Source organism: Sorex fumeus, unplaced genomic scaffold (genome assembly GCF_029834395.1).
Source record: "Sorex fumeus unplaced genomic scaffold, SorFum_2.1 ptg000072l, whole genome shotgun sequence".
In the NCBI taxonomy this organism is placed as follows: Eukaryota; Metazoa; Chordata; class Mammalia; order Eulipotyphla; family Soricidae; genus Sorex; species Sorex fumeus.
The window spans coordinates 696,146-813,445 of NW_026606129.1; the positions used below are offsets into that span (position 1 = coordinate 696,146).

Sequence of the window (117,300 nt, forward strand, 5' to 3'; positions counted from 1 at the left end):
GAAGGCTCTCGGGGAGCTGCTCTTGGGCCTTTCCGAGCAACCAGAGTCTCGGCGCCTGGGGAATTAGCTCCGAGCAACCCGCCCACACGCTCTGGCCCCTCCCGGGAGCCTTTGCAGCACAGCCCTGCTCACACCGCCCAGCACAGCCCAGCCTCTGCGATCTGAGAAGGCCACGGTGCAGGGATAATCATTCAGGGAGGGGTCTGGACGTCTGAGGCAGGAAAGCCTGCCCGCAGGTGCCCACAGGTGGGTGCAGGCAGGTGCCCATGGGTGAGTGCAGATGCCCGCAGGTCAGTGAAGGTGCCCGTGGGTGCAGATGTCCGTGGGTGCGGGCAGGTGCCCCTAGGTGTCTGCAGGTGCCCATAGGTGCCTGCAGGTGCCCATAGGTGTGTGCAGGTACCCGAAGGTGAGTGCAGGTGCCTGCAGGTGCATGCAAGTCTCTACAGGTGCGTGCATGTACCCGCAGGTGAGTGCAGGTGCCCACAGGTGCATGTAGGTGTGTCAGGTGCCTGCAGGTGTGTCCAGGTGCGTGCAGGTGCACACAATTGTGCAGGTCTCAGTGTCACCCTGGCCCCTCCCGCCCCCTCCTGCCCCCTCCTGCACTTCCTGGACCCCAGGTCACCCTGATGGCGACAGAGCAGAGCAGGAGTGGCCCCCAGGAGCTGTGAGGCAGAGAGCAAGACCCCCTCAGCCCCGCTGTCCCCTCCCAGCGCCCAAATGCCATGGCAAATGCTGCCTCTCGTGGTCACCAGATGCACATTTGCTGGCGACCTACAGGTTTGGGCTGAATTAAATATTGAAGCGAGCTCCAGAAATATCTCAAAGGAAGCACATGCAGGGTGGGATCGATGGCGGGCTTGTGAATAATTCAGGCACCCTCTGTGGCTGCCTGTCGCTTCCCCGTCAGCCCTGCGGCTCCCTGTGGCTAGGACCAGCCAGACTCTGCATCCAGGGCACTCTCAGCACAAGTCCCCCGACCATGGACTGGCTCCCACCAGTCCCCTCGGGCCCACACGGGGACTGTCAGCATCGGGCGCTCTGCGCGGGTCTCAGGGTGAGGGCTGGGATGGGGAAGGCTCTCCACGCCTCTCTCCTTTTGTAGGGACCCGCTGGCACCTCTGGCCACGGGAGGGGCTGAGACCTGAGGGGTCACAGGACCCCAGTCCTGGCTGTGGGCACGCTGGGGAGCAGGGACTGGGACTGTGTTCCGTGCGGGAGGCCACGTCTCTGCCAGCTTGGCGGGACAGGGAGGGCAGGCAGGCGCCTGGGTCCCAGTCTTGCTTTCAGCTTTGATGAAGACAGCAAAGGCCAGCAGGTGCGGCAGGGCTGTCCGGGGGGTCAGAAAGGGCTGTGTGAGATCCCACGGGGATTCCTCCTTCCAAGCCCCAGCCCCGGGTCCCGCCCTCAGCAGCTCTCCGGTGACAGCTTAATCCCGCCGCGTGGGAAAGGGCGGCCGGGAGGCCGTGGGGCAGGATGGCAGGGTCAGGGGCCAAGCCGCTGTCACTCGCCCCTGCCCCCTGGACTTGGGGGTCACAGGGGCCAGCTCTGGCCCCCCGCGCGTCTGCAGTCTGAGAGTCTGATGCTGACCCCCACGGGCACCCCCACAGCTATCTGGAACATTCTGGAAGGTGGCGTGGTCTGACTTCCTGGCCCCACCTGCTGCTACCTGAGGTCACTGCCATGGTGAGGAGAAGGTGTCTGGCCCCTCCAGATACCCTGTGGGGGTCCCTCCCATTTATAGCAGATCCGACTGTTCCCCCTGAAACAGATTTCCATCTTATGTCACTTTATTGTTCGGGGGCCACGGCCCCCAGTGCTCAGCGGCCACTCCTGACTGTGCTAATGTTAAGCCCGGGATTCTGGGTTTCCAAGTGGCAAGACGGACAGACACTCGATAATGCAAAAGCAGCAAGAGTTTTATTCCGTATACTGGGGTCAACTATCTCACCCACTGAGGGGTCTCTTGGTAGCGACCCCGACTTCAGGCAGCAAGCAGTTTATACAGGGTTTGATTACATGAGCAGTACATACCTTATTGTTTCAGAAAAAAAAAGCCTTACCTAGTTACTAAAGCTTTTTTTGGCAAGTGTCTAGGGTCACAGTGGTCAGGCAATAGTTAAACAATAGTTTCCACTAGCAGTTTATGGTTACATAGGCTACTTATTCTTTTAGGGTTAACAAAAGGCAATTTCTGGGGCATAGTGATTGATTGAGCCCTCTTGCGGCCCAGAAACTGTCCCAGGTGCGTTCAGATTGGCTAATTATGCTAGTTACAATGTTTCAGGTTGGCTAGTTACGCTAGTTACAATGTTTCATTGCTGGGAAACTGAATCTGTTTCAGTTCCAGGAACTGAGCCTGAGGCCTAGCTGGGTTTTCTCTTTTTCGGCTTGGTCCAGTCTTGCACTTGGAGACATGAGGGGCTGGGTCACGTCCCCTGAGCGCAGAGCACCCATCCGCCTGAGCCCTCAGTGAGCTCACCTTCCTCCCACCCTTCCCTGCGCTGCCTGACCACTGAGGGTAAGCGGTCTGGGCCGTGCCCACCCCCCTCTTCTGCGCCTGTTTCCGACTCCGCAGGAGGGGGAGGCTAGGACAGGGTTCTTTCAGCCCTGCTCAGGTCTCCAGAGACCCCCACATGCCCCCTGCTCAGCCTGGCCACAGACTTGAGGTGGTGAGGGGCCAGGCAGTGTCAGGGAGGGGAGCTCTGCTGGCCCACCAGCTTGTCTGAGCAAGCCCCTCCTCCAGGACACAGCCACTTCGTGCCCCCCCACTTCCGGTCTGGTGAGCGAGGGGCTCGCAGGCGCCCCTAGTGACGAGCTTGGGCTGCAGCTGCTGTCGCCCGAAGCCCCATCCACTGCACCCCTGGAACGTTCTGGACTAGCCGTGAGCCTGCCTGGCAGCCTGCCTCTAAGGAGACCCTGCCTGCTGCCCTCGTGTTTCCCCGTCTTGGTTTGACGCCCATCTGGGCTGTGGTTAGTGGATGGGGTGGGAGGGGGTCTTTGCGCCCAGCCTGGCAGTGCTGAATCTCCTGTACCCCACAGAAGGGGCTCCGCTGCTGACCCACCAGCCAGGCTCCCTGAGGGACAGACACCCACAGCCCTGCCCACCAGCCCTGCCCCACAACCCACTGAGAAGCACAGAGCCGGCCAGGCCAGCGTCTGGCCACTAGAGGTGCTGTGGGGGCCAGCTTTGCTGTTCTGGGGAGGAGGATCTGGAACCTTCCAAGTGTGTCCCCAGTCAGCTTGTCCCTCGTCAGCTTTCTGGGCAGGAATGCTGGTGCTACGGGCTGGGCAACAAGACCAGATGTGGCTGCATACCTCTGACCTATGACTTTCCCACCCACCCCCCCGCCAGCCCCCATCCCGCTGGCTCAATCCACGTTACAAGAGCCATGAGGCCCCTGGCAGCATCCTTGGGGCTGGGCCAGACTCGTGGCCTGTCAGTGAGCTGAGGGTGGCTCCTCCTTAGAGCAGCAGCGCCCAGTGCCCAGCACACGGGCCCTCCCTGGCACATGCACCCAGCACACACATGCTCAGCACACGCGCCTTGTGAGCCCTCGAGCCCTCCGCAGCACACACGCACCCTGTGAGCACATGGGGCAGCGCCCAGCACACATGCCCCACAGTGCAGCGGCTCTGGGTCGGGGCCTGGCCCAGCTTGGTGTGCAGGAGGCTGCAGGGAGGGCAGCTCCACACGGCGGCTGTGGAGCCCATGAAGACACCCTGGACAGTCTCGGGACAAGCAGATGGACACCGAGGGCAGGGCCCTGCATCGCCCATACCTCCACGGCTAGCGGCTCTGGGGGCACAGGTGAAGTGTTTACCAAGGAGCCTCCGGCGGCTGGCCAGGGCCAGCAGCTCAGAAAGGAGGTGGCCACCTAGACGCCCTGAGTCTTAGACGCTAGATAAAATCCCACACACCCCACACTATAGGCGGGCCCGGTGAGAGACCCCCTGTGCTCCACTGGCTCTGGTTCGGGGGAGGATGGCTTCCAGACCACAGTGCTCCCAGAGTCAGCTCGGCTCCTGCTGAGACTGGGCCCTCTACCCTGTCCATCTGGGACTACAGAGGGTGCCACGGCTGGCCGGAAGGTGACTTGACTACAGCACCATCCCCAGCTTTCCAGGCCCATGGTGGGGCCAGAGGCTGTCCCTGGGCCACTGACCTCCCTGGAGTGGAGTACGGATCTGAGCAGTGTGGGCCCGTCCCAAGAGCCCCCGCTGGGCAGCCCAGCCCCAGCCCGGCCTAGGCCTGCTCCACCTTCACGGCGTGGACAGTGCCCTTGGGCGGCTCTCACAGGCGCCGTGGCCTTGCGCGCGCCCTCTCTCCTTGCTCTCTAATGATCTTTGCAATCTCAGGGAAATGGACACTATTTTTATGAGAGGAAGGAAAAAAGAAGCCAGGAAAGGCCTAAAAATAAGCTCCGTCAAGAAATAATAATCAGCTTCGTCACTGCCGCAGAGGGAGGCCAAGTGCCCTGTGGGAATGCACCGCAGTGGCGTGGCTGCTGGGGCGTGGCCAGGACCTGCTGCAGTGGCCTGGTCACCAGGGGCGTGGCTGGGGGGCAGCCGCGGTGGCCCAGCAGCACCCGGCAGCCCTCACTGGTGCCCAAAGACGGACACCACACCAGGCAGGGTGTGCCACGAGTGGTGTGGTGGATTCCAGGGGCGCAGGTGGAAGGCCCACCTGGAAACAGGACCCTGGCAGGGCCAGGAGACGCTGTGGCACAGGAAGCACCTGTTTGTGGGACGCATCCCTGGCACAACTGTCGGTAGCCTTTGTCCCTCTGCGCCCAAGATAAGCTCCGTCCTCACGCCACCACCCAGCCCAGGTCTGCCCATGTGTGCTGGCCAGTCCTCTCGGTGCCTCTCTCGGCCATCCCAGGTCCACCCTACCCTCCTACTCGCACGGGATCAAGCTTCGGCACAGAGTTTGCTGAGGTGCGAAAGTGTCCTCGGCAAACTCAGCTGACAGGAGCCCGGCCAGGCCCGAGGCTGCGGCCCCTCCTGGCTAAGAAGATGGCCCAGGGCTGGGCGGTGGCCCGGCAGGGTGGGGCCAGGGAGGAGGACTCGTGAAGCCAGGTGGCAGCTCCGAGCGCTAGCCAGGGGCTCTTGCGGGGCGGCTCCGGGTTTGGCTAGGCTGTGCTTTGAAGAATGAAGTTAAAGAGGATAAGCCTTCTGGATCCTTCTCTCCTCGGCTAATGGCATTTCTTTGGCAGGTTGAAAGAAATTAGTTGGAGGTGCAGGAAGTAAGTGGAAACCTGATCCTTGAGGCCTCGTTGGGAAGAAAGAGGGAGGGAAGGAGGCCGGAGAGACCCAGTCGCCCTTCTTACGGGCCTCAGCCTGTCCCACACCACCCGGCACATGCCACAAACACACATTCGGGGACCCCAAGTGGGGCTCCCCACGCGTCCCAGCCACGGTAAGGCTTAGCGGGCTTGTGGGTGGTGGGTTCCCTCCCACTCCCAGGCCCTTCCTGGTGGAAAGTGATTAAAGGCCCAGGAGGGCGGATGGAATTTCAGGAGAGCACCAGCTCTGTAGACAAAGCCTCCTGTCCCCGTCCCTGGGGGCCTCCAGCCTCACCTGGGCCCCGTGTGGCCCCTCCCACTCTCCCTCTCATCCCAGACCCATGGGGGGAGGCTGCCCAGTGCTGGGTTCAGAACTGCTGGGCCCCACTGTGGGGGGGGTGGCCCCTGAACTAGGATGTAGCCCCACCTGGCTACTCTTCAGGCCCTGCACCCTGGGGGGCGGGGGAAGCAGGAGGGGGCCCAGCCACAGTTCTGATTCCTAGTAAGGATGCCCTGGGCCAGGACCCCTTCTCCACTAGTGCAGCAGCCCAGGGGCTCATCTTATCAGCTGCTTATCGCCTGCTGCCTGTGGGTTTGGGGCAAAATTGCCTCACTTCCTTCCGAAAAGAAGCACTGCAAGAGCTGAGGGGGGGGCCTGCCCGCCTCACCTGTCCCCTCCCAAGGGCCTCGGCCTCCTCACCCACCCCCTGCCTGAGGGTCCCTGCCACCACACCCACCCCCTTGAAGGGCCTCGTCCTCCCCCCACCTGCCCCCTCCGAGGCCAATGGCTGCATTGGGTGAGCAGGAAGGTAGTTTGTGGGTTTTGAATTTTCTTGGGTTTTGTTCCCACCGGGAGCCGGGCTGGGCCTGGAGGCTGCTCCTCCCCTGGAGCCCGTGCCCTGGCCAACATCTGCAAAGGAAGAAAAGATGAGTAACTAGAAATCAAGCCTACAGAGCCAGGAGCACCGAGCGAGCGGGGCTGGGCTGCGGTCAGCGGCCCCTCACAAAGCTCGAGGACGAGAGAGGTCAGACGTTCCGGATGGGGGTAAAAATGCTAAAGTCTGACAAATCACACATTATTTTTAGGAATAAGCAAATCGATTAAATATGTATTACGTAAGCGTGCGGTTCTTTTGCTCCAGTAAGTTATGTTTCTATTGATTCCCCGATGAGAAAAGATGAATTGTCCTAATAGTTTTAGGAACCGAGCGTTGCATTTTAATCTTCATCATGGAGGTATTGACCAGCCCGATCTCGCTGTGCCCTCGCCCGGCGCTGCAAGGGCCGTGCCCGCGGGGTGGCCGTCCGAAGGTGCCCACGATGGAGCCCTGGAGCCAGTAGCCAAATGCTGAGCAGGCTGGCCACGTGCAGGCGGCCGGAGGGAGGACGGGCCCCGCCCTGCAGGGGAGGCTGCTTCGTAGCCCACGGACCCGGCAGACACGCCTGCACTTGCCACGGAGGCAAGGCTGGAGGGAGGGGGACACACACGCTGCTGTGGCCCCTGGGGAGGGTCCCGAAGTCGAGCAGACCCTGAGTCCCCTGCAGCAGCGCTGAGAAAAGTCTGGGCAGGGCAGGGATGGCGCAGGAGCCGCCAACTTGAACCCAGAGGCACTTCCAGGCACCGCACGACCCACTGGCTGCCCGAGAGGCCAGGCCTGCCGGGCTGGACAGGACTCGTGGCTGAGTCTGGGCCCCCGTCCTTGGTCGGCGACTGGGAGGGGGTTTCTGTGACTCGGGGGCTGTGGGCAGACTCTGGGGCAGAGGTGATGCACCCCCAGCTCACCCTGCTCAGACCCGAGACAGCCTCCTGGTGCCAGGCGCCCAGACAGGCGGGGAGGCACCCCAGACTCACTGCAGGGGCTCATCCAGAGCTTCACCCTGGCCGAGAGCAGGGCCAGCTCCCCTCTGGTAACCCCCGCAGGCCTGCTCCAGGACTGCGGGGTGGAGGGGGGGCAGGGCAGGGCAGGGGACCAGATGGACAGCCCTGAGGCCGACCCGCAGCAAGGAAACACTAGCTTCAGAGAAAACGGAAGTGCTGGGCCCACACAGGCGCCTGAGGAGAAAGACACCTCCCCGGGGCAGGAAAAGGCCTCTGCACCCACTCAGCCCACACACTGCCCACAGGGAGGGGACGGCCACGGAGCCCCACGCCCCCAGCCCCCACAGTCCACGACCTCCTCAGAGTGCACTCTCCCCAGCCCATGCCCCCAGCCCATGGTGCGCCTCCCCCCCCCCCCCGCCCTGTCCACAGAGCGCCTCATCCCCGGCCCGGCCAGCATCCCTGGCCCGGCCAGCTGAGCTCCCGAGAGTACGGGGGGTGGGGGGCAAGTGGGGGAGCCCTGGGCAGCACTGGCAGCCGGGTCGCAAGGGTGAGGCCCCTGAAGACACGAGCTGTCGGGAGCCAGAGTCCTGGGTGCTGTGTGCCCCACTGGGCCAGTGGGACTGGGGCCCCCTGAACCCACCCAGCGCCCTCTCCCGAGGGGCACCTGGCTGCCTGGGGTGGCACTGGGGCGTGGCTCCCTCCGGGGCTCCCGCAGCTTCTGTTCCCCTCCGCCCAGCAGGGACGCCGTGTGCACAGCTGGACCGCGGAAAGGGGTCACCCGCATGCCCGCTGCGTCTCGGGGGTCCTGAGGAGAAGGAGTCGGGGCTGGGAGGCGAGGGTCACTCGGGCAGGCAATCAGCACTAATCAATAGCCCAGAGTTAATGCAGCACCATCAAGCGAGTAACAGGATCATCCTCGTTAGAATAACAACCCAGAGAGTAAAATTGTTCGTAATTGTATGGTAACAAACACCGGTGTTCAAAAATAGGCCTGAGCAGTGCTAAGTGCCCAGGTACAGCAGTGGCCGAGGCCATTAGCCTCCCAGGGTCATCGGTGAGTCGGCCCAATCGATCTCACATGCACAGCAGGACAAGCAGGAAAAGCCGCGATGCCCTCTGCCTGCCCACGGAGCCCACCACGGCCCACACCACCCACAGACCCCCGCCACCAGTCATACCCACCACAGACCCTGCCACGCACCCCGCCACGGGCCACGCCACCCAGGGACTCCACCACAGACCCCGCCACAGATCACACTCACCACAGACCCTGCCATGAACCCTGCAGCGGGCCACGTCACCTACGGACCCCACCACAGGCCACGCCACCCACGGACCCCGCCATGGATCGCACCACGATCCACTCACTACTCCACCACGGACCTCACCCCAGATCACACTCACCACAGACCCCACCGCGGGCCACTCTCTCCTACCAACCCTGCCACGGGCCACACTGCAGACCCCACCCTGGACCGTACTCGCCACTGACCCACCTTAGGCCGCACTCCCTCACAAACCCTGCCACAGGCCACATCCATCCACGGACACCCTCTCCCCTGCCACCACCTCACAGGGCCACCTCCAGGGTCAGGGCCGCTGAGATGGGCCACCTGTCCACCCTCCCAACTCATGGGGCCTTGGGGCCCAAACCCAACAAGTGGGTTGGGGGAAAGAGGTGGAGGGGAGAGGAGGACACAGCAGAGGCCGGATCCCTGTCCCGGGTCCCAGAAGGGCAGAGCCCCAGAGCCCTGGGGGGCCAAGGCAGCCTCCCTGGCGCCATTCGTCCCGCGGTCCCGCCTCAGGGATGCCCTGCTCAGCAATTTTCCCTCCTGGCTCAGTTTACAGGAAACCTGGGAGAGAACAAGCGCCCAGGCAGCCGCTGCAGCACGTCAGACCCCACTCTCTGCCCAGGCTGGGGGTGCCCTCAACACCGTGCAGCCTTTCCTGCCCGCAGAGCAGGGCCGGGACTCGGGGCTCCTCGGAGAGTTCGAGGGCGGGAGGCCCCGGAGCTGCGTCACCCAGGGGTGGCGGCGTTTCGAATTGCACACGTGGAACACAGGCTGTGCTTGATGACATTTTAATTGAAGTTCTAATTACCAGTCGGGGTAAAAGAATTAATTTTCCCCTCCAGCCCCAGGGGCCTGGGGGCCGCACGCGGCGGGGGCTCGTGGGCACTGGGGGCCCAGTGGGGGGTTGGGACGGAGCCCCCGCTGAAGGCTCCACCCAGAGCTCGGGCCTTGGCCTTGCTGAGACAGCTGAGAGGAGGTGCGGTGCCCAACTGTCCTGCTGGCCCCGCCGGAACCCTGGGGACCCATGAGGTTGGTAGCACAGACTCGTCTCGGGACAATGCAGAGTAAGACCCTGCCTGGGGGTCGTGCCCCTCCCCTCATGAGTCTTTTCATCCAAGTGTGGTCCTGTAAAGAAATCCACACACGCAGTTGGTGTGGCCTTTCCCTTAAAAGGTAATTGGCAGGGGCTGGAGTGAGAGCTCAGCGGGCAGGGCGTTTGCCTTGCATGTGGCCGACGCGGGTTCAATTCCCAGCATCCCATAGGGTCCCCCGAGCACCGCCAGGAATAATTCCTGAGTGCATGAGCCAGGTGTGACCCCCCAAAAAAGCAAAAGAAAAGGCAAAAAGAAAACTAATTGGCAAACTTAGCGGCCGGCTTAGGAGGGCCGCATGCGTTCCCCCTCCTGTGCATGCATCAGGGCCCGCGTGCAGTTAGATGATGTCACCAGGCTGCTCTGCCTCTCTGCTGGGACAGCTGCCCCCCACAGCCACAAGTCAGGGGAACACCCCGAGCCCAGCTGGCAGCAGTGAGAGCCACTCCCGAGGCGCTGAGCTGCAGGGGCGGGCACAGCTGGGGGTGATGGGGCGGGAGGGGAGGGCACCGGGGGCTCTCTATGCCCCACAACCCCTCACAAGCCCACTTCGCTCTCTGAGAGGCCAGGAAGGAGGGGCCTCTCTGGCCCCATGCCCTGGACGAGGCAGGTGGTGGTGAGCAGGGGGCGAGAATCCCATCAGGCGACTCTCTGGGCAGAGGTGAGGTGGGGGAGGCAGGAGAGATGCCGGGGGACCCCAAGGCCCCGGCAGGCCCCAAGGAGCGTCCAGACACTGCAGAGGCCGAGACGTAGTGGGAATCCGGGGAAACGGCCACACTGTTCCTGCCCAGGGCCCGGCGACCAACCACGCCCCAGGCATCCATCCCCACCATGTGTCCTCCGTGGACCAGCCCTCGCTGAGGCCACTGTCCACCTCAGCAGTGCCTCCAGGTCCCGGTAAGGATGACGCCTCCCCTTCCCATGTCCCTGCAGCCTCTGCCCGAGGACAGGTGCAGCACCCCATTTCTCAAGGGCAGAGGGTGCAGGTGTGGGCCCCAGGTGAGAGGCCATGGGTGGCCACCACCCCGCCCGGCACAGAGGCCCCAGCTGGGACGCAGGCAGCTGTTCCCACTGACCCTCCCATGCATCCTACTCGGGGGCGGGCACTGGCCCACCACCCCCGCTCTGAGCGGGCGCCTGACCCAGCGGTCCAATCACCGGGCTGCGCGTGGGGACGACGCCCTAAGTTTCGGGGCAGTTACCCGCATCCACTCAGACTCTGCGGGCACCCCGATGACCCTCGCCAGGCTCCCTCCTAGGAGTATGCCCCAACCACTCCCATGAGTCCCGTCAGGGGCTGAGGGGCCGTCCAGCGGAGAGGGGCTGGCCTTGCATGCGGCCGACCAGGGTTCTATCCCTGACATCCCGTGGGGTCTCTGAGGCCAGCCGGGAGCATCCCTGAGTGCTGAGCCAGGGGTAAGCCATGAACACTGCCCGGTACAACCCCCGCCCCCCCCCCCCCACACACACTCAAAAAAAGACCAAAACCAACCAAAGAAACAGGAGTCAGGTCTGGCCCCTGCTCCCCAAGTCCAGGACGGTTCTTCCAAAGGGCGTGGTGGCAGGAAGCCTCCAGAACTCCCGAATGCAGGTCTTCAGGGGCTCCGGCATTCCCGTTGAGCCTCCTGGGAGTTGTCCTTGGAGGCAGGTGAGGCTGCTAAGTGCTGAGCAAGACGTTCTTCCTACAGGTTCCTGGGTGCCCCGCGATGCAGACGCACACTGTGTAGACCCAGCCAGCAGACGGGCCTCCTGTGTGAGCTCCCCCGTTGGCAGTGGCTCATAACTCAGAGAGACGGGGCCCCTCACAAGCTAGCTGAATTGGGGGCTTTGGCAGAGAGAGCCAAGATATCTGGCCCCTGGCTTCACCTTCGATGTTGTTAGTGCCAGCGATGCAAACTCCAGCCCAGTCAGGGGACTGAGCACAGGCCCTGGCACCCGTGGCCAGACAGCAGCAGGGCCTATGGACGCCCAAGGCACAGCTGGTGGCACCCCCGGACCACGTTCCTCAGGCCACCTGCTGTTGCAGGCGCAAAAGGGCTGCCCAAAACTGCCATCACACCCAGACCCCCCGCAGGAAGGGGGAACTTTTCCTTCCATGCACCTTCTGAAGGATCGACAGGCTTGAACTGAGGGGACGGGGCATGGATGGGGGCCCCTGAGGCCACAGGGCACGTAACGCCGTGGGCAACCCCTCTTTCCCAGGCATGCTGCCCAGTGAGGCTGGCACTGCTGGCTGAGGTCCAAGGGATGTCTGCAGGGCCGGGCCGGCTCTCCTGGGGGCTGTGCCTGTGCTGCCCTGGGGCCCAGCTGAGGGCTGACCTCTGACCGGGCAGACCCGGGCGGAGGCCCAGGAAGAGGAAGGCACCGAGGGTCCCCCTGGGACTCTGTGTGGGACTCAGGAGCGGGTGACAGTGGGGAGCCTCGGACCCTCCGCCGGCTCCTCGGGGTCTGGAGAGGCAGAGGGGGCCAATCGTGTGCCCGCTGCAACGCCCGCGATGCCCTGGCCCCGTGACCGGGGGGACTGACCCTCTGAGCAGAGCAGTGGCCACTGTTCAGGCCCAGGTGGGTGGGGATTGGGGAGCACGGGTGCTCCGGGAACGAGGCTGTGCTGGCGGCCTGCGCACGGGCAGGGCAGGGCTCTGCTTCCAGGGGCGGCCCTGGAGCGCAGGGGTCGGCGGCGGACTGAGCCCCTCGCCGCACCCAGGCCGCCCCGCCGCGCGCACCTGCCGGCCCCTCCCTGGCCGGGGCGGGCGGGCCGGCGGCGGGCGGGGCCGGGCATGCTCACTCGCGCCGTGACGCGCGCGGGCGGGCGGCGCGGGAGGCGGCAGCCGCGGGCACAGGCCGCCAGCGACCCGGCCGCGGTGCGCGCGGGGCATGAGCGCCGGCCGGCCGCCCCCCAGCCCCCGCGCGCGCCCCGGCCCATGGGCGCAGAGGAGCCATGGACTGCGGCCTCGTGCGGACGCTGGTGCACAGATACGTGAGTGCGGGCACCTGCGGCGCCTGCCCGGGGCGGGATGGGAGTGTCCCCGGGGGAAGTTGGGCTCCCTGTGCGGGCACCTGCAGGAGACCCCTCCTGCGGGGCTGCCGGCCGCCCCCCGGGAAGGCCGGAGCGAGACCGCGGCCGGCGGGCCGGGGGACACCAGGGCCCTTTGTCGCCGGCAGCCCGGGACACAGGTCCTGCGAGGGCCCCGGTTGGCGGGCGGGAGAGCTTGGGCAACTGGCCGCGGAGAGGAACCCCAAAAGTGTGCCCTGGAGCTGCGTCCCTGGAGGAGGCGTGCAGTCGGGGTAGAGCTTCCCGCAAGGGAGCCTGCCTTCCCCCTTCCTGGTCTCCGTGCCCATGTCCGTGATAGACCGGGCAGTGTGGGAACGGCTCTCTGGTGCCTGGCAGGTGCCCGCAAGGGCAGGCAGGACCCACACACGCACCTGTGTAGGCAGCGCAGACCCGGAGCCAGGGAGGTGGGGTGGGCGGGCCTGGGGCCAGGCTGCCTCCATATGGGGCTGTGCGGGGCCACCAGGGGAGTCGCCTGTCTGTGCCTCATTCCTTCCCGGGTCATTGCCCCTGTGCTGGACTCTTTCCGGGGGCATTGCACCTCACCCCATGCCAGACTCCTTCCTGAGAGTGACTCACCTGTCCCTGTGTAGCCTCCGTCCCAGAGACTCACCTGTCCCCATGCAGACTCTATTCCCCAGGGACTCACCTGTACCCGTGTCAGACTCCGTCCCGGGGACTCACCTGTCCCCATGTCACACTCCATCCCGAGGACTCACCTGTCCCCATGCAGACTCTGTCCCGGAGACTCACCTGTCCCCAGGTAGCCTCTGTCCCGGGGACTCACTTGTCCCCATGCAGACTCCCGTGGAGACACTGGCTCTGACACATTGTCTCACTTCACCTGACTGCCCCTCACGGGGGCTCACCTGTCCGTGTGCCTGTCCACTTGTCCCCTCTCCCAGGGCTCCCTGGCTGCTTTGTGTGTCCCATCACTGCGTGTGGCCAGATAACCCCCAAGACCCTTCACGAGGACTTCCTGCACTCTGTCCTTTGCGGCTCCCTGGGCCTTGTTGCTGGGCCTTAGAAGTTGGGGCCCTCCCACAGCTGCCCAGCGTTGTCTGATCACCTGGACCGTCTCAGGTACCAGCGGTACCTGAGCTCCACAGTGCTCCGTTCACTCATTCTTTCTGTGCTGTTGGCTGGCCTGTACAGTCAGACTGCCCTGCATCACCTCCAGCCACGACTGTTCTTATCTGCTACCCTCAGTAGGCAGAAACACATTTTATTTTCCTTGCCTGGAAGGAAAAATAATGTCTGGGATGACCCTTGTGCTATGGTTTCCTGATGAGATTCACCTAAAGTAATAAAAACTGTAGGTCCAGCCCATAGGTTCATATAGGTCACACTGTAGGCCCCGGGCTCAGTCACACTTTAGGCCCTGGGATCAGTCACGCTGTAGGCTCTGGGCTCAGTCAGACTCTAGGGCCTCGGTCTCAGTCACGCTGTAGGGCCCCGGGCTCAGTCATGCTGTAGGCCCTGGGTTCAGTCACGCTGTAGGCTCTGGGCTCAGTCACTCTGTAAGCCCAGGTTCAGTCACTCTGTAGGGCCCTGGGCTCGGTCATGCTGTAGGTCCCGGGCTCAGTCACGCTGGAGGCCCCCGACTCAGTCACGCTGTAGGCTCCGGGATCAGTCACGCTGTAGGGCTCCGGGCTCAGTCACTATGTAAAGCCGCGGGCTCAGTCACGCTGTAGGTCCCGGGCTCAGTCACTCTGTAGACCCTGGGCACAGTCATGCTGTAGGCCCTGGACTCAGTCACTCTGTAAGCCCCAGGCTCAGTCATGCTGTAGGTCCTGGGCTCAGCTACGCTGTAGGCCCTGGGCTCATTCACTGTACAACCCAGTTCTCTGTCTGCGATCAGGGTTCTAGCTGGTTCTACCCTTCCCATTCCCGTTAACTGCGTCTCAGCGAGTCCTGAGGGTTCCGGTTGCCGTCACCCTCCCTGTGATTCCCATTTGTGCAGGGAATCATGGGGGAGGGAGTCCCCTTTGGGCAGGTGTTGCCTCCCACGAAGTCTGGGTTCGGGTGTTGGAGCGTGCTGCCTTGAAGGGCCTGCGGACTGCTCGTGAGTTGCCCCTGGGCTTCACGGAGCATCTCTGTCGCCTCCGTTGCAGGCTCGTCCCCGGGGTCTCCCCATGGGGGTCTCGGAGGTGGTCTCGTGGGAGTGGGGCTGCCTCCTGGCGCTCTGGCCTGAGCCGTGTAGGCTGCAGGGTCCTTTCTCCGACAGGCACCCCACGGTGAGCTGGGCTGGGCAGCGTTGGTGTTGGGACTTGACACGTGTCCTTTGGTCTGGACCCTGCTGCCCGCTCCTACTGGTCTGCATGTTGGACTTTGGCTTCCTGGGATGCATCTCACCCTGTCAGGGCAGAGCAGCCTGTGCCACCGCTGGTGGCCCTCTCTGAAGGGAACTGTCCCGTGAAGGGGTACGGCCAGGCCAGGCGTGTGGGGGAAGATGCCTCCGCCCCTGCCGGCACTGTTCATGTGCATGCTGCCCGTGGTGGCCTGGCTGTGGCTCTGCTCAGCCACAGCTGGCCTGGCCTGCCGCCCCAGAGGCGCAAGACTGCGGGTCAGACCCTGCATGTGTGCCTGCTTTGGCAGGGAGAGGCCTGGGGCTCTGGTGTGCCGCCTTCCCTCCAGCAGTGGGGAGGTCACTGCTGCCCATGGGGCCCAGCAGGGTGCCGTGGGAGTCCCAGGCCAGGGCCCCTAGGGCAGGCTGCAGGCTGGCTCCCTGATTCAGAAGCAGGCACTCAGCCAGGGAGATGTAGGAAGCCCACAGGGACCAGCCGGGCCCAGGAGGGCAGCCCCGAGGCCTGGTCTGGCGGCCTCTCCGCCTGGGGCTGGCAGCTGAGCTCCACATGCAGCAGCACGGAGCCGGGCTGGGGGACCTTCCCTCTGGACCCAACTCGTCTCCAGCCACCTGCCCAGTGCGTCACATTCAGTGGCTCAACGGCATGTGCGGGTGAAGGTCATGTCCAGGCCGCCCGAGTCTGTGGCCCCTCGGAGCTGCAGCTCATCTGCCCCGGCATAGTCGTGGGGTCCCTGCCCTCCCGCGGGCCCCGATCCCCAAGATGACAGCACTGTGGCGAGACACGCGGCTCCTCCCGTGGCGGGTCCCCGTGGCCAGGGTCCCTGGAGCATTTCTCGTTTGCTCCGTCCGCGGGGTTCAGCTGAGTGAGGAGAGAGCCTGGGGTTCCCCAGTGCTGTGAGATCTCAGTCCTTCCTCCTGGTCGGAGTGGGCAGACCCAGGCGTACAGACTCACAGACACGTAGAGACACACACACAAAGAGACTCACAAACACGTAGAGACGCGCGCACACACACATGTGCACACACACGCACACACACGCACACACACAGGTGTCACAGTCCCCACTTGGGTCACCTCCAGGTTCTGGCACTGCTCAGACCCTGCCTGGGAGTGCAGGGGGCGGGGGCGGGGTCTGGTCTCCCAGGGGCTCCTGGGGGCTGCCCAGTGCCTGGGCTTGTCCCGGTCATAGCCGCCCGTGTCCTCCAGCTCCGGCCCTGCAGTGCCACTCATACCTCCCGGGCTCTGCCTGGCCTCTCCGACTGTCTTGCTCCAGAGGCAGAAGTCACCTCCCCCGCCCCCAAGGCCGCAGCTCCCGGGACAGTGCTTCTCCCTGGGACGACTAAGCGCGTCGTCAGGGGGTGGCAAGTGCTGGTGACAGGGTTGGGCCCACTCTGCCTGCTGCCCTCTGCTCACACCATGGTGCCCGGTGTGACAGCCTTCAGGTCGGGCAGCATGAGGAGTGTGTCCTGTGGGCTGTGGCTGTCAGCCGTGACACCCCGAACATGTCATCGGCTCTGCTCACCCTCTGGGGCCATAGCCCAGGGAGGGAGCATCACTCGGTAGGGAGCACCACTCCTGAGGGAGCATCACTCCAAAGGGAGCATCGCCCACAGAGGGAGTAATGCCCAAGGGAGGGAGCACTGTGGGGGAAGGAGCACCGCCGGGGGCAGGGAGCACAGCCTGGGGAGGGAGCATCACGTGGGAGGGAACTCTGACCACAGAGGGAATGCCGCCCACGGGAGGGAGCACCGCCGGGGGCAGGGAGCACGACCCAGGAGAGGGAGCACCACTCGGGAGGGAGCACAGTCAGTGGTGTGGGTCTGTCTGACTGGCGCTGAGCAGCCTCTGTGGCTGGGTGGCCCACCCTGCGTGACGGGGGTTCCCCCAGCCTCTAGGTGTGGGGGCTTCCACCCTGACCAGGCCTGGTCTGGAAGAATCTGGCCCAGGTGCGGCCACCAGCCCAGGTTCCCTGCCCCTCCCCCTGACCTCAGGCTGAGGGTCCCCCCCTGCAGACAGACTGCCCTCTTCCTCTGCTCCCACAGGGGGGCGCTCGTGACCCCGCTTCCTTCACAGACCCGCTGCCCAGTGGCAGTGGACAGTTGGAGGCGGTGCTGAGGGCCGGAGATGGGCTGATGAGCAGCACTGGGGTCCCCTGCCCCCGTGTCGCCTGAGGGTGCCCCTGTGGGCCCTGCCTGCTGGCCCCTCCTCCTGTGTCCCCCGATGGTGCTCTTGCCCACCCGGGGTCACTTACAGCCGCACTTGGTGCCCATCTCGGTGCTCCGGGGCTTGGGGGAGGAACAGGTGGGTGCGGGTGCTGGACAGACCTGGTGTGCCATCCCGCGTTTGCGCTGGGCACGCGTGGCCCTAGGAGCCGGGGCACGGGTCCAGCTCGCGTGTCAGCTGTGGCCTGCTCTGAGCAGGCCAGGGCCGAGACCCTGCAGCCAGGCCGCCCGTGAGGCCCACACCGCTGGCAGGCTTGTCCCCTGGAGGTGTCCGTGCGTGGCCGTGGCTCCGGCAGGCGGGGCTGCCACACTGCCGGGCAGGTGGGCACACACGTGGCAGTGCTAGGGCCAAGTCCTGTGCAGCAGACGTGAAGGGGCCTGGCCTGGCCTGTGCTCTGGCCACGCGCCTCGTGCAGGGTTTGTGCTCACGCCCCAGGGCTGCTGCGGCCTTGTGCTGGGCAGAGACACAGCCCGGCCAGGCTCTGCAGGAGGACGCGGGGTCCCTGTTTGAGGCTGGCCTGGCTGCACCTCCCCGCTGTGGTGGCCGGACGCTGAACTGGAAATACCGGTTGAAGCAGAGGGAGTGCCCGAGCCCAGCACTGCCCACAGCCGGCCGAGCGGCCCTGCCACCCGTCCGCTCGGGAAGGGCCCAGGGTCCTGTCTGGTGCTGATCCCGCGGCACGGAGGGCTGCCCGCTGTAGGGAGCGGGCCCACAGCGGCGAGCCAACCCCTGGCCTGCCCTGCGCCTTGGGATGCAACGGGGAAGTGAGACCCCGAAGGGCAGGAGCCTCAGCACCCAGCACCCAGGCCATGGCCGGACACCATGTGCTGGGACCGCAGCCACCTGTGGGCTCAGGGACGAGTGGAGGACAGATGTGGAGAAGCGGCTGGGCCGGCGACAGACACCCCAGCCAGCCCCAGAGCAGAGGGCAGAGGGCAGGCACGTGACTTGCAGGCGTGGGGCCACTCCGAGCGCAGAGCGGTGGCCCAGCCCAGAGGACCCTATGGCTGAGCGAGGACGTGCCACCCAGCCGCCCCCGGCAGCCTGTGGGTGACCCGGTGCGCTCCTGAGCCATGCTTTCAACGCTGTTGAGAACCGGCTGGCCACCGGGATGGGCGCGGCCACCCGCCCTTCTGCGTCCCCACTGTGCCTGGCTAGGTTGCCGTGGGGTGATTTTCAGTCGTTTGTCCTGTGTTTGGGATCATAGAGCTTGCACTCTGGGAAACCCGTTTTCTTCTCATCGATAAAGCCGTTGCCGGACAGGATCCCTGGAGGCTGCTGTGTGTCTGAGCTGGGCCGGCGGCTCCCGGGGGGGGGTGGGGGGGGGGAGATTTGCGGGGCGGAGGGGCAGCCGTAACTCTGGGCGGGCGCTGCCAGCCTGGCTCTCAGCCTTGGGCGGGTCGTCCGGGTCTGCTCGGCCCTGCAGGCAGCCGCCCTCGAAGGCAGGGAGTGGCTTCCCTTGGGAGCACTTGTTACCCACAGGAACGGAATCCGTTTCTTTCTTTTCTCATTTATTTGGGCCGCACCCTGCGGTGCTCAGGGATCACCGCTCTTGGGTTTAGGGTTTAGGGAACCATATCGCGTCAGGCACACGCAAGACAAAAGCCCCGGCCCCTGGGAATGAAGTTCTGAAGAAACGCGCTCCTAGGAGTGGTCGGTCTGGATTCTTCCGGCAGCTTCTCTACTGCCTAAACGCAGGGTCACCACACTTCTCTGGCCCTTTCTAGGAAAAAAATCATTCCCTGCGCCCCGGCCCCCGGAAACCTCCCTTCTTCAGAGACAGAAAGGCCCAGCCGCACCCTGGGGAGCCACATAGGGAGCCGCCTAAACACCCCAGCCCTGAGGGAGGCTGCAGGGAGCTGGACCTGAGGCGGGCTCTGAGGCGGGTGCTGAGGCAGGCTCCCTTGCTGGAGAGGATCGTGAGGGACCAATTCTCCCAAGGTCTGTGGACAGACAGCAGCTGCGTGACCTGTGGGCTGAGGGGCTGTGCACCCTCCACAGGGCTCCTGCGTCCCTTCCTCAGCCCCCCTCCCCGAGGAGGGAGCTGACAGATGGCGCAGCTGCGGGCCTGTGGGTGGGGAGGGAGAGAGGGGAATGGAGGGGCAGGGAGGGACAGGGAGGTTGGGTGTCAGGGAGGACGGGCAGGAGCGTGCTGTCCAGAGATGTCCTGCAGCTCCCTGCCCGGACTCTCTGTCCCCATAGGTGGGGTCCCAGGGTGGGGCTGCCAGAGGTGGGACACGCTGTGGAATTCAGGTGAGGGACACGCTTTGGATTTCGGGGTGAGGGACACGCTGTGGATTTTGGGATGACGGACATGCTGTGGATTTCAGGGTGAGGGACACGCTGTGGATTTCGGGGTGAGGGGCACACTGGATTTCAGGGCGAGCAGACATGGAACTCAGGGGGGCGGTCACTGGGTCTGGGTGGTGGGATGTGCGTAGAATTCCTGGTGAGTCGCGGTGGGATCAGAGTGAGGCCTTGTGTGGTGGTGTGAGGCCAGAGCTGCCTCGTGGCCCTGCAAACCATCCCCGCATGGGCCGGCGGGGGCAGGGACCGGCCTGTTCTCTGTTCCACCCAGGCCCCCGCCCTGGGCTCGGAGGGGCTCCCTCTGCCGTGGCCCCTCCCTGGCCCTCCTGCATGCGCTACTCAGGCTGTCGAGGGTCCCGGGAGCGTCGCACCCACTGTCTGGCCCGTGGCAGCAGAGCCGGCCTGGGCTGCCCAGCGCGGGGCACCCACAGTGGTCCGAGCCAGCGCCCTGAGCCCGGCGGGAGTGAGCGCCATCTGGCTGGAGCCTGAGCCTGGCGCTGCGGCCGTCAGGGCTTGAGTGAGCCCCCCGGGTGGCCCTTGGGAGCTGCTGGCACATTCTGAACATCATCAGCCCGGTCCCTGTGTCGCCCTTGGCGCCCTCACGTGGCCTCTCGGCAGGGTGCCCGCCACGGGTCTGGGGCTGCTCCCTCTCGCGCCTCCGAGGCCAGGACGCCTGTGGTCTGGGCGGGGCTTGGGCAGGCCCAGGATACCGGGTCCAGCACGGCCTGGGCTCCTGCTCCTGGGGGGACGCGCTCTGTCTGTGGCAGTGGGGTTGCAGCTGCTTCCTGCTGCTCACGCTGGGGTGGGCTGCAGCTCAGGGACGCCACATCCTGGCCGGAAGGACTCGACTGTTGGCCGCCAGACACGGCCCTGTGGCTCGTTCTGCTGCTCTGTGGCTTCTGTGCCAGCCCTGCTCCGGGGCCTGACCGCCTCCCTCCCCCCTCCTCCCTCCTCCCTCCTCCCTCTTCCCTTCCTCACTCTCTTCCTCTCCTTCTCCTGCCCACCCTCCCTCTCTTTCTCTTTCACTTTTTTCTCTCTTTCCCTCCTTTTCTTTCTCCTTCCTTCCTTCCTTCCTTCCTTCCTTCCTTCCTTCCTTCCTTCCTCGTCACCCAGCAATGCTCAGGGCTAACTCCTGGCTGTGGAGTTACTCCCAGCAGGTTGCAGGGACCATTCAGGCTTCTCGGGACTGGCCCCGGCTCTGCCATCTTTGTACAAGCCAGATACCCTCCCCGTGGGACTGTCGCTCAGGCCCCTTCCTGTTTTTTCTGATGACGAATCCAGCCTGGGGATCAGGCCGCTGCGGTCTCTCCAGCGCGGCCCCGTCCCAGGGTCCCACTACCAAGGCCCGGTGAAGGTGAGATGCAGTGTCCCCCCCCCCCCCCCCCGATCCAGTGCGGAGCGGCTGTGGGACCTGTGTGTGCGGCTGAGGGCAGTTCCAGGCCATGTGGGCGCCAAGGTGCCGACCCGGAACCGGCCCCACTCCCCGCCCAGGACTGCCCTCTGGTTGGACAGTGCATCCACCTCAGGGGAGTGGCGGGTCTGGCGTCAACAACGCTCATGCCCGTCTGGCTTCCCCGTGCCCCCATCCTGATGCCCGGGCCCTGTCCACACAGACTCTCGGCCCCTCCCCCGCCAATCACATCCAGTCCCGTGACCGGCCCTGCTGTGGGTCCCTGTCACCCGTCCTGCGTCTGTGAATGGCCTCCACCCACCCCGTGTCCCCGGACCCTGTCCACTCACCCTGTCCGAGGTCCTGCTGCGCCTGCAGGACCCGCCGACGGTGACCTCCCTGACCACCGTCCTCGTCCTCATGCCGAGTTTGCACACAGAACCTTTTGTTCCTCTTCTTGGCCCTGGAGCACACGGAGCAACAGGGGGACATTCTTGGAGCCGGGCGGTAGCGGGGCCGTGACACGGGGGCTCGGGTGGGGGCTGCAGGCCTCGGGACAGCAGGGACCCACAGCGAGGCTCACACTGGGACCAGGCGGCTGGCGCGGAGGCTGGCTGGAGCCCCTCAGCTTCTGCAGTGAGGGGCGTCCAGCCGCTCTCCCCCGGCACTGACCGAGCGAGCGCTTCTGAAGCCACGCCTGTCCCCAGGCCCGCGGTGACCGCTCCGGGCAGCCCGGGAAGCCGCGAGGGGAGCAGAGCCGGTCTGAAGGTGGCAGCTTTGCTCTGTAACCCGAGGCCCTTCCTGCGGCCACCCTGCTGCCCCACCCTGACCCCGCCCAGCACGGCCAGCGCTGACCCGCCTCACCCGCCAGCCGCTGTTTCCGGCTGGAGCCCCTTGTCTGGTGGCGGCAGAGTGGGGCCCACTGTGGGCTGGTTGTGCTCCCGCCCGCCTCTCCCTGCCCTGCTCACACCCCGGGGGTCCCCTCCGCATCCCCCTCTGGGCAAGGCGCCCTCCCCTCTCCCCCTTGTCCAGTGGCAGGACGCAGCTGTTCCCCTTCGCAGACGCACTGCGCTGTGAGGTGCTCATGGGGAAGAACACCCCAAGGCCCCAAACTGGTGTCCCTAAATGAGGACCTGCCTCTGGTGGCCAGCGGGTGTCTGCCCAGAGCCACCCGAGTGGCACAAGCTTCTGTTCTGCTCTAGGGGGTCAGCCGTGTCCGGTCCCTGGGGGTCAGGGTTGTCCAGGCCATGGGGGTCAGGGCCGCCGTCAGGGCTGTCTGGGCCGTAGAGATCAGGGCCGTTGTCCAGGCCGTGGGGGTCAGGGCCACTGTCCGGGCCGTGGGGGTCAGGGCCGCTGTCTGGGCCGTGGGGGTCAGGGTCACTATCAGGGCTGTCTGGGCCGTAGGGGCAGGGCCGTTGTCTGGGCCGTGGGGGTTAGGACCACTGTCCGGGCTCTGGGGGTCAGGGCTGTCTGGGCCCTGGGGGTCAAGGCTGCTACCCAAGCCGTTGGGGTCAGGGCCGCTGTCCAGGCAGTGGGGGACAGGGCTGTATCTCAGTTCTGGGGCACGGGACCGGGTCTCTGTCCAGGCCCACGCCGCTGCCTGGTGCCCGTGCTGGAAGGGTCAGCCACGCGGCGGTGCAGCGGGTTTCTCTCGGCGCCGGCGTGGTCTCCGGGGCACAGGCTGGCACGGCGGGGATGAGTCAGCTGCGGCTCTTTCCAGGAAGCCTCTGCGGCGTCACTCCCTGGCAGCCTTCCCACCCGCCCGCTGCTCCGGGGCCGGGGCTCCCCGTCCGTCCCTGGCAGCCCTGAGCCCCTCTGCGGGCCAGCTCAGGGCTGGCGGGGGCCGTCCACGCGCTGCCCCCCATGTGCGTGCTGTGCGGCCGGGATGACGGTGAGGCCGGTGCCCCTTGCCCCCGCAGTGTGCCGGCGAGGAGAGCTGGGTGGACAGCCGGACCATCTACGTGGGACACAAGGAGCCCCCGCCCGGCGCCGAGGCCTACATCCCGCAGAGGTATCCGGACAACAGGATCGTCTCCTCCAAGGTGAGGCGGCCGCCGCCCCCTCCTTCCCACCCTCCCCGCCCCCTCCTCTCCCTCCTCCCTCGCCCTCCTCCTGGAGTCCTCCACGGCGAGGCTTCCCAGGGCCCACAGGGTCCCGGCGGTGGGTCCCGCCCACGTGCGAGTGACCCAGAGGAGGGCAGAGGCTGGCGTCAGGCAGGCAGGACGGTCTCCTCCGATGCAGCCACACCTGGGTGCTGAGGGACGGGCCACTGACCCTCCCTGGGCTTGGGGGTCCTGGGCTACCCCCCGTGGCCCCCAGTAAGGTTCTCCTGCAGGAGAAGGTGGATCCGGGTCCCACACTGCTGGTGCCTGGAGGGGCGCCGTGGGCAGGGGGGCTTGCGTGTGTTTGCGGCTGCTCTGGCTGTGCTGGACCCGGCAGAGTCCCAGGCAGGTGCCATCACGTCCTCTGCGTGCTGGGCCTGTGCTGAGCACCCAGGGGCTCTGGGACTGGGAACTTTGTCTGCAGGGGGCAGCGGGGCCTGGGGAGAGGAAGGAGGGAGCCAACAATGACCACAGCTCTCGTGGGGGTGCACATGTGTGTTCATGTGTGTCTGTGTGTGCAGTGTGTGCATGTGTCTGCATGTCTGCGAGTGTGCATTGGATGTGAATTGTGTGCATGGACACATCTGCGCGTGTGTTATATGTCCATGTGCATGTGTCTTCATATGTGTCTGCATGCTTGTTTCTTGAGTTCATGTCACGTGTTATGTGTGCCTGTGCACATGTGTCCACATGTGTGCACTGTGTGCATGTACCTCTATTGGCGTGTGTGTGCATGTGCACGTGTCCGCGGTGTGCACGCACATTTGCATGTGTACATACATTTGCCTTTGCGTTTGCGTGTGCATTGCGCGTTGATGTGTATGTGTGTACATTGTATATGCATCCTTGTGTGCATATGTCTGTGTGTGCATGTGCACGTGTGTCAGCATGTGTGTGTTATGCATGTGCATGTGTGCATGAAGCTTGTGTGCCTGTACAGCATGTGCTCATGCGTGCATCGCATCTATGTACGTGTGTGTGCATGCGTGTGCAGGTGCACATGTGTCCAATATGTGTGTGCGTGCACACCCCCCACAGCCAGCTGGGGCCAGCTTCCTCCTGCCCACCCGGAGGCTCTGGGCCACGCCCGTGGCAGGAACGCCCGCTCATGGCCCATGGCTCTCCGTAGTACACCTTCTGGAACTTCATACCCAAGAACTTATTCGAGCAGTTCCGGAGAATAGCCAACTTCTACTTCCTCATCATCTTTCTGGTCCAGGTATGGCGCCTGCCTGTCGCTCCGGGGGGATCCGCTGGGCTCTGATGCCCAGGGGAGCCGGGCCTGGGGCCTGGGCCAGCGCTGGGCCTCTGCACTCAGCAGCGCCCGGAGTGGCTGGGGCTGCCTCAGCCTGTTCCCCTGGCGAGCAGGAAGGCGACCAGCCCTGTCCCTGCCCGCTGGGTCCCTCGTCACCGACATGCGCGGGGCAGCCGCAGCAGGGCAGGGGTACGGGCAGGAGCGGGCGCCCCTGCCCCCACCGAGCGCCCGCCTCTGTCCCCGCAGCTGATCATCGACACGCCCACCAGCCCCGTGACCAGCGGCCTCCCGCTCTTCTTCGTCATCACCGTCACCGCCATCAAGCAGGTACGCAGGAGGCCCGGGCAGGGAGGCTGCGCCAGGGCTGGGTGCGGGCTGGGGCCTTGGCCCCGGTCCCGTCCCCGTCTCCATCCCCACCCCCGCCCGGCCCCGACCTGTCCCGTCCCATGCAGGGCTATGAGGACTGGCTGCGGCACAAGGCAGACCGGGCCATGAACCAGTGCCCCGTCCACTTCATCCAGCATGGCAAGCTGGTGCGTAAGCAGAGCCGGAAGCTGAGGGTGAGTCGGGCCCGGGCACTCCTGGCAGGGGCTTGGGGTGCGACACGGGGGCTCTGGGTGCTGGGACCCCCAGAGGAGACCAGGCTGGTCGCGGCCACGGCCCCCTGCATCCCCCGTCTGCCTGTGCTGCCGCCTCCCTGCCACGGGCGGACATGTGGCCCAGCGCAGCTGTGACACCCGACTCCGAGGCGCCCGGTGCTAACCAGGCCTGGCCTGGCCCTGTCCTCGGGCGAGGGACGCTCCGCTGGCCCCGCTGTGCCTGCCTGCGCCTGCACTCCTCGTCCTTCCCGGGTGGGCACCGTGCCCCCCACTCAGTGCTGACCAGAGGGCGGTGCCTCCTGTCCCGGCCAGCTCCTCCAGGCCCACAGGTGCCCGTCCTGACGTGGGCCCAGAGTGGCCCGTGTGTGGGAGACAGCGGTCTACGTCTCGCGGGAGTGGTGTGGAGTCACGGGACAGCCTGGCCGGGGCTGCGGTGACGGGCCCCTCACGCACCTCCCACGCTCTGCCTGGCTCGCTCTGTCCACCTGCCCACGGCCTTCCTGCTGTCCTCGGGCCGCACTCACAGGCCCCCCCTCTAGGAGCACCACGCGTGTGTACAGGCACACGCATGGACACGCTCACACGGACACACGCCAGGCTCCTCCGGGTCCATCAGTTCTCCCTCCTGGGTCTCCACTGTGGAGGAGTCCACCCTCCTGCGGCCCCGTCTATGCCCGCCCTGATCTGTCTTCTTGGCCCCCTCTCCACCCCGCTTGCCAACCTGAGGCTTTTGGCCTCCTGCCCCTGCAAGCCTCCCCAAATCTCAGCTTGTCCCCCTTGTCCTCCTCCGTACCCATGCACCCGTGCTCTGGGCAGGAGGCAGGATGTCCCCTCCTGGAGACTGCGGTCACCACGTGACAGTTCCAGGAATCCCTGGGCTCCACTCGGGGACTCAGTGACACGTTGTCCGTCTGTCTGTCCCGCAGGTCGGGGACGTCGTCATGATCAAGGAGGACGAGACTTTTCCCTGCGACCTCATCTTCCTCTCCAGCAGCCGTGGGGACGGGACCTGCCATGTGACCACCGCCAGCCTGGACGGAGAGTCCAGCCACAAGGTGCGTCTCCCTGCAGGCCCCACCTCACCCCCAGCCTGTGCCAGTGTGACGGTGCCAAGTCAGGCACGGGCAGACGATCGGAAGGTGCCAGGCATAGCTATGGGAAGGGCGTGGACGGCAGTGGTTTCAGAAGGGTCAGTGGGTGACGGGCCTGGACAGACCGTGAGTGGGTGACCGGGAGATGAGGTCAGGGGAAAGGTGACAGGAAGTCATTCAGGCGATGGGATGGCAGACAGCCGGGGGACGTGTAGGGGCACAGAGGGGGAGGAGTGGGCGGATAGGGGACAGTCACAGGTACGGATGGTGGACGGAGGTGACAGGGCTGTAGGCAGTGGGGAGGGGACAGGGCAGTAGAAAGTGGGTTGGTGACGGGCTGTAGGCAGTCGGGAGGTAACGGCTGTAGACGGGGGAGGTGACAGGTGATGTGGTGTGAGTGACGGCTGAGTGCGTGAGACAGACAATAGCAAGGTGGAGAGGAAAGGGGCCTGACTGTCTGCAGTGACCGCTGGTGCGCGCTGGTGCTGTCACTGAGGCAGAGGGGAGGTCTGGCCGTTGCAGTGCTTGTGCTTCTGTGGCCACCCGACATGAGAGCCCACCCTTGGTTCTGGTTCTTCTGACGCCTCTCCAGGGGGACAGGCCCGGACCCTGCCCATCAGCCTCGCGGGACGGGCCTGTCTCTCCCTGACGGGACTGACGCCTTCTGCCTGCAGACGCACTACGCAGTCCCGGACACGAAGGGCTTCCACGCTGAGGAGGACATCGATGGGCTGCATGCCACCATCGAGTGTGAGCAGCCACAGCCCGACCTCTACACGTGAGTGGGGGACACACCATCAGCAGTGCCCACAGCTCATGCTGCCTGCCTGAATTGGGGGCTCAGCTTCTGTGGGTCCTGACTCGGGGCACCTGGCTCCCGTGGGCCCTCCGTGGTTCCTGTGTGGCTAGGGGGACTCCAGCCTCCTGTGGACCCGCCTTCATAAGCTGGGCCAGGAGCCGAGGGTTGAGGCCTTCCCTGTTCCCGCGTGCAGAGCTGGCGTGGCATGTCTCAGGGACAGGGTGGTCCAGACCCGCACTGACCGCCTGAAGGTCACGCTTGCCCTTCCAGGTTTGTCGGCCGCATCAACGTGTACAACGACGTCAGCGACCCTGTGGTGAGGTGAGCTGGTGCGTGTGCAGGTGTGCACACGGCGTGTGCCCTGCAGCTGCCCGGGGCCTGGCACAAGGCCTCTGCCCCTCCTGCCGGCTGGCTGTGCTGCTTGGGGAGGGTCGGGTTCTGTTGTGCCGCTGTGTGGGAAGTGCATGGCCTTCCTAGGGACCCATCCTGCCATGGGCGGGCTGAGGGAGTGTCCAAGGATCTGCCCCGTTCCCTGCGCAGAGGCCAGTGGATGGCGCTGCCCAGTTGCAGGGAGCAGCTGGGGTCGTATCATCCCGACTTACCCCGTGGCACATCTGTGAGCAGTAGAAATGGGGTCTTCCCCATGGGACTCCCTGGGGCCTCCCCCGTGGGACTCCCTGGGGCCTCCCCCGTGGGACTCCCTGGGGTCTCCCCGGTGGGACTCCCTGGGGTCTCCCTGTGTGGTGGCTCCCTTGAGACCCTGTCAGTGACCCTCCACCCTGAGCCCCATCCATGCCATGACATCCTGACTTTTCCCAGGTCTCCCGAGGCCATGGGGGACCCTCGGGTGCTCCGTGGTGTATGCCAGGCCTCAGTCACTCCAGCGCTGGGAGTGGGTGCAGTGGGGACTCGTGGCCACGGGGGCTGGGCATCCTCCCCAGCCGGGCCCCTGGGAGGGGCTCAGGCAGCTCAGCCTCCGCTGCCCCCGCAGGCCTCTGGGGTCGGAGAACCTGCTTCTTCGCGGGGCCACGCTCAAGAACACCGAGAGGATCTTTGGTGAGTGCCTGTGGCCGCACATGTCCGCCTTTGCCTCTGTGGGTCCATAGGAGTGGACACGGGTCTGCTCCCGGTGTCCTGCTCCAGGAGGGCCACTGCCTGGCCCCCAGCCCCAGGTCCTGCTGCTGCCGTGGGGATGCCTCCTTAGAGCGCAGGCGTCCGCTGACCCTGTGGGCCCCACCCCGAGCCTGTCCGCGCGCTGCGTCCCTGAGTCTCCTGTCCACGCGCTGTGTCCGCGAGTCTCCTGTCCACGTACCATGTCCCCTTGTGTTCGTGCACTCTGTCCCCACCCAACCCCAGCTGCTCAGGTCCGTCTGCTTACAGGCGTCGCCATCTACACGGGCATGGAGACCAAGATGGCCCTGAACTACCAGTCCAAGTCACAGAAGCGCTCGGCCGTGGAAAAGTAAGGCTTGGGCCCCTCGGAACCCCTCGCCCCTCCCCCGGAGTCAGAACCCCCTTGCCCCTCCCTGGGTAGTCAGAGTTCCCCCGCGCCTCCCCAGGGAGCTGGAGCCCCCTCCCCTCTCCCTAGACGGAAGCAGGAGGCATGTCCTGGGCCTCTCCCCCGGCCGGGCAGCGGGTCTGGCTTGCAGGAGGCTGCCCCAGGCTCAGGCTGCTGGAGACAGCTGGCGGCCCAGAGCACACCCCCCAGCTCTGGGACTCCCCTCGAGCCCACTCCTCCCGCGGGGCCCCTGGTCTCGGGCGCTCCCGGAGCCCTGCCCTTTCCTCGGGTGCAGCTGTGGCCCCCGGGCCACAGGCGCCCCCTGCTCCTTCCGGTCGTGCACCGTGGAGCTCGGGGAGGGGCAGCCTCTGAGGTGCTCTGCGTTGCAGGTCCATGAACGTCTTCCTCATCGTGTACCTCTGCATCCTCATCAGCAAGGCGCTCACCAACACCGTGCTCAAGTACGTGTGGCAGAGCAAGCCTGCCCACGACGAGCCGTGGTACAACCAGAAGACGGAGGCCGAGAGGCAGCGGAACCAGGTAGGGGCGCCCTCGGGCCCACGGGGCGCGCAGGAGGGGCCGCTCCCGCCTGAGTGTCGGGTCCGTGGAGGGCCCTCACGCAGGCAGCTAGGCGAGAGGGAGTTTCACCCCATGTGTCTGTCTGCCGGAAGCATTCTGACCAAAGCCGTCCAAACGATAGCGTTGAACTTGGTTGTTGGACACGGCGCTGTCTTCAGGTTGGCTCCCAGTTCAGAGTGACTTGGTTGCACGTGCAGTGGGCAGTGGGCATGGAAAGGAGGTGTGCGTGCACAGAGGGAGATGTGCATGCCCCAGGTGTGTGCACGTAGGGAGGTGTCCACGTTCAGAGGGAGGTGTGCGCCGAGAGAGGAAGGTGTGTGTGCACGGGGAGGCACACACAGGGGAGGGTGTGTATGCACAGAGGGACGGGTGCACGCACAGAGGAAGGCACGCATACACAGGAAGGTGTGCACACACAGAGAGGCATATGCACACGTGGGGAGGTGTGCATGCCCCGAGGGACGTGTGCTCCCACAGCGGGAGGTGTGCACACGGGGGTGGTGCAGAGGGTCCTGGGAAATGCACAGCGCCCCTGGCTGTGGCACTGGGATGCCTCTGTGGGGCTTCTCTGTGCGTTGGTTGTCACCCACGAGTCGCGTCCTCTGTCAGAGTCCCCTGCACATGGTTTGTGCTGTCACCTTGCCCGCCTCGCGGCCACCGGGAAGGCTGGCAGGCGTGTGGCCTGAGCCCCAAGGCCGCCTCCCTCAGTTCCTGCAGGCCTTCACCGACTTCCTGGCCTTCATGGTCCTCTTCAACTACATCATCCCCGTGTCCATGTATGTCACCGTGGAGATGCAGAAGTTCCTGGGCTCGTACTTCATCACCTGGGACCAGGACATGCTGGACGAGGAGACGGGCGAGGGGCCACTGGTCAACACCTCGGACCTGAACGAGGAGCTGGGCCAGGTGGGGGACGCGGCCCGTGGGGGGGGGGGGGCAGGCGGTATGCGGCGGGAACGTGCTGTGAGCCCCACCCGCAGGTGCAGTACGTGTTCACCGACAAGACCGGCACGCTCACGGAGAACAACATGGAGTTCCGGGAGTGCTGTGTGGAGGGCCATGTCTACGTGCCCCACGCCATCTGCAACGGGCAGGTGCTGCCCGACTCCTTGGGCATCGACATGATCGACTCGTCCCCGAGCGCCAACGCAAAGGTGGGCCCCGGGCGCACTCGGGTCATCCAGACACATGCGCACACAGCGTCCACCTTAACCCCCACACACGCGTGACCACTGGCCCCCGCATGATGCCCACGCATGTACAGCACTCCCACACATGCAGGTGTGTACACTCAGACGTACACCTTCCACATGTGGACACGTGTAGGGTATATGCACACACCCATATGTGTAGGCATACCTCCCACATCTGTAGACACACACACCCGTATGTGTAAACACAGGAACAAATTTCTCATGTGTGTAGATACGGGTGCACAGACACCCATACCTGTAGACACGTGCACACAGACACCCATGTGTGTATACGCTTGTGCATACAGACACGTGTAGCATATGTGCATAAGACACCCATAAACGTGTATGCAGAACCTGTACCCGTAGACTGATATGCACAGATGCCCATACATGTAGACACGTGTGCACAGACAGCCATACTTGTAGACATGCACACACACAGACACCCAGACACATAGAAATGTGCGCATAGACACCCGTACACGCAGACGTGAGCAGAGACACCCATCCAGCAGACACGCATGCACACAGACACCAGTACATGGAGACACGCGCAGAATCACCCCAGTGAGGACGCGAGCACACATGCACCTGCCCCTGGCTGTAGGCGCGGGGCCCCCGTGAGCCTGGGTGCACGATGCCGGGCGGGGGCGCACCGCTGACTCTGCTGTGCCCCAGGAGCGGGAGGAGCTGTTCTTCCGGGCCCTGTGCCTGTGCCACACCATCCAGGTGAAGGACGAGGAGGACGTGGACGGGCCCCGCAAGTCGCCCGACTCGGCCAAGTCCTGCGTCTACATCTCCTCCTCTCCCGACGAGGTCGCCCTGGTGGAGGGGATCCAGCGGTGAGTGGCCCCGGGTGCCGGGGGACGCTGGGTGGACGCCGACCCTGGGTGCCGGACTCCGCCAGTGCCCAGCTCGGAGACCGGCGCTCGCCCTCCCCTCGGTGCCTCAGACAGGACCCGCCTCTGTGCCTCGGGTGTTGGTGCTTTTACGGAGCCCCCCAGGCCTGCTGGGCAGCGTCTCCCCCACTGCTCTGGGGAAGACCCTCAGGAGAAGCCTCACTCCGGAACCTTTGCTCGGTGCCACGTGGGGTTGTCCCCTGCCTCCCGCGGCTCCTCCCAGCCGCCCTCTGAGACCAGGCTCCAGCACAGTTGAGCCGGCCTTCGCCGGTGCTTAGACGAACCTGTCCAGGCCCCAGGGGTGACGGCAGGCACATGGGCCACGCAGGCGGGAAGCACTCGCCGCCTCCCTCCCCGAGAGCAGAGCTGGGAAACTGGGGCTGCCCGGGAGCACGGGGCTCACTTGGGCCCTGCCCCGCTCGGGGCTGCCAGACCCCTGTGTCTCTCCCCCGCTGGGCACTGTGCCCAGTGCCTCCTGCCTGGGCCCCGGGGCTCCTTGGGACAGTGAGTCTGGGGCCACACCCTGCTGTGGTGGTGGGGACGCACCCCCAGGGAGAGACCCACGGGGAAACCTTGGGGAAACTGAGCCAGTGCTGCTGCCACGATCCCAGCGCCTGCACTTTGGACTTGCATTTTTTTCTTCTATTGTTCTTATTTTTTTATTAAACTACAAGACCAAGATGACTGCCCTCCAATGTCCTGATGGATCTATTACATCTTCCAGAAGGGCAATGGAGATTATCCATGACTTCTACTCGGATCTCTTTGATAGTCACGTCCACCTGCCCACATACCAAATTCCACAGGATGGATATGTCGCTCCCAACGTTCTCCCTTCCGAAATCCGACACGCCATTTCGTCAGTAAAGAAACGAACAGCACCTGGCCCAGACAAGGTCAGACCCGAACACCTGAAGAACCTGCCGTCAGTACTCATCAATACACTGGCTCACCTCTTCACACGCTACTTGTCTGAAAACGCAAGGTTCTGTCCCAGTGGGAAACCAGCAGGACTGTACTACTGTACAGTACTTCTTTTACTGTACTGTACAAGAAGGGAAACATCCAAGATATTGGCAACTATTGCCCAATCTGCCTGTTGTCTGTCATCTACAAGCTGTTCACTCAAGTCAGTCTGAATAGGATTGGCAGAACACTAGATGAAGGACAACCATGCGAGCAAGCCGGGTTCCGCAAAGGATTCAGCACCATCGACCATATCCACATGATAACCAAGCTCATTGAGGTTTCTCGGGAGTTCAAGATGCCGCTCTGTTTAACGTTCATTGATTTAAAGAAGGCCTTTGATTCTGTTGAGATGGAAGCGGTCATTGAAGCCCTAGCCAATCAGGGCATTCAAGCCCAATACATCAGGATCCTCCGTGAGCTGTATTGCGGATTCACTACCAGGATCTCACCATTCTACAAAGAAGTGATCATCCATGTCAGGAGAGGGGTTCGGCAGGGTGATACTATTTCACCGAAACTCTTCAGTGCCACCCTCGAGAACATCATGCGACGACTGGAATGGGAGTGAAGATAGATGGTTGGCAACTACACCACCTCCGCTTTGCTGATGACATCATTCTAATAACACTAAACATTAGCCAAGCGGCACAAATGCTAGCCGACTTCGACCATGAGTGTGGAAAGGTCAGACTACAGCTGAATCTCACAAAGACAATGTTTATGAGAAACAGTCTTGTTCCTGACGTTCCATTCACTCTCAATGGGACAAACATCTCCGAATGCAACAGCTATGTGTACCTAGGTCGAGAGGTCAACATGACAAATGACCTGGCACCTGAGTTGCGCAGGAGGAAGAGAGAGGCTTGTAACGCCTTCAAGAGCGTCAAACAAATAGCTAAGACGACGAAGAACCTCCGGCTCCGGGCACATCTCTTTGAATCCACTGTTCTTCCTGCATTAACATACGCCTCAGAGACCTGGGCCCTACGCAAACAGGATGAGAACACTATTCGGGTCTCCCAAAGAGGAATTGAAAGAGCTATGCTTGGAGTATCACAGTTCACTCAAATGAGAGAAAGAACCCGGAGTTCTGACCTCTGTCGATGATTAAGAATCAGGGACACTGCGTCGTTTGCCAAGGCATTGAAAATCAGATGGGCTGGACACGTAATGAGATTTGGGGATGACTGCTGGACTAGAGCCGTTACCAACTGGATTCCACGGGATGTCAAAAGACCGCGTGGCCACCCACCTACCAAACGGTCAGACTCCTTTGTCAAGACCCTGAATGATCGGTTTGAGGCTCTTCATGTTCCTAGAATGAACAGACACCATTGGGCCACATTAGCATGCGACGGGGACAAATGGAGACGTTACTGGCGCCCGCTCGAGCAAATCGATGATTAACGGGAAGTCAAGTATCAAGTGGTCAAGTTCTTGTTTGTTTTTTTTTTTTCATAAAGTCGTTCACAATAATTGATTACATTCATATTCCAACACCGATCCCACCCATGACACCTTCCCACCACCACTCAGGCCTGCCCCACAGGCGGACACAGGATAATTTATTTTCGCATTGCCTGTGATGAAGAGCGTGCAATGTCCTGGAATTCTAAAATTCTAAATAATTGGGTTCCAGAGCCATCTCTGCAGCAAGCGGCTCCCCCCGAGATTCCTTTGTGAGTGTCCGGATCCTGGCAGCTAATGGCTTAAGTGGCACCCAGAGGCAGTTGGTGGGCGTGACAGCCGGACCCGGAGTGGGGGGAGATGGGGAGAGCAGCCCGCCCAGTCCCTCGGGGCCTGGAGTGTTCGGTCACTGGTCCCGCCACCTGGGTTTTCGCTGGGTTCTGAGGTTGGCGGCCCCCGGGGTTCCGAGGGGGCGGGTGGAGGACGACGCCTGCGCCTGTCTGAGGCGCCCCTTCAGCCTGGTGCAAGGTCCAGAACATCAATGGGTGAGCTGCCCGGGCCCGAGATTCTCCGGGGAGTCTGGGACGTGCTTTTTCGATGGGGCTTTGCCACGCAGCCTCACCGCCGCCCTTGCCCGCAGGCTTGGCTTCACGTACCTGAGGCTGAAGGACGGGCACATGGAAATCCTCAACCGTGACAATGACCTGGAGCGGTGAGTCGCCAGTGCCTGCCGGGGCACCCCGCGGGCGGCTGCAGGGTCCGGGTGGGCCAGGCCAGGGCGCCCCCCAGCGAGGCCCTGGGACCCCGTGAGACTGTGACAGGCCATCTGTGCCTGGGCACCCGTCACCGCGAGACCCGCAGGCAGAGCCGAGTGCTGGTGACCAGCTCTCTGCCCTGTGGGCTCCCGGGACCCTCCACTTTTGACTGGACGGAGAGGTCAGCCGGCACGGGGCCCACACACCCTGGGTCCGGGCCCCCGGCCTGGCCGAGCAGTCCTCGGGGAGCACCTGGGCGCCCCCGCCAGCCCCCGTGGTCCCTTCCAGGTTCCAGCTGCTGGAGACGCTCAGCTTCGACTCGGTGCGGCGGAGAATGAGCGTGATCGTCAAGGCCGCCGCGGGTGAGCCGCTCCTGCCGCCTCCGCAGCCACTGCGCTCAGGCCACGGCACCCGCCACCCTCGTGGGCTGTGGCTCCCGTCTCGCTTCCGATGCGGCGAGGAGCGTTTCTAGAGCACAGTGAACGCGTGCTGGCGGGCACAGACGCGCTCTGTCGTGTGGGGACTGCGAGCTCGCTCCCTGCCACCAGGGCCCGAGGAAGCCACGGAGCCCTGTGCACGCACCCCTGCCCACTCTCCCTGCCCCCCCCCGCCCACAGCCCCGCCCCCTCCCTGCCCTCGCCCTGTCCCAGGCCCCCCCCCCCCGGCTCGCAGTGCGGGGAGTGCTGGGCAGCCCCTGGCCTTCGGCCGCCATGGCCCCTGGCACACAGTCGGTCCGCGGGGGCTCTATGCTGGGGACTCCCCCAGGCTTCACCTGCGGCGTTTGCCGACTCCGCCCCGACTGTAGCAACCCAGTGCGGCCTAGCCCAGTGGCCACCCCCGGGGCCCCGCTGACCCTTCCTCCCATTCCACAGGAGAAATCTATCTCTTCTGCAAGGGGGCGGACTCTGCCATCTTCCCCCGAGTGGTCGAAGGGAAAGTGGATCAGATCCGGGCGCGGGTGGAGCGCAACGCAGTGGTGAGTCGGGCTCGGCCCGGGCCTGGCCCTAGGGACGTCCTGGCCACTCCTCCAGCCTCCCACAGGCCTGGGCAGCCGCTTCTCAGAGGGGCTGCCCATACGGCGGGGCGGGCACTGCTGTGGGCGGTGCGGCCCTCTAGGGACTCGGGGCTGGCCACTCCCTGGCCCACACTGTGCCTGGACGCTGCCACTGGGGACGGGTGGAAGCAGAGTGAGCCCTGAGTTCCGTGGCCTTCGTCTGCGCCCGTCCTGAGATGGCGTCTCTCTCAGGGGCATCAGCAGCGTTTCCTCCTGCAGGGCTGCTCCCTGCCTCCATGCTCTGCCCCGCCTGCTGGGGCGGGGACTGGTGTCCAGTTGTGCAGAATGTGTCCGTGTGGGAATTCTGACTCTGTGGAAAGTGTGTGTGGGAATTCTGCAGTGTGGGAAGTCTGATGCAGAGGGAGTGTCTGCGGGAATTCCGACCGTGTGGGAAGTCGGACTGTTGGGGAGTGTCTGTGTGGGAATTCCGGCTGGGCGGGAAGTGTCTGGGTGGCAGTTGTGGCTCTGCGGGAAGGGTCTGAGTGGGAATTCTGGGCTGTGTGGAAAGTGTCTGGGTAGAATTCTGTCCCTGAGAAGTGTCTTCTTGGGAATTCTGTCTCGGGAGAAGTGTCAGTGGGAATGTGGGGTGGTGAGGACAGTGTCTGGGTGTAGTTCTGTCTGTGGGGGAGTGTCTGGGTGGGAATTTGGCTGTGTGGCAAGTGTCTGTGGGATCCTGCCTATGTAGAAAGTGTCCCCGTGGAGAGTGTTCGGATGGGAATTCGGCTGTGTGGGAAGTATGTGACCGGCAAACAAAAACACAAGCAAGGTAGAGCTCTGAAGGTCCTGCGGGCCCTTCCCGTGGACAGCCCCTTGCCCCCCCCCACTAGGGAGACCGCGGGTCCGTCAGGTGCTGCAGAGTCCGGCAGAGGTCTGTGCTGCTGGCGGGAAGGACGGGGCGGGCAGCCCCTGCCCAGTCCAGGCACGCCGGCAGGGCCTGTGGAGGGCCCCGGTGATGCCCGGGTGCGGAGTCACACTCAGCGGGTGACTCAGCCCCCGTGGACGTGGTTTGCCTGTGGCCCACAGGCATTGAGTCCCGAGCGAGCCCCAACAGGCTCGCTGTCGGGACTGCTCCCGCCGGACAGAGGCAAGAGCAGTGGGTGTGAGCTTCCCTCCTGCCATGGGCTCCCCTCGCCGTACCCGGGCCCCCAGCACCCTGCTCGGTGTTGTTGAGGGCTCCCAGCTGGGCCTGGGGTTCAGCCTGGGCCGGCCCTGATCCATCATCTGCTTTGCTAGTGAGACTATGTCCCAATTGCCACCCCGGGGGCGGTGCTGGACGTGAGGCCTGGCGGGATGGTCGCACTCAGGCCGCCCTTTGTGCCCACAGGAGGGGCTCCGGACGCTGTGTGTCGCCTACAAGAAGCTGTCCCCTGAGGAGTACGAGGGCGTATGCGGGCTGCTGCAGGCGGCCAAGGTGGCCCTGCAGGGGCGGGAGAAGCAGCTCGCCGAGGCCTACGAGCAGATCGAGAAGGACCTGGTGCTGCTGGGGGCCACAGCTGTCGAGGACCGGTGAGCACAGAGCCAGGGGCACGTGCAGCCGGGGGACAGGCATGAGGGCTGCGCCCTGAGGGTGTCCCCCACCTGGGGCCTGAGGCCTGAGAGCGAGGTCAGCCAGTGGTTCAGAGCAGGGCCGGGACAGCACGTCCTGCCCCCAGGGACTCTGGCCAGGGAGCAGCATGTGTCAAGCCCAAGGGCCCTGTGGCCAGCAGCACTGGTCCTCCGGCTCTGTGTGCAGAGCCGCGGCAGCCTGCCGGCCCCTCACAAGGACGGGGCATCTCTCCATGCCGAGTGGGACAGTGAGGTCTTGTCGCGGCCCCTGGAAGTCCCTGAGCTCCGCAGGTCAGGCCTCTGCCGCACCACCAGCTCCGGTGCCAGGCAGGCGCCGGCAGCCCCGCCCCGGGCCTCCCCACCCTGGGTCCCGGTCGTGTGCCAGCCTGCGTGTGGGCTCGGGGCGTGCTGCAGGCCACGGTGGGAGCAGTCCCGCGCTGAGCTGAGGCCGCGTCTGCTCAGGCTGCAGGACCAGGCTGCTGACACCATCGAGGCACTGCAGAAGGCCGGCATCAAGGTGTGGGTGCTCACGGGCGACAAGATGGAGACGGCGGCGGCCACCTGCTACGCCTGCAAGCTCTTCCGCAGCGGCACGCAGCTGCTGGAGCTGACCACCAAGCGCGTGGAGGAGCAGGGCCTGCACGACGTGCTGCTGGAGCTCAGCAAGACGGTGCTGCGCGGGGGCGGGACGCTGCCCCGGGAGGGCTGCTCGGGGTAGGCGCACGCAGGGGAGCGCCACGGGGGACGGCTGTGCACGCGTGTGTGCGGCGCTGGGGCGTGAGTGGCTGCGTGGACACGGGTGTGGGTGGGTGTGTGGCTGCGAACGGCCCTCCGACTCCACGTGCTCCCTTCTGAAGGCCACGTCGGGGGCCCTGGGCAGTCAGAAGTGGTCGCAGCGGAGGTCAGGCCCGTGTGCTCCGCTGAGCCGTGGCCGCTGGCACAGCTAGCACGCCAGCCCAGATGTCCTCCTGTGGCCAGTCACACCGAGGCCTGTTTTGGGGCGTCCAGGGCCGTGGTCCTCGGGGCGCATCCAGGCCTGCGCCCAGGGTGCTATCCAGATCTGTCTCCTCTTTGGTGCCGCCAGCGACTCTCGGGTCTCGCACAAGCACAGTGAGTGCTGTGCTACGGGCTCTGCCGGTGTGACATCGGAGCTGACCACACCCAGCTACCCCACTCCAAGGGCGAGGGTCCGCTTACCCCCCCTCCCCCGTCCCTACTCCAGGCGGGGTCATCGGAGCCCAGGCTGCTGGGGGGAAGCAGCGGGCAGGAGGGGCAACTCTGGGCCGCGCCCGTGCGGGAGAGCGAGCGGCGGCTCCCCACAGGCTCTCCGCGGACCTGCAGGACTTCGGGCTCATCATCGACGGGGCGGCGCTCACCCTGGTGATGAAGCCGCGGGAGGACAGCGGCTCCGCCGGGAACTACCGCGAGCTCTTCCTGGACATCTGCCGCAACTGCAGCGCCGTGCTCTGCTGCCGGATGGCGCCACTGCAGAAGGCTCAGGTTGGCGGCCGCCGGGGCGGGGCGGCAGGCAAGAGGCGCCCCCTGACGCGCTGCAGACGTATCTGCGGGCAAGGCCCGGCCGGGCCTCCTGCAGCCGCACCCTGGGCACCTCACTCCCGCCTGGAGCCATGCTCCCCCGAGAGGCCCAACCCGGCCAACCCCGTGCTGCCCAGGGCAGTGCCACGTCCACAGCCTCTGGACCCCCACAGGGCACTTTGCCTCTGGGAAGCTGACTGTGTCCCTCCTGGGACTCAAGTGACCTGGCCCCACTCCTGCCCTGGGCACTCGCCCGGGCCGGCAGGGACCCCGAGGGTGCCACCGACCGACAGCTGTCCGGGCCCCCGGCACCCTGTGTGGGCAGCAAGCGGAAGTGGTGCCGTGTCAGGCCCTGGGCACAGGGGGCGCCCCGAGCTCAGGCCTCTCTCTAGCCACTGCTCCCCCGAGAGAGGCCCCTTCCGGTCAGCCGGGCCAGACGCAGTGGGCCTCTCTCCGCAGATCGTCAAGCTGATCAAGCTGTCCAAGGAGCACCCCATCACCCTGGCCATCGGCGACGGGGCCAACGACGTCAGCATGATCCTGGAGGCCCACGTGGGCATTGGTGAGTGTCGGCAGCCGTGCCCAGGGCTGGGGGGGTGGGGCCGGGGGCCGGCACGATGGCTCTGCTCCCCCAGGCGTCATCGGGAGGGAGGGCCGCCAGGCCGCCCGCAACAGCGACTACGCCGTGCCCAAGTTCAGACACCTGAGGCGGATGCTGCTGGTGCACGGACACCTGTACTACGTGCGCATCGCGGAGCTGGTGCAGTACTTCTTCTACAAGGTGGGCAGTGCTGCGCCCTGAGTCCTGGGCTCTCAGCTGGTGCGGTTCCCCTCCAGGGCCCCGTCAGCTGTTGGGCCTGTGGGAAATCAGTGCTTCTGCAGGGACTCGGGGCTACCGGAGGGGGCCAGGTGCTTGTCCAGGGGTCTTGGTACTTCTACAGGGGACCCGATGCTTGTCCAGGGGACTCAGTACTTCTCCAGGGGACCCAGTGCTTGTCCAGGGGACTCAGTACCTCTACCGGGAACCCGGTGCTTGTCCAGGGGACTCAGTACTTCTCCAGGGGACCCAGTGCTTGTCCTGGGGACTCAGTACCTCTGCAGGGGACCCGGTGCTTGTCCAAGGGTCTTGGTACCTCTACAGGGAACCAGGTGCTTGTCCAGGAGGCCTGGTGCTTGTCCAGGGAACTCAGTACTTCTCCAGGGGACCCAGTACTTGTCTAGGGGACTCAGTACCTCTACAGGGGACCCGGTGCTTGTCCAGGGGACTCAGTACTTCTCCAGGGGACCCGGTGCTTGTCCAGGGGACTCAGTACCACTGCAGGGGACCCAGTGCTTGTCCAGGGGACTCAGTACTTCTCCGGGGGACCCGGTGCTTGTCCAGGGGACTCAGTACCTCTGCAGGGGAGCCGGTGCTTGTCCAGGGGACTCAGTACCTCTACAGGGGACCCGGTGCTTGTCCAGGGAACTCAGTACCTCTGCAGGGGAGCCGGTGCTTGTCCAGGGGACTCAGTGCCTCTGCAGGGGACTTGGCGCTTGACCGGGGGACACGTGAGTCCTCCCCCAGGACTCTGGCTGCCTCCCAGGCCCGGAAGCACAGACCCCCCCGTAAATGCAATCTCGGCATCCATCCACCCTGCTCTCTGTTGCCTGCCCCCGCCCTCCTGCCGCCTCCTGCCCGTGCTCCCGAGTGCCAGGCATGGCTGCCGCGGAGGGGTCGTGCAGGGCGCCCGGTGCCAGCGTGCTGCCCCCCGAGCTGCTGTGCTCTTGTCTTCCAGAACGTCTGCTTCATCTTCCCCCAGTTCCTCTACCAGTTCTTCTGCGGCTTCTCCCAGCAGGTGTGTCTCCCCGTCGCCTCGTGGCCACCTGGGGGCTGCGGGGAAACCCTGCACCCTCCGGCCAGAGGGGTTCGGGGTGGGTGGGTGGGCTTGCAGGTGTGGGTGGGAGTGGGGCAGGGCTCCAGCCTGGGTGACGGGGAACGCCATCCTGCTCCGCGGTTGCCTGTGCTGGAGGTGGCTCCGAGTGTCCACGGCGACCCCCGCCCTGCACGCACAAGGGGCGTCGGGCCCTTGGTCTGCCAGGAGGCAGGGGGCCGGCGGGGGGCCGGCGGGGGCCGGACGCAGGTGCAGGCAGCTCAGGGCGCGGCCCGTGCCGGGTGAGGCCGTCCCTGCGAGCAGAGACCCCCGCCGGGCCGCAGCCCCCGTCGTGTCTGGGCCGTGGGCCGGCCCTGCAGGCCGCAGTAGCTGAGCAGCGGCTGCCCTTGCAGACCCTGTACGACACGGCCTACCTGACCCTCTACAACATCAGCTTCACGTCACTCCCCATCCTGCTGTACAGCCTGATGGAGCAGCACGTGAGCACCGACACGCTGCAGAGGGACCCGACCCTGTACAGGTAGCGCGGCCCTCACCGGCGGGGGAGCGTGGCCCAGCTGCGTGCCGCCCTCAGGGCCGCGCCTGGGCTGCTGCTCCTGTGGCCCGTGGCATCCGTCCATGCTGGAGAGGTGCCCACGTGCCTGGGAGTCGCCGTCCTGAGCGCTTGTCCCCAGCACGCCTGCTCCATGGCACACGTCCCCACAAGCTCACGCATGTGCACGCGTCCCCGCGTGCTCCTGTGTGCATCAGTCCCGATGTGTGCCTGGCGTCCTCATGTGTACTGTGTCTTAGGGGCATGTGCACATGTGTTCTTGCGTGTGCACGTGGGCACACATGTGCGCCTGTGTTCCTGCGTGCATGTGTGTTCCCTGTGCCACACACAGCCCACTGCCCACTGGGGCAGAAGCCGCTTGTGGGCCTACGTCCCCTGAGAAGCTTGTCCTGGCCCTGCAGAGTGGCTGCTGGACACTGGTGGGGGCTGCGCCCGGGGCCTCGGGCTGTGGCCATCAGACTGCCCTGCCCTCCGTGACCCCAGGGTCAGAGAGGGCGTGTCTGAGTGGGTCACCCCAGAGCCTGCCTGCAGGGCGGCGAGACCCCTGTCCGACCGGGGAGCCTTCCCGGGCAGGGTGACTGCCGAGAGTCCGGCCCCAGCGCTGAGAGGCCCCTGTCCCGGCCGCCCCAGCCCTTGGGGAGTCCCGTGGTGGCGTGGGGCTGAGGGAGCGGGGCCCCGGGCTGTGCGGGGCCCCAGAGGTGTGTGGAGGCCTGCCCGTGCGTCCCCACCCAGCCCCTCCGTGTCCGGCAGGGACATCGCCAAGAACTCGCTGCTGCGCTGGCGGACCTTCATCTACTGGACCTTCCTGGGCGTGTTTGACGCCCTGGTGTTCTTCTTTGGTGCTTACTTCATCTTCGAACACACGACTGTGGGCAGCAACGGGCAGGTGAGTGGGCGCCCGCGGCCGGGCTCGGGCCCTGGAGGGAGGTGCTGCTGCCCGGCCGTGCGTGGGCACAGATGTGCCGGGGTCAGGGTGGCCGCAACGTCCGCCAGCGCTGCCCTAGGCCCAGGGTGCGTGCGTGTGGGCGCAGCTCCAGCCCCGGAGCGCACGAGGCTTTTCCCGGGGGACGAGCCTGGAGCCGCTTTATTTGCAGCTGTTTTCTTCCCTCCCCGCTCCCCCCTCAGACCCTGGCCGCCAACACACAGACGGTAAGACAGCCGCCATGGTGTCCCGTTTGCTGTGCTCGACCGGAAATATTTCTCAGAAATATTTTCGCCCTGCCCCTGTGTGCTGTGCCGGGAGCTGCAGCCCCCGCCGTGGCGGGTTCCCTTCCCGCGGACACGTGTGGCGGGGGCGGGGCTGAGCATCGGGCTGCTCGGGACACTCGTTCTCCTGTTCTGCCCAAGAGTCGGCGCTGTCTTCCCCCAACTCGAAAGTCGTTTCTGGTAGAAGGATCGAGAACTTTCTCAGACCTTGCTTCAGCCTTGAAGCTCTCCATCTTTCTAGAATCTTCCTCATTGCCACTCAGTGATTTCCCCGCACCTCCAGCCTGTCGTCACCCTTTGTGCCGTTGGCAGGCGTATGGGGATCTCGGGAGGAGGGGCGCGGGACCCTGGATTGAGGTTCCAGACTGCACGTGGTTACCCCAGACTCAGCACCCAGAAATCCAGGCCCTGGGGGCAGGGCTGCTGCCCACGCTGCCTGGCCCATAGCTGCCTGATGCCGCCAGACCCAGGCATACCCCACCATACCCAAGCATGCCCAGGTATAACGCACCTGACTTAGGCATACCCAGGCATACCGGGGTATACCCCCCACACCCAGACATACCCCGCCAGGCCCGAGTATGCCCAGGCATACCCTACCAGACCCAGACATACCCTACCAGACCCAGACATACCCAGGCATACCCCTCCATACCCAGACATACCCCGCCAGACCCAGACAAACCCAGGCATACCCTGATGAACCCAGGCACATCCAGTGTACCTTCATGTCCAGTCTTACTCAGTCGTGCACGGACGTACCCTGGCATTCAAAGCAACGCCCCCTCCCGATGCCTCTCCCTGGCCCCCACCAACCTGAGTCCCGTGTTTCTGGACGTTGTCACTGCACCGCGCACTGAGCTCATGGGGCAGAGCAGAGAGCTGCCCACGTGCTGGCCTGGCCACCGGGCCCTCCTACCTGTCCCATCTCTGCACAGCTGTCCAGGGGCTGAGAACCGGCAGCCAGCCACACCATCGGAGGTGGCATTGCAGGGGCCCATCTGTGTGCCCTGTGCCCTGGGCACAGACCACCCAGGTGGAGTGTGGGCAGCAAAGGCCGCAGAGTAGCCCCACCCGCGCGGTCAGCAGAGCCCCACGGCCTCCTGCCCTCATCCAGCTGTGCGCCTCTTGTACAGAGGCTCCCGCGCTTGCCTAGAGGGTGGCGCCAGTGCGGGCGGGCGGCCCCTCAGGTCTGCGGGTGCCCAGCGGCCTGGACTCAGTGGCCTCCAGACTGTCCCACAGCTCAGGCATGCCTCGCCGAGATGGGGGATGGGGCAGCCCTGGGCAGAGCCCCCACGTCCCAGCCCACAGAGGGTGGGACAGAGCAGACCCGGGCGAATCTGGGCTGCAACCCGGGACATTGTGAGTCCTGGACCCATCTTGGAGGAGGCCCGAGGGGGCTGCTATGTGTGGGGGACAGGGACATGCCACACGGGCACCGCCTGGCGACTGTCCATCCATCTGTCTGGCCCACCTGCAGACCTGCCGGGGGTGGGCCACGTCCTGAGCTGTGAGCTGTGCCCGCCCCCGCTGCTGGGCTCGGACGCCCTGGCGCGAGGGTCCCAGTATAGCGCCTGGGCTCGCTGCTGGGGGTGAGGCGCTGCCCCGGAGAAGGACGTGGCTTCTGGAACCCTCTGGTCGGAGAAGCCAGGTTGCGTCCCCCTGTGGCCATGGGCTGCCTCATCAGGACTCACCCATGTCCACGTGTGACTCCCCGCACGGTGCCACGGGCCTGGCTCCCGGAGACCCTCCCTCATGGTGGCTGTCTTCCCACAGGTGTTCGGCCACTGGACGTTCGGGACACTGGTGTTCACCGTGATGGTGTTCACAGTCACGCTGAAGGTAACGCTCCCACAGCCATGTCCTGGGCCCCGCGTGGAGGCCAGGGATCAGGTGTCCCGCACACTGGTCAGGCCTGAGGGTCTCCCGCGGGAGCAGAGTGGGGGAGAGGCCCGGGCAGCGGCCACAGGGAGCCCAGGAGACGAGATCGCGCATGGCGGCGACTCCAGCCCTCCCAAGTCAGGCTCTGTGCACAGCTGCCGCCCCAGACAGCGATTCCAAGAACCTCCCACACGGTCCCCGCCCAGAGACATGCCTCGGGCCTCCCACTGGTGGCTGCTCTCTCCGTGGGGCCCCCGCAGTCTCAGGGCCACTCCGGCTGGGCTGGGTGCCGGGCACACGCTCCTGGCTGGGCCTTTCAGAGTTTCCTTCTCTTCCCGCCACCTGCTGACCGCCCTCCTCAGCTGGCACTGGACACACACTACTGGACATGGATAAACCACTTTGTGATCTGGGGGTCTCTGCTGTTCTACGTCGTCTTCTCCCTGCTCTGGGGAGGGATCATCTGGTAGGTGTCCGCCCACCACCAGCTGCTTCATCAGTGGGCTGTGCTCAGGCCCCTGGAACCATGTTCTGGGGGCATGGCTGGGCGTGACCAGGTGAGCAGCTGGGTCTGGAAGCACTAGCATGGAGGCAGCAAGCACCCTCAGACGGAAGGTTCCAGATGCCACTTGCTCAGAAAGAACTCCCCGGAGAGAGGTTCCCTGAGAGAGACTCTCCTGTGAGGGACTCCCCGAGAGAAACTCCCCCTTGGGGCTCTTCTGTAAGGAGCTCCTCTGAGAGAGACTCCCCCGTGAAGGGTCCCTGAGGGAGACTCCCCTCTGAGGGGCTGCTCCCTGAGAGAGGCCCCCCGTGAGGGCGTCCTTTGAGACAGTCTCCTGGGTCCCCCTGAGAGACTCCCCCGTGAGCGCTTTGTAGTGTCCTGTGGTCTGCCGTGGTCTCTCTCCTGTGTTCGCCATCACGTGCCGCTGTCTGACCCTGAGCCTCCCAGGGAGCGCTCGTGTCCTCAGTGACCTCCCAGGGTCCCCAGGGTGTGCTTGCCACCCGCGCCTCCTGGGGAGCCCGGAGCCCCCATGGCCCAGACCCCCAGGAAGCATGTCTGTCCTTGCCCGTTCTGCCCTTCTGTCCCCCTCAGGGTCCCGCTCCCTTCAGAGGTGTCTCCCCTGTACCTGGGGGTGGGCAGGCCCGCTTGGGACCACCGGGGGCCGAGAGAACCCGGCCCCAGCCACTGCCCTGCCCGCCAGGCCCTTCCTGAGCTACCAGAGGATGTACCACGTGTTTGTCCAGATGCTGGCCAGCGGCCCCGCCTGGCTGGCCATCGTCCTGCTCATCACCGTCAGCCTCCTTCCCGACGTGCTCAAGAAAGTGCTGTGCCGGCAGCTGTGGCCCAGTGCCACGGAGCGGGTGCAGGTGAGCGGGCTGGGCAGGGAGGGGACAGTGGCCGGGACCGCCAGCCGCCAGGGGACACGGAGCTCTCTGAGGACAGGCTGCTACTGGGGCCCAGGGCCGCTTCCTGGGTGACCAGCATTTGAGGTGACATGGCCCCTGCATCAGGACACCCAGAGGCTGGACAGAGCCCTGTGTCCCCACTCCCAGTCGTGACCCCAAAGTTAGACCCCAGGTCAGAAAAGAAGGTCCCCCGTGCCGTCAGGACACCTGCCCCTGTGACCTCAGGACACCCCCCCGCCGTGACCTCAGGATACCCCTCCCCCATGACCTCAGCACACCCCTCCCCCGTGACCTCAGGACACCCCTCCCCCATGACCTCAGGACACCCCCATGACCTCAAGACACCCCTCCCTCGTGACCTCAGGACACCTCCCCCGTGACCTCAGGACGCCCCTCCCCATGACCTCAAGACACCCCTCCCCCGTGACCTCAGGACACCCCTGCCCCGTGACCTCAGGACGCCCCTCCCCGTGACCTCAGGACACCCCTCCCCCATGACCTCAGGACACCCCTCCCCCGTGACCTCAGGACACCTCCCCCTGTGACCTCAGGACGCCCCTCCCCGTGACCTCAGGACACCCCTCCCCCGTGACCTCAGGACACCCCTCCCCCGTGACCTCAGGACACCTCCCCCGTGACCTCAGGACGCCCCTCCCCGTGACCTCAGGACACCCCTCCCCTGTGACCTCAGGACACCCCTCCCCCATGACCTCAGGACACCCCTCCCCGTGACCTCAGGACACCTCCCCCCATGACCTCAGGACGCCCCTCCCCCGTGGCCTCAGGACACCCCTCCCCCGTGACCTCAGGACACCTCCCCCGTGACCTCAGGATGCCCCTCCCCGTGACCTCAGGACACCCCTCCCCTGTGACCTCAGGACACCCCTCCCCCATGACCTCAGCACACCCCTCCCCCGTGACCTCAGGACACCTCCCCCGTGACCTCAGGATGCCCCTCCCCATGACCTCAGGACACCCCTCCCCTGTGACCTCAGGACACCCCTCCCCCATGACCTCAGGACACCCCTCCCCCATGACCTCAGGACACCCCTCCCCCATGACCTCAGGACACCCCTCCCCCATGACCTCAGGACACCCCTCCCCCGTGACCTCAGGACACCTCCCCCGTGACCTCAGGACACCCCTCCCCCGTGACCTCAGGACACCCCTCCCCCATGACCTCAGGACACCCCTCCCCCGTGACCTCAGGACACCTCCCCCGTGACCTCAGGATGCCCCTCCCCATGACCTCAGGACACCCCTCCCCTGTGACCTCAGGACACCCCTCCCCCATGACCTCAGCACACCCCTCCCCCGTGACCTCAGGACACCTCCCCCGTGACCTCAGGATGCCCCTCCCCCATGACCTCAAGACACCCCTCCCCCGTGACCTCAGGACACCCCTCCCCCATGACCTCAGGACACCCCTCCCCCATGACCTAGGACGCCCCTCCCCCATGACCTAGGACGCCCCTCCCCCGTGACCTCAGCACAGCCCTCCCCCATGACCTCAGCACAGCCCTCCCCCGTGACCTCAGCACACCTCCCCTGTGACCTCAGGACGCCCCTCCCCCATGACCTCAGCACACCTCCCCCGTGACCTAGGACGCCCCTCCCCGTGACCTCAGGAGTGTCTGTGCGAGGCGCCCGCCCCAGTCGGGTTCCACGTGCCCTCAGCTCAGCCCTGCGAGGTCGGGTCAGGACTGGCCAGCAGGTCGGGTGCGGCCCAGCAGCGGGCGGGGCGGGCGCAGGCCAGGAGCCGCCTGCCGGGCGGGCTGTGTGCGACTCACCTGTTCTCCTTCCTTCCTTCTTCCTGCCTCCTTCGGGCGCAGACCCGGAAGCAGTGCCTTTCTGGCGAGCAGCCCGCCGTCTTTATGCTCTCCCAGACCTCCAGCAGTCTCGCTTTCTGAGCACAGGTGATGGCCCCCCCCCGCGCCCGGCCACCGGGAGACCGGCTGTGGGTGGGCCGCCGGGCCTGCGCCGGCCGCGTCCCCCCCGTGGCGCCTGCCCAGCCCCTGAGCCGGTCCCGGGGCGCTGCCTGGGCCTCAGAACTCCGAGAACTGGTTCTTTCGGGAGCCAGCTCGCCCTGCTCTCATCGGTGACGCCCAAAGCCTTTTCCAGCCCCGCTCCCTCCGGGTGCGCCCCCCGCTGCTGGTTGTCCCGACTTCCACACGGGTCCCTCCTGCAACTGTCCCCCGTGGCCCCCGGAAGGCCCCCTGAGAGAGGCCGCAGGAGGTCCGCGGGGGCGCGCGTCCCGGTGTGCGGGGCTGCGCCCGAGCCGTCCCGGCCGTGTGCCCGTCCCCATACATGTCCGCCCCGCCCGGGGCACGTGCAGACGCCCTCCCGGTGCCACGGCACCCTGGGGCTGGCCTGGCCGCCCTGGAGCGTCCGCCTTCCAGTGAGCGGCCACAGGCCTGTGGGTGGCCATGGTGGGGTGCAGGGCCGTGGGTGGGGGGCAGGGGGACCCCGGCCCGCGGGGCTCGGGTGCAGGGCAGTGTGTCTCACCTCTTGCCGGCACTTCTCTCTGCTCCTTCCTGCGCTCCTCTTCCTCTGTGTGAGAGCCTGGGTGTCTCACGCCACCTGCAGTCTTAGGGGCAGGCGGGGGGGGGGGGGGGGGACAGGCAGAGCAGGGACGGCCTGGCCAGGATGGCCGCTGGTGCGCTGTCCGGGGCGGGCCCCCACGCCAGGCCGCCCAGCGCCTCACGCTGTCCCCGTCCTGCAGATGAGTGGGAGACACCGAGTGCGGGCAGAGGCCGGGCCCCACAGCGACAGGCCACTGCTGAAGGACCTCCTGCGGCGGGACTAGCCGGGGGCTGAGCCGCGGCCCCTCCTGCTCGCCCGAACACCCGCCCGCGTCCTGCGGCCAAGCCGCGGCCCCAGCTGGAACTCGGCGTCTCGCACCCGTCCCCAAGGAAGAGCCTCCGGACAGCGTGGGAGACTCGCTCGCGTCCAGGACATTCGGACGCTGGCCCGGACGGGGGCGGGGGCAGGCCACCCTGCGGCGCGCACTGTCCGTCCCGCAGCCCTGGGGCCGGTCCCCTGCACACTGCTTGGCTCTGCGGGCTGGCCCGCTGGCAGGGCGTCCAGGGCAGTTGGAGCCGGACTCCTTGGCCCTGCGGGGCCTGTGCTTTGGGCGGCTCCGTGCCCAGGCCGAGCCTCCTTCCCTGCTCCCGGCAGAGCGAGCACCCTTGGTCCGGGCCCCCCTCCAAGAGTCCCCCTCCGCCCACTGCCCTCGGCCGGCCCTGAGCAGGGGACGGTGCTGCAGGGTGCCACGGGGCGGTCAGGGCATGCCGCGCGAGTCACACAGAGCCGTCCTGGCAGCCCCCCATGACTCGGGGCTGGGGGAGGTGGCCCCTGCTGTCCTCTCACCACGGGGACGGGCCCCGCCCCCGCCCACTGCAGCCCTGTGCTTTGCTGTCAGGACCCGCCCCCCGGGAGCAGAGTGGGGGCGTCTGAGTGTCCCGGGTCGCGCCGGAGGACCGGGATGGCCCAAGACACCTGTCCCTTGGCCTCACAGCACACCCGGCCCTGCTGGGATGTCCTGGCTGGTACCGGTCCCCCCCGAGGTCCAGGGCACCGCCCAGTCTGCCCCCGCCCACCCGCCCCCTGCTCCTCTTCTGTCCCCGAATTTCTGTGTTAGAAGCAGCCTATTGACATACTAGCCTTAACGGTCCTTATGGAAGACATTTCAGTTTAGGCTTCAGACGCGGTGGGGTGGGGGGCGTCGCTGTGCTGGGCGCGGTGGGGGGTCTGTCTTGGCCTGGCGGGCGCCGCTGCAGGCGTGTTTGAGCGGAGGGTGTGGTGAGGGCGGCAGGGGTCGGTCACCGCATACCAAAGATCAGGACTTGGGCCTTGCAGGGCGGGCGGTGGCCGCAGCCCAGGCCTCCCCACCCGCCCGCCCACCAGCCCGCGGACACAGCGGGCGCGGCCGCTCCGGGGGTAGTGTCAGGGCAGACTGTGCGCACATTTTTTTGACAAACTGTGTGTAATGTATTTTTTTAGAACTCCTCCAGTTGCCTTTACACTGAAGTATTTTCATAGCAGTTTCTATCTGATTTCTCTGTTGACACGCCACATCTGATTTCTGAACCGTCTTTAAAGCTCCTTGTTTTTTAAGTTGATGAGAAGTGGGCACTAAGTAAGCTGTGGGCAGCGTCAGGTGACCCTCCGTGGGGCGTGTGCCCGCCACCGTCTCCTGGTTTGCTTTGGTTCCCTCCTTCAGCCTTAAAAGCCCACGCCAGGGGCCACACCCTCCCCAGAAGGAGCCGGCACGTTTGTCCCGAGCGAGCGCAGCCTGGACCTCAGAGGGCTGAAGTCGGCCGCGGGGGAGTCACAGCCGGGGCTGTCCCCCAGGCCACCGGCAGGAGGGGCGTCCGTCCCCGGGAGAGCTCGTGGGTTTTGCCTTAACTCGCCTTAAGTGCGTCCTGGCGCTCGGAGCCCCTGCACTGTGTGCAGCTGACCAAGCCTGCGGTCCCCGCTTCCCCTGGGTGCCCGCGTGCCCTCTGCCCTGGCCGCTCGCTGCTGGGGCCCCTTCCCGGCCCACTGCCACCCTCTCCCCGCGACCCCGGGCGGGAAGGCCGGCATCCCTCCGGGCGCCTGCTGGGGCTGGTCTCTGACGTTTCCCGGGATTCCTTTCAACGACAGCTCCCAGCTGGCACTGACACGGCGCCCCGGGTCCTGGGCTTCCTGGGAACGGCCTGTCTGGCTGCAGTCACCCCCGCTGGCCGCTGCGGGCAAGAGGCGTGAGCGTGGGCGGGCGGGTGGACAGAGGAGTCGACCCGAGGGAAGCGAAGCTTTAATGAGATGTGCGGCGAATGCTAGGAAAGTCTGATTCTCCTTTTGCAGAAATCTAAAGATCAGTTTCTATAGCTTTATTTTTTACCTTACCGAAATATACAGATTTTAATATGTTTGTCGTCTCCGACGTCACACTGCTGTGTGTCCACGCTGCTGTCCGGAGCGCCCGTCCACGGGCCGGGGCCTCCCGCCGTACCTGTCACGGGGCGCCTGTAGCCGCCATCCACGTGGGGTTTATTTTTCAATCGTTGAAGCTAGTAGGCACAATTAAGGTTAGAATCAGCCTCCAAGCGATAATGTTTAATTGATGATGATTCATTAACCTGCTCTGAAGAATTAAATGATGAATTAAATCCAGCCTCAGCTTGTGTCTGTGGACGGCGGGGCCAGGCCTCCGCCCGTGCCCGGCTCGGTCAGCGTGAAGCACAGACTCTTGGGCCAGAGAGAGGGCGCGAGGTCAAGGCCTCCCTCTCGCACGCGGTGGGTCAGGGTTCGGTCCCCGGCACTCCATATGGTCCCCGAGTCCCACCAGGAGTGATCCCTGAGCACTGCCAGGTGTGGCCCAAAATCCAAAATTTCGTTCAGACCCGAGTCCGTTAGTGCACTCAAGCGTGGGAGCGTGCGTGGAAGCAGACCGGGCTGCAGCTGTCCGGGCGCAGGGGGCGGAGCTGCCCCGGCCCCCACAGCCAGGACCTCCCTTGCAGGGGGCTGCCCCAGGCCACACGGTATTTCAGCCTCACCCTGGGCACCCCTGGTTCCTCTCAGACTCCCCCAGGGGCTGCCCGGCTCGCCCAGACCCTTCTCTGCTGAGGCCACCAGCCCTGCCAGTCAGACAGGCTGCTTGGTGCCCCGGCACTGCACCCACCCCAGAACACTGCACCTAGCCCGGGATGCTGTGCCCACCCCAGGACACTGCACCCCCCCAGACACTGCACCTGACCCCAGGATGCTGCGCCCACCCCCAGGAACTGCAACCGTCCCAGGACGCTGCACCCAACCCCAGACACTGCACCTGTCTCCAGGACACTGCACCCACCCCCAGGACACTGCACCCACCCCAGGAACTGCACCTGGCCTGGGATGCTGCGCCCACCCCAGGACACTGCACCTGTCTCCAGACACTGCACCTGTCTCCAGACACTGCACCTGCCCCTGGGACGCTGCACTCGCCAAGTATGGCCTGCCCCTTTGTCCCCCAGCCGTGCCTGTATCTCTCTCTGGAGACTGTTTGCCCCCTCTCTGCTGGCCACTCCACCTTCATTTTTTCCGTCGTGGAACAAACATCAAAATCTTCAAATCACAATGTGCGGGAGGAGCTCATCACAGTCCCCACCCCCACCCCCCACTTTGGCTTTCTGTGACACAGCTGCCCCACTCTGACCCTCGAGCACGGGGAGCAGCCCGGGAGGGTCCAGGTGTGAGCCAGCCCCCTCCCCCACCAGGCCCTTCCTGCTGCTGCATCAAGGGGGCAGGGGCGGGGCTCAACAGCGGGCGGGGCTGGACGGTAGGGAGCGGGTGGAGTTGCTGGGGGCGGGGACCCCAGGGTTGCAGGGGCGGCCCAGACACGCGGGCAGGGCGCGGTGGGGCGAGCTGGAAGCCTGAGCCGCTCCTGGCCAGGGGGCAGGGGGTCCCCCCCTCTGGGTCTGGGGGCGCGGGAGCCGGAAGGGGACTCGGCACGGCGAGTGGCCGGCAGTGGCCAGGCAGCTGCTCCCAGGCAGGAGCCTCTGGACTCTCGAGCCCCCAAGCAGGTGGCCGCTCCAAGGCGAGGCCCTGGGTCCAAGCTCAATCCCAGACATGGCCCCGCTCCCTGCCTGAGCAGCCTGGGCAGAGCTGGGCAGCCGGAAAGAGCCAGGCGTGCCCGGCTGATACGCCGTTCCAGAACTGTCCACGAGAGGGCAGAGCGAGGGAGTGATGCTCGGCTGGAGGAAAAGGCCTGTGGGACAGTCCTGGGCCTTGGAAGCTGTCCTGGGGTCTGCACACGGGTCCCTGCGCACGGGGTCTGCACACGGGTCTGCTCACGGGCCCCTCCACTTGGCCTCCTTAGCTGGTTGACCCTGAATCTTTTGAGCTTGTATTCATTTGGCCCCAGGGAGTGTCCAGTGATGGGCAGGGGTGGGAGAGCCTCTGGTCAGCAGGGAAGAACCTGGCCCCCAGAGCAGACCGTCAGGAGCTGAAGCTGAGAGGAGGGTGCAAAGGGGGGATGTACAGACCCCGCGTACGGCCACCTGGACAACTGCCCTAAGACGGCGAGAAGCCCTGTCCGAGGGCCCCGTGGCTGGGGAGACCCGTCTGTGGACCCCCGTGCCCGCACTCTGCTGGCAGCTGGAGGCTGGCCATGCTCTCGGGACTCGCTGGTCCTATTGCTCCTGGAGTGGCCGGCCGAGCGCCACTTCCTGGCCCGCGGGGCACATCTGCGGGTTCTTGCCTGAGTGGGAACGTAAGCAGCCGCCTCAGAGCGGACGGGCTCCTGTGTGGGCCATTGTCCCAGCTTCCTGACCGCGAGAGCCGCTTTGGGGGGGCGGCGGGGCCAGCACGGTGGAGGTGCGGGGGGGTCCTCCCCCGGGGCTCCTCCGGGGCACAGGGCCGTGGGCCAGCCGGAGCAGCCGGGTCACCTGACCTGCACCCCCACCACCGCTCCCAGCAGGGCAGACCTGGGGCGCTGGGGCCCCCCCCAGCCCACAGTGTGTGGGCTTCCAAGAGCCAGGCCAGCAGCCTCCCCGTGGCCTCCCAGACACCCACTGACCCCCACAGCCAGTCACAGCTGCCCCTCAGCCCTGTGCTGGCCGTGGATGTCCGGAGTCGCATCAGAACAGCTCCAGCCACTCCCCAGCCCTGGCCTGTCCCCCCGGGCCGGGTCCGTGGTGCCAGGGGGCCTCCCCAAATCCCCGGACCGGCAGCTGCTGCATGCCTGTAACTGCCCTGGGGTGTTGCGGTGGGGGCTGGGGGCCCTGCCTAGGGCCAGCCAGGCCCGGCAGTGCCAGGGTAGAGGCCGTGGGGGCAGTTCGAACCTGAGGGCCCCATCGGCAGGTGACGTCTCTGTGAGGGAGGGGAGCGGGGTCCCTGCCTGCCGTGCGGAGCCGTGGGGACGGTCACGCGGGGCAGGTGGGGCAGATTCTGTCTGTCCCTCGGTCAGCCCCACCTCTGCTCACTGCAAACGTCCAGCCTCGGAGAAGTTCTGCCCTCACACAGCCCCGCAAAGCAGATGCTGGGGCCCATTTTCCAAAGGGGCAGAGGGAGGTGGGGAAGCCGGAGGTCTTTAGGCCCAGGCTGTGGCGCCGTCGACCCTTGACCTGTGGGGGCTCCCCGAGGGCAGCGGGTGTCGCGTCTATGAACCCGTCCCCCAGACCAGCTGGGCCCCAGAGGGGACTTGGCTGAGGCTTTCCTGACGTGCCGCGTGCGCAGGCGAGGGTCAGGGCCTCACCGCCTGCTTCTCTGCTCCCCCGGGGTTTGGCCGGCGCCACATGGAGCCTTGAGGGCCCTGGGCCATCCAGGTGGTCACTGCCTTTGGGAGCACTGGGCACAGAGCAGACGCCGGGTGCGATGGAGGCAGGAGCCCGTTCCCTGGACACTTCCACCCCCTCACCAGGCACGCTGCACGGCTGTGGCCAGTGTGAGACGTGTCCCTCCGGCTGCCCCCCAGCTCCGTGCCCGCGGCCCCGGTCCCAGGCCGGGCCTGGAGGCAGACACCGCGGGCAGCAGGCAACGGGGGTCCAGAGCAAGTGGGAAAGGCATCCCCAGACGCGGGAAGACCCTCCGCCTGCAGAGCCCCTCCCGAGGGGTGCCGGCCCAGGGTCCGCCTCCCGCTCCCCGCACCCCACTTCCTTCCCACAGTACACGCCGCTCCGGAGGCGCCTGGGGCTGCCCCACGCAGAACGGTCAGTGCTTGGCCAGCGCAGAGCGCATCCCCCGGGGCCAGGGACAATAGGCAAGCGGAAGCCGCTTCCCGCGCGGGATGCAGACCTGGAGGCAGAGCCAAGCCCCCAGTCCCCAGTTCCCGCCAGGAGCCGCTCCCCTCTCCACCTGGCCACGCCCCACCTGGCCACAACCCACCTGCCCTGCGGTCTCTGGGCGCCCCTGGGGCCAGAAGCTACGCTGCCCTCCTTCCAGGAGAGGCCAGGGCTGTGGGCGCCTCTCCTAGCCCTGAAGGCCAGGGACATCTCTGCTCCGAGGTCCCGGGGCCTGCCCCAGACTGCCCGTTCCCCCTCCAGCCACCCCTAGGCCCTGTGAGAGCTGGGGGGACCCCAAGGCGGCAGAGTGTGTGGGCAGCACACAGAACAGCAGGTGACACCAGGCCCAGCGCCAGCAGTCCAGAGAGTCCACCGTCCACCCTCACCCACCACTGGCTGGACGGTGCTCCCCAGGGAGAGGCCACTCACAGTTGGCTTGACCCGTCTTAGCTCAGCAGTGTACCCGGCGGACATCACTCGGCTCACCTGCGGCTCCTCCCCCGCTCCAGGGTCCCCTCTGGGCCTGGTCTGAGGGAGGGTCCAAACTCAGCCCAGCTGATGGCCACGTGCACAGGGGCATGTGCCAGGCGTGGGGAACTCTGGTGGACTGGGCACACCGGTGATCCCGGAGACACTGATGGATCTTGGGATCACTGGTGGATCCCAGAGATACTGATGGGTCCTGGGGACACTGGTGGATCCTGGGGAACACTGGTGGATCCTGGGGACACTGGTGGATCTTGAGGACACTGATGGATCCTGGGGACACTAATGTATTCCGAGGACACTGATGGATCCCAGAGACACTGGTGGATCCTGGGAGACACTGATGAATTCTGGGAGACACTGATGGATCCTGAGGACACTGATGGATCCCAGAGACATTGGTGGATCCCGGGGACACTGGTGGATCTCAGGGATACTGGTGGATCCTGGAGGACACTGGTGGATACCGAGGACACTGGTGGATTCCGGGGACAATGGTGGGTCCAGAGGGACACTGGTGGATCCTGGGCAACACTGACGAACCCTGGTGACACTGATGGATCCCAGAGACACTGGTGGATCTCGGGGGCACTGGTGGATCCTGGGAGACACTGATGGATGCTGGGGACACTGATGGATCCCAGAGACACTGGTAGATTCTGGGGACACTGGTGGATCCCGAGGACACTGATAGATTCCGGGGACACTGGTGGATCTCAGGGATACTGGTGGATTCTGGAGGACACTGGTGGATACCAAGGACACTGGTGGATTCCAGGGACAATGATGGGTCCAGAGGGACACTGGCGGATCCTGGGGGACACTGACAGATCCTGGTGACACTGATGGATCCCAGAGACACTGGTGGATCTCGGGGACACTAGTGGATCCTGGGGGACACTGATGGATCCTGAGAGACACTGAGAGATCCTGGGGACACTGATGGATCCCAGAGACACTGGTGGATTCCGGAGACACTGGTGGATTCTGGGGTCAGTGGTGGATCTCGGGGACACTGGTGGATCCTGGGGTCACTGATGGATCCCAGAGACACTGGTGGATCTCGGGGACACTGGTGGATCCTGGGGGACACTAATGGATCCTGGGAGACACTGACGGATCCTGGGGACACTGATGGATCCCAGTGACATTGGTGGATTCTGGGGTCAGTGGTGGATCTCGGGGGACACTGTGGATCCTGAGGTCACTGATGGATCCCAGAGACACTGGTGAATCTCGGGGACACTGGTGGATCCTGGGGGACACTGACGGATCCTGGGGGACACTGACAGATCCTGGTGACACTGATGGATCCCGGAGACATTGGCGGATCTCGGGGACACTGGTGGATCCTGGGACACTGGTGCCTGGGATTACTGATGGATCCTGGAGAGACTGGTAGATCCCGGGGTCACCGGTGGAAGGACTGCTGAGATGCTGCTTATTTTGTGGGTGTAAACAAGAGACCCCAGGTAGAGGGGCACCCCTGACCCAGGGTCTGGGTTGGGGCGAGCAGCTGGCAGCCCCAAGGATGCAGGTGCAGCCCGAGGCCTAGGGCCCGCTTCCTGGCTGGGAAGGCTGCAGGTGGCAACCTCCAGAACCCGCCCTCTGCTCCAGCTGCCTCCCTCTGGGGCTCACCTTCCAGAAGGTGCCTGGTTGCTAGGGGAGGCGTATCTGGTGTCCTGTTCCCTGCACTTCCCCCTGGGAAAAGTGCCTGCTGCTTCTGAGAGACAGAGCAGGGAGGGGTGGGGGATGGGGAAGGTGCCAAGTGAAAGGTAGGGAGTGAGGGGTGAGGGTGAGGAAGGAGGTGGGTGACTGGCAGGAGGGTGAGGGGGTGAAGAGTGAGGGTGGAGAGTGGAGGACAAAGGAGTGGGGTGAGAGGTGAGGGGTAGGTAGGCATGAGGGTAAGGAGTGTGGCAGGGAGAGTGCCGGGAGGGGGTGAGGGGTGAGGGGTCCACCCTGCCCCCGCACAGTGCAGTTCCCAGCCCACAGCCAAGGTTGTCCAGGCAGGCAAGGCCGGCAGGAGCAAAGCCCACCTCAGCACGTGCCCTCCCACTTCCCTGCTGGCCCTTGACCCCACAGCCCCCAACTGCTCCTGGTCCCCCTGTGTGAACCCGGCGTGGGCTGCCTCTTGAGACCCGGCGGCCTTGGGGTCCCTGTGCCCAGCAGATGGGGGAGGGGACCCGGAGAAACTCTGGCCAAGTCCCAGAGCCCAGTCCTGGGGTCAGGCGGACAGAGATGGGAGGGGTGCGGGGGAGAGAGCAGAGGAGCGGGGCAGGAGCCCGGCTGTGAGCAGGAGGCCGGCAGGGGTGAGGGGTCTCGGAGGCCGCCCAGGCTCCGGGTGGGGCACAGGCCGGCGGGTGCCACCGCCCCAGAGGTGGAGTGTGACCAGGAGGGCCGCGGGGTGGGGGAGGGCGTCTGCAGCCCCTCGGCTGGGCAGGGCAGAGGGAGGGCCGGTCCCGCCCCAGGCTCTGGGCGAGCAGCACCACCTGCAGCCGGAGCCAGAGACCCAGACGGGGCCCGGGGGGAGCGGGGCGCAGCCGGGCGCGGAGCGGGAGCTCGGCGGGGCGCGGGAGGGTCGGCGGCCCTGCGCGCGCGTCCCCGCGCGGTACCCGGCGCGAGCGCGATGCGGGGATGCTGCGGCCTGCGCGCAGGTAACGGCGGCGGAGGCTCCTCCCCGCGGGGTCCGCGCACCTGCGCCGCTTCCGCTTCCGCCGCCCCCCCGCCCGCGCCCCCCGCCCGGCCGCGGACATGGCCCTGCAGGAGCTGGCGCGGAGGCTGGCGGCCGTCGGCGCGCGCGCGGGTAGGAGCCGGACCTGCCCCGCCGCGGCGTCCGCGCGCTCGGCCGGGTGCGGGGCGGGGGGCGCGGGGATTGCGGGGCACTGCGGGGCACTGCGGGGATTGCAGGGGCATTGCGGGGGGCGGCGGGAGGGGTCCTGCCGCAGCCGGCGTGCGCGGAGGGCGCATTGCGGGTCCTGCTGCGCGGCGATTGCGGGGGTCCCTGGCAGGCGCATCGCCAGGGGATCGCCGAGGGGGCTCCTGCTGCAGCGGCCCTGCTGCGGGGAGGGGGGTCTTCTGGGGGGCCTGAGTGTCTCCCGGTGCTGCGGGGGCTTCTCCCCTCGTGGGAGGAGCCTGGTGTGTGGGGGGCTCCCGCTGGGGGCTTCTGGCGTGTGCGGGAGCCCCTCGGTGGGGGCTTCAGGGTCTGATGGGGCAGCGGGCACCCTGGGCCGGCTCTCCTCTGTGCTGTGCCCAGCGGGCAGCTGTCCAGGCAGTGACGTCACCCAGAGCCCAGGTCTGTCCGTGAGCCCCGGGGCTGGCCACGCCACGGAGCCGGGCAGCGCCAGGGAGCCAGTGGGGCGGCCCTCCCGGCAGGTGGGCGTGGGCCTGTGCCGGGTGGGCTGTCAGTCCCCAGAGGCCCGCCTCCTCCCGACTGCCCCCTACCGCCGCCCTGCTGCCCACCCATCGCCGCCCCACGCCCTGTCCAGGGGGCATCTCTCCGGGCTTGGGCTGCCACCAGAGTCGTTCGGAAGCAGTGGGCTTTGACCCACAGGACACGCGGGGCCATTGGCCGATTCTGTGCTGGGCACAGCAGCCCTCCGGCCCCACGTGGATCCCCGTCTGCAGCCCGCGTCCCTCCCCCGTGGACTTCCTGCGAGGCTGTGGGGTCTGTCCCCAGGGCCGAGTCACTTCCCGTGGGGAACTGACCTCGCGCTGCGACCTCTTCTCCTGTTCTGCTCTTGTTTGGGGGCCACACCTGCCGGGGCCTGGGTGTATCCTGGTGGGGTCGCAGGCCTGCTCGCCTGCGCCCCCCAGACCGCCCTTGGAGTTGCCCTCGGGGCCAGTGTCTCCTGCCCTGCTTTTTGCTTGTTTTCATGTTCTCATTCGAGTCGTTGACGAGGGTCAGGCTGTTGGAGGGAGGATGGAAGAGCCTGAGACTCGGCCCCGGGCAGGGCGGCGGCCGGAGCCCCTCCTCAGACGGCCGCTTGGGCCTTGGCTGCCTCTGAGGATGGAGACTGGGACAGGGCCTGGAAATGTATGTTTTGGAGCTCCCAGGTGGCCCTGGTTCCAGTCCCCGGACCAACCAGGGAGCCACCAGGAGCACCTGCGTCCAGGAGAGCCTCCCCCTGCCCCTCCCTGCCCACGGAGGGGCCTGCAGCCACGCAGTGACCAGCCATGGTGGAGACCGAGGGATGAGTGGGCGGTGGACAGACCGAACGCCTGCTTCTGGGGTGGTGACCCAGTGGAAAAGAGGGACTGGTGGATGGACGGACGGGGTGGGTGACGGACAGAAGGTGAGAGGCGGAGGGACCGGTGGCGCGTGGATGAGTGGACAGAGTGGACAGGATAGGAGGTGCTGCGTGGATGGCCCATCGGGCAGAGTGTGCGGGGTGGACGGATGGACGGGCAGCTGAGGATGGATGCCGGCCAGTGGACGGTGGACGGGAGGTTGGAAGGGTGGGTGAGGGGAGGGGCGGAGGAGGATGAGGATGAACAGAGCCCGGGGGCTGCTGTGCACTGGTCAGGTGCAGGCCAAGGGCGGGTCCGTGGCCACCGTGGCTGTCTGGGCTGCCGCGACGCGTCATGGTCGTGGCCATCACTGGCCGCGGCCACCACAGGGTCAGGGCGGCCGGTCCTGGACAGCACCGCGTGGAGGCTCCTCTGTAACCCTCCCCTGCCCCCGCCCTGAACCCTCCCCTGCCCCTGCCCGGACCCCCTGACCCCAACCCTCCCCTGACCACGCCCAGACCCCCGGACCCGCCCCCTGACCCCTCCCAGACCCCCCTGACCCCGCCCCAGACCCTCCCTGACCCCGCCCCGGACCCGGCCCTCGCAGCCCCGCCCCCAGACCCCGCCCCCATGCCCAGGGCCCTCTCCCCAGGGCCCTCCCGGCCACCGCCCCGGACTCTGCCTGGCCCCTCCTGACCTGCGTCCAGCCCTGCCCGTTTTGCTGGCCACGAGCCGCCTGTGGGGCAGGGCTGCGTGGGGCCTCCTTGGCCCCTGCCCTGCCGTGGGCCTGCCCGGAGCCTGCCCCGCGCCGTGTCCAGGCCGACGCTCCCGTCCGGGGCGACAGCCGTGCCCGCAGGTGGCGGGCCCTGCACGAGGTCCCGAGGCCGGGCCCCTGGGGGTCTCAGGCGCGACCCCAGGCCTCGGAACGGGGCTTCGCTGCTCTGCTCCCTGCGGGGCCGGGGGGCGGGGGCGACCTCGCGAAGCCCCGCCCGCGCCCGGTGGGCCAGCGTGGACGGGCGCGCCCCTGCCCCCCAGGGTGTCCGCGTCTGGGGGCGCCGCTGCCCTTCCTGCGCGCGCCTCCTCCCTTCCTCCGCGCGCCTGTTTGTCTGGCGGGAGGTTTCCTGCCCGGGAAGGTGTCTGGGCGCGGGGGCGGGGGGCTCCACTCGCGCCGGCCCGCAGGAAGGAAGCGGGCGGGCCCCTGTGTGGGCTCCCGGACACCAGGTCCCCCGCCTCGGCCGGCCTGGCTCAGCGCGGACGGACGCTGGACCGGCGGCAGGCCAAGGGCACCGGAGGTCGTGCCCAGCCCGGCGTGCCCGCGGGGACGTCCCCGGTGGGGAGGTGCCAGCAGCGGGAGTGGGGCAGCCCGCAGAGCCGGGCCCGGAGCACCCCATGGCTGCGGGGGGAGCCCCCCACGGGCCCCCGCGTTCCTGCTGGCCGCTGCCCCGGAGGCGCCGGGGGGCCCGGAGGCGCCCAGAGCCAGGTGAGCGGGGCAGGGGCGCCCAGGAGGTGTGTGGGCCCTGCTCGGCGGCCGCACTGGTCATGCCCACAGCCGTTTCCCCGGCCGTGCCCGAGCCCCCGGAGAGCCGGTGGTGGGAAGCCCGTGTGCCCCCGGGTGCTCGGAAACCCCTGAGCTGTGCGCCTGCCGCGGGCCTCTGGGCAGTGAGAGGGACGCTCAGACTGCCAGGGGCTGGGAGAGAGGCGACTCTGCGCCCAGGGGAACCCGCCAGGCTGGCGTCCTGAGGACCCCCATCTCCTGACAGATGGGGACAGGGCGGCGGTGCGACCCCTGCACCCCCTCCTGCTCCCCACCCGACAGCCCGTGGCACTGTGCTCCCGCTCTCTGCTCAGATCCTAGGAAAAGTGCTCTGCGGGGGGCGGCCCAGGGCCCACCCCGGGGGTCAGCGTGGGTTCCTGGGGCTCCTCCAACGTGGGCAGTGGACACTGAGCCCTCTGTGTGGGAGGGTGGCGGCATGGGGCCACAGCTGGACTTGGGGAGGTGGGAGCACGGCTGGCCCTGGCCGGGGGTTCCCTCCCCCTACGGACTCAGCGTCGGCGCCCCTAGTGCTCAGAGCCCCTTCACAGCCCTTCGTGCTAGTCAAAGCTCCTTCAGACCAGCTGGAACCCTTTGTGCTGGCCAGTCCTCCTTCCTGCTAGCCAGCGCAGCCATGGGAGTCAGTACTCTTGCATGCTGGTCAGTACTCTTTTGTGCTAGTCAGTGCTCTTATACTAGTCAGTCCTCCTTCATCCTCAGGCGAGTCAGTCCTCCTTCACGCTAGCTAGTGTTCATGTCTCCTGCCCATTTCTAACTCGGGCTTGTTTGTCTTGGGGGATCGGACCACAGCCGGTGGTGGTCAGGGCTCACTCCTGGCTCTGTGCTCAGAGGACCATATGGCGGTGCCAGGGCTCGGACCCGGGCTGGCTGCTGTCCTCTCGCTCTCCCTGTTTAGTGCTGGGCGAGGCCTTGGCACTGCCCAGTGGTGGCGTGGCCCGGCACAGGTGCTGGGCAGAGGGAGGGGCCCTCCACCACATCTGGCCTGCCCCCCCCCCCTCTGGGGCCCCCTGCTGAGGGGTGACCGAGTGTCCGGAGGCTGTCCTGACCACCATGTCCTCTTGTTCCAGCCCGGAGACCCCGGAGCGTGACTGAGAAGCTGAAGGGCTGGAGGCGACCGGCCCTGAGTCCCGCTCCTGTGTCACCTCCCTCCCCCCCCCCCCCGCCCCGCCTCTGTTGTCCCTGCGAAGGTCACCTGAGAGGCCCCGGGGGTGGGTGGGAAGGGATGGTCGCATTCCAGAGGGCCTTCGCTGCTCTGCTCTGCCCCCGAGACCTGTTCCGAAGCGGCCACCCGCGCGGGCCAGCAGCCGATGACGTTGGCGTGTGTGCGCTCGAGGGTGGAGCGCGCCTTGGCCGCGGGGAGCAAGTGCCCGGCGCTGCATCCTGGTCACAGAGAAGCGAAAGTGGACGGGCAGCTGGTCCTCGCGCAGGTTTTAGGGGCCAAAGTCCAGGCGAAGGCTAATGGGTAACCGTGCCGGAGCCGAGCCTGCGGCTGGGCCATGGGGGACGGCAGCTCGGCCCGCATCTCGGTGGCTGAGATGAAGAGCTATTACCTGTACTCCGAGTGGTGCTCCTGGCTGCACTCGGCCGCCGAGGGTGAGTCTGGCCACACGGGTGCCACCCAGGGGCCCCTCCCCGCTGGCGTCAGGGCTGCTGGCCGCTTGCCCGCAGACGGGGCTCTGGGCACTCTCTCCTGCCGTCTGCCCGGAGTGCCCACTGCCCCCCTGTCACGGTCCGCGAGTCCGGCCCTCCTGGTGCAGCCGGCACAGGCCGAGGGGCACAGCCAGAGATCGTGCCTGCCGGACGGCTCCCGGGGAGACCCCATGGTGTGGACGGGACACGCCCGCCACCGGCTGCCATGGGGTGAGGGCGCAGCCCCACTGTTTGTCCGGGCAGGAGGCCCCTCACTCTGCCGGGCGTCTGCTGGTGGGGGTGCAGCTCCCTGCTCCTGGCAAAGTGCTCCCTCAGTGCTCCTGCAGAAGCCTCAGGGCCGGGCACGGGGGCTGGTGCTCGCAGACCCAACACCCAGGCAGGGCAGTGGGCAGAGCAGTCCCCAGGGCCCGGGGGCCCGGGGAGGCAGCTGGCTGGAGGCCCCCGGTCTCTGTGTCAGACCGAGTGCTGGGGCCCCTCCCTTCTGCGCCCAGAGAGAGGGGGTTAGAGCCCCACTGCTCAGGAGAGGGGGTCGTGGCGGCCCGCCGCTGTTCACCCGCCCTGTCGCAGGTCTGGAGGAGCACAGGGCAGGCTGGGTGTCTGGGGATGGTCGGGGAGGCACCACCCACCCTGCCCCCGTGGCTGTCTTGGGGCTCCCCACGGCTGTGGGGCCGGTTGGCTGCAGAAGCTGGAAGTTCAGGGCTGGTCTCACCCACCTCATCACTGTCCAGAGCCCCTCACAGTGTCCAGTGGTGGAGGACAGTCAGGACCCTCCCAGCTCTGCCCGGGACCAGGACAGAGGGGCGGGCGGGGGCTGCCCGGCTTTCCAGGCGTCGAGGGGGTCTGTGTGCTGCCCCTCCCTCGTTCTCGGTCGTGCCCTCGCCCTTCCCGTGTCCCTTGGGGAGGCCACGCACACGACAGCTGACAGATGGCCACTGCACACCGACCTCATGGTCGCATTCATGGCCCGAGTGTATCACCCATACGCTCACACCCACATCCTCACACCCACACGCAGACACTGCCAATACACTGTCCTTAACACTCGCACCTACCGCACTCAGACACTCGCCTTTACAACACTCATACCCACACTGACAGTCACACCGACTCACTACTACACTCAGACGCAGACTTCTCACACTCATCCTTAAACTCGGGCTCACACGTCCATAGGCTCAGAATCACACACTCAGATTCACGCTCACTCACACTCACTCATAGACTTTATACTCACATACACTCACACTTTGACTCAGACTCACGTCTATGCTCAATAATATCACTCTCACGTCCTCACACTCATACTCTCACACTGTCACACTCACACTCTCACGCTCACTAATACTTAGACTCTTACAGACTCACACTCATACTCTCACTGTCACACTCACACTCTCACGCTCACTAATGCTTAGACTCTTACAGGCTCACACTCACACTCTCACTCTTACAGCCATGCTCATATGCTCACACCTGCACGGGCCAGTGCTCTCACCTGCCCCCTGTAGAGCAGGCGGGGGCTGCACAGTGTCTGGCATGGGGTCCTGGCACATGTGGGTGTTTCTGCCTGGTCTGGGGGCTTGGCCCAGGTGGGCGTCTCCTCCTCACCTGGGGACCTTGCATGGGCGAGTCAGCTGGGCGCCCTCATGACCCAGGCACGTGGTGCATGTGAGTTGTCTCTGGTGTGGGAACCTGGCACAGGTGGGCGTCTCTGATGCTGTGATCACGGTCTGCCAGTGCTGTGTTTGGTCACCTGCTAGGGACGAGTGCGTGGCTCTGACAGGTGCCACCTGGAGGGAGCGGTGTGGCCTTCGTTGGACGTGCGGCTCCGGAGGCCAGTCTGGAGGGCCACACCCAGTGGTCTGCCAGGTGCCTGGCTGGGGTCTGGCTTCGGGGTCTGCGATGGGGCAGGGTGCGGCAGGGCTCCATGCGGGCGTGTCAGGAAGGCAGAGGCCCTGGGCCCGGCCTGTGCTGCCCCGAGAACTGCCCGCGGCTTCCCTGTTTGCTGTGTGGGCGCGGCCTGCTGGTGACACGGCTGCTGTGTTCTCACCCACGGCTCTGCCGACGCGGCCCCATCATCACCCCACAGGCCCCTGACTAGAACCATGGAGGGTCCCGGCTGTTCCCACGCAGCCTGCTGTCACCATACCGGCCCCATCTGTCACTGCCGCTATAAGCGTGGCTGTAACCGTGACTGTGAAGACAGCTATGGCTGAGGCTGTGACCCGGGCTGTAACCTCAGCTGTACTGTAGCCTCAGCTGTGAGCACATCTGGAACAGGAGCTGCACCCACGGCTGTATCTTCAGCTATAACCACGACTGTATCTGTGGCTGTAACACAACTATTATCTTCATCTGTAACCACGGCTGTATCTGTGGCTGTAACCATGGCTGTCCCGGTGGCTGTAACCACACCTGTATCCACAGCTGTAACCACATCTATAACTGTGACTGTAAGCAAGGCTGTAACTGCGGCTGTAACTGTGGCTACAACCTCGGCTGTAACCACACCTGTGTCCACAGCTATAACCACATCTGTAACTGTGGCTGTAACCTCGGCTGTACCCACGGCTGTAACCTTGGCTGTACCTGTGGCTATAACCTTGGCTGTAACCTTGACTGTACCCGCGGCTATAACTGGCTGTCCTCACACTCCCAGTGCTCCGTGTCAGGCGGGACGCACACTGTGCTGCCTTCGCTCCAGGCACTGCATGTTGGGAGCTTGGAGTCTGGGCTGAGGTTCTTTTCATTGTGTCCATCTGTCCCTGCTGGGCCCTAGGGTGCAGCTCCCACCCTCTCCCTGGTGGAACCCCCGGCCACTCTGCAGCTTTGTGGGTTGCAGGACCCTGGAGGTGTGAACCTCGTCCACTGCTGCGTGGGTTCTAAACCCGGCGGCACCCACGGTGGGGGTGGACATCTGCCCCGTGCGGGGCCTCTGCAGACGGAGCTGACTCAGCACAGCCAGGCTCAGCTCCTGATGCAGACGGGAAGCAGAAGCGAGAGCCGCAGGCAGCCTGAGGCACACCCCTGAGAGCGTGCCGGAAGTAGGTCTAGGGTGGCGAGTCCTTCACTGTCCTCACACCAGGTGACCGGAGGGTGATCAGGGTGTTCTCGTGACATCACCTGGCAGCCCTGTTGAGGAGAATAACCGTTCCGGTGCAGAAAACAACTGAGAGACCCAAATGTGCTACACTCATTTACGCCTTTATTTAAGAAGTGTCCAGTATTAGCAGTTAGCAGCCTGGGGCCGAGGGACCAGGCCAGGGCCGAGGGATCAGACTCAGGGCTGAGAGACCAGGCCGGGGCTGAGAGAGCCAGTTTGGTGCGGGGGATAGTACTCCCGGGAGTATCAGACATTTTGGCCAATCTGGGGTTCAGAGAACCTTCTGGAATGTTGACCACCTGCCTTCCAACCTAGAATTAAGCTGGGCAGTGAAGCCCACCGTCCTGCGTGTCGGACTCCACTGGGTACGGCCAGTGTCTCTTCGCAGGCATTCCTGGGCTCCACGGATAGGAGCCGTTGTGAGCTAAACTCAGGGGACCGGGTGGGGTGTAGGCGGACCCCGTGGCCGTCCATGCTGAGGGCTGCTGCCGCAACAGTGGATCCACACAAGGGTGCTGGAGGCCCCGAGAGAAGGGATGCGCCCATGACCCAGCGGGCTGAGATCTTGGGAGACATCTGCCCCGAGCACCACTCTCTCCAGCCCTCAGCCCTGCACCCTCAACCCTCACCCTCACATCTGCACCCTCACCCCTCGCCCCTGCACTCTCAGCCCTCGCCCCATGCTCTGCTCTGCAACCCGAAGGGCAGGGGCTTTCCCTAGGGCCACCCCAGAGACAGACGGAGTCTCCGGGTCCCTGGGGTGGTGAGGTCCGTGCTCTATGCCTGGGGCCCAGTCTGGGGCCTGGTCTCCCCGCCTTCCAGCATCTGGGCTGTGTATGGTGTCTCAGCCGCCCTCCACAGCACCTGCACAGTGGCTCCTACCGTGCCCTGCGCCCCCACACAGGGTGAGGTCAGAGGGTGCCACCCCCAAGCACCTGTGCTGAAGCCTTGGGCCCTCCCCAGCGCTGCGGGGGCTTCCGTCTTGGCCGGGACACTGCTGTCTGCAGCTGCCCTGTCCGTGGGCTGCCTCCCGCTGACAAGGCTCCAGCCGTGTTTGCTCTCGGTGGCGGGTGTGGTCACCGCCTCCGATGAGACTCGGGCTGTTGACATTGCAGGAGGGGCCACTTCCGCTCCCCAGGCCCAGCCAGGGGGAGTCCGGGCTCCGGCCTGCTGCCCAGGGACCCCAGGGACAGGCAGGTGGAGTGAGAGGGACCCCCTGCCTGCTCCCAGGAAGACCCCAGCTGGGGCCTCACCTGCCCTGGGCATCTCTCCACCCCTCACCTGCCACGGGCATCAGGCCCCGCCGACAGCTTGGTCACCCTGTGCGTGGAGCTGCCGTGTCCCCCAGGCCCACGTGGACCCCCACAGCAGCCCTGGCTCGGGGCAGCCCCTCCACACGGAGCTCTGTGAGCGTGCCCATGTGTGCTGTGTGTGCACCATCACGCGTGTTCTGTCGTGGCACATGTCAGGGGCTGTGAGCAGAGTGGCCCCTCACACTCCCTCCCCCAGGAGTGTCTGCAGCTGCCCGGGCAGGGTGTGGCCGTCTCCCATGGCCTCTGCACCCACGTTTCCGTGGTCAGATCTCTGGGACGCAGGCCTCGCGGGGGGCAGCCAGTCACTGTTCAGGTGCCGCGGCAGGTGGGCTGGACTGACCGTCCTCCCATCGGGGCGTCCAGCTCCGGGGCCGTCTGTCACTGCTGAGCCAGGGCTGCTGTGGACACCCGCTGATGGCAGTGGGTCCTTCCTGTGGCCCCTCGCGGGGACCCTGTGCTCGCCTGCCTGCTGCCCGGGAGCTGGCTAGCCGGGTCCGCCCCCACGCTGGTTTGGTTTTGCTCGGAGCCCGCCCTGCCCGCCCCGCCCTGCCGCCGAGCCACCCCTCCAGCGCTCAGGTGGGACCCGGTGCCCGGTAGCACGCGGGCTCCTGCGCCAGGGAGGCGGCCGCGGGCCGGCAGGGGGTCCGGACGGGCGCGCTGGCAGCCGGCTCTGCCCCGGCACCTCCGGGGTTAAGAGAGCGGCGGCGCGTGTCGTCACCAGGGGCCTTGGCGGCGCGGAGCGGCCGGTCGGGCCCTGCGGAGCCGGTCGGTGCGTGTCGTCTGCGCCTGCGGCTGGAGGATGCGGCCGCGCCACCCCCGCGCCCCTCCCGCCCCGGCCCCGGCCCCGGCGCTGTCCTGAGCGCCCGCCCGTCGCCGCGCCCTCCGTCCGCCGCGGCCACCGCAGCGCGACCCTCCGCCCGGTCCTGGCGGCGCAGGTGCGGGGCTGGGGGTGGGGAGCGGCTGGGGTGGGCGTGGCCTCCCGCCGTGGGGGGATTGGAGCCCGGGGCAGCCCCCAGCAGGAGTCGGCTCTGGCCTTGCGGTCATCCTGCTGGCCGGGCTCCAGGGTGATGCGGAGCCTGTCCGGTCCCTGGGCACCCGGGAAGGCTCTAGGCCCAGACGCGGGGGGACGAAGCCCACTCTGTCCCTTAAAGGCAGACGTAACTGTGTGGGGCAGGTGTGAGTGGGACAGTGTGTGGGACAGGTTGCGAGGGGGGGGGGGAACTGTGGCACACAGTGTGTACAGGACAGGTGTGTACAGGAGCGTGTGTGCGGGACAGTATATGGAGGATAGGGGTGCACGGGACAAGCGTGTGCGGGACTGTGGGGGACAGTATGGAGGACAATGTGGGGGGCAGGTGTGTGGGGGACAGTTTGTGCGGGACAGTGTGTGTGGCTCAGGTGTGCAGGTGTGTGGACAGGTGTGCGTGGACAGGTGTTCGCTCTGAGCCGTGACTTCCTGGTGCGATGGTTCTCAGCTGCCACTGGAGAGAGACGCCCGTGTGTCACTCTGCGACTTCGGGCTCAGGGCTGTTGCCGACTGCAGGGCCTGTGTCCCTTGGTCAGCAGGCCCCCTGGGACCTCCCACGGTGTGTTCGGGGGTCAGTGTGTGCGGCTCCCTCCTCGGGAGAGTGGAGGGGTGTGGAAGTGCCGGCCAGTGAGGCTTCTCACGGGCTGGACACAGGCCTGTCTGCTCCTCCATCCTGCTTGGGGTCGTGACCTCACACCGCGCTGGCTTCGAGCAGGGTCTCATTTGGGGTCACATGCCACTGACCTGTTGCTTTGACATCAGTGAGGTTCTGATACACCTGATCACGTCCACTGCTGACCGTCCAGCCCAAGCCCCTTTCAGCCCCCGACATCCCTCCTCCATCCTCCTCTTCGATCCTCCTTCATCCTCCTCTCTCCTTCTCCCTCCTCCATCCTCTTCCATCCTCCTTTCTCCTCTATCCTCCTCCATCCCTCCTCCTCTTCTATTCTTCCTCCACCCTTCCTCCATCCTCCTCCTCCATCCTCCTCCTCTATCCTCCTCCATCCTTCTCTTCTATCCTTCCTCCATCCTCCCTCCTCCCTCCTCTTCTATCCTTCCTCCATACTCCTCCATCCTCCATCCTCCTTCATCCCTCCTCCTAAGTCCCTCCTCCCTCCTCCTCCATCCTTCCTCCTCCACCCTTCTCCATCCTCCTACACCCCTCCTTTCTCTACCCCTCTCTCTCCAACTCTTCTCCCATTCTATCCTTTGTCCTCCCTTTCTCTTCATCCCTCCCCTCCTTCCTTCTCTTCCATCTTCCTTCCTTCCTTCTTATCCTCCTCTGTCCCTCCTGTGAGGTCTCTATTTCTATCTCACACGCATACACAGATACATTCACACACACACACACACACACACACACAGCCTCTCTCCCGTCTATGGCCCTGGGACTGGGGGGCAGTTCAGAGCCCTGGGAGGTGGGTTTGGGTCCTGAGAAGCAGGAACTGGCTCTGTCCCCTGCAGTCCCGGTGTCTACTCCTGCCGTGTCATGCTGCCGGAGGTGATGGTAGTGGGCCCGTGCGCTTCTTTGTTGGCTCTTGTTTGGCCCCTTGGTCCTGGCCACGCGTCCGCGCCTGCCTCTCAGGGAGCTCTGGTGTGGGGCAGGGGGGGCAGCAGCCGAGCTGTCCCCCGGTTCTCTGGGGAAAGGAAAAGTCTCTTTTGTCTCGAACACCAGTGGGGTTACAAGCGTGCCGTGTGCAGTGCCGTGACACGTGTGTGACTGCTGTGGGCCAGGTGGTGTGTGTTCTTGGGATGTGGAAGCCACACTCGCCACTGCAGATCAGAACATGGTAGTGCCCCAGAGCACACAACTGTGGAGCTGGGTGTGCAGGGATAGGAGGGGGGACGTCAGCATATGGGGTCTGGCTGTGTGGGGACCTGGGTGCGGGGACCTGGGTGTGTGGAGGGTTGGGGTGTGTGGGATCTGGCTGTGTGGGCGTTGGGTGTGTGGGATCTGGGCGTGTGGGGATCTGGGTTTGTGAGCGTTGGGGTGTGTGGGATCTGGGTATGTGGAGATATGCTTGGGGATCTGGGTGTGTGGGGATCTGGGTATGTGGGATCTGGGTATATGAGATCTGGGTGCGGGGATCTGAGTGTGTGGAGGGTTGGGGTGTGTGGGATCTGGCTGTGTGGGATCTGGGCGGGTGGGGATCTGGGTTTGTGAACGTTGGGGTGTGTGAGATCTGGGTGTGTGGAGATATGCTTGGGGATCTGGATGTGTGGGATCTGGGTGGGGATCTGGGTGTGTGGGGATCTGGGTATGTGGGATCTGGGTATATGAGATCTGGGTGTGTGGATATCTGCTTGGGGATCTAGGTGTGTGGGGATCTGGGTTTGTGAGCGTTGGGGTGTGTGGGATCTGGGTGTGAAGATCTGGGTATGTGGAGATCTGGGTGTGTGGGGATCTGGGTATATGGGATCTGGGCATATAGGGATCTGGATTGTGGGATCTGTTTGGGGATCTGGGTGTGTGGAGATCTCCTTGGGGATCTGGGTTGTGGGATCTGGATGTGTGGGGATCTGGGTGTGTGTGATCTGGGTGTGTGTGATCTGGGTATGAGGGATCTGGGGGTGGGATCTGGGTGGGTGGGATCTGGGTGGGAATCTGGGTGTGTGAGTTTCTGGGTGTGTGGGGATCTGATGTGGAGATCTGGGTGTGTGGAGATCTGCTTGAGGATCTGGGTGTGTGGAATCTGGATATAGAGATCTGGGTGTGGGGATCTGGGTATGTGGGTATTGGGGTGTGGGGATCTGGGTGTGTGGGGATTTGGGTATGTGGGATCTCATTGTGGGGATCTGGGTGTGTGGGGATCTGGGTGTGGGGATCTGGGTATGTGGGGATCTGGGTGTGTGGGATCTGTGTGGGGATCTGAGTGTGTGGATCTGTGTGGGGGGATCTGAGTGTGTGGGGATCTGTGTAGTGGATCTGGATATATGGGATCTGGGTGTGTGGGATCTGTGTGGGGATCTGAATATGTCGAATCTGGGTGTGCAGGGACCTTTGCGTGTGGGATCTGGGCAGCAGGGTTTGGTATGCAGGATTTTGTGGATAAGGACTTTGGGTTCCTGTAGGTCCTGCGGGTATCCATGCTGCATGCCCTGAGCTCACAGGACACTCAAATGTGCCTGTGGGGGCTCGACCCTGCAGTCCTGTTTGGCCACCAAAAGGCCTGGGGGTTCCTGCTGCTCCTGCCGTGGCCTGTGGGGGTCCCTCTCCCTGGGACTCTGGGCTTTGGTGCCACACTCTGGGCTCTGCGTCCTTCACTGCTCTGCCTCCCGGGTCCGCCCGAGCCCCTCGCCTGAGGCAGGAGCCCTTCTCTCTCCAGAGGAGACTCTGCAGGTCCCTGGCACCCTGTGGGTGCCGGCAGCTGCTGGCCTGGCCTGGGCACTGCTCCACAGCAGCTGCTGGTCACTGGCAAGGCCGCCCACCCCCCATGAGGACAGACCCGCATTGAGCCGGGCCTTTCACCAGGGTAGAGTCGGGCTCAGTAGCTCCACGCTCTTGTCCGGGGACCATCGGCATCGGCTCCTCATAGCCTGCCAGTGCCACTGAGGCCCCCTGAGCCCCAGTGGCCCCCGGTCCCCAGAGTCTCTGCATTCTCAACTCCAGGTAACCTCAGCGCCCGGCAGCCTGGACCCCCGGGGTAACCTGGCCCCCCTGGGTAACCTAGACCCCCTGGGTCCCCTGTACGCCCGGGTAACCTTCTCCCTTGCCCCCAGATACTCTGGACCCTGGGTATCCTCCCCCCGTTCCTCCCAAGTACCCTAGCCCCCCATCGCAAAGGCTTCTGGGCAAGTCCCTGCTGCAGCAGCTGGAGTTGGGTTTCTTGGGTTCCTGCCCGGACCCTCATCTGCACCGGTGGGGGTTCCTGCGCCCTCTGGGGTGGGGCTCTCTTGTGGGTCAACCGTGACCCCCTTGTCACACCACAGGTGCCCCAGGCGGACAGGTGTAAGGGGGCCGTGACCGTGGGCTGGGGTGGGGGCCATGACTGGGGGTCGGGCGTGGGGCCGTGACGGGGGGGGGGGGGTCAAGGTTGGGGGTTGTGATTGGTTGGCCATTTGGGGAGTTGTGACGGTGGTGGTGGTGGTGTATGTAAGGGAACTGTGGCCGCGGGGCAGGGGTGCTCCCCTCTGGGATCCTGTTTGCTCTCTGCCTGCTGTTGGTGGAGGCTGAGGACACACCCCACAGGGTAACATCACGACTGTCCTGGTGATGCCCCCAGGGTATGGCCACAGGGTCAGTCAGAGGCGGCTGCTGAGTAGGGGTGAGTGTGAGTCCAGTGGGCCACGGAGCTGAGCTGCCCCGAATGTGACCTTGGGGGTCCCCAGAGCCCCACCCCGGGGTCCTAGGGCACAGGAACACTGGACAGCCTTGTAGCCACCCCCCTCCAGCCCTCCTCATGTCCGGTGCGGCCGGGTAATTGCTTGGTCTGTGCTTGCGGCTCGGGGCCGGCCGTGTGTGGGGCTTTGTATGTGCACAGAGCCGCCTGTGAGGGGCTGCCGGGGGCGGGGACCCCGCTTCCTGCCAGCATAGGACAGAGTGCCCGCGCTCCCCTCGCCTCCCTGCACAGTCACTGAACCACGGCTGGCTCTGTTTCTACCCCCAAAACAGGGCAAAGAACTTGGCCGCCTGCAGAGCACTGGGGTGGGGGGGTGGCTTGGGGGTTCCCGTGGGCGCTGGGGGCCCCCAGTGGCATTGCCTGAGAGGTACCGGGAGCACAGCAGTGAGGACTCAGCTGCCAGGACCCCCTGCACGTCCCCACGTCCCCTGAGCCTGTGCTTTTGGTTTTGGGGACACCCCAGCTCACTCCTGGCTCTGCCCGGGGCAGGGCCCTGCGTGGTGCCCGGGGTGGAACCCGGCCAGCCGTGTGCTCATGGTCCTGCCCCGCCCCGTGGCGTGCTTGTGATAGCGAGTCTGTGCTCGGCAGACAGGCGCCTGTCCAGCCCAGTGACCGCCACCTTCTCTCTGCAGATGAAATCATGCACCAGGACATCTCGCCGCTCTGCGCGGCCGACATCCAGGACCAGCTGAGGAAGCGCTTCGCCTATCTGTCAGGTACGTCCGGCAGAGGCAGCGGTCACCTGCCTGCCTGGACATCCTTGTGCCGTCACGGAGAGCTGTGTGGCACAGATGCAGGAGTCTGCCTGCCCAACTGCTGCCCTGTCCAGCGGCACTGTCAGGCCACCGCTGACCCCTCCTATTTTATGCCTGCTGCCCCATCTAGTGGCACTGTCAGGCCACAGCAGGCTTCTCCTGTACTGGCCTCCTGCTGCCCTGTCCAGTGGCACAGTCCACCCTGGGTGCCCCCAGCTGGCAGCCACAGACTGTCGAGGCATGGAGACCCTCTCTCCTGCCCCAAACCCTGGCCTTGGGACCCTCCACTCCCCAACTCGAGGGCCAGCTTCTGACCCACCACTGAGACCACCCGTGCCACTCTGCCAGGCGCTGCAGCTCTCGGCGGCCTCCTGTGGACAGTGCCCTCTGCATCCCACAGCCTCCTACCCAGGCGTGATGGGTGTGGGGGCCAGTGGGTGGTGGTGCCGTGGCCTCCTGCCCACTCAGAGCCATCAGTGCTCCCTCAGCATGCAGGCCACCGCGGGCCAGACCTGGGAACAGAGAAGGGGCTGGTCACAGACGCACACCAGACCCCACGCCCCATGGTGCACACAGCCCCGAGCCATCGTTCACACCCACGGCACCCCCACGTTCAACCGGGCTCCCGGCAGCCTCCTGGGCCTGCCCGCACCCCCTTGTCCCATGCCCACACTCAGATGCGCTCCAGCCCAGGGTGCCGGGAGCAGAGAGCCTGCAGGGCCCCTGGAATCTACGCGACCCAGAGGCCAGCATGTGCAGCGTGTGCTGGACGGCGTCCAGGCACTGAGCTCTGTCTCCCCAGGTGGCCGCGGGCAGGACGGCAGCCCCGTGATCACGTTTCCCGATTACCCGGCCTTCGGCGAGGTCCCGGAGAAGGAGTTCCAGAACGTCCTCACCTACCTCACGAGCATCCCCAGGTGCGGCTGTGGGGGGGGGCCTGCAGGCGCAGGTTTGCATGCAGGTCTGCGGGGCAGGAGTGTGTGTGCAGCTGTGCCCGCAGGCAGGCAGGCCAGTGCACGTGCTTGTGTGTCTGCAGGAGGGGAGCAGGTGTGTGTGTGCAGATGTGTCTGTGTGTGTGCAGGAGGGCAGCAGGTGTGCGTGTATGCAGGCAGGTGGGCAGCAGGTGTGTGTGTGCAGGTGTGTGTGTGTGTGCTGGAGGGAGGCAGTTAAGCGTGTGTGTGCAGGTGTGCATGTGTGCAGGTGTGTCCGCATGTGTATGCAGGTGTGCAGGTGTGTGCAGGTGTGTGTGCAAGTGCAGCTATGTGTATGGGCAGGAAGGTGGCAAGTGTGCAGGTGTGTTCAGGTATGTGTGCATGTGTCTGTAGGTGTGCATGTGTGTACAGGTGTGTGAGTGTGCAGGTGTGCATCTGCATGAGTGCAGGTTGTGTGTGTGTCAGGTGTGCGTGCGAGTGCGGGTGTGTGTGTGGGCAGCAGGGCGTCAGGTATGCGTGTGTGCAGGCAGGTGTGTGGACAGGTGGGTGGGCTCCGAGCACTGCTGCTCCCACCAGCTGGGAAAGCAAGCGGCCTCCTGCCCTCACCTGCAGGGTTGTGTCCCTGCCCATGTGGCCAGCACTAGGGGCCACTGAGCCCCGTGTCCCCAGCACCTCCCACTGTCTTGAGACAGCAGACCCTGAAAGCCTCCGGGGCCTGGCGTGGGCAGCTGCACCCATGTGTGTGTCGTGCCTCGGTGCTTGGGGAGCACTGCTCAGTGAGGGATGCTCACGGGCTTGTGGGCCTCCGCAGTCCTCATCTCCCAGGCGGGTGCTGCCACCTGATGGCCAGGGTCGGCATTGCTCCCCCAGCCTCCCGGGAGCAAGTGGACGGGGCCTCTGGCCAGCTCTGTCCCCTGCCCACCAGGCTCCAGAGGGTTGTCAGTGCCCACAGTGGTGGCCAGTGAAGACTGAAGCTGAGACAGAAGGCACACACATACATGCACACGCATGCCTCCACATATACCCACCGACTGTGCACATGTACACACGTGTGTTCACTCACGCATGTGCAGGTACATGTGTCTGATGCACAATCACGTGTGCTTACCCGGGGGTGACCAAAGCCCTTGACCGGGGACCCTGGCCAGGGGGTGAAGGAGACCCCGTGCGGGGAGGGAGGGGGTCTCCAGCACTCCCGGACCCCTGTGAAGCAGCTCCGGTTCCCGGCACCATCCCCTTCCTGTGCCCTCCCCATCACCCCTGCCCGCAGCCGGTTCCTTTGAGCATTTAGGTCCCTGCGTATCTTGCCACCATGATTGTCATTTACGTTCTGTCCTGGGACCCTGCGCCTCTGATTCTTGGACAAGTGGGCAGCAGCCCTACCTGGATCTCCACAGGGCCTCTCACCCTGTGGCTTCTCACCCATGTGGCCCACGTGGCCTGTCATTCTTGTGCCACTCACCCACCTGCCCGTCTTCCTAGTGGCCCCTCACCCACGTGGGATCTCACCCACATGGCCAGCCATCCACACAGCCTCTCGCCCATGTGGCCTCACCCACGTGGCCTGTCATCCTAGCGGCCTCTCACCCACGTGGGCTCTCACCCAAATGGCCTTACCCACATGGCCAGCCATCCACGTGCCCTCTCACCCATGTGGCCTCATCCACATAGCCTGTCACCCATCTGACTTGTCCTCCAGGTGGCCCATCAAGCCAGTGGCTTGTGCCCTCAGGCCCCTCACCCATGGCTCCGGCATGAGCTAGTTGGTCGTTCCTGTCCCCTGGGCTGTGCTGAGCACAGTAAGAATGTCCTGTACTGGCCCCGGGCACTCAGCTTCGGAGCAGGGGCCTGGCTGCTGATTGGGCTGTGCTGTGACTGGGAGCTGGACACAAAGTGACCTGTGTGCATGTTCAAGTCCCCTCTCTGTCCCCTCTCTGCATCACCACGAGAAGTGTGTTGTTGGCATTTGCCAGCCCTGCTCAGCCATTTCCCTGGGCTCGGCTGTGGCAAAACAGTGCCCACTGCCGGGCTGTCGGTGGCCCTAGGGCCTGCTGCCCGGCTCGTAGCCCTGGTCCCCGCTGCCCGGCTGTCACGGCCCCAGGCCCATTGACTGGCTGTCAGTGGCTCCTGTGCCCTCTGCCCAGGTCTCTGTTCGTGTCTATGTCCGGGTCTGGGATTGGGTCTGCGTCTGGGTCTGAGGTCCCAGAAGGAGGGCGGGTGTGAGCCAGGACCAAGTCTCCCAGCTGGCCAAAGCCCCGCCCCTCGCCCTAGGTAAGCCCCGCCCTTGCCCCCGTAAGCCTCACCCTGGGGAAGCCCCGCCCCTTGTCCCTGGCTAAGCCCCGCCCTCACCAGAGTAAACCCCGCCCCTCGCCCTGGGTAAGCTCCGCCCCTCGCCGGGCCAAGTCCCCTCCTCCGTCTGGGAGGCCCCTGGGCTCGGTGCAGACTGCTGGGCTCGGCCCACTATCTGAGGGACTCTGGCACGGCCGGCAGAGCGGTCCTGTTCCTCGTCAGTCTGGTTTGGTTTCGGGGCCACACGCGGCGTTTCTTGGGCTCCCCTGGCTCCGTGCAGGTGGGGAAGGGGCTCCTGCGAGGGTCAGCCTGGGTCAGAGCCCGAAGCCCGGGTGCTGGTCCTTCTTAGCCCAAGCCGTAGCCCGCGACCCTGACCTCTCGGGCCCTCCCACCAAGCGCGTGGTGCAGTGCACAGGGGGACCCCGAGTGTGCAGTGGGACCAGCGCCTGGGTCCCTGGTCAAGGTCCCGCACCCACAGCAGGTGCTGATGGAGCGTAGATGCACCTTCAGCACCCAGGGGCTGGCTGATGCTGCCGTTGCTGAACCTTCCGTGAGTGATGCTGCCGTTGCTGAACCTTCCGTGTCCCCGCAGCACGGCCCTGACCCCCCGTGTCCCCCAGCACGGCCCTGAGCTCACCCATGTCCCCCCAGCACGGCCCTGACCCCCGTGGCCCCCGGCTCGGCCCTGAGCCGCCCCTCCCTCTCCCCACCACCAGCTCCTCCCCCTGAAGGCTCCTGCAGACGCCTGCAGCCTTGCCAGCTGGTGCTGGCACTGGGAGCTGCACGGTGCCCGGCTCCTGCCTGCCTCCGTTGAGAGGCTGGCGCAGCTGGCTCTGACCCCCCCCCCCCCCACGCCATTGGCTTCTCCCCGTGCTGAGTCAGATTCCGGCGCACATCGCGGCAGCTTTTCAGTGGCACCTGGTCCCCGATGCGGCTGCCGCCAGGGATCTCGGCTCAGCTCTGGCCCCGCCGGTGCTCCTGACGCTCTGGACAACTCGGATCGGCTCCCGGAAGTGTGGCAATGCCACCGGGAGCGTGTCTGTGACGCAGGCGCACAGGGATGCCAGCAGCCTGGGGGTGGCGGGCGGAGCTGCCGCTGCCAGAGGGGCCTGCATGGCTGGCCTGGGAAGGACAGTGCTGCGCCTCTCGGAAGGGTCTCGCGGGCCCAGGAAATGCTCGGGCCCCGCCGGGAGAGGGCAGCTCGGGGCAGCTGCCTGCTGAGCCCCGGGGGCTGCGGCTCCCCCACGCCCACTCCCCGCCTTCTCTCCTGCTCGCAGCCTGCAAGATGCTGGCGTGGGGTTTATCCTGGTCATAGACCGCAGGCAGGACAGATGGACCTCGGTGAAGGCGTCCATCCTGCGCATCGCGGTAAGTGCCCTCCCACTGTGGCCCCCAGCCTCTCCTGGCCTGCTCTGGGAGTGCTGCCAGGTCCCTGAGGCAGCGGGAGGGGGCATGGGAACCCCACGCCTTCTGGGGTTCCCTGGGCTGCTGTGGACACCACTTGGAGATTGGTGTCTAAACACACACAGGTGAGTGTACCTGTGTGGCTGTTATCCGTGCTGCATACATGTGGTCCTGTCTTTGCGCTGTGTGCATGGGCTGTGTGTGTACTGTGTGCATGCAGCTGGATACATGTGCTTAAATATGCACGAATGGGCATGTGGGTTTTCCTGTGTGCTTGTGTGCTCTTTGCATGAAGGGTGTGCTTGTATGTGTGCTGTGTACACGTACATGAGTGTTGTGTGTTTGCATGAGTATGTGTACATGAGTTTGGTGTGTGCACGAGTGTAGTGTGTACACAAATGTGTACATGAGTGTACACACGAGTGTGTACATGGATGTGTACACGAGTGCGTGTGCATTAGCACATGCACGTGCGTGAGTACATGAATGTGTATGTGACTGTGTGTACATGTGTGTACGTGAGTCGCACGTATGTGTATATGAGTATGTGTACAAGAATTCTTGTGCTTCAGCGTGTGCTTGAGGCTGTGTGTACTTGTGTGCATGTGTATGTGCCTTGTGGGTACACATGTGTGTACATGTGCCTGGGGGGTGTTCTCGAGGCTTAGCTGCCAAGTCCTGTTGGACATGGCCACCCCTCCCTGCCCACACATCAGCCTGTTGGCTATGGTTGCCCAGTTCCCGTGGCCCCTCTTCGGAGCAGGGCCGCGCTGTGATGTCAGCACCCAAGGTGGGAGGACAGGAGGTTTAGTGGAGGCTGCGAAGGAGAAACTGCCGGCTGCACCCAACTTTCTGAACCGCAGCCCCAGAACCCAGTGCCTTCGGCCCCCACTCTCAGAGACGGCAGGGCAGGGGGGTCGGGTGGGGGCTCTTGCGCCCCCCAGGGAGAGCCCTGCTGCCAGTTCCCCCATCTTATGGCGACAGTGCCAGAACAGTGACCCCGCTTGGCTGGGCCTGTGCCGTCCCTGTCCTAGCTGGGTCATGCTCTCCCTGTCCTAGCCCGACACATGCTCTGCACCCCCACAGCAAGGTGCTGACAGAAGAACTGGAGGAGCCCAGAGTCAGCCGCAGTGGACTCCTTGTAAAGTGCTCTTTCTCTGTGGAGTTTGACAAGCCCCTACAGCGTTTCCCTCCCCTCTGCCTCCAATCCCAGTGAACCTGACGGCTGCCCTCACAAGCGTGCCCGGTTTGGGCTGAAAATGCCACTGGGCTCCAGCACGCCCCCTGCCCGAGTCTCCCCAGCCCCTCCTACCTGGGTGCCCGGCCTGGTGGCCACTGGGGCAGAGTTGCCACCCGTGAGCTGGCTGTGGGCTGGGCCAGCCTCCTCCCGGGGGTCTTGGTGACAGCTCCGCTGTGGAGGTGTCTGCCAGCCGCGTGACGTCAGGGGCCCTGACGCTAATTTTAGCCGCCGTGTGTGGGTCCGTGTGCGAGCGTCTGACAGGGAGCTCTTCCTTTTCTGGGTGCTCCGGCTCGGCTGGGTGGCAGAGTGAGCCCTGGAGGAGGCGGCATCTTCGCGTTCAGGAGCTACTGAATTAGACGCGCGGTCCCGTGTGCAGGGAGCATGAGGGGTCAGTCGGCCAGTGCAGCCTTGGCCGGGGCCCCCAGAGCAGCAGGTGCCACCGAGGGGCCCCCTGAACTCAGCTGCATGTGTCTGAACAGGGGCGTGTGCGGCGTGACGGCGTGTGCATGTATGCACATGTGCGTTGTGTGGGCGTGACTGTGTGCTGTGTGGCTATGAGCCTCGTGCAGGAGTAATCGTGTGGGGGGGGGAGCATGTGGGAGCAGGCGTGTCTCCGTGGGGGTGGACATGCCTGTGAGTGCGTGTGAGCATGTGTGTAACGCAAGTAGCGTGTTTTATGAGTCGACGTGCCTCCATGTGGCCTGGGTGAACATGCCTGTGAGTGTATGAGCATGCATGAGCAAGCACATATGTGTGACTGGTTGTGTTCATGTGTGACCACGTGCCAGAGCACTTGCGTGTATCTGAACATGAGAGTGAGCATGTGAGTGAGTACACCTGAGCCTGTGACAACGTGTGAGCACATCTGAGCACACGTGTACGTGTGTGGGAGCCCTGCCTCCCGGTCGCCTGCCGTTTGGCCCCTGAGTCAGGCAGAGCCAGGCATCGCTGCGCTGTTGCGAGGATGTCAATCAGGAGGCCTTCCTGGCAGAGGAGGAGGGAGTCCCTGGGAGTAGAGTAGGGGCAGGAGCCCAGCTCAGGCCTGCATGGCCGCTTGCTGCCCAGGGCTGGGAGTGGATGGTGGAGCTTTCTGGAGCGTGTGTTTGCTCAGAGGGTTCAGCAGAAGTTCCGGCAGCAGCGGGTAGGGCCAGACCCAGCGCGCAGGGCACCTCCTCCCCCTCTGCCCACCCCAGCAGGCCTGTAGAGAGTTCCAGAAGGCAGGGCCGGCGAGGCTGAGGGCTGCATGGTGGGGGTCGCCTCAGCTCTGAGGCTGTGCTAGGCTTCCGCCTCCTCGTTCAGGCCACCTGCCTGACCCTGACGGTGAGTCTCCTGGGCTCGGTGGACCTGTGCGGTCACCCTCAGGCCCCAAACACTCCCATGGCAAGTCACCAGCAGGCCCCAGGCTCGGGTCAGCCATCAGCGTGGCCTTGAGCAGAGCGGGGAATTCCCACCACATCCCGAGTCCTCGAGCCCCTGGCCTGGTGCCTGCTTCGTGAAAATGGCCTGTCCATGGCCCCAGGCCCCGAGCAGGGGGCCGAGAATTTGCCAGCTGCTGTCCGCCTTTCCTGCTCAGCCCCAGGCCCAGGTCTCCCCGGACAGGCCCCGAGCGCGAGCTGGTTCCAGAAAGACACCCAAACCCTCAACCAGCTTGTTGTGGCCAGTGACACTCCCGCAGCTCCCGTTGGGCTGGTTCAGGGCACGCAGGAGCTGGCCCTGCACGAGCCATCATGCCCAGCCCCTGAGTCGGGCTTGAGCAGTGGGGACCCAGCAGATGGCACAGTGCCACTCTGACGAGCGGGCATGCCCACTGACCCACCCCGGCCTGCGGGGCAGATGCAGGACAGCCCCCAGGTCCAGCCCGTTCTGTCCTCACTGGCCTGGAGACAAGCCCTGCTGCTCCCCCTGGCCGATCACAGCTCTGGGGTCTCCCGAGCGCCTCCTGCCTGCCTGCATCTTGGCCGCCTGTAGCGCCCGTGAGGCCTGGCTGAGGGGCGTGTCGGTGCCCGGGCTGTGGAGAGCTGAGGACGGGTGCCCGGGTGCCGCCTCCTGACCCCACAGCCCCGTGTCTCGCTTCAGCAGCCTCCGCCCCTGTGTGTCCGGGAGCTCATGTCTATGGGGCTCCTCCCGGACCCTGTCCTGCGCCAGAGCCCCCTGGCTACCCGCATGTGGCAGCCCGAGCAGAGTGTGTGGCCCCGGGTGCCCAGACACGCCTCCCGCCCGCAGGCCTCCTTCCCTGCAAACCTGCAGCTCGTCCTGGTCCTGCGCCCCTCGGGCTTCTTCCAGCGGACACTCTCTGAGCTCGCCTTCAAGTTCAATCGAGATGACTTTAAGATGAAGGTGCCGGTGAGTCTGCCCCTGCTCCCACACAGCCAGCAGCCCTGCTTCCAGAACATTCTCAGAAGGCTGCCCTGGCCGGGCACCAGGGCCAGACTCCTCGGGGCACTGATGGCTCTGCCTGTGTGTGGAGGGTGGGGGGCTGCAGCTGGTGTCCTGAGGGGGTCACGGGGTCCCTGCGGGGTCCCTCTGTCCAGGCCTCTGTGCACCTCTGCGGGGCCTGTGCACCTGGGCGCCCCCAGCACTGTCACTGCAGGCGCCCATCCCTCACAGGGACTCGGTGTCACAGGTGCTCGCGTCTGCTGGACGGCCTTGGACTTGGGCTGAGCCCCCCAAGGCCCCAACCCAGACCCACACTCTCGCAGAGTCGGGGACCCGCGAGCCCGAGGGCGGCCTGTGTCCTCCCTCACTGCGCACTCTGCAGCCCTGCCCGGGCAGTCCGGCTGTCCCCGGGAGGGTCGGGCAGAAACCAGGCCATGATGCCGGGCAGGGGCTGTGCGGGGTGGGGCCAGGCCAGGGCCAGTCCCGGGTGCTCAGGTGCCACCTTGCCAGGTCATAATGCTGAGCTCAGTGCCCGAACTCTACGGCTACATCGACAAGTCCCAGCTGACCGAGGACCTGGGAGGGACGCTGGACTATTGCCACTCCAGGTGGCTGTGCCACCGTACGGTGAGTCCCCCCACACCTTACACCCCGCACTCCCCACCGCTGGGACAGGGCAGTGGGTGGCGGGTGGGTGGCGGCCACCAACCTCTGCGCCCCGTTGCAGGCCATTGAGAGCTTCGCCCTCAGAGTCAAGCAGACAGCCCAGAGGCTGCAGAGCTTCGGCACGGAGCTGGCCGAGACGGAGCTGCCCAATGACGTCCCGGCCACCAGCACCGTGCTGAGCGCCCATGCTCAGAAGAGGGACCGGGCAAAGGTGGGGCTGTGGGGTCCTGGGGGTAGGCCTGTGGGGTCCCGGGGGATGGGCCTGTGGGGTTGGGGTGATGGGCTGTGGGGTCCTGGGGGATGAGCCTGTGGGGTCCCGGGGGATGGGCCTGTGGGGTCCTGGGGGATGGGCCTGTGGGGTCCAGGTGATGGGCTGTGGGGTCCTGGGGAATGAGCCTGTGGGGTCGGGGTGATGGGCTGTGGGGTCCTGGGGGATGAGCCTGTGGGGTCCCGGGGGATGGGCCTGTGGGGTCCTGGGGGATGGGCCTGTGGGGTCCAGGTGATGGGCTGTGGGGTCCTGGGGAATGAGCCTGTGGGGTCGGGGTGATGGGCTGTGGGGTCCTGGGGGATGAGCCTGTGGGGTCCCGGGGGATGGGCCTGTGGGGTCCTGGGGGATGGGCCTGTGGGGTCCAGGTGATGGGCTGTGGGGTCCTGGGGAATGAGCCTGTGGGGTCGGGGTGATGGGCTGTGGGGTCCTGGGGGATGAGCCTGTGGGGTCCCGGGGGATGGGCCTGTGGGGTCCTGGGGGATGGGCCTGTGGGGTCCAGGTGATGGGCTGTGGGGTCCTGGGGGATGAGCCTGTGGGGTCCCGGGGGATGGGCCTGTGGGGTTGGGGTGATGGGCTGTAGGGTCCTGGGGGATGAGCCTGTGGGGTCCCGGGGGATGGGCCTGTGGGGTCCTGGGGGATGGGCCTGTGGGGTCCAGGTGATGGGCTGTGGGGTCCTGGGGGATGAGCCTGTGGGGTCCCGGGGGATGGGCCTGTGGGGTCGGGGTGATGGGCTGTGGGGTCCTGGGGGATGAGCCTGTGGGGTCCCGGGGGATGGGCCTGTGGGGTCCTGGGGGATGGGCCTGTGGGGTCCAGGTGATGGGCTGTGGGGTCCTGGGGAATGAGCCTGTGGGGTCGGGGTGATGGGCTGTGGGGTCCTGGGGGATGAGCCTGTGGGGTCCCGGGGGATGGGCCTGTGGGGTCCTGGGGGATGGGCCTGTGGGGTCCAGGTGATGGGCTGTGGGGTCCTGGGGGATGAGCCTGTGGGGTCCCGGGGGATGGGCCTGTGGGGTCGAGGTGATGGGCTGTGGGGTCCTGGGGGATGAGCCTGTGGGGTCCCGGGGGATGGGCCTGTGGGGTCCTGGGGGATGGGCCTGTGGGGTCCAGGTGATGGGCTGTGGGGTCCTGGGGAATGAGCCTGTGGGGTCGGGGTGATGGGCTGTGGGGTCCTGGGGGATGAGCCTGTGGGGTCCCGGGGGATGGGCCTGTGGGGTCCTGGGGGATGGGCCTGTGGGGTCCAGGTGATGGGCTGTGGGGTCCTGGGGAATGAGCCTGTGGGGTCCCGGGGGATGGGCCTGTGGGGTCGGGGTGATGGGCTGTGGGGTCCTGGGGGATGAGCCTGTGGGGTCGGGGTGATGGGCTGTGGGGTCCTGGGGGATGAGCCTGTGGGGTCGGGGTGATGGGCTGTGGGGTCCTGGGGGATGAGCCTGTGGGGTCCCGGGGGATGGGCCTGTGGGGTCCCAGGGGATGGGCCTATGGGGTCCAGGTGATGGGCTGTGGGGTCCTGGGGGATGAGCCTGTGGGGTCCCGGGGGATGGGCCTGTGGAGTCGCGGGGGGTGGGCTGTGGGGTCCTAGGGGATGGGCCTGTGGGGTCCCAGGGGATGGGCCTGTGGGGTCCTGGGGGATGAGCCTGTGGGGTCCCGGGGGATGGACCTGTGGGGTCCTGGGGGATGAGCCTGTGGGGTCCCGGGCGATGGACCTGTGGGGTCCCAGGGGATGGGCCTGTGGGGTCCAGGTGATGGGCTGTGGGATCCTGGGGGAATGAGCCTGTGGGGTCCCGGGGGATGGGCCTGTGGAGTCGCGGGGGGTGGGCTGTGGGGTCCTAGGGGATGGGCCTGTGGGGTCCCAGGGGATGGGCCTGTGGGGTCCTGGGGGATGAGCCTGTGGGGTCCCGGGGGATGGACCTGTGGGGTCCTGGGGGATGAGCCTGTGGGGTCCCGGGCAATGGACCTGTGGGGTCCCAGGGGATGGGCCTGTGGGGTCCAGGTGATGGGCTGTGGGGTCCTGGGGGAATGAGCCTGTGGGTTCTCGGGGGATGGGCCTGTGGGGTCCTGGGGGATGAGCCTGTGGGGTCCTGGGGGATGAGCCTGTGGGGTCCCGGGGGATGGGCCTGTGGAGTCGCGGGGGGTGGGCTGTGGGGTCCTAGGGGATGGGCCTGTGGGGTCTGGGGGATGGGCTGTGGGGTCCCAGAGGATGGGTCTCTGGGGTCCCGGGGGTGGGTCTCTGGGGTCCCAGGGGATGGGCCTGTGGCGTCCTGTGGGTGAGGGTCATCAGAACCCCCAAGGAGGTGGAGCTGTGGGTGGAAGCACACCCAAGTGGGTGGCCTGGGCCCCAGAACCTCCGGGGCATACAGTGTCCCCTGGGGCCTGTCCTGGTGTCCCTTATGCCATGGCCCCTCTCACTGGCCCCCGAGAACCCTCAGCTCCCTCCTCCGCAGAGCTGACCTCACTTCTCTACCTCTGTCCACCATCCTAGGCCCCCGGGCCCAGCTCTGCTCTGCCATGCTAGTGAGTGGGGCTCCCCGGCACCCCTCCCAGGAGCGGGGGCCTCAGGCATCGGGTCGCAGGGGCCCCACACAGTAGGACTGCCCCCAGGTGGACTGGGCATCCTAGTCCAGCAGGCACCGTGCTCTCTGGCAGGAGGAGATGAAGCTGGCACAGGAGGAGGGACAGAGCATCCTGGAGAGCATTCGAGAGCCACTGGTCAAGGACACCGAGCACAGCCTGAACCAGGACCAGCTGGACAATGAGAGCACTGTGCAGAGGTGAGGCCGGGAGCAGAGGTGAAACTAGGTGCAGAGGAGAGGGAGGGTGTGGAGATGAGTCTGAGTGTAGAGGTGAGGCTGGGAGCAAATTTGAGGCCAGGTGCAGAGGTGAGGTCGGGTGCAGAGGTGAGGGAGGGTGTAGAGGTGAGGGAGAGCATAGAGGTGAGGCCGGGCGAGAGGTGAGGCTGGAAGCAGATGCGAGGCCGGTGCCTTCTCTCTGGGCACGTGTTGCATGTGGCTGGGCCGCCCAGGTGCCCTTGTCTAGCCCTGGAGCGTGACGGTGCCCGTGTGGGGTGAGAAGCTCCCCTGGGCATGGTGGGCTGGTGGTGTCAGAGCTACGTGGCCCCCGGGCCCCCGTGCCCGCTCAGACACCCCCTCCCTTAGACTCCTGGCGCAGCTGGACGAGACGGAGGCAGCCTTTGATGAGTTCTGGACCCGGCACCAGCAGAAGCTGGAGCAGTGTCTGCAGCTGCGGCACTTCGAGCAGGACTTCCGCGAGGTGGGCCGCGGTGTGGGGTCGGCTTGCCCGCCCTAGGTTCGGGGGCTGGGGGGACCGATGCCCCTCGCGGGCGAGCTGGTGGCTGAGCCTGGAGGCGGGTAGGGCCCAGGGGAACACGGTCAGCCCACGGACGGCTGTGTCCTGAGGGGTGTCCCAGCACTTGGGGCGTCTGGCCCTGCCAGGGGGCAGTTTGGTCGGAGCCTGTCTGGGCTGGGCAGGGAGGCGGTGGAGGCAGCACATGGGCATGGAGGGCCCTTGGTGCGGCCTTTGCTCTGGCGACACCGAGAGCCGTGTGCTGCCGTGGGACGGGCCCCGGCGAGCCCTGATCCTGGCATGGTCCCTGCTCGAGCGCCCGCTTTCGTTTGCTCCTTGAGGGGTGCTCAGCGGGTCAGGGCCCCTCCTGGCTGCTCCAGCCGGGCTGTGCCCAGTGAAGGCCCAGGGGACGGGGGTAAGGAGGCCACGTCCCAGCCTCCTCCCGCCCCCAGCTCCCAACTTTATTCTGCACGGGAGTCACAGTCTCTTCCCCGGCGTGCTGCTCCGAAGCCCCCAGGCCCTGGAAGTTTCCGTGGGGACTGAGTGGTCTTCCGGTCTGGGTCTGCCGCGCTGGCCGTGCCCATCCCAGCTGTGGGGGCGCCCAGGGCCCGGGCTCACGCGGCCCCTCCGCCCCGCTGTCAGGTCCGAGCCGCTTTAGACACCCTGGCCCAGAAGATCGCCACCTTCCACGACGTGGGCAACAGCCTGGCACACGCGCAGCACCTCCTGAAGGACCTCACCGCCTTCAGGGAGAAGTCGGGGGTAGGCGGGCTGCGGGCGGCGGGGGAGGCGGGGGGCGGCGTGGGGGTCGCGGCCGGCTGACCTGCGGGGTCTGTGCAGGCTGCCGTGCAGCGGGCCCAGGCCCTGGCCCGGGAGGGCGAGCGCCTCATCGGCACCAAGCACTACGCCGTGGACTCCATCCGCCCCAAGTGCCAGGAGCTGCGGCACGTCTGCGACCAGGTCGAGGCCGCGCTGGACAGGCGGACGGCGCTGCTGGGGCAGTCGCTGGAGCTGCACCGGCTCCTGGAGGCGGTAGGCCGGCCCCGCCCCTCAGCCCCTGGCCCCGCCCCTACATACCACAGGCCCCGCCCCTCAGCCCCTGGCCCCGCCCCTACACTGCCACAGACCCCTCCCACTCCCGCCCTTCGAACCCGCCCCTCAGCCCATTGGCCCCGCCCCTCCAGCACCTTGGGCCCCGCCCCTCGGTCCCTTGGCCCCGCCCCTCGGTCCTCGGCCCCGCCCCTCTGCCCCTCGGGCCCGCCCCCCGACTCCTGCCCCTCAGCTCCGCCCCTCGAGCCTGCCCCTCCCGGGCCTCGGCCCTTCCCCGCTCCCGACACCCGCACCGTGCCTTTGACTCACTCTCAGGCTTACTCAAGCGCTGCAGACCCAGAGCAGCCGCCCAGCCACTCCACCCGCCCCGCTGTCCTCGGCGGATAGCCCACCCGCATCCCCCCAAGCCTCTCGTGGCCACACGGATGCCCACGGCTCCTCAGCTGGAGACTCACGCTCTCCCCCCCAACACTCTGCTTGCAGTCCATGAGGTGGTGTGATGAGGGCATCTTCCTGCTGGCCTCCCAGCCCGTGGACAAGTGCCAGTCCCAGGATGGCGCCGAGGCCGCCCTCCAGGAGATTGAGAAGTTTCTGGAAACGGGTGCAGAGAATAAGATCCAGGAGCTGGGCAGGATCTACCAAGACTACGAGTCCATCCTCACCCCGGATCTGAAGGTGGGCCGCAGAGGGCAGGCGGCCGGGTCCTGGAGAGCACCCAGCCCCCGAAGGGTGCTTCCTGAGGGGCAGCCCGAGGGGTGAGCCTCTCCACAGGGCGGGCTTCCTTCCTCAAGGCCTGCTGACCTGGACGCCCACGCCTGAGGGCACCCACTCAGGGCACACACCCGAGGGCACACACCCAGAGACTACACCTGAGGGCACACACCGGGGCACACATCCGAGGGCCCACACTGGGGCCCACACCCAGAGGCAGACACCTGGGCCCCTTCCATACGCCTCTGAGACCTTTGGGTAGTGCTGCGTGCCCCCCGTCAGCGGCTGGGCCAGCACCCCTGTTCCTGAGCCGCCTGCCCCCCGTCCCATGCAGGAGCACGTGCAAAAGGTCTTCCAGAAGCAGGAGAGCACCGAGGAGATGTTCCACCGCAGACAGGCCAGCCTCAGGAAGCTGGCGGCCAAGCAGACGCGGCCCGTGCAGCCTGTCGCCCCCCGGCCCGAGGCGCTGAGCAAGTCCCCCTGCCCCTCCCCAGGTCTGAGAGTGCCCAGCTCACTCCCTCACATGCGCACACTCGCGAGTACAGCACTCATTTACAGACACACACGTCTGCCACACTCATTCACACACACACTTGTCACGCTGACACACACGTTCACTCACGTTCACAGACATATTCAGACACCAGCTCACACACCTGTTGACACACACACACGCACACACTTCGCACTCATGCGTGTACCCTCTCAGACACGCACTGGTCACATACACACGTACGCACTTGCTCATTCAGATGCACACACCCGCATTACTGCCGTGCACAGACCGCACACTCAGTGACACACACCCACCAAACTTCTCCTCTCCCCGCTCCATGCCCCTCTGCCGGGCTGTGTCCCCGACGCTGCGCCCCGCCCGCTCACCAGCAGCCCGGGACGCCCGGTCTCCCCTGGAGTGTCACAGAACGGCACCTGCCCCTCGCCTGGGCCCAGAGACGAGTTTTCTGTCCAGTCTGGAGCCCGTCCTCAAGACGCCCTCAGCTGCACACCCCGTTCCTGACCCTCCCCCCATATTCCCGCCCCGTTTCCCTCCAACGTGGAAGCCCCACATCCTGGACAGTCCCCTCCAAGCGACAGTACCGCCGACCCCCTCTTTCCGATGCAGGCGTCCGGCGCGGGTCTGAGAACGCCGGCCCTGAGGGCAGCGCGTTGCGGAGGCCGTACAGGAGGGCCAAGGTGGGTGTGGCGGGGTCGTGCCCGGGCCTCGGCCCAGCCTGAGTGGGCAGGCTTGCCTTGTCCCTGAGAGATGCTGCCACACTGCCTGTCTCCCCAGAGCGAGCTCAGCGAGGGCCGGCAGGGCCGGGGCAGCTCCACCGGCGACGAGGAGGAGAGCCTGGCCATCCTGCGGAGGTGGGTGCTCTGGCCGGACAGCCCCGGAGAGGCTGCTGCGTTGGGTGCACAGGACTGGGCGTGTGGCGGCCTCACGCGGGCACCCAGGAGTTGTCCGCGTGTGACGGGCACGTCCACAGTGAAAAGGAGAAACCTGGGCTCGGAGGGTGGGCGCTTTCTGGCACTCGGGCAGGACAATAGATCTGTTGCTCATGCTGCCCGGCGGGATGCTCGTCTGTGTCTCCGGGGGTCCTGAGGGATCCGGAGGGGACATGCAGGGCGGCACTGGTTCAGGGAAGACGTGGACGACCTTCACGGGGAGGGCAGGGCGCCCGCTGACCCCTGCACTCACCTCAGGCACGTGATGGCCGAGCTCCTGGACACGGAACGCGTGTACGTGGATGAGCTGCTGAGTGTCCTGGAGGTGAGCTGCCGATCTTGGGACAGTGGGGCCCCGGGGGTCCCTGTCCCCCAAGAGGGTCCTGCAAGCCCACTGGACATGCCACAGCCCATGGGTGGACCAGGAGCGGACCTCTGCTGATGGGCCCGTGCAAGGTTTGCTTCAATGCTTCTCGGGAAACCAGATGGCCACATGGTGCAGACCACCCAGTGGCGTGAGGGGATTCCACAGAGCCGGAGGGAGAGTTGCCCAGAGACTGGGCTGCTTCGGGCAAGGCTGCAGAGGTGCAGAACCTGGGCAGCCCACTGAGTGCCCACTGAGTCTGCACCCTCCAGGGGCTATCGGAGAGGGTGAACCCCCTACAGACACACACACAGGACCACCCCACACAGACGTATTCAGGAGCACCACACAGACACAGACCACCCCCACAGACACATACATGTACATGGCCTACCCCCCACACATACATACATATAAGTGGGACCACCTCACACATGCACATGTATGAGACCACCCTCTCCCCAACGCACACACAAGCTTATTGGATCATCCCCCAACAGACACACATACACATACACCCGTGATGCCCCAATGACCCATGCTCTTGTGGGGAGTCTGAAGAAATGCAGGCCCATGTCTGGCCGTTGACCCTGACTGTTACCACCGCAGGGCTATGCCGCAGAGATGGACAACCCCCTGATGGCGCATCTGCTGCCGGCCAGCCTGCACAACAAGAAGGACGTCCTGTTTGGGAACATGGAAGAGATCTGTCACTTCCACAACAGGTGAGTACCAGTGTGTGGGCAGCGGGTGGCCAGTTGGGGCCAGGTGTGGGGGGGGCATCTCTGTGAGGGTTCTGATGCAGGAGAGCAGGTGCAGTTGCAGTTGGGGACAATGCACACAAGCTGGGGAGGGTCTCGTAGGGGATCTCTGAGGAGGGTCCTTCGGAGGGTGTCTGAGGAGAGTCCAAGGAGGATCACTGTTGGAGGGTCCTGAGGAGGAGACTCTGAGGACGCTCCTGTGGAGAGTCTCAATGGAAAATACTGAGTCTCAATGGAGGGTCTCTTAGGAGGGTCCTTTGGAGGGTTACTGAGGAGGGGACTGTGGAGGGTCCTGTGGAGGGGTCTCTGGAGAGGTTACTTGGAAGGGTCCCTAAGGAGGATTCTAGGGGGATCTCTGAGGAGCGTCCTGTGAAGGGTCTCTGTAGACAAGGAGGATCACTGTGAAGGATCCTAAAGAGAGTCTCTGAGGAAGGCCCTGTAGAGGGTCTCAGTGACGAATCCTGAGGTGGGTCCTGAAGAGGGTTCCTACAGAGGGTCTCTGAGGAGGTTGCTTTGGAGGGTTCCTGAGGAGGGGACTATGGAGAGTCTCTGTGGAAGGTCCTGTGGAGGGGTCTCAGGAGGGTTCTTGGAAGGGTGCCTAAGGAGGGTTCTGTGGGAAATCTCTGGGGATGGTCCTATGGAAGGTTTTGAAGTCTCTGAGGGTCCTGTGATGGGTCCTGAGTAGGATCCTACTCTGAGGAGGATCCTTGTGTAGGGTCTCTTGAGGAGGCTCCTGTGCAGGGTCCTGAGGATCCTATGAATGGTCTCTGTGAAGAGTTGGAGGAGGGTCCTGAGGAGAGTTTCTGAGGAAAGTTCTGTGGAGAGTCCTGAAGTGGGTCCTAAAGAAGGTCCTTATGGAGGGTCTCTGAGGAAGGTCCTTTGAAAGTTTCCTGAAGGAGGTCCTTTGAAAGGTTCTTGAGGAGGGTCTCTGTGGAGGGTCCTTGAAAGATTCTTGTGGATGTTTTTTCAAAAATCTCCTGAGGATAGTCCTTTAGAGGGTCTCTGAGGAAGAGACCCTCCAAAGTGTCCCTGAGGAGTGTTCCTGAGGAGTCTCTGAGGAAGGCCTGGAGAGGTTCCATTGGACATTTCCTGAGGATGTTCCTTCAGAAGTTTCCTGAGTATGGTCCTTTGGAAGGTTTCTGAGAGGGTCCTGTGGAGAGTCTCAGAGGAAATTCCTGTGGAGGGTCATGAGGAGAGTCCTTTGAAGGGTTCCTAAGGAGGGGGAATCCCTTTGGAGTGGAACTTGACTCTTCCACCTGCAGCCACCGGTGGAACAGGCTGTCCCCATCGTGTACCGCCATCTCTAGCTTCAGTCCCGAGTGACCCACTGTGTCCTCCCAGCACCCCAGCAACCCCACACATGGCAGCCACTCCTGAGCACTCCCTGTGACCTGAGCAGAATCATGGCTGAAGGTTCCAGGCCAGAGAGCGCAGCATGGTGCTGGGAGGACTCTGGTCACTGTCGCGCTCCTCCCAGGTCCTGACCCAACTATCTCTGTCTAGAATATTCCTGAAGGAACTTGAAAAGTACACAGACTGCCCGGAGCTCGTGGGAAGGTGCTTTCTGGAAAGGGTGAGCACTTCACTGACACTAGACTTTCTTACTCCTCGGAGTGGGAACGGGGCAATAGGCAGTGACCCCGCTCAGTCCCAGCACTGTACGGTCCCCTGGAGTGGTCTGGGGAGTCCCCAGCACCACAGGGCCAAGCTGCAGTGCCTTCAGTCTCACACTGATCAGCCGACTGAGACCCCCCAAAACTTCCTGGATAGCTTGGGAAATCCCCCAAAATTAAAAATTTAGAAAAGATAACCCAGAACTGGTACCTGAAGCTTCACCTTGCTTCCATCAGACTGAAGTCACCAAGGACACACTCCAGGGGTTGGTGGGCGGGTGGGACTGGATGGGTCTCCTGAGCTGCTCTCCCTGTGATGAGTCCAAGGAGGGTCGTGGAGGAGGGTCCTGTGGCAGGTTCTGAGGAGTCACTGAGGAAGGTGCCGTGAAGGCTCTCAGTGGAGAGGCCTGAGGAGGACCTAAAGACGGTCCCTATGGAGGGTCTCTGAGGAGGGTCCTTTGGAAGGTTCCTGAGCGCCTGGGCCGTCACAGAACCTGTACTCGCCCCCACCAGCAGACACGCCTCTAGCCCCGCCTCATCTGTCAGGCACGCCCCTAGCGAGGACACGCCCCTGGCCCCGGTCGCCCTGGCCACACCCCTGCCTAGGACACGCCCTACCTCATCTATCCCCGCCCCAGCCCCGCCCCCTATGCTGGCGCGCCCCGGTGAGGACACGCCCCCGTCCTCCCGTGGACACACCCCCTGGCCTGGCCCCGCCCCACCTGACGAGCACGCCCCCGGCCACGCCCCTAGCGAGGACACGCCCCTGGCCCCGTCGCCCTGGCCACACCCCTGCCTAGGACACGCCCCGCCTCATCTAGCCCCGCCCCAGCCCCGCCCCATATGCTGGCGCGCCCGGTGAGGACACGCCCCCGTCCTCCCGTGGACACACCCCCTGGCCTGGCCCCGCCCCACCTGTCCAGCACGCCCCCGGCCACGCCCCTTACGAGGACACGCCCCGCCCCCGCCCCGCTGCCGCGCTCACCTGCTCGCGTCCGCAGATGGAGGAGTTCCAGGTGTACGAGAAGTACTGCCAGAACAAGCCGCGCTCCGAGAGCCTGTGGCGCCAGTGCTCCGACTGCCCCTTCTTCCAGGTGCGTCCCCCCGCCCCGGCCCTCCCTGCCCCCGGCCGGGCACCGTCTCAGGGTCCCCTGTTGCAGGAGTGCCAGCGGAAGCTGGACCACAAGCTGAGCCTGGACTCGTACCTGCTGAAGCCGGTGCAGAGGATCACCAAGTACCAGCTGCTGCTCAAGGTGGGGCGCAGGCCTGGGGGGAGGGGGCTCCCGACCCCGGGCAGCGCCCACCCGCCGCTCCCTCCGCAGGAAATGCTCAAGTACAGCAAGAGCTGCGAGGGGGCGGAGGACCTGCAGGAGGCGCTGAGCTCCATCCTGGGCATCCTCAAGGCCGTCAACGACTCCATGCACCTCATCGCCATCACGGGCTACGACGTGAGCACCCGCCCCGCAGGGCCAGTCCGGTCCCGCCCCGGGGCAGCTCTGCGTGGACGGCACCCGGTGTCCCGCAGGGGACGCGCGACGCCCACCAGGCCCTCACAGCCGCCCTCTCGCCCCAGCCCCCAGTGGTGCCTTTCCCAGAGGTTTCTGTTGGGGGGCAGAGGCAGCCCAGTCGGGAGGGCGCCTGCCTCCACACCGCGCGAGTCCCATCCCCAGCATCCCGTGTTGTCCTCCGAGCGTCCCTGCAGTGACCCGCACTCAGAGCCAGGAGCAGACCCTGAGCACTGCCGCGCGAGCCCCCGCACAGAGACAGGAGTCACGGGGCGGGGGGTGGCGCCCGGGTCCGCAGCGCCCGTGTCTGCCTTGCAGGGGAACCTGGGTGACCTGGGCAGGCTGCTGATGCAGGGCTCGTTCAGCGTGTGGACCGACCACAAGAAGGGCCACGCCAAGGTGAAGGACCTGGCGCGCTTCAAGCCCATGCAGCGGCACCTGTTTCTGCACGAGAAGGCCGTCCTCTTCTGCAAGCGGCGCGAGGAGAGCGGCGAGGGCTACGAGAAGGCGCCCTCCTACAGCTACAAGCACTCCCTGAACGTGAGCACCCGCCAGGGGGGCCGCCTGCCAGCCCGCCAGCCCCGCCCCGCACTCACGCTCCCCCGCTCTGCCTGCAGATGGCCGCTGTGGGCATCACGGAGAATGTGAAGGGCGACTCGAGGAAGTTTGAGATCTGGTACAATGCCCGGGAGGAGGCGTACATCATCCAGGTGGGACAGGCGAGGACCCCCGGGGCGGGCAGGGCGGGGTCCCCCCTCAGGCGGGGGATGCAAGGGTTCCCCCGCAGGTGGGCAGGGCGAGGTCCTCCCCGCACCGCAGACGGGCAGGGCGAAGGTCCCCCCCGCAGGTGGGCAGGGCGAGGTTCCCCCACCACAGACGGGCAGGGCGAGGGTCCACCCCACAGGCGGCAGGACATGGTTCCCGCCTGCAGGTGGGTGGGGGCAGGCCCATCACCCAGGGGAGAGGCCCCACCTGGTGGCAGCACCTCTCTGCCTGCATCTGTGGGTCCCATGCTGTCATCCCTCCGGTCGTCCGTCCTTGAGCGCTGTTGGCATGCGTGTCCTTGGGGCGTGAGCGTGACCTCCGCGTTTCCTTGTGGGTAGGCGCCCACAGCCGAGATCAAGGCCGCGTGGGTGAGTGAGATCCGGAAGGTGTTGACCAGTCAGCTGCAGGCCTGCCGAGGTGAGAGCACTCACACGGCTTCCTTGGCTTGGGGCGGGTGGGGGCGAGGCTGGGGGTGTGGGTGAAGATGAATGTGGGTGGGTGAGGGTGGGTGTGGGTGCAGCTGGGTGCTGGTGCTGCCTGTGCTCTGCTCACAGCCTGTCCCTCCCACAGAGGCCAGCCAGCACCGCTCCCTGGAGCAGTCCCAGAGCCTGCCCCTGCCAGCAGTGTCCAACACCAGGTGACACCCCACGGGCTCCATGGCCCCAGTTCTGGGGTTATGACGGGTTCCCCAGGGGAAACTGAGGCAGTTGCCCAGGAACTACAGCCCAGTCGCCGCCTAGGCGAGAGGCCATGGACAGACCTAGGCTGAGTCCCCAGCCCCTCTGCACCCCGCCCTGACCACAACTAGAGGCCCCTCAGCCCTGGCCTCCTCCCCCGTGCCCGCCTCTGCCCGCAGGGCAGGCTGGCCACTGAGCCCTTTCCTGCCTGTCCCCTCCTGGCCTGACAGCCCCTCCAAGGGCTCCACGAGGAACGTCCAGAAGCTGGAGGAGAGAAAAGGCGAGAACCTGAGTCTGGAGGACGACACGAGCCCCGGGACACCGCCCAAGGCGCCCGAGAAGGGCAAAGGTGGGTGTGCCCGGGCGAGACCCGGCCTCTGGCCTCCGGCAGAGACTGCCCCTCTGCGGTGGGCCCAGCCCTGCCCCAGGAAGGGCTCTGCTCTGCGGGGCTGGCCATGTGGCCAGGCTGTGGGTCCGCGGCGGGTCCTGCCAGGCCGACTTTGCCACCAGCAGACGGGCTGTGGGCTCAGAGCCCTGAGACCCTGCTGGCCCGATCCGGGCCCCGTGGGTGAGGCCAGCAGAGCCCCCGGGCACAGGCCAGGCCGGGAAGAGCCACTGGCCCCCAGGCCCTGAGCTTCCCAAGCACCTGGCAGAGGCGCTGCCTGCAAAGAGCCACCCTGTGCTGGCCCTCAGCCCGCGGGGCGGGGACATGACCCCGCTGCTCTTGGGGCTGAGAAAGGGCCGCATTCCTGCCTCCCTCCTGGACCCCCGCTCCTGCTCCTACCACAGCAGGCCCTCCCCCGGCCCTCCTCCTCCTCTCCCCTCCCCTCTCCCCTTCCTCCTCCTCCCCTCCACCCTCCTCCCTTCAGCCTCCTTCCTCCTCCACCTCTTCCTCCTACCCCGCCCCTCCCTCTCCCCTCTCCATCCTCCTCTTCCCAGACCTCTTCTCCCCTTCCTTCTCTCCTTCCCCTCCTCCCTCCCCACCTTCCTTCCTCCCTTCTCCCTCCCTCCCTCCTCCCCGCCCCTCCTGCCTCCTCCCTCTTCCGTCCCCTCCTCTTTCTCTCCTCCTGCTTCGACCACCTGCTGCCGCCTCCTCTCCCTCCTCCCGCTCCTCCTCCCTCCTCAGTCCTCCTCTCTCTTCTGCTTTACTGTCGCCTCTTCCTCCTCTGCAGCTTCTCCTACCAGTCCTGACAAAAAAGCTAAGCGGCATGAAGTAAAGAGCGACCCGACCCCCTTGGGTCTGCGAGGTAGCGTGGCTTGTTCTCCGCAGGTGTGGGGCGTGCCCGGCCTGTGTCTGGGCCAGGCGAGGCGGCTCCCAGCGCTCGCCTGCCCAGGGTGGGTGCGCAGCTCCCACCCAGAGGGGCCCGCCGTGCTCTCTGCCCGTGCGAGTCCTTCAGACCCAGCTCCCAACGGTGACCTGCTCCCGTGGGTGGCCTCAGAGACCCCAGCAGGCACCACTGGGCTGAGCGCAGGCAGGTCGGGTCAGCAGGCCTGGCACCGAGCAGAGACGCGTCCTCCCTCCTGGCTGCAGCCCACCTGGGGGCGCTGCTCGTGGGCCGGGTGGGGTGGATGTGCCTGGCAGAGCCCCTGCCCTCCTGCTCCCTTTCCTGCACCCATGGGAATGTCACCCCCGGCCCTCACCTCCGGGTGTCCCACAGCGCCGCAGCGCCCACTGTGGCCCTGAGCCTTCCCCTCACGGAGCCTTCCCCCCAGGCAGTCAGTGGCCGCGGCCACGGTGCTGCCCCAAGTCCCTGCCCAACCCCAACCCGACCTGCCAGACGCCCGCAGGCTCTTCATGGCACCCCGTCCCCCGCAGGCTGGAACAAAGCGTCTGGCCCGCCCGAGGCCCCAGATGACGATGGCTGGTCCAGTGCGGAGGAGCCCATCAACTCCTCAGACGGGGAGGAGGAGGCAGGCCTGGGTCCCAGGAAGCTGGTAACAGGGCAGGCGCAGCGGGGCCCATCCGGGAGGGCGGGTGGAGAGGCCGGTGGGGCTCCCGTGCGGGTGCTGTGTGCCCGCTCGGCCCCGCAGGTGGTGCTGCCTGCCCTGGGAAGGCCAGGAGGACACAGGCCGCTGCCTGGCCTGGCCTGGACAGGGCCCCGCACAGGTGCCCCAGGACAGACGCAGAAAAGGTCACGCGGAGGCTGGGCGTGCGCTGGGGTCGGCCCTGGTCTCTGGGCCGGCAGGAGGAGGGGGTCGGGGCGCCCCGGGCACTACGACCCCTCCACCCCCACTCATCCCCCAAGACAGAGTAGGGAGCACACAGGGCGGTGGCCGCACCGGCGTCCAGGAGGGCGCAGACTCAGCCCGCCAGCACTGAGTGAGCCTGCTGGTCGGACTTCTGCGCAGGCCTTCTGTGTGTCCCCCAGGGCAGCGCCCCACCCCAGGGCCCCCCTCCCGGTCGCCCCCAAGGCGCTGCTGGACACTGAGGCTGCTGTCCCCCGTCCAGGCTCCCGGGAAGTTCAGGGTGGTGGGCGGCGAGGAGAAGGGCAGCCCTGAGGCCCTGGCCCTGAAGAGCGGGGACACGGTGGAGGTGGTGCAGGAGGGCGACGCTGGCCTTTGGTGAGCAGCCTTGGACGCTCGGGGTGGGGGCGGGGCAGGATGGTGGGCAGGGCCCGGCTGGGGGCGGGATGGGAGGGTGATGCTAGGGAATGAATGGGACTGTTGGAGGCGGGGCAGAGTGGTGGGCGGGGCTAGGGATGAATGGGACTGGTTGGAGGCGGGGCAGAGCGGTGGGCGGGGCTAGGGAAATGAGTGGGACTGTTGGGGGCGGGGCAGAGCGCTGGGCGGGGCTAGGGATGAATGGGACTGGTTGAAGGCGGGGCAGAGCGGTGGGCGGGGCTAGGAAATGAGTGGGACTGTTGGGGGCGGGGCAGGGCAGTGGGCGGGGCTAGGGAAATGAGTGGGACTGTTGGAGGCGGGGCAGAGTGGTGGGCGGGGCTAGAGTGAACAGGACTGGTTGGAGCGGGATAAGAAGGGCGGGTTAGAGATTGAACGCCACTGATGCGGGGGGTGGGACTAGAACACCACTGGTTGGACGGGTGGGTGGGACTAGAGAAAGACCGGAGCTGATTGGAGGGTCGGCGGGGATAGCGGGCGGACCGGGGCTGGGGCGGGGCCGGCCGGCGGCCAAGGATGGACGGGATTGGCTGGAGGCGGGGGGGCGGAGCTCTGCTGACGGCCGGTCCGTGCAGGTGGGTGCGTAACCTGACGTCCAGCGGGGAGGCCTGGGTGCCGGCCAGCAGCCTGTGCGCGCTCCTGGGCACGTCCAGCCCCGCTCAGTGTCTGAGCGGCCCAGGTAAGGCCCCCCCACCCGTGCCCGCACCCGAGCCCGTGCCCGGCTTTCCCGCGGGGTCCGCCCGGTCCAGCTCGACCCAGCGCGGCTGGACCGCGGCCGGGCCCTGACCTCCTCCTCTGGGCCTAGTGGGTGAGGGGACGGCGCTGTAGGAGCCCTGCAGAGACCCCGCAAGCCCAGGACGACCCTCCGGGGACAGCGAGCAGCAGCCTACTGCGCCCCGTCCGCCGCCGGAGGGGCCCCCAGGACGCCCCCGGCCCCGCTGAGACCTCCGAGCACCCGGCATCACTGTTTACATGAAACGACGATTTGATACTCTTTTGATATGAAACTATTTTTTGTTACTGGGGTCCACGCTGCCGTACGGGCCGGGGCCCAGATGCCCCCCAAACCGGGCAGCGCCCACACACAGAGAAGGACCCTGTACCTGGGCGTGTGCATTTCCAGAAGGGAACTGTCATTTAAAATATTCTTTTTCTATTTAAAAAAAATGGGGGGCTCATGGTTTTTTAAAGCACTTCACCGAGTTGGGGTATTTGTATTGTTTTTAAAGAACAGAGAGTGATACCATTCTTACAGAGCTCTGTGCTAACCCGCGCGTCCTCAGAGCCACCCTTGCGTGCCCTGCTGGCCCCGTGCCCCCCGTGCCCCCGTGCCCCCGTGCCGGGAAACACGGGAGCATGGCGAGGCCCAGGCACGTGACTCCACACAATCAAGACAGCGGGGAGCAGGGCTGTTCGCTGTTGTCTCAGGAGCCGGGTTGTACGGCTGCCGTGCATGTCTGTCCGAGTGTGTATGTCCGTGTGTCTGCAGAGCCCAGGAAGGGGCTGCCCAGCAGGCCAGACGCCCTGAAGGGGCTGAGAGCGCCCTGGGCGTGTTTGTCCTGGCGTGGCCCTGTCCTGCTCAGCCGCTCTCCTGTGAAAGCACTTTAAAGCTTAGTGTTTCCTCCCTGTCATTGTTTTAGAACTGCTGATGTAAATAAAACTTGGGGACTCGAGTTCCTCCCGGATGTGTTTGTTTGAATAAATTCGAGCAGCCTCTGCCATGGGAAAGACGCGTCTCTCAGGGCCCACCTCATCTGCACCCCAGGCCAGAGGGAGGGAGAGGAGACTGGGTGGGGGGAGCAGCCGGACCCCACCCCTTCATCCTGTCTGGGCACAGGCACCCTCCCCGGGGGACAGAAAACAGGTGTATGCATCCTGCCGGACGAGCCCTAAGCTCTGCCCGCTATGGCCCCAAGGCAACAAAAAGAGTTAAGCAAAGTTCACGGTAAATGGAGACTTTAATATGAAAAGTCATGAACAAACTTCTGCTGATACATCTGAAAACACAAAACAGGAGTTTCTCCATAAATTAACTTTTGATGAAATGCAGCTTATTTAAAAAAAAAAAAAGGCAGGAGTGATAGTGTCGAGGTCGGGAGTTCCCTAGCCCTGGGAGGCACGGAGAGACCAGACAAACAACGTTCCTGCAGGAATTCAAGCGGGGTTTCATTCAGACCAGCATGCTGGGGCTCTGCAACATACCCAAGAGCGGGCAGAGGCTGAGAGCCTCGAACTCAGAAACAGACCATTTTTTATACAGTTTGAGAATAAAGACCACATATTTTGCACATACATGTTTTGCTAGGTTCCTTGCGGTTTTTCTTGAAGAATCTCGACCCAAACATCTTGACCCGGTCACATAGTTTCAGTTTCCAGGATGGTCAAAACACTCTGTCTATCTTTAAATAGTTATGTCTTATTCTAGCCCTTACCTTACACATCTACTGGGTTCAATCCAATTTTGTAACCTCAAGGCTGCTGAACTGTTTACGGAAAGCAATTCTGCAAGTTAATTAACTCCTTCCTGGCCTTCCTCGCTCCTTTCAATAGGACAGCAGATAAGGCACTTGCCTTGCGTGTGACCAACACGCGTTCCATCCCCTGGCACCCCATCCGGTCCAATGAGCATGACCAGGGGTAACTCCTGAGCACTGCTGTGTATGGCCTAACATTTTTTTCATGAAAATCAGTTAGAAATAGGTCAGCTCCTGATTGATGCCAGGCTCAGATATTTTTAGGGCCATTTTTGTTTTGTAATTTTACTCAGGTCTTACGCGGAAACATTCATGCACTATTTCAAAGAGTGTAGAGAGGGGGAAAAAGCATCTCCACAAATTTCATGGAGCGAGTGTGAGTCCAGCACCAAGCAGAGATAATACGAGAAACAAAGTTATGGGCATAATGTAAACACTCCCATCAAGTGTGGCGGGGAAGGCCCACGGCGACCCCACCCAAGGCGACATGTCCTCCTGAGTGAGGGCCCCACGAACGCAGGATGTTCCTTGTGCGAAGCTTAGGGTTTGCCGTAGGGTGACTCAGGAGCTAAGATCAGCTCAACAGATAGAAAAACGTACTTTTATTCAACGTCCACTTGTAATATTTTGCTAACTACAAGTAGAAGGAACTTTTCTAATGTAATGAAAAGTATAGCAAAATCCAGCAAAAATTCTGGAATTTTTTTTTCTGTGTTTACAACCACGGAGCAAATGGCTCCGTGGGAGGCGGGACGGATGAGCCGGACAGATGACAGAGGCTGAGCCGCCTTGCCCGGGTCTGGGCCTCCCGTGCATCGTGGATGTGGCCTGGGTTGGGGGCGGGCCCGGACTCCTGGCGGTCCCGCACTGGCTGGCCTGTGATCACTGCTTCTGGCCTCCTCCCCCCTGCCCTTGGGAACTTTGCTCCCCTCCCCCTGAAAGTCAACAGCCGGGGTGGCACACAGACCGCACCATGGTCTTCCTGGCGCCCGTCTTCTTTCTGCTCGGCCTCTGGGGCTCCTTGGCCGCAGGTACGTGGGGCTTCCTGGGGGCCCAGCCCTCGCTGCCCCTTGCGGGGGGACTCCCTCTCCCCTGCACACTCCCCCCCTCCAAAGCAAACAGCCTGGGCATTCCCACGCTGCTCCGGCCGGCTCTGGGGACATTGCAGCAGACCCTGGGGGTGGCCGGCCCGAGTGGTGAGTGGACGTGCCTGAGCAGCACCCACAGGCCCTTCCGGCCTGGCCCACAGCGGAAGCAGGGGCTGCCCTGCCCTCCTCGTGTCAGGTCCTCTCCGCACCCAGCCTGTCCTGCCTGGGCAGCAGCAGGTTCTTGTGTTCTGATGCCCATGCGGGACCCCGGGGGCTGGGCCCATGGTCAGCTGGGATTCCCCGTGCCCACGCTGCCTGGACACCCCTGTGAGCTACCGGGGCCCCTCTGCTCAGCCTAGACCCCCGATGTCTCCCCAGGGGTGCCCCCAGCCTGTTCCCCTCAGGACTCCCTTCAGACCAGACAGCCCAGGACAGCCCCAGGACAGGACCCGGGACCAGGCAGGGGACAGTGACCGAAGTGCCCCAAGCTCTCCCTGCCCACCCCAGCACTGACGGGCCTCAGACTCCATTTCCCCCGCCCACCCCCACGATGCTGCCTTCCTCTGCCCTTCCCCCACCGCCCGGGCCGTACCTTGGCTGCCTGTGCCCTTGGCATCCCGTGGGCATCCTCAGCCCTGCCTGCGTGCACACCTGGGCCAGGCCCGAGTCTGATTGCAACGCCCCAAGGCCAGGCTGTGCACACGCACCCCGACTTCACTGGGCGCCCTGCAGGAGGCACAGGAGGACCCACCTCAGCACCGCTGCAGGACCCAGGCTGTGGGCACGCCTCTGTGGCACTTAGCCCAGGAAGGGGTGACTCCAGCTGGTGGCAGGGCTGAGAGGGCCGCGCCCGGGGCCGGGGGAGCCAGTGGGGTTGAGCCGTGTGGGCAGAGCGGAAGTGAACGAGGGGCAGCAGGCCCGGAGGGGTGGGCGTGGGGTGCCGGCCCCGGGGGGCTGGACGAGCACCGGGGAAGGAGCAGACGCGCGCTTCACGCCCCCGGGGGGAGAGCTGCAACGGGAGGGGCCGGGAGCCGGGCGGACCCCCACCTCAGGGGGCCCGTCCCGCGCGCCCCACAAGCCTCCTCTCCGCAGTGTTCCTGGGCCCCGAGGAGGCCCAGCAGGTCCTGCACAGGCGGCGGCGCGCCAACACCTTCCTGGAGGAGCTGTGGCCCGGCTCCCTGGAGCGCGAGTGCAAGGAGGAGGCCTGCTCCTTCGAGGAGGCCCGCGAGATCTTCAGGACGCCCGAGCGCACGGTGAGGCTGCCCGGCTCGTCCGCCCCCCGCCGGGCCAAGGGCTCCCCGGTCCTGCCGAGGCGTCCCCCACGCGGCGTCCCGCCTCTGCAGAGCAGCCGCCGGCCAGGGAGGCGCCGGGCCCCTCACCCCCGCCCCCTCCTGGGAGCACGGCCACGCGTCCCACACAGGCGCAGGTGCTTCTCGCCCACGCTTCACCTCACGCTCCGACACGCCTGACACGCTTCGCCTCGTCTCATGTGCAGGCCCGACTCACTTCACCTCACACTCACACATCTGCCCCCGTTCACCTGCAACTCGCTCGACTCCCACATTTCACCTCACCCTCCTGCACGCGCCTCGCGTTCACCGCACACTCCCACCCGTCTCCCACCTCACACTCGGACACACGCCTCCCTCTCGCCTGAAACTCAGTCCAGCTCTCTCCCACTCTACCTCACACTCAGACACACACACTTCACGCGCACACCCGACTCTCACACTTCGCCTCAGACCTGACTCTCACTCACGCCTCACCTCGCTTACACGCGCTCTTCGTATTTACCTCACGTTTACCTCATTCATACACGACTCACACCCACATCTGACCTGCCTCGCAGTTGGCCCTCACATGCCTCGGTCACAAATGACACACGTTCTCCCCGACGCTCCCTCTCGCTTTACCTCACCCACATACACACACCTCGCGCGCCTCCCTCGAACTTCACATACCTCGGATTCACACGTGACACACCTACACACCTGACTCACTCACATTCGGTCTCACCCGCATCTCATTCATCCCTCACGCTTCACCTCGCGTTGTGCACACCTCACACTGACACATGACGCACACCTGGCCGAGACACACCCGACACTCAGGCCCGACACACACCTTACACTTCCCCTCACACACATACGTGCGCGTCTCACGCGTCACCTCACCCTCACTCCTTGACGCACACACAGAAGCACGCCCCACACGGGTCTCGCCCTCAGACGGCGACACACCTGACATCGCGCTTCGTCTCTTAGACACACACTCTTCACACTGCCCGCCCAGCCCCATCTTCGGGTCACTCCTGCCCTCGTCCAGTTGCTTCTGTCGGAGGCCTCTTCGGGAAGTGCTGTGCCGTGGAGCTGGTCCCCAGGCCTTTGCCCATCGCCTCAGTCCTGCGCTGGCCAGGCGGGGTGGCCCCTGTGTCCACGCTGAGATCGCGGCCAAGACTCGGGAGGGCGACTCAGAGGGACGCGTGTGAACTCCGAGCAGCCCCGTCGTCCCTCGGGGTCGAGGAGACGGGAGGCGGCTCTGGGGAACCTTCCTCGCGCCTCGGAGACGGTCTGGGCCGAGCCTGAGAGCAGGGCCGCGCCGCGCTGCCGTGGCCGCTCACGTATCTCCTCCTTGGTCCCCAGAACCGGTTCTGGATCACCTACACCGGTGAGTAGGCGAGCGGCCCCTCCAGGCCCGCCCGCCGCGGCCCCGCGCCACGGCCGACACGGATGCCCTCCGCAGATGGGGACCAGTGTGCCTCGAACCCTTGCCAGAACGGGGCCTCCTGCATGGACCTGCTTCAATCCTATATCTGCTTCTGCCCTGACGGCTTCTACGGCCGGAACTGCGAGAAGGGTGAGGGGCCCGGGCCAGGGGGGTCTGGCCTGGGGTCGCAGTGCTGGGGGCGCCCAGAGGCGTGTGGGTTTCGCCCGGGCTGCTGGGAACAGCCGCTTGGGGAGGGTCGGAAGGGCCAGAAGGGGCGGCTCGCAGGGCCAGGCCCGCCTGCTGACCAGGGCGACGGTTCCGCCTCCCTCCGGCCAGCAGTGTCCCAGTGGCGGCGCAGGCCGCCTGTGCCAGCGCCCCAGAACCCACTAGAAGAGAGCTGCGGGTGAGCTGGCCCAGATGGCCCCTTAGCTCTGTCGTCACGAGAGCTGCGGGCGGGTGAGCCGGCCCAGATGGCCCGTCTGCTCTGTCGGGAGACTGCAGCTCGCAGGAAGCTCGCCAGCCCCCAGGAGGTCCTGAGATGCGGCTGGACGTGATGAGGCTGGCCGCCTGCCCGTCTCCGTCCCCCAGAGCTGCAGCTGAGAGCCAGCGACCACGGCTGGACCTGACCTGGAGCCTTTCAGACCAGCCTGCGGGGTCGAGGCCGAGCCCAGGAGCTGGGGTGGGGTGGGAGGGGCGCCCTTTGAACACGCACCGCAGCACCCTCTCTGGGCCGCCCGCCTCTTCACGCAGACGGGTCAGCAGGGCTGGGCCCCGAGTGCCCTCGCAGCAGAGTCGTCCCCCGCCTGAGCTCACCCTCATGGCTCAGTGTCTGCCGGGGCCGGTGGGCCTGGCCTCTCCTCTGGCCCCTTGCCCTGAAGGAGCGCCCTTAGGTCCAGCCAGCCCTGCGGCCAGCTGCTCATGGCCAGGCCCAGAGTCTGGTGCTGCCCCCAGGGCTCCCCCCGTGCCCGCCAAGCTGCCCTGCTCACAAGCCTCCGCCCGCAGACAAGAAGGCCGAGATGTTCTGCAGGAACGAGAACGGCGGCTGCGAGCAGTACTGCACCGACCAGGCGGGCGGCGGGCTCTCCTGCTGGTGCCACGAGGGCTACTCGCTGGAGGCCGACGGGGTGTCCTGCAGGCCCACAGGTCCGGCCCGCGGGGGCGGGGGCGAGGGGGGGCTGCCCGGGGCCGGACCCGGCGCTGAGCGAGTCACTGTCGCCTCTCGCAGTCGACTTCCCCTGCGGGAAGATCCCTGCTGTGGAGAAGCGCAAGGACGAACCCCAGGGCAGGATCGTGGGCGGCATCGAGTGCCCCAAGGGCGAGTGTCCCTGGCAGGTGAGCCGCAGGCCAGCAGAGGCCCTGTCCCTGCCCCACACCTGCCCAGAGAGCCACAGCCCCGGGGACCGGCACCACAAAGCCAGGGCCCCACAGCACCGCTCAGGGGGCCCCTGGAACCACCGGGGGATGCAGAGAAGTGGCGACATGTGGGGAAGGTGCGGGAGTCTGTCCACTCCACCACTCCTACTCCTGTGCCTCCCACTGCACCGTCTGTCCACTGCGACCTTCTGTCCACTGCGCCCCTCTGTCCATTGCGCCCCTCTGTCCATTGCGCCCCGTCTGTCCACTGCGCCCCTCTGTCCACCGCACCCCCTCTATCCACCACACCCCCTCTGTCCACTGCACCCCCCTGTCCACTGCACCCCCTGTCCACTGCACCCCTCTGTCCACTGTGCCCCTCTGTCCACTTCACCCCCTCTGTCCACTGCGCCCCTCTGTCCACTACGCCCCTCTGTCCACCGCACACCCTCTGTCCACCGCACACCCTCTGTCCACCGCACACCCTCTGTCCCCTGCGCGCGTCTGTCCACTTCACCCCGTCTGTCCACTATGCCCCTCTGTCCACCTCACCCCCTCTGTCCACCGCGCCCCTCTGTCCACCTCACCCCCTCTGTCCACCGCGCCCCTCTGTCCACCGTGCCCCTCTGTCCACCTCACCCCCTCTGTCCACCTCACCCCCTCTGTCCACCACGCCCCTCTGTCCACCGCACACCCTCTGTCCACCGCACACCCTCTGTCCACTGCGCGCATCTGTCCACTTCACCCCGTCTGTCCACTATGCCCCTCTGTCCACCTCACCCCTCTGTCCACCGCGCCCCTCTGTCCACCTCACCCCCTCTGTCCACCGCGCCCCTCTGTCCACCTCACCCCCTCTGTCCACTGTTTTTATGGCTGCTTCCACGCCTAGTCGCCCCAGGTCTGCCCACAGCATCCCCCTTGTTTATTAGTTTTGCACCTGTCCACTGCTCCCGTGCCCTCCCTGTGCCCCCTCCCTCTGAACGCGTCCACTTCAGAGCCAGGACCGTTGGCCCACGCAGACAGCCCAGTGCCACGGTCCAGCCCTGGGGCTGCGGGTGGGCCCGCGGGACGCACGCCCTCCGCAAGCCTGGGGGGGCGCCAGCTTCGTCTGTGCCCGCCAGGCCGCGCTGAAGTTGGACGGGAAGCTGCTGTGTGGGGGGGTCCTGGTGGACCCCCTCTGGGTCGTCTCTGCCGCCCACTGCTTCGACCGGATCCAGAGCTGGAAGAACCTGACGGTGGTGCTGGGTAGGTGACGCCAGGGCCGGCCGGGCGGGGGAGCGGGAAGACGGGGCGGGGGGGCCAGGGGGCCCGCGGCCCGCCCACTCCCCACGCCGTCCCCGTCCCCAGGCGAGCACGACCTGAGCGAGCAGGACGGCGACGAGCAGGAGCGGCCGGTGGCCCAGGTCATCCTCCCCAGCCAGTACGTGCCGGGCCAGACGGACCACGACCTGGCGCTGCTGCGGCTGGGCCGGCCCGTGCAGCTGTCGGAGCTCGTGGTCCCGCTGTGCCTGCCCGACAGGGCCTTCTCGGAGCAGACGCTCGCGCTGGTGCGCTTCTCGGCGGTCAGCGGCTGGGGCCAGCTGCTGGACCACGGGGCCACGGCGCGCGTGCTCATGACCATCCACGTGCCGCGCCTGATGACGCAGGACTGCCTCGAGCAGTCGCAGCGCCGGCCCGGCGCCCCCAGCCTCACCGAGAACATGTTCTGCGCCGGCTACCTGGACGGCAGCAAGGACGCCTGCAAGGGGGACAGCGGGGGCCCCCACGCCACTCAGTTCCGCGGCACGTGGTACCTGACTGGCGTGGTCAGCTGGGGCCACGGCTGCGCGGCCGCGGGCCACCTGGGTGTCTACACCAGGGTGTCCCGCTACATCGAGTGGCTCCAGAACCTCATGGGCTCCGGGGCGAGCCCGGCCTCCGGCGGCCTGGTCCGCCGGGAGCCTGTGCGTGTCCTGGGGCGGGCAACCCCGCCTGTCAAATAAAGCGACTACTTCCTGCAGTCCTGGTGTCCAGCCTGGAGGGGGCGGGGGCTGGGCCGGGCCTGGGTTCGGGCACTGCCCCGGGGCTGCCTCCCTTAGGGGGCTGCGTGGCCGAGTGGGCGGCCCTGTCTGTGCCCACCAGGGCACCGCGTGCTTCTCAGCGAGCAGGGATGCCGGAGGCGGCCAGGCTGGGCCCCAGAAGTGGGGCCCCTCCCTAGAGGCCCCTCGAAGGGCCACTCCAGGGGCGCCCTGGACACGGTCCCAGACCACCCGGAACAGGCCATGGGGGCGTCTGCGAGCCCGTCCCCACGCCTGGGGCCCCCAGGGTCCATGTGACTGTCGTGGTGACACAAGAGCCCCAAGAAGAGCTGCCCAGGGTGCCGCCCACCCTACCCGAGGCTCCTTCGCGTGTGTGTGGGTGTCGACACGCGTGTAGCACGCACACGCAGCAGGACAAGATCCAGCACTCACCAGCAGCAGTGTCCCCGCAGGAAGCAGGCCAGCATCCTCAAGCCTGCACCCACCCATCCCTGCCTGCCCCGTCCACCTGTCCCTCTCTGTCCACCTCTGTCCACCTCTGTCCACCTCTGTCCATTTCTGTCTGTCTCTATCTTTCTGTTTGTCTCTCTAACTCGGTCTCGCTCTGTCTCTGTCTGTGTGTCTCTCTCTGCCTCCTGTTCTAGGTTCAGACACACCGCAGGTACTGCTTAGGGTGGACAGGATCCCTTAGGGTGGACAGGGCCCCTTAGGGTGGACAGGGCCCCTTAGGGTGGACAGGATTCCTTAGGGCGGACAGGATCCCTTAGGGTGGACAGGGCCCCTTTGAGTGGACAGAATTCCTTAGGGTGGACAGGATCCCTTAGGGTGGACAGGGCCCCTTTGAGTGGACAAAATTCCTTAGGATGGACAGGATCCCTTAGGGTGGACAGGGCCCCTTAGGGTGGACAGGGCACCTTAGGGTGGACAGGGCCCCTTTGAGTGGACAAAATTCCTTAGGGTGGACAGGATCCCTTAGGGTGGACAGGGCCTCTTAGGGTGGACAGGATCCCTTAGGGTGGACAGGACCCCTTAGGGTGAACAGGATCTCTTAGGGTGGACAGGACCCCTTAGGGTGGACAGGGCCCCTTTGAGTGGACAAAATTCCTTAGGGTGGACAGGATCCCTTAGGGTGGACAGGGCCCCTTAGGGTGGACAGGATCCCTTAGGGTGGACAGGACCCCTTAGGGTGGACAGGATTCCTTAGGGCGGACAGGATCCCTTAGGGTGGACAGGGCCCCTTTGAGTGGACAAAATTCCTTAGGGTGGACAGGATCCCTTAGGGTGGACAGGACCCCTTAGGGTGGACTGGATCCCTTAGGGTGGACAGGACCCCTTAGGGTGGACAGGATCCCTTAGGGTGGACAGGGCACCTTAGGGTGAACAGGATCTCTTAGGATGGACAGGACCCCTTAGAGTGGCCAGGATTCCTTAGGGCGGACAGGATCCCTTAGGGTGGACAGGGCCCCTTAGGGTGAACAGGATCTCTTAGGGTGGACAGGACCCCTTAGGGTGGACAGGATCCCTTAGGGTGGACTGGATCCCTTAGGGTGGACAGGACCCCTTAGGGTGGACAGGATCCCTTAGGGTGGACAGGGCACCTTAGGGTGGACAGGATCTCTTAGGATGGACAGGACCCCTTAGAGTGGCCAGGATCCCTTAGGGTGGACAGGATCCCTTGGGGTGGATAGGTCCCCTTAGGGTGGACAGGGCCCCTTATGGTGGACAGGACCCCTTAGGGTGGACACGATACCTTAGGGTGGATAGTATCTCTCAGGGTGGACAGGACCCCTTAGGGTGGACAGGATTCTTTAGGGTGGACAGGATCCCTTAGGGTAGACAGGGCCCCTTAGGGTGGACAGGATTCCTTAGGGTGGACAGGATCTCTTAGGGTGGACAAGATCCCTTATGGTGGACAGGACCCCTTATGGTGGACAGGATCTCTTAGGGTGGACAGGACCCCTTAGGGTAGACAGGATCCCTTAGGGTGGACAGGATCCCTTAGGGTGGACAGGGCTCCTTAGGGTGGACAGGGCCCCTTAGGGTGAACAGGGCCCCTTAGGGTGGACAGGATCTCTCAGGGTGGACAGGACCCCTTAGGGTGGACAGGATCCCTTAGGGTGGACAGGATCCCTTAGGGTGGACAGGGCCTCTTAGGGTGAACAGGGCCCCTTAGGGTGGACAGGATCTCTCAGGGTGGACAGGACCCCTTAGGGTGGACAGGATCCCTTAGGGTGGACAGGGCCCCTTAGGGTGGATAGGTCCCCTTAGGGTGGACAGGGCCCCTTAGGGTGGACAGGGCCCCTTAGGGTGGACAGGACCCCTTAGGGTGGACAGGATCTCTTAGGGTGGACAAGACCCCTTAGGGTGGACAGGACCCCTTAGGGTGGACAGAATCTCTTAGGGTGGACAGGACCCCTTAGGGTGGACAGGATCCCTTAGGGTGGACAGGATCCCTTAGGGTGGAAAGGATCTCTCATGGTGGACAGGGCCCCTTAGGGTATACAGGGCCCCTTAGGGTGGACAGGATATCTCAGGGTGGACAGGGCCCCTTAGGGTAGACAGGATTCCTTAGGGTGGACAGGGCCCCTTAGGTTGACAGGATTCCTTAGGGTGGACAGGGCTCCTTAGGGTGGACAGGGCCCCTTAGGGTGAACAGGGCCCCTTAGGGTGGACAGGATCTCTCAGGGTGGACAGGACCCCTTAGGGTGGACAGGATCCCTTAGGGTGGACAGGATCCCTTAGGGTGGACAGGGCCTCTTAGGGTGAACAGGGCCCCTTAGGGTGGACAGGATCTCTCAGGGTGGACAGGACCCCTTAGGGTGGACAGGATCCCTTAGGGTGGACAGGGCCCCTTAGGGTGGAAGAAAAAGTGGGCCGGGGAGTTCAGGGCTGCTGCTGGCCCTCTGCTGCACTGGTCTGTGGTCACTCGCCTGCCCACCCCCGCCAACCAGCTCCAATCAGGAGACTGGGGGCAGCGGAAAGCCAGCACGCACCCTGTGGCCAGGGAGTGGACCTTGCCCCGCTGTCGTCACTGGGAGGAGAAGCTGCCCCTGGTCTCAGCCCCTGGACACGCCATGGCAGGGCCCCTGCTCTGCGTCCTGCTTGGTGCCACCCTGGCCAGCCTGCTGCTGCCCGGGGGAAGCGGTAGGGCCCACCCAGGGGGCAGTGGACCGGAGGGACTCGCCGCGGGTCAGCCGGGCCCAGGGCCGCTCAGCCTCCTGTGCCAGTCCCACGCGACGGGCCGGGAGCTGAGCAGGGGAGGGGGCTGGGCGGGCTGGGCGGGCTGCTCCGTGGGGCTGGGGCTGGCTGGAGAGCAGAGGCCCAGCGGGCAGCCGGCCCACGCGCTCGGTGGGGGCTGGGAGGTCAGCAGGCGGCTAGCAGGGGCAGCCGCAGGGCACTGCCAGCAGGAGCGAGAAACAGCAGGGGCCAGCCTGCCCGGGAGCCCTGCCTGGGCGCTGGGGTGGGGAGGAGAGGGTGGGCAGGTTGGAGGGGAGGGGAGGGGGGCTGGGGTCAGGCGGGGTGGAGGAGCGGAGAGGCGGCCGGGACCGCCCCGCGTGGAGGGTGGACGCACAGCGGGGCGGGGCAGCCGAGCGGGCAGGGGAGCCCACGAGCACGCGTCCACAGTGTTCCTCAGCCGCGACCGAGCCCACGGGGTCCTGCAGCGAGCACGCCGGGCCAACTCCTTCCTGGAGGAGGTGAAGAAGGGCAACCTGGAGCGGGAGTGCCACGAGGAGAAGTGCTCGTACGAGGAGGCGCGGGAGGTCTTCGAGGACACGGACAAGACGGTGAGGGGGGCAGGGGCGGGGGCAGGGGACACAGACTCGGTCCCCTCCGCCCCGCGCGTCAGGAGCTGAGCACAGGGAGGTCTCAGGAGTCACCTACGCTTCCGCCTTAAGATGCTAAAGATACCTTTTTAAACGAGGGAAGATGAGCCCCCGAGAGAGCAGACCCCCAGCACTGACAGGGACAGGACCGGAGGAGCCTGGGCCAGCCGCCTCCAGCCAGACGAGGGGAGCAGGAGCCACGGAAGCGCAGGGAGGGCCACGGGCCACGAGGCACAGCCACGTCTCAGACCTCAGGTGGTCACGCGAAGGCGAGAGTGGCCTCACTGGCCGTCCAACAGCCAGCTGTCCGGGCCAGGATGGCAGCTCTGTCCTTTCAGCTGGGAGTAAGGGCAGCCTCTCCCCAGCGACTGCCTGTCAGAGCCCACAGTCGGGGCCTGAGAGAGCCGGGGCCTGGCCCTGCTGGACCCCAGAGGCGGCCCTCAGCCCTGAGTGGGCCCAACAAGCAGAATGAAGGACCGGGAAAGGGGGAAGGGAGGGGCAACTGAAGGAAGGAGAGAGGGAAGGAGAGAGGGAAGGAGAGAGGGAAGGAGGGTTGGAAGGGGGAGAACGGGAAGGAAGGAAGGAAGAAAGGAAGGAAGGAAGGAAGGAAGGAAGGAAGGAGGAAGGGAGGAAGGAAGAAAGGATAAAGAAGGAAGGCAGGAAGAAGGAAGGAAGGAAGAAAAAGGAAGGAAGGGAGGGAGGGAGGGAGGGAGGGAGGGAGGGAGGGAGAAAGGAAGAAAGGAAAAAAGGAAGGAAGGAAGGAAGAGGAAGGAAGAGGAAGGAAGAGGAAGGAAGGAGAAAGAGAGGAAGGAAGAAAGGAAGGAAGGAAAAGGAAGGAATAAAAGAAGGAAGAAAGGAAGGAGAAAGAGAGGAAGGAAGGAAGGAAGGAAGGAAGGAGAAAGGAAGGAAAGAAGGAAGGAAGGAGGGAGGAAGGAGGGAGGAAGGAAGAAAGGAGAAAGAGAGGAAGGAAGGAACGAAGGAAGGAAGGAAGAAAGGAAGGAGGAAGGAAGGAAGGTAGGAAGGAAGAAAGGAGAAAGAGAGGAAGAAAGGAAGGAAGGAAGGAAGGAAGGAGGAAGGGAGGAAGGAGGGAAGGAGGAAGGAAGAAAGGAAGGATGAAGGGAGGAAGGAAGGAAGGAAGGAAGGAGGGAGGGAGGGAGGGAAGAAGGAAGGAAGGAAGAGGAAGGAAGAGGAAGGAAGGAGGAAGAGAGGAAGGAAGGAAGGAAGGAAGGAAGGAGGAAGGAAGGAAGGAAGGAGGAAGAAGGGAGGAAGGAGGAAGGTAGGAAGGAAGGAGAAAGAGAGGAAGGAAGGAAGGAAGGAAGGAAGGAAGGAAGGAAGGAAAGGAGGAAGGAAGGGAGGAAGGAAGGGGGGAAGGAAGGAAGGAAGGAAGGAAAGGAGGAAGGGAGGAAGGAAGGAAGGAAGGAAGGAAGGAAGGAAGGAAGGAGGAAGAAGGGAGGAAGGAGAAAGAGAGGAAGGAAGGAAGGAAGGAAGGAAGGAAGGAAGGAAGGAAGGAAAGGAGGAAGGAAGGGAGGAAGGAGGGGAGGAAGGAGGGGCGGGAGGGGTGCAGGAGGCGGGGGTCTCTGTGGGATGGGCCGACTCCCAGGCTCCCTGGGCTTGCAGGGGCCGTGCTTGACAGCAGAGTGACCCAGAGCCACTACTCACAGGGAATCCCCTGAACCCTCTCTCCACGGAGCAGGGAAGCGCACGACCTCCCGTGGGAGGCCGGGTGGTGGGTGTTGGGACAGTGCCCGCGTGAGGCCCGCCGTGGGCCGTGGGAAGCGCGGCGCCTGAAGCCCACGGTCCTGCTTGACAAGAGGCGCCTCCTGTGGGAGTTCTCATTGGCGGGCTGAGCTCGCGCTTCGCGTGTGGGGCCAGGGTTCCACCCCAGCAGCTCCTGGGCCCCTGGGCACCCCGAGGACCCACCCCGTGCACAGAGCAGGAGTCAGGAGAAGACCCTGGGCCCGGCGGGGCCAGGGCACAGGCCAAATCCTGGGGTTCTGCTTCAGTCTGATAAAGGCGGCAGAGAACCATGGTGGGCTCGACCCCACACCTGGCTCTGCCCGTTCTCTGTCCCTGGACCGGAGCGAGCCAAGGAAAAGAAACTCGGTGGATTTCCCTGAAGCGCAGAGGCCCCTGGTGAGGTCAGCGCACGAGACGGGCCCCGTGGCCCAGCTGCCACAGAGCGGGGAGCGACTCTCAAAATGCCACAAATCAGACTAAACAAAATGTAGCATCGACGCGCAGATCCAGTAAGAGCTGGTGAGGGCTGCAGCCTGAAACGGACCGAACAGGCGAGATGGAGCAAGACGGCATGGGCTGGCCCTGGGCAGACGGGCCTGTGGGGACGTGGGCTCTCTCCCGCTTCATCGATGCCTCAGTGTCAGGCTGGTCGAAGTCCCGTCCCATTGACACAAGCCCATCCTGACGCTTCCGGGGCAGAGGGCGATCCCGGGCAGCCAGAGACTGAAGCCCCTCACGGCGAGGCCTTCTGGTCAGTGAGGAGGACCCTCACCCCGCAGGGGCACCCAGAGACTCACCTGCCCCCCTGCACAGCTGCGGAGCCCAACGGCCCCCAGGCCGGGCAGGCGAGGGCATCGTGCTGGACACGTGCCCGGCACCACTAAAAGCCCAAAGAGAGGGAAGAAGGGAGTTGCCAGGGGCCATAGATCCAGGGTGACGGAGAAACGCCTCTGACGGGGGCCGAGAGGGCCGAGCTGACCCACACTGTTCCCTCTTCCCTTTCAGAACGAGTTCTGGAACACGTACATAGGTGAGGAGCACTCCGCTCTCGGGAGGCCCCGAGGGTCTTTCCCCCGGCCCCCCCCACCCCCCGCTCTCCCATCCTGGGAGTTTCCACAGACGCCCGCTTGGCTCCTTCCTCAGTCAGCCCTCTCTCGGGGAGGCAGCAGGCCCCACATGAACACCTGAGATCCGACCTTCTGGCGTAGAAACAGGATCTCGCCCCTGGGGCTCGGGGCCGACCGGCAGAGGGGTGCTCCCGGGGCAGTGCTCGTGGGCACCGGGCCAGCGTCAGCCTCAGCCCCGAGCAGGCCCAGACCCTGAGCCAGCCTCCCTCCGAGCCCAAACTCGCCCGAGGGAGGGTGTGGGAATGGCCACGCCAGAGGGCACGGCTGGGCCGGGCAGCACCGCCTCCCTGTCGCCGGCAAACTTCTCTCCGCAGACGGCAACCAGTGTGAGAGCGGCCCGTGCCAGAACCAGGGCCAGTGCAAAGACGGCATCGGCACCTACTCCTGCACCTGCCCACTCGGGTTCGACGGCAAGAACTGTGAGCTGCGTGAGTTCCGGGTCCTGCTGAGAGTCAGTGTCGGGGGCTGTGGGTCCCCAGAGGCTCCGCTCTGAGGTAGCACGGCTTAGGGGGCCGCTCTCGACCAGGCCACCTCCGGGCCGCACAGCCCCCTGCGAGGCTCCTGCCGCCCCGGGAGACTGGCCCGTCCTCTGCTGCGTGTGGCCCTCAAGGCCCCTGTGCCCCTTGGGTCGGGCAGGGATCACCTTGCACCCGCTCCCTCGGGTGTGGGTGGCGGCAGGGGTGATGGCCCTGGGCCGCGGGCCCCTCCCAGCCGCCCAACCAAGGGTCTGTGACCCCCCTCCCCACAGCCACGCGCAGGTTCTGCAGCCTGGACAACGGGGACTGCGACCAGTTCTGCCGAGAGGAGCGCCACGACGTGGTCTGCTCCTGTGCCCAGGGCTACGTCCTTGCCGACAACGGCCAGTCCTGCGTGGCCACAGGTGAGGCCCGTGGGGCCACAGGCAGGAGGGAGGGGGCTGCCTCCATGGACCCCTAGCAATGGGCCATGTGACCGCCCTTGGCTCTGGGGTGGCCGTGGGGGACGCCGGGGCTTCGGTGGGGGCTGCAGCTCTGCTGGCCGAGGGAGACACCATCAGGCTCACCATCCCCAGGGCGGCGGCCGGCAGGGCCTCAGAGGTGTCTGTGTGTGCACGCAGAGCCCGCGTACGTGTCATGCAAGTCCATGCATGTACACGTGTGCTCCTGTGTGTGCTACCATGTCCTTTGTGCACGCAGAGCCCCGCGCACGTGTGTACATGTATGTGCCTGCGTGTGCTGCCGTGTCTGCACTCCACATGTGTGTCTCACGCGATTACATGCATGTGCACGTTGCCACATTTGCATGCGCACACAGAACCCTGCATGGGATAGGTGTGCGTGTGGACATGCGTGCACGTGTATACCTGCTCACACGTGCTGATGTGTGTGCATGTGTCCTGCCATGTTCACGTGTGTGCGTGTGGCTGAAGCCTCCCTGGATGACCCTGACTCCCCTTTCAGGCGCTTTCCCTTGTGGGAAGCCCACCCCGAAGCGCAGGAAGAGGGCGGCCAGCCCCGAGCCCTCCCTGCTGCCAGAGCTGCCGGACGCCGAGGAGCTGCCCCCCACGCAGGACCCGGCCCAGCTGCTCGACCTCAACAGGACCGAGGACAGCTCCGGCCAGGACAGCAGCAGTTTGGTCCGCATCGTGGGCGGCGAGAAGTGCCCCGAGGGCGAGTGTCCCTGGCAGGTGACTGTGGGTCCAGCACCACCTCCCTAGGCCTGTGGGGAACTGGCCAAGGGCCGGGCTGGCATGTGAGCGCCCGAGCTGCCTGTGGCCCCTGCCCTGGCCCTCGCCCGCACAGCCCTTGTGCTCACCGCTCCTCCCGCGTCCCGGGCGGGGCGCAGGGGTGGGGCAGGGTCAGCAGGGGAAGCCTTGGCCTGGCCATGGGAGGGGCACCAGGTTTGATGGTCGCCCACGGGTGCCCGGGACAGCAGGGGCCCGAGGGGCCGTCCCTGCCGGGGGAAGGGGACAGGCCTCGACACGGCTCTGGGGGAAAGTGGGTCGAGCCGCGCAGGCCCAGACATGCCCAGGCCAGAGTGGAGCGGGTCAGGGCGGGGTGCAGATGGCCAGGCTGGGTGCAAGTGCCGTGGGCCGTGGCGGGCACATCCGGAGCATGTCCGCGTGGCCTCCGGGCGGGCGTCTGAGTGCACTTAGTTCTCGCCCGGAGCTGCTGGGCCTCCTTCAGGGCAGGCGGGCAGCTGGGGTCCAGCTCAGAGCACGCGTGCGAGGGACCCGCACCCCGAGGGCTGGTGGGCCGGGGAGGAGGAGCCTCTGCCGGGGGACCTGGGAAGCTGGGCGTGGGCAGCCCCACTAGGCCAGCCCTGTGCAGTCCAGGAGTGAGCTGTGGGAGGAGGTCTGAGGCCTGCAAGGTGCAGTGGAGCCTTCTAGATGGAGACCCGGGCCAGAGCCTGCTCGGGGGTGAGGACGGCTGCTCCCAGCAGGCGGGTCCTGGCTGTGGTGTCTGCCGCACACTGACCACAGGGGCCACCTCTGGGTGCGGTGCAGACGGGGCAGTGGGGAGGCTGGGCCTGGGAGCGAGGGGCAGCCGTTCCACCTCGGTCACTTTGTCCTCACAGGCCTTGCTTGTCAATGAAGACAACGAGGGCTTCTGTGGGGGCACCATCCTGAGCGAGTTCTATGTGCTCACGGCCGCCCACTGCGTGCACCAGGCCAAGAGGTTCAAGGTGAGGGTAGGTGAGTGCTCCCGCGCACCCGGGCGAGGGCAGGTGAGTGCTCCTGCATGCTGAGGCGAAGTTAGGAGAGTGCCCCTGCATGCCCCAGATGAGGGTGGGTGAGTGCTCCCATGTGACCCAGTGAGGGTGGTGAGTGCTCCCACATGCCCCAGGTGAGGGTGGTGAGTGCTCCTGTGTGATGAGGTGAGGGTAGGTGAGTGCTCCTGCATGCTGAGGCGAGGTTAGGAGAGTGCCCCTGCGTGCCCCAGAGGAGAGTGGGTGAGTGCTCCCACATGCCCCAGGTGAGGGTAGGTGAATGCTCCCACATGCCCCAGGTGAGGGTAGGTGAGTGCTCCCCCGTGCCCCACGTGAGTGCTCCTGCATGCTGAGGCGAAGTTAGGAGAGTGCCCCTGCATGCCCCAGATGAGGGTGGGTGAGTGCTCCCATGTGACCCAGTGAGGGTGGGTGAGTGCTCCCATGTGACCCAGTGAGGGTGGGTGAGTGCTCCCGCGTGCCCCGGGTGAGGGCAGGTGAGTGCTCCCTCGTGGCCCAGGCGAGTGCTCCTGCACGCCCCAGCCTGGCGGGTCCCGGTGAGGCGGGTGAGTGCTCCCACACTGCTGGTCCTCAGAGCTGTGAGGATCCCTGAGCTCCCGGTGGGGAGGAGGGTGAAGGGTGAGCGCCGTCGTGTGCACTGCCCGTGCGGGGCTCCCCAGGGTCCTTCCCGCGACGCCCCTGCTCCGGTCTCTGCGGCGCACGCAGTGCGTCCAGCGCGGCCGTCCCCGAGGGCGGGAGGGCGGGGCCGAGGGTCCTCCCTGCCGCCCCCAGGAGAGCGGGACTTGGAGAAGGAGGAGGGCGACGAGGCCGCGCACGAGGTGGACCGGATCGTGAAGCACAACAAGTTCGTCAAGGAGACCTACGACTTCGACATCGCGGTCATCCGGCTGAAGACGCCCATCGTCTACCGCGCCAACGTCGCGCCCGCCTGCCTGCCCGAGAAGGACTGGGCCGAGGCCACGCTCATGACCCAGAAGACGGGCCTGGTGAGCGGCTTCGGCCGCACGCACGAGAAGGGCCGGCCGTCCACCGCGCTCAAGATGCTGGTGGTGCCCTACGTGGACCGCAACGCCTGCAAGCTCTCGAGCAGCTTCACCATCACGCCGCACATGTTCTGCGCCGGCTACGACAGCAGCCCCGAGGACGCCTGCCAGGGGGACAGCGGCGGCCCCCACGTCACGCGCTTCCGGGACACCTACTTCGTCACGGGCATCGTCAGCTGGGGGGAGGGCTGTGCGCGCAAGGGCAAGTACGGCGTGTACACCAAGGTCACCCACTTTCTCAAGTGGATCGAGAAGTCCATCCGCCTGCTGGAGAGCGCGGGGCCGGGGCCCACGCGGGACCCCACGCAGGGCCCAGCCCCTGCCCAATAAAGTCTCCCACCCTCACCCTCACCCTCTTCATTTACTGCCCAGCCTGGGCCGGAACGGGGCCTCCTGGCTTCTCGGCTGCGCCTCGGAGTCTCAGCTGCCCTGACCAGGGGGTCGTCACCCCCACAGGAAGAGACCCCCCTTCCCACTGCCCTGCCCGGGGGTCGTCACCCCCACAGGAAGAGACCCCCCTTCCCACTGCCCTGCCCGGGGGTCGTCACCCCCGCAGGAAGAGACCCCCCTTCCCACTGCCCTGCCCGGGGGTCGTCACCCCCGCAGGAAGAGACCCCCCTTCCCACTGCCCTGCCCGGGGGTCGTCACCCCCACAGGAAGAGACCCCCACTGCCCTGCCAGAGGGAAGGACAGAGGCCCTCACTGCCTCACCCAGGAATTGTGACTCACTCGGTTCTGGGGCCACTGGCCAGGACAGGACTCAGCTCTCGGCCATGGGAGCGGGCGTCCAGGAGCGCCTGTCCTAAGCTGGGAGGCCCTGAGACTCCCGTGGGGCCAGGCGCACCCAGACGCACCTGCCACGACTCTCGCTGTGCACTTGTCCCAAGTGCCACGCTGACCACCACGTGTGGCCCTGTGCCCGGCAGGTGGGCTGTGGGGACAGTGGGTCTGTGTGAGGGCTGGGCAGTGCGGTCCTGCTGCAGGCTCTGACCCTGAGCGGGACGTGCCTTAGACACAGGTCAGCTGGCCGGACCCTGCGTCCCGCCACTGTCCTGGGCCGCGCTGACCTCTGGTCAG

General features: G+C 65.6%; 3 protein-coding genes across 8 annotated transcripts; all 3 read left to right on the forward strand.

Annotated features, from left to right (window-relative positions):
* The first annotated feature begins 12,322 nt into the window (after nucleotides 1-12,322).
* Nucleotides 12,323-47,796, forward strand: ATP11A (ATPase phospholipid transporting 11A). Of its 3 annotated transcripts, XM_056129792.1 has the most exons (30): nucleotides 12,323-12,467; nucleotides 22,688-22,810; nucleotides 24,000-24,089; nucleotides 24,372-24,452; nucleotides 24,578-24,685; nucleotides 25,651-25,779; nucleotides 26,490-26,593; nucleotides 26,885-26,935; nucleotides 27,606-27,670; nucleotides 27,995-28,076; nucleotides 28,502-28,652; nucleotides 29,400-29,597; nucleotides 29,672-29,845; nucleotides 30,566-30,729; nucleotides 33,803-33,874; nucleotides 34,206-34,279; nucleotides 34,790-34,893; nucleotides 36,296-36,477; nucleotides 36,979-37,230; nucleotides 37,839-38,016; nucleotides 38,512-38,614; nucleotides 38,688-38,833; nucleotides 39,828-39,887; nucleotides 40,316-40,443; nucleotides 41,227-41,362; nucleotides 43,459-43,524; nucleotides 43,926-44,029; nucleotides 44,766-44,931; nucleotides 46,803-46,886; nucleotides 47,693-47,784. In XM_056129792.1, the coding sequence occupies exons 1-29, from the start codon at nucleotides 12,429-12,431 to the stop codon at nucleotides 46,878-46,880; spliced, it is 3,408 nt and encodes a 1,135-aa protein (XP_055985767.1). In that variant the 5' UTR covers nucleotides 12,323-12,428; the 3' UTR covers nucleotides 46,881-46,886; nucleotides 47,693-47,784. The 3 variants fall into 3 exon arrangements, with proteins under 3 accessions (XP_055985767.1, XP_055985765.1, XP_055985768.1); XM_056129790.1 differs by lacking the exon at nucleotides 46,803-46,886 and having other exon boundaries at nucleotides 47,693-47,796; XM_056129793.1 differs by lacking the exon at nucleotides 46,803-46,886 and having other exon boundaries at nucleotides 12,323-12,455; nucleotides 47,693-47,796.
* A 9,001-nt stretch (nucleotides 47,797-56,797) lies between these two features.
* Nucleotides 56,798-97,340, forward strand: MCF2L (MCF.2 cell line derived transforming sequence like). Of its 4 annotated transcripts, none has more exons than XM_056129796.1 (31): nucleotides 56,798-56,854; nucleotides 72,045-72,128; nucleotides 72,970-73,084; nucleotides 76,666-76,756; nucleotides 80,256-80,375; nucleotides 80,919-81,035; nucleotides 81,136-81,285; nucleotides 83,980-84,104; nucleotides 84,489-84,603; nucleotides 85,279-85,398; nucleotides 85,477-85,668; nucleotides 86,170-86,361; nucleotides 86,732-86,891; nucleotides 87,521-87,591; nucleotides 87,689-87,765; nucleotides 88,102-88,168; nucleotides 88,817-88,932; nucleotides 90,472-90,541; nucleotides 91,583-91,675; nucleotides 91,742-91,834; nucleotides 91,904-92,029; nucleotides 92,405-92,626; nucleotides 92,704-92,796; nucleotides 93,190-93,268; nucleotides 93,422-93,488; nucleotides 93,759-93,877; nucleotides 94,701-94,775; nucleotides 95,345-95,463; nucleotides 95,978-96,090; nucleotides 96,723-96,826; nucleotides 96,953-97,338. In XM_056129796.1, the coding sequence occupies exons 1-31, from the start codon at nucleotides 56,827-56,829 to the stop codon at nucleotides 96,973-96,975; spliced, it is 3,336 nt and encodes a 1,111-aa protein (XP_055985771.1). In that variant the 5' UTR covers nucleotides 56,798-56,826; the 3' UTR covers nucleotides 96,976-97,338. The 4 variants fall into 4 exon arrangements, with proteins under 4 accessions (XP_055985771.1, XP_055985770.1, XP_055985769.1 ...); XM_056129795.1 differs by lacking the exon at nucleotides 56,798-56,854 and adding an exon at nucleotides 56,870-57,003; XM_056129794.1 differs by lacking the exon at nucleotides 56,798-56,854 and adding an exon at nucleotides 59,814-59,907 and having other exon boundaries at nucleotides 96,953-97,339.
* Nucleotides 97,341-99,562: 2,222 nt separating this feature from the next.
* Nucleotides 99,563-116,561, forward strand: LOC130037412 (uncharacterized). Its single transcript, XM_056129255.1, has 16 exons — nucleotides 99,563-99,652; nucleotides 100,802-100,962; nucleotides 102,352-102,376; nucleotides 102,452-102,565; nucleotides 103,418-103,558; nucleotides 103,641-103,747; nucleotides 104,890-105,013; nucleotides 105,116-105,741; nucleotides 108,738-108,930; nucleotides 109,411-109,571; nucleotides 112,353-112,377; nucleotides 112,789-112,902; nucleotides 113,223-113,354; nucleotides 113,914-114,140; nucleotides 115,031-115,148; nucleotides 115,952-116,561. Exons 1-16 carry the CDS (start codon nucleotides 99,595-99,597, stop codon nucleotides 116,551-116,553), a joined length of 2,928 nt encoding a protein of 975 aa, XP_055985230.1. The 5' UTR covers nucleotides 99,563-99,594; the 3' UTR covers nucleotides 116,554-116,561.
* Nucleotides 116,562-117,300: the final 739 nt, after the last annotated feature.

Excerpts from the sequence above, each read along its gene's own strand:
- ATP11A (XM_056129790.1), top strand. The coding sequence starts at position 12,429 with ATGGACTGCGGCCTCGTGCGGACGCTGGTGCACAGATAC. Across the intron at positions 24,090-24,371 it reads TCATCATCTTTCTGGTCCAG|CTGATCATCGACACGCCCAC; the intron begins GTATGGCGCCTG and ends CTGTCCCCGCAG. Across the intron at positions 24,453-24,577 it reads CCGTCACCGCCATCAAGCAG|GGCTATGAGGACTGGCTGCG; the intron begins GTACGCAGGAGG and ends CGTCCCATGCAG.
- MCF2L (XM_056129794.1), top strand. The coding sequence starts at position 59,817 with ATGGCTGCGGGGGGAGCCCCCCACGGGCCCCCGCGTTCCTGCTGGCCG. Across the intron at positions 88,933-90,471 it reads ATCTGTCACTTCCACAACAG|AATATTCCTGAAGGAACTTG; the intron begins GTGAGTACCAGT and ends ATCTCTGTCTAG. Across the intron at positions 95,464-95,977 it reads GCCTGGGTCCCAGGAAGCTG|GCTCCCGGGAAGTTCAGGGT; the intron begins GTAACAGGGCAG and ends TCCCCCGTCCAG.
- LOC130037412 (XM_056129255.1), top strand. The coding sequence starts at position 99,595 with ATGGTCTTCCTGGCGCCCGTCTTCTTTCTGCTCGGCCTCTGGGGCTCC. Across the intron at positions 105,014-105,115 it reads GAACCTGACGGTGGTGCTGG|GCGAGCACGACCTGAGCGAG; the intron begins GTAGGTGACGCC and ends CCCCGTCCCCAG. Across the intron at positions 112,378-112,788 it reads GTTCTGGAACACGTACATAG|ACGGCAACCAGTGTGAGAGC; the intron begins GTGAGGAGCACT and ends TTCTCTCCGCAG.